This window comes from Aythya ferina (assembly GCF_964211825.1).
Source record: "Aythya ferina genome assembly, contig: HAP1_SCAFFOLD_126, whole genome shotgun sequence".
In the NCBI taxonomy this organism is placed as follows: domain Eukaryota; kingdom Metazoa; phylum Chordata; class Aves; order Anseriformes; family Anatidae; genus Aythya; species Aythya ferina.
Genome location: NW_028181398.1, coordinates 280,001 through 397,000, shown reverse-complemented (window position 1 = coordinate 397,000; position 117,000 = coordinate 280,001). Strand labels below are relative to the sequence as shown.

The 117,000-nt window shown below is 43.8% G+C and overlaps 4 protein-coding genes across 7 annotated transcripts; 2 read left to right on the top strand and 2 right to left on the bottom strand.

The window, feature by feature from the left end:
- Positions 1–48,005: 48,005 nt before the first annotated feature.
- Positions 48,006–72,217, bottom strand: LOC311428721 (zinc finger CCCH domain-containing protein 11A-like). 3 transcript variants are annotated; one of them, XM_084540034.1, is made up of 7 exons: positions 67,995–68,049; positions 64,591–64,643; positions 64,029–64,203; positions 63,709–63,828; positions 62,804–62,927; positions 62,171–62,373; positions 61,515–61,635 (listed from the first exon to the last, which is right to left on the bottom strand). In XM_084540034.1, the coding sequence occupies exons 3-6, from the start codon at positions 64,080–64,082 to the stop codon at positions 62,258–62,260; spliced, it is 414 nt and encodes a 137-aa protein (XP_084396160.1). In that variant the 5' UTR covers positions 64,083–64,203; positions 64,591–64,643; positions 67,995–68,049; the 3' UTR covers positions 61,515–61,635; positions 62,171–62,257. The 3 variants fall into 3 exon arrangements, with proteins under 3 accessions (XP_084396162.1, XP_084396160.1, XP_084396161.1); XM_084540036.1 differs by lacking the exons at positions 61,515–61,635; positions 62,171–62,373; positions 67,995–68,049 and adding exons at positions 48,006–48,357; positions 72,193–72,217 and having other exon boundaries at positions 64,029–64,206; XM_084540035.1 differs by lacking the exon at positions 67,995–68,049 and having other exon boundaries at positions 64,591–64,721.
- LOC311428720 (zinc finger CCCH domain-containing protein 11A-like) lies at positions 53,654–59,463 on the bottom strand. Its single transcript, XM_084540033.1, has 8 exons — positions 59,368–59,463; positions 59,099–59,164; positions 58,088–58,579; positions 57,788–57,864; positions 56,886–57,078; positions 56,076–56,245; positions 55,600–55,661; positions 53,654–55,055 (listed from the first exon to the last, which is right to left on the bottom strand). Exons 3-8 carry the CDS (start codon positions 58,560–58,562, stop codon positions 54,788–54,790), a joined length of 1,245 nt encoding a protein of 414 aa, XP_084396159.1. The 5' UTR covers positions 58,563–58,579; positions 59,099–59,164; positions 59,368–59,463; the 3' UTR covers positions 53,654–54,787.
- Positions 72,218–83,615: 11,398 nt separating the features above from the next.
- On the top strand, positions 83,616–100,155 carry LOC311428724 (ubiquitin carboxyl-terminal hydrolase 42-like; the record flags this gene model as incomplete). The annotated part of the gene is made up of 15 exons (XM_084540039.1): positions 83,616–83,735; positions 84,677–84,819; positions 85,880–85,926; positions 86,925–87,078; positions 92,600–92,691; positions 94,283–94,520; positions 95,259–95,459; positions 96,044–96,154; positions 96,314–96,416; positions 96,621–96,688; positions 96,845–96,915; positions 97,447–97,529; positions 98,448–98,559; positions 98,937–99,026; positions 100,111–100,155. The coding sequence occupies exons 6-15, from the start codon at positions 94,292–94,294 to the stop codon at positions 100,153–100,155; spliced, it is 1,113 nt and encodes a 370-aa protein (XP_084396165.1). The 5' UTR covers positions 83,616–83,735; positions 84,677–84,819; positions 85,880–85,926; positions 86,925–87,078; positions 92,600–92,691; positions 94,283–94,291.
- Positions 100,156–100,661: 506 nt separating this feature from the next.
- On the top strand, positions 100,662–105,301 carry LOC311428725 (uncharacterized protein). Of its 2 annotated transcripts, none has more exons than XR_014687839.1 (4): positions 100,662–100,939; positions 101,738–101,826; positions 103,961–104,272; positions 104,940–105,301. XR_014687839.1 is itself a non-coding variant. In XM_084540040.1 (4 exons), exons 1-4 carry the CDS (start codon positions 100,748–100,750, stop codon positions 102,650–102,652), a joined length of 501 nt encoding a protein of 166 aa, XP_084396166.1. In that variant the 5' UTR covers positions 100,662–100,747; the 3' UTR covers positions 102,653–102,918. The 2 variants fall into 2 exon arrangements, 1 of the variants encoding a protein (XP_084396166.1); XM_084540040.1 differs by lacking the exons at positions 103,961–104,272; positions 104,940–105,301 and adding exons at positions 102,361–102,515; positions 102,588–102,918.
- The last annotated feature ends 11,699 nt before the right edge of the window (positions 105,302–117,000 follow it).

The window sequence follows — 117,000 nt, the reverse complement described above, 5'->3', positions numbered from 1 at the left end:
AAATGGGATCGGATTGTGGTTTTTGGAGAAGATCATGTCAGTTTAGTGTGGTTTTGGGGGGAAATTCATAGTTTTTGGTGTTTTTTCTTCTGATCCCGTTCTTTTTTGGGGTGTTTTAGACGTGTTTTGGGATCTCCGTTGGGTTTCGTTGCGTTTTCCGTGGTCATCATGGTGGAAAAGGGTAAATTGTGGGTTTTGGAGAACATCAGGTAGGTTTAGGGTGGTTTTGAGGTGCATCTATAGTTTTGAGGGGTTTTCTTCCAGATTTGGGGGTGATCCCGTTCTTGTTTGGGTGTTTTTGACGTGTTTTGGGGTCTCCATTGGGTTTTGTTTGGTTTTCCGTGGTCATCCTAGTGGAAAAGAGTAAGTTGTGGGTTTTGGAGAACATCAGGTAGGTTTAGGGTGCTTTTCGGGAGGATATGTGGTATTTGGCATTTTGTTCTATTTTTTGGGTTAATTCTGTTCTTTTTTGGGTGTTTTTGGCGTGTTTTGCGGTCTCTGTTGGGTTTCGTTAGGTTCTCGTTGGTCGTCAAGGTAAATGGGAGTGAATTGTGGGTTTGGGAGAAGATCAGGTTAGTTTACGGCGGTTTGGGGGGAAATTCATAGTTTTTGGTGTTTTTTCTTCTGATCCCGTTCTTTTTTGGGGTGTTTTAGACGTGTTTTGGGGTCTCCGTTGGGTTTTGTTTGGTTTTCCGTGGTCATCCTAGTGGAAAAGAGTAAGTTGTGGGTTTTGGAGAACATCAGGTAGGTTTGGGGGGACTTTGGGGGTGGATTCTTGGTATTTGGGGTTTTCTTCTCTTTTTTTGGGGTGATCCCTTTCTTTTTTGGGGTGTTTTTGACGTGTTTTGCGGTCTTTTTTTGGGTTTCGTTGGGTTCTCGTTTGACGTTAAGGTAAATGGGATCGGATTGTGGGTTTTGGAGAAGATCATGTCAGTTTAGTGTGGTTTTGGGGGGCAATGCATAGTTTTTGGTGTTTTTTCTTCTGATCCCGTTCTTTTTTGGGGTGTTTTAGACGTGTTTTGGGGTCTCCGTTGGGTTTCGTTGGGTTTTCCGTGGTCATCATGGTGGAAAAGGGTAAATTGTGGTTTTTGGAGAAGATCAGGTAGGTTTAGGGTGGTTTGGGGTTGGATCTATGGTTTTGGGGGATTTTCTTCCAGTTTTTGGGTGATCCCATTCGTGTTTGCGGTGGTTTTGCCTGTTTTGCGGTCTCGGTTGGGTTTCTTTTGGTTTTCCGTGGTCATCATGGTGGAAAAGGGCAAGTTGCGGGATTTGGAGAAGATCAGGGTGCTTTAGGGTGGTTTTGGGGTGGATCTATGGAATTTGGGCCTTTATTCTGTTTTTTTTGGGTTGATCCTGTTCTTCTTTGCGGTGTTTCTGACGTGTTTTGCGGTCTCCGTTGGGTTTCGTTGGTTTTCCATGGTCATCATGGTGGAAAAGTGTAAATTGTTGGTTTTGGAGAACATCAGGTAGGTTTAGGGTGGTTTTGGGGTGGATCTATGGCTTTGGGGGTATTCTTTCGTTTTGGGTGTGATCCTGTTCTTGTTTGCGGTGTTTTTGACGTGTTTTGGGGTCTCCGTTTGGTTTCGTTGTGTTCTCGTTGGTCGTTAAGTTAAATGGGAGTGGATGGTGGGTTTTGCAGAAGATCAGGTGAGTTTAGAGTGGTTTGGGGGTTGGATCCGTACTTTTTTGGGATTTTCTTCCAGTTTTGGCGGTGATCCCGTTCTTGTTTGGGGTGTTTTTGAAGTTTTTGGGGTCTCCATTGGGTTTTGTTGGGTTTTCCATGGTCAACATGTTGGAAAAGTGTGAATTGTGGGTTTTGGAGAACATCAGGTAGGTTTAGGGTTGTTTTGAGGTGGATCTATGGTTTTGAGGGGTTTTCCTCCAGTTTTGGGGGTGATCCCGTTTTTGTTTGTCGTGTTTTTGACGTGTTTTGGGGTCTCCGTTGGGTTTTGTTGGGTTTTGCGTGGTCAACATGTTGGAATAGTGTGAATTGTGGGTTTTGGAGAAGGTCAGGGTGCTTTAGGGTGGTTTTGGGGTGGATCTATGGAATTCGGGCCTTTATTCTGTTTTTTTTGGGTGATCCTGTTCTTGTTTGGGGTGTTTTTGACGTGTTTTGGGGTCTCCGTTGGGTTTCGCTGGGTTCTCGATGGTCGTTAAGTTAAATGGGAGTGGATGGTGGGTTTTGCAGAAGATCAGGTGAGTTTAGGGTGGTTTGGGGTTTGGATCCGTGCTTTTTGGGGATTTTCTTCCAGTTTTGGGGGTGATCCCGTTTTTGTTTGGGGGTGTTTTTGACGTGTTTTTGGGTCTCCGTTTGGTTTCGTTGGGTTTTCCATGGTCATCATGGTGGAAAAGTGTAAATTGTGGGTTTTGGAGAAGATCAGGTAGGTTTAGGGTGGTTTTGGGTTGGATATATGGTTTTGGGGGATTTTCTTCCAGTTTTTGGGTGATCCCATTCGTGTTTGCGGTGGTTTTGCCTGTTTTGCGGTCTCGGTTGGGTTTCTTTTGGTTTTCCGTGGTCATCATGGTGGTAAAGGGTAAGTTGCGGGATTTGGAGAACATCAGGTAGGTTTGGGGGGACTTTGGGGGTGGATTCTTGGTATTTGGGGTTTTCTTCTCTTTTTTGGGGGTGATCCCTTTCTTTTTTGGGTTGTTTTTGACGTGTTTTGCGGTCTTGTTTTGGGTTTCATTGGGTTCTCGTTTGACGTTAAGGTAAATGGGAGCGGATTGTGGTTTTTGGAGAAGATCATGTCAGTTTAGTGTGGTTTTGGGGGGAAATTCATAGTTTTTGGTTCTTTTTCTTCTGATCCCGTTCTTTTTTGGGGTGTTTTAGACGTGTTTTGGGGTCTCCGTTGGGTTTCGTTGGCTTCTCGTTGGTCGTTAATTTAAATGGGTGTGGATTGTGGGTTTTGGAGAAGATCAGGTGAGTTTAGAGTTGTTTGGGGTTTGGATCCGTGCTTTTTGGGGATTTTCTTCCAGTTTTGGGGTGATCCCGTTTTTGTTTGGGGTGTTTTTGACGTGTTTTGGGGTCTCCATTGGGTTTCGTTGGGTTTTTCGTGGTCATCATGGTGGAAAATGGTAAATTGTGGGTTTTGGAGAACATCAGGTAGGTTTAGGGTGGTTTTGGGGTGGATCTATTGTTTTGGGGGTTTTCTTTCGTTTTTGGGGGTGATCCTGTTTCTTTTCTGGGGTGTTTTTTACGTGTTTTGGGGGCTCTGTTGGGTTTCGTTGGGTTTTCCATGGTCATCATGGTGGAAAAGGGTAAATTGTGGGTTTTGGAGAAGATCAGGGTGCTTTAGGGTGGTTTTGGGGTGGATCTATGGAATTTGGGCCTTTATTCTGTTTTTTTTGGGTTGATCCTGTTCTTGTTTGGGTGTTTTTGGCGTGTTTTGTGGTCTTTGTTGGGTTTTGTTTGGTTTTCCGTGGTCATCCTAGTGGAAAAGAGTAAGTTGTGGGTTTTGGAGAACATCAGGTAGGTTTGGGGGGACTTTGGGGTGGATCTATGGCTTTGGGGGTTTTCTTTCGTTTTTGGGTGTGATCCTGTTCTTGTTTGCGGTGTTTTTGACGTGTTTTGGGGTCTCTGTTGGGTTTCGTTGTGTTCTCGTTGGTCGTTAAGTTAAATGGGAGTGGATGGTGGGTTTTGCAGAAGATCAGGTGAGTTTAGAGTTGTTTGGGGGTTGGATCCGTACTTTTTGGGGATTTTCTTCCAGTTTTGGCGGTGATCCCGTTCTTGTTTGGGGTGTTTTTGAAGTTTTTGGGGTCTCCATTGGGTTTTGTTGGTTTTCCGTGGTCAACATGTTGGAAAAGTGTGAATTGTGGGTTTTGGAGAAGATCAGGTAGGTTTAGGGTGGTTTTGAGGTGGATCTATGGTTTTGAGGGGTTTTCTTCCAGTTTTGGGGGTGATCCCGTTTTTGTTTGTCGTGTTTTTGACGTGTTTTGGGGTCTCCGTTGGGTTTTGTTGGGTTTTGCGTGGTCAACATGTTGGAAAAGTGTGAATTGTGGGTTTTGGAGAACATCAGGTAGGTTTAGGGTGGTTTTGGGGTGGATCTATGGAATTCGGGCCTTTATTCTGTTTTTTTGGGTGATCCTTTTCTTGTTTGGGGTGCTTTTGACGTGTTTTGGGGTCTCCGTTGGGTTTCGCTGGGTTCTCGATGGTCGTTAAGTTAAATGGGAGTGGATGGTGGGTTTTGCAGAAGATCAGGTGAGTTTAGAGTGTTTTGCGTGTTGGATCCGTGCTTTTTGGGGATTTTCTTCCAGTTTTGGGGGTGATCCCGTTTTTGTTTGGGGTGTTTTTGACATATTTTGGGATCTCCGTTGGGTTTTGTTGGGTTTTCCGTGTTCATCGTGGTGGAAAAGGGTAAATTGTGGGTTTTGGAGAAGACCAGGTAGGTTTAGGGTGGTTTTGGGGTGGATCTATGGCTTTGGGGGTTTTCTTTCGTTTTTGGGTGTGATCCTGTTCTTGTTTGCGGTGTTTTTGACGTGTTTTGGGGTCTCCGTTTGGTTTCGTCGTGTTCTCGTTGGTCGTTAAGTTAAATGGGAGTGTATGGTGGGTTTTGCAGAAGATCAGGTGAGTTTAGAGTGGTTTGGGGGTTGGATCCGTACTTTTTGGGGATTTTCTTCCAGTTTTGGGGGTGATCCCATTCGTGTTTGCGGTGTTTTTGACGTGTTTTGTGGTCTCCGTTGGGTTTCGTTTGGTTTTCCGTGGTCATCCTAGTGGAAAAGAGTAAGTTGTGGGTTTTGGAGAACATCAGGTAGGTTTAGGGTGCTTTTCGGGAGGATATGTGGTATTTGGCATTTTGTTTTATTTTTGGGGTTAATTCTGTTCTTTTTTGGGTGTTTTTGGCGTGTTTTGCGGTCTCTGTTGGGTTTCGTTAGGTTCTCGTTGGTCGTCAAGGTAAATGGGAGTGGATTGTGGGTTTTGGAGAAGATCAGGTTAGTTTACGGCGGTTTGGGGGGAAATTCATAGTTTTTGGTGTTTTTTCTTCTGATCCCGTTCTTTTTTGGGGTGTTTTTGATGTGTTTTGGGGTCTCCGTTGGGTTTCGTTGTGTTTTTCTTGGTCATCATGGTGAAAAGGGTAAATTGTGGGTTTTGGAGAACATCAGGTAGGTTTAGGGTGGTTTTGAGGTGGATCTATGGTTTTGAGGGGTTTTCTTCCAGTTTTGGGGGTGATCCCGTTTTTGTTTGTCGTGTTTTTGACGTGTTTTGGGGTCTCCGTTGGGTTTTGTTGGGTTTTGCGTGGTCAACATATTGGAATAGTGTGAATTGTGGGTTTTGGAGAACATCAGGTAGGTTTAGGGTTTCTGGGGTGGATCTATGGAATTCGGGCCTTATTCTGTTTTTTTGGGTGATCCTGTTCTTGTTTGCGGTGTTTTTGACGTGTTTTGGGGTCTCCGTTGGGTTTCGCTGGGTTCTCGATGGTCGTTAAGTTAAATGGGAGTGGATGGTGGGTTTTGCAGAAGATCAGGTAAGTTTAGGGTGGTTTGGGGGTTGGATCCGTGCTTTTTGGATATTTTCGTTCGTTTTTGGTTTGATCCCGTTCTTTTTTGGGGTGTTTTTGACGTTTTTTTTGTGGTCTCCGTTGGGTTTCGTTGCGTTTTCCATGGTCATCATCGTGGAAAAGTGTAAATTGTGGGTTTTGGAGAAGATCAGGTAGGTTTAGGGTGGTTTTGGGGTGGATCTATGGTTTTGCGGGATTTTCTTCCAGTTTTGTTGTTGATCCCGTTCTTGTTTGGGTGTTTTTGGCGTTTTTTGTGGTCTTTGTTGGGTTTTGTTTGGTTTTCCGTGGTCATCCTAGTGGAAAAGAGTAAGTTGTGGGTTTTGGAGAACATCAGGTAGGTTTGGGGGGACTTTGGGGGTGGATTCTTGGTATTTGGGGTTTTCTTCTCTTTTTTTGGGGTGATCCCTTTCTTTTTTGGGGTGTTTTAGACGTGTTTTGCGGTCTTTGTTGGGTTTCATTGGGTTCTCGTTTGACGTTAATATAAATGGGTGCGGATTGTGGGTTTTGGAGAAGATCATGTGAGTTTAGTGTGGTTTTGGGGGGCAATGCATAGTTTTTGGTGTTTTTTCTTCTGATCCCGTTCTTTTTTGGGGTGTTTTAGACGTGTTTTGGGGTCTCCGTTGGGTTTCGTTGGGTTTTCCGTGGTCATCATGGTGGAAAAGGGTAAATTGTGGGTTTTGGAGAACATCAGGTAGGTTTAGGGTGGTTTGGGGGTGGATCTATAGTTTTGGGGGTTTTCTTTCGTTTTTGGGGGTGATCCTGTTCCTTTCTGGGGTGTTTTTGACGTGTTTTGGGATCTCCGTTGGCTTTTGTTGGGTTTTGCGTGGTCAACATGTTGGAAAAGGGTCAATTGTGGGTTTTGGAGAAGGTCAGGGTGCTTTAGGGTGGTTTTGGGGTGGATCTATGGAATTCGGGCCTTTATTCTGTTTTTTTGGGTGATCCTGTTCTTGTTTGCGGTGTTTTTGACGTGTTTTGGGGTCTCCGTTGGGTTTCGTTGGGTTCTCGTTGGTCGTTAAGTTAAATGGGAGTGGATGGTGGGTTTTGCAGAAGATCAGGTGAGTTTAGGGTGGTTTGGGGGTTGGATCCGTGCTTTTTGGGGATTTTCTTCCAGTTTTGGTGGTGATCCCGTTTTTGTTTGGGGTGTTTTTGACGTGTTTTTGGGTCTCCGTTTGGTTTCGTTGGGTTTTCCATGGTCATCATGGTGGAAAAGTGTAAATTGTGGGTTTTGGAGAAGATCAGGTAGGTTTAGGGTGGTTTTGGGTTGGATATATGGTTTTGGGGGATTTTCTTCCAGTTTTTGGGTGATCCCATTCGTGTTTGCGGTGGTTTTGCCTGTTTTGCGGTCTCGGTTGGGTTTCTTTTGGTTTTCCGTGGTCATCATGGTGGAAAAGGGTAAGTTGCGGGATTTGGAGAACATCAGGTAGGTTTGGGGGGACTTTGGGGGTGGATTCTTGGTATTTGGGGTTTTCTTCTCTTTTTTTGGGGTGATCCCTTTCTTTTTTGGGTTGTTTTTGACGTGTTTTGCGGTCTTTTTTTGGGTTTCATTGGGTTCTCGTTTGACGTTAAGGGAAATGGGATCGGATTGTGGGTTTTGGAGAAGATCATGTCAGTTTAGTGTGGTTTTGGGGGGAAATTCATAGTTTTTGGTGTTTTTTCTTCTGATCCCGTTCTTTTTTGGGGTGTTTTAGACGTGTTTTGGGGTCTCCGTTGGGTTTCGTTGGGTTTTCCGTGGTCATCATGGTGGAAAAGGGTAAATTGTGGGTTTTGGAGAACATCAGGTAGGTTTAGGGTGGTTTTGAGGAGGATCTATAGTTTTGAGGGGTTTTCTTCCAGATTTGGGGGTGATCCCGTTCTTGTTTGGGTGTTTTTGACGTGTTTTGGGGTCTCCATTGGGTTTTGTTTGGTTTTCCGTGGTCATCCTAGTGGAAAAGAGTAAGTTGTGGGTTTTGGAGAACATCAGGTAGGTTTAGGGTGCTTTTCGGGAGGATATGTGGTATTTGGCATTTTGTTCTATTTTTTGGGTTAATTCTGTTCTTTTTTGGGTGTTTTTGGCGTGTTTTGCGGTCTCTGTTGGGTTTCGTTAGGTTCTCGTTGGTCGTCAAGGTAAATGGGAGTGAATTGTGGGTTTGGGAGAAGATCAGGTTAGTTTACGGCGGTTTGGGGGGAAATTCATAGTTTTTGGTGTTTTTTCTTCTGATCCCGTTCTTTTTTGGGGTGTTTTAGACGTGTTTTGGGGTCTCCGTTGGGTTTTGTTTGGTTTTCCGTGGTCATCCTAGTGGAAAAGAGTAAGTTGTGGGATTTGGAGAACATCAGGTAGGTTTGGGGGGACTTTGGGGGTGGATTCTTGGTATTTGGGGTTTTCTTCTCTTTTTTTGGGGTGATCCCTTTCTTTTTTGGGGTGTTTTAGACGTGTTTTGCGGTCTTTGTTGGGTTTCATTGGGTTCTCGTTTGACGTTAATATAAATGGGTGCGGATTGTGGGTTTTGGAGAAGATCATGTGAGTTTAGTGTGGTTTTGGGGGGCAATGCATAGTTTTTGGTGTTTTTTCTTCTGATCCCGTTCTTTTTTGGGGTGTTTTAGACGTGTTTTGGGGTCTCCGTTGGGTTTCGTTGGGTTTTCCGTGGTCATCATGGTGGAAAAGGGTAAATTGTGGGTTTTGGAGAACATCAGGTAGGTTTAGGGTGGTTTGGGGGTGGATCTATAGTTTTGGGGGTTTTCTTTCGTTTTTGGGGGTGATCCTGTTCCTTTCTGGGGTGTTTTTGACGTGTTTTGGGATCTCCGTTGGCTTTTGTTGGGTTTTGCGTGGTCAACATGTTGGAAAAGGGTCAATTGTGGGTTTTGGAGAAGGTCAGGGTGCTTTAGGGTGGTTTTGGGGTGGATCTATGGAATTCGGGCCTTTATTCTGTTTTTTTGGGTGATCCTGTTCTTGTTTGCGGTGTTTTTGACGTGTTTTGGGGTCTCCGTTGGGTTTCGTTGGGTTCTCGTTGGTCGTTAAGTTAAATGGGAGTGGATGGTGGGTTTTGCAGAAGATCAGGTGAGTTTAGGGTGGTTTGGGGGTTGGATCCGTGCTTTTTGGGGATTTTCTTCCAGTTTTGGTGGTGATCCCGTTTTTGTTTGGGGTGTTTTTGACGTGTTTTTGGGTCTCCGTTTGGTTTCGTTGGGTTTTCCATGGTCATCATGGTGGAAAAGTGTAAATTGTGGGTTTTGGAGAAGATCAGGTAGGTTTAGGGTGGTTTTGGGTTGGATATATGGTTTTGGGGGATTTTCTTCCAGTTTTTGGGTGATCCCATTCGTGTTTGCGGTGGTTTTGCCTGTTTTGCTGTCTCGGTTGGGTTTCTTTTGGTTTTCCGTGGTCATCATGGTGGAAAAGGGTAAGTTGCGGGATTTGGAGAACATCAGGTAGGTTTGGGGGGACTTTGGGGGTGGATTCTTGGTATTTGGGGTTTTCTTCTCTTTTTTTGGGGTGATCCCTTTCTTTTTTGGGTTGTTTTTGACGTGTTTTGCGGTCTTTTTTTGGGTTTCATTGGGTTCTCGTTTGACGTTAAGGGAAATGGGATCGGATTGTGGGTTTTGGAGAAGATCATGTCAGTTTAGTGTGGTTTTGGGGGGAAATTCATAGTTTTTGGTGTTTTTTCTTCTGATCCCGTTCTTTTTTGGGGTGTTTTAGACGTGTTTTGGGGTCTCCGTTGGGTTTCGTTGCGTTTTCCGTGGTCATCATGGTGGAAAAGGGTAAATTGTGGGTTTTGGAGAACATCAGGTAGGTTTAGGGTGGTTTTGAGGAGGATCTATAGTTTTGAGGGGTTTTCTTCCAGATTTGGGGGTGATCCCGTTCTTGTTTGGGTGTTTTTGACGTGTTTTGGGGTCTCCATTGGGTTTTGTTTGGTTTTCCGTGGTCATCCTAGTGGAAAAGAGTAAGTTGTGGGTTTTGGAGAACATCAGGTAGGTTTAGGGTGCTTTTCGGGAGGATATGTGGTATTTGGCATTTTGTTCTATTTTTTGGGTTAATTCTGTTCTTTTTTGGGTGTTTTTGGCGTGTTTTGCGGTCTCTGTTGGGTTTCGTTAGGTTCTCGTTGGTCGTCAAGGTAAATGGGAGTGAATTGTGGGTTTGGGAGAAGATCAGGTTAGTTTACGGCGGTTTGGGGGGAAATTCATAGTTTTTGGTGTTTTTTCTTCTGATCCCGTTCTTTTTTGGGGTGTTTTAGACGTGTTTTGGGGTCTCCGTTGGGTTTTGTTTGGTTTTCCGTGGTCATCCTAGTGGAAAAGAGTAAGTTGTGGGATTTGGAGAACATCAGGTAGGTTTGGGGGGACTTTGGGGGTGGATTCTTGGTATTTGGGGTTTTCTTCTCTTTTTTTGGGGTGATCCCTTTCTTTTTTGGGGTGTTTTAGACGTGTTTTGCGGTCTTTGTTGGGTTTCATTGGGTTCTCGTTTGACGTTAATATAAATGGGTGCGGATTGTGGGTTTTGGAGAAGATCATGTGAGTTTAGTGTGGTTTTGGGGGGCAATGCATAGTTTTTGGTGTTTTTTCTTCTGATCCCGTTCTTTTTTGGGGTGTTTTAGACGTGTTTTGGGGTCTCCGTTGGGTTTCGTTGGGTTTTCCGTGGTCATCATGGTGGAAAAGGGTAAATTGTGGTTTTTGGAGAAGATCAGGTAGGTTTAGGGTGGTTTTGGGTTGGATCTATGGTTTTGGGGGATTTTCTTCCAGTTTTTGGGTGATCCCATTCGTGTTTGCGGTGGTTTTGCCTGTTTTGCGGTCTCGGTTGGGTTTCTTTTGGTTTTCCGTGGTCATCATGGTGGAAAAGGGCAAGTTGCGGGATTTGGAGAAGATCAGGGTGCTTTAGGGTGGTTTTGGGGTGGATCTATGGAATTTGGGCCTTTATTCTGTTTTTTTTGGGTTGATCCTGTTCTTCTTTGCGGTGTTTCTGACGTGTTTTGCGGTCTCCGTTGGGTTTCGTTGGTTTTCCATGGTCATCATGGTGGAAAAGTGTAAATTGTTGGTTTTGGAGAACATCAGGTAGGTTTAGGGTGGTTTTGGGGTGGATCTATGGCTTTGGGGGTATTCTTTCGTTTTGGGTGTGATCCTGTTCTTGTTTGCGGTGTTTTTGACGTGTTTTGGGGTCTCCGTTTGGTTTCGTTGTGTTCTCGTTGGTCGTTAAGTTAAATGGGAGTGGATGGTGGGTTTTGCAGAAGATCAGGTGAGTTTAGAGTGGTTTGGGGGTTGGATCCGTACTTTTTTGGGATTTTCTTCCAGTTTTGGCGGTGATCCCGTTCTTGTTTGGGGTGTTTTTGAAGTTTTTGGGGTCTCCATTGGGTTTTGTTGGGTTTTCCGTGGTCAACATGTTGGAAAAGTGTGAATTGTGGGTTTTGGAGAAGATCAGGTAGGTTTAGGGTTGTTTTGAGGTGGATCTATGGTTTTGAGGGGTTTTCCTCCAGTTTTGGGGGTGATCCCGTTTTTGTTTGTCGTGTTTTTGACGTGTTTTGGGGTCTCCGTTGGGTTTTGTTGGGTTTTGCGTGGTCAACATGTTGGAATAGTGTGAATTGTGGGTTTTGGAGAAGGTCAGGGTGCTTTAGGGTGGTTTTGGGGTGGATCTATGGAATTCGGGCCTTTATTCTGTTTTTTTTGGGTGATCCTGTTCTTGTTTGGGGTGTTTTTGACGTGTTTTGGGGTCTCCGTTGGGTTTCGCTGGGTTCTCGATGGTCGTTAAGTTAAATGGGAGTGGATGGTGGGTTTTGCAGAAGATCAGGTGAGTTTAGGGTGGTTTGGGGTTTGGATCCGTGCTTTTTGGGGATTTTCTTCCAGTTTTGGGGGTGATCCCGTTTTTGTTTGGGGGTGTTTTTGACGTGTTTTTGGGTCTCCGTTTGGTTTCGTTGGGTTTTCCATGGTCATCATGGTGGAAAAGTGTAAATTGTGGGTTTTGGAGAAGATCAGGTAGGTTTAGGGTGGTTTTGGGTTGGATATATGGTTTTGGGGGATTTTCTTCCAGTTTTTGGGTGATCCCATTCGTGTTTGCGGTGGTTTTGCCTGTTTTGCGGTCTCGGTTGGGTTTCTTTTGGTTTTCCGTGGTCATCATGGTGGTAAAGGGTAAGTTGCGGGATTTGGAGAACATCAGGTAGGTTTTGGGGGACTTTGGGGGTGGATTCTTGGTATTTGGGGTTTTCTTCTCTTTTTTGGGGGTGATCCCTTTCTTTTTTGGGTTGTTTTTGACGTGTTTTGCGGTCTTGTTTTGGGTTTCATTGGGTTCTCGTTTGACGTTAAGGTAAATGGGAGCGGATTGTGGTTTTTGGAGAAGATCATGTCAGTTTAGTGTGGTTTTGGGGGGAAATTCATAGTTTTTGGTTCTTTTTCTTCTGATCCCGTTCTTTTTTGGGGTGTTTTAGACGTGTTTTGGGGTCTCCGTTGGGTTTCGTTGGCTTCTCGTTGGTCGTTAATTTAAATGGGTGTGGATTGTGGGTTTTGGAGAAGATCAGGTGAGTTTAGAGTTGTTTGGGGTTTGGATCCGTGCTTTTTGGGGATTTTCTTCCAGTTTTGGGGTGATCCCGTTTTTGTTTGGGGTGTTTTTGACGTGTTTTGGGGTCTCCATTGGGTTTCGTTGGGTTTTTCGTGGTCATCATGGTGGAAAATGGTAAATTGTGGGTTTTGGAGAACATCAGGTAGGTTTAGGGTGGTTTTGGGGTGGATCTATTGTTTTGGGGGTTTTCTTTCGTTTTTGGGGGTGATCCTGTTTCTTTTCTGGGGTGTTTTTTACGTGTTTTGGGGGCTCTGTTGGGTTTCGTTGGGTTTTCCATGGTCATCATGGTGGAAAAGGGTAAATTGTGGGTTTTGGAGAAGATCAGGGTGCTTTAGGGTGGTTTTGGGGTGGATCTATGGAATTTGGGCCTTTATTCTGTTTTTTTTGGGTTGATCCTGTTCTTGTTTGGGTGTTTTTGGCGTGTTTTGTGGTCTTTGTTGGGTTTTGTTTGGTTTTCCGTGGTCATCCTAGTGGAAAAGAGTAAGTTGTGGGTTTTGGAGAACATCAGGTAGGTTTGGGGGGACTTTGGGGTGGATCTATGGCTTTGGGGGTTTTCTTTCGTTTTTGGGTGTGATCCTGTTCTTGTTTGCGGTGTTTTTGACGTGTTTTGGGGTCTCTGTTGGGTTTCGTTGTGTTCTCGTTGGTCGTTAAGTTAAATGGGAGTGGATGGTGGGTTTTGCAGAAGATCAGGTGAGTTTAGAGTTGTTTGGGGGTTGGATCCGTACTTTTTGGGGATTTTCTTCCAGTTTTGGCGGTGATCCCGTTCTTGTTTGGGGTGTTTTTGAAGTTTTTGGGGTCTCCATTGGGTTTTGTTGGTTTTCCGTGGTCAACATGTTGGAAAAGTGTGAATTGTGGGTTTTGGAGAAGATCAGGTAGGTTTAGGGTGGTTTTGAGGTGGATCTATGGTTTTGAGGGGTTTTCTTCCAGTTTTGGGGGTGATCCCGTTTTTGTTTGTCGTGTTTTTGACGTGTTTTGGGGTCTCCGTTGGGTTTTGTTGGGTTTTGCGTGGTCAACATGTTGGAAAAGTGTGAATTGTGGGTTTTGGAGAACATCAGGTAGGTTTAGGGTGGTTTTGGGGTGGATCTATGGAATTCGGGCCTTTATTCTGTTTTTTTGGGTGATCCTTTTCTTGTTTGGGGTGTTTTTGACGTGTTTTGGGGTCTCCGTTGGGTTTCGCTGGGTTCTCGATGGTCGTTAAGTTAAATGGGAGTGGATGGTGGGTTTTGCAGAAGATCAGGTGAGTTTAGAGTGTTTTGCGTGTTGGATCCGTGCTTTTTGGGGATTTTCTTCCAGTTTTGGGGGTGATCCCGTTTTTGTTTGGGGTGTTTTTGACATATTTTGGGATCTCCGTTGGGTTTTGTTGGGTTTTCCGTGTTCATCGTGGTGGAAAAGGGTAAATTGTGGGTTTTGGAGAAGACCAGGTAGGTTTAGGGTGGTTTTGGGGTGGATCTATGGCTTTGGGGGTTTTCTTTCGTTTTTGGGTGTGATCCTGTTCTTGTTTGCGGTGTTTTTGACGTGTTTTGGGGTCTCCGTTTGGTTTCGTCGTGTTCTCGTTGGTCGTTAAGTTAAATGGGAGTGTATGGTGGGTTTTGCAGAAGATCAGGTGAGTTTAGAGTGGTTTGGGGGTTGGATCCGTACTTTTTGGGGATTTTCTTCCAGTTTTGGGGGTGATCCCATTCGTGTTTGCGGTGTTTTTGACGTGTTTTGTGGTCTCCGTTGGGTTTCGTTTGGTTTTCCGTGGTCATCCTAGTGGAAAAGAGTAAGTTGTGGGTTTTGGAGAACATCAGGTAGGTTTAGGGTGCTTTTCGGGAGGATATGTGGTATTTGGCATTTTGTTTTATTTTTGGGGTTAATTCTGTTCTTTTTTGGGTGTTTTTGGCGTGTTTTGCGGTCTCTGTTGGGTTTCGTTAGGTTCTCGTTGGTCGTCAAGGTAAATGGGAGTGGATTGTGGGTTTTGGAGAAGATCAGGTTAGTTTACGGCGGTTTGGGGGGAAATTCATAGTTTTTGGTGTTTTTTCTTCTGATCCCGTTCTTTTTTGGGGTGTTTTTGATGTGTTTTGGGGTCTCCGTTGGGTTTCGTTGTGTTTTTCTTGGTCATCATGGTGGAAAAGGGTAAATTGTGGTTTTTGGAGAAGATCAGGTAGGTTTAGGGTGGTTTTGGGTTGGATCTATGGTTTTGGGGGATTTTCTTCCAGTTTTTGGGTGATCCCATTCGTGTTTGCGGTGGTTTTGCCTGTTTTGCGGTCTCGGTTGGGTTTCTTTTGGTTTTCCGTGGTCATCATGGTGGAAAAGGGCAAGTTGCGGGATTTGGAGAAGATCAGGGTGCTTTAGGGTGGTTTTGGGGTGGATCTATGGAATTTGGGCCTTTATTCTGTTTTTTTTGGGTTGATCCTGTTCTTCTTTGCGGTGTTTCTGACGTGTTTTGCGGTCTCCGTTGGGTTTCGTTGGTTTTCCATGGTCATCATGGTGGAAAAGTGTAAATTGTTGGTTTTGGAGAACATCAGGTAGGTTTAGGGTGGTTTTGGGGTGGATCTATGGCTTTGGGGGTATTCTTTCGTTTTGGGTGTGATCCTGTTCTTGTTTGCGGTGTTTTTGACGTGTTTTGGGGTCTCCGTTTGGTTTCGTTGTGTTCTCGTTGGTCGTTAAGTTAAATGGGAGTGGATGGTGGGTTTTGCAGAAGATCAGGTGAGTTTAGAGTGGTTTGGGGGTTGGATCCGTACTTTTTTGGGATTTTCTTCCAGTTTTGGCGGTGATCCCGTTCTTGTTTGGGGTGTTTTTGAAGTTTTTGGGGTCTCCATTGGGTTTTGTTGGGTTTTCCGTGGTCAACATGTTGGAAAAGTGTGAATTGTGGGTTTTGGAGAAGATCAGGTAGGTTTAGGGTTGTTTTGAGGTGGATCTATGGTTTTGAGGGGTTTTCCTCCAGTTTTGGGGGTGATCCCGTTTTTGTTTGTCGTGTTTTTGACGTGTTTTGGGGTCTCCGTTGGGTTTTGTTGGGTTTTGCGTGGTCAACATGTTGGAATAGTGTGAATTGTGGGTTTTGGAGAAGGTCAGGGTGCTTTAGGGTGGTTTTGGGGTGGATCTATGGAATTCGGGCCTTTATTCTGTTTTTTTTGGGTGATCCTGTTCTTGTTTGGGGTGTTTTTGACGTGTTTTGGGGTCTCCGTTGGGTTTCGCTGGGTTCTCGATGGTCGTTAAGTTAAATGGGAGTGGATGGTGGGTTTTGCAGAAGATCAGGTGAGTTTAGGGTGGTTTGGGGTTTGGATCCGTGCTTTTTGGGGATTTTCTTCCAGTTTTGGGGGTGATCCCGTTTTTGTTTGGGGGTGTTTTTGACGTGTTTTTGGGTCTCCGTTTGGTTTCGTTGGGTTTTCCATGGTCATCATGGTGGAAAAGTGTAAATTGTGGGTTTTGGAGAAGATCAGGTAGGTTTAGGGTGGTTTTGGGTTGGATATATGGTTTTGGGGGATTTTCTTCCAGTTTTTGGGTGATCCCATTCGTGTTTGCGGTGGTTTTGCCTGTTTTGCGGTCTCGGTTGGGTTTCTTTTGGTTTTCCGTGGTCATCATGGTGGTAAAGGGTAAGTTGCGGGATTTGGAGAACATCAGGTAGGTTTTGGGGGACTTTGGGGGTGGATTCTTGGTATTTGGGGTTTTCTTCTCTTTTTTGGGGGTGATCCCTTTCTTTTTTGGGTTGTTTTTGACGTGTTTTGCGGTCTTGTTTTGGGTTTCATTGGGTTCTCGTTTGACGTTAAGGTAAATGGGAGCGGATTGTGGTTTTTGGAGAAGATCATGTCAGTTTAGTGTGGTTTTGGGGGGAAATTCATAGTTTTTGGTTCTTTTTCTTCTGATCCCGTTCTTTTTTGGGGTGTTTTAGACGTGTTTTGGGGTCTCCGTTGGGTTTCGTTGGCTTCTCGTTGGTCGTTAATTTAAATGGGTGTGGATTGTGGGTTTTGGAGAAGATCAGGTGAGTTTAGAGTTGTTTGGGGTTTGGATCCGTGCTTTTTGGGGATTTTCTTCCAGTTTTGGGGTGATCCCGTTTTTGTTTGGGGTGTTTTTGACGTGTTTTGGGGTCTCCATTGGGTTTCGTTGGGTTTTTCGTGGTCATCATGGTGGAAAATGGTAAATTGTGGGTTTTGGAGAACATCAGGTAGGTTTAGGGTGGTTTTGGGGTGGATCTATTGTTTTGGGGGTTTTCTTTCGTTTTTGGGGGTGATCCTGTTTCTTTTCTGGGGTGTTTTTTACGTGTTTTGGGGGCTCTGTTGGGTTTCGTTGGGTTTTCCATGGTCATCATGGTGGAAAAGGGTAAATTGTGGGTTTTGGAGAAGATCAGGGTGCTTTAGGGTGGTTTTGGGGTGGATCTATGGAATTTGGGCCTTTATTCTGTTTTTTTTGGGTTGATCCTGTTCTTGTTTGGGTGTTTTTGGCGTGTTTTGTGGTCTTTGTTGGGTTTTGTTTGGTTTTCCGTGGTCATCCTAGTGGAAAAGAGTAAGTTGTGGGTTTTGGAGAACATCAGGTAGGTTTGGGGGGACTTTGGGGTGGATCTATGGCTTTGGGGGTTTTCTTTCGTTTTTGGGTGTGATCCTGTTCTTGTTTGCGGTGTTTTTGACGTGTTTTGGGGTCTCTGTTGGGTTTCGTTGTGTTCTCGTTGGTCGTTAAGTTAAATGGGAGTGGATGGTGGGTTTTGCAGAAGATCAGGTGAGTTTAGAGTTGTTTGGGGGTTGGATCCGTACTTTTTGGGGATTTTCTTCCAGTTTTGGCGGTGATCCCGTTCTTGTTTGGGGTGTTTTTGAAGTTTTTGGGGTCTCCATTGGGTTTTGTTGGTTTTCCGTGGTCAACATGTTGGAAAAGTGTGAATTGTGGGTTTTGGAGAAGATCAGGTAGGTTTAGGGTGGTTTTGAGGTGGATCTATGGTTTTGAGGGGTTTTCTTCCAGTTTTGGGGGTGATCCCGTTTTTGTTTGTCGTGTTTTTGACGTGTTTTGGGGTCTCCGTTGGGTTTTGTTGGGTTTTGCGTGGTCAACATGTTGGAAAAGTGTGAATTGTGGGTTTTGGAGAACATCAGGTAGGTTTAGGGTGGTTTTGGGGTGGATCTATGGAATTCGGGCCTTTATTCTGTTTTTTTGGGTGATCCTTTTCTTGTTTGGGGTGTTTTTGACGTGTTTTGGGGTCTCCGTTGGGTTTCGCTGGGTTCTCGATGGTCGTTAAGTTAAATGGGAGTGGATGGTGGGTTTTGCAGAAGATCAGGTGAGTTTAGAGTGTTTTGCGTGTTGGATCCGTGCTTTTTGGGGATTTTCTTCCAGTTTTGGGGGTGATCCCGTTTTTGTTTGGGGTGTTTTTGACATATTTTGGGATCTCCGTTGGGTTTTGTTGGGTTTTCCGTGTTCATCGTGGTGGAAAAGGGTAAATTGTGGGTTTTGGAGAAGACCAGGTAGGTTTAGGGTGGTTTTGGGGTGGATCTATGGCTTTGGGGGTTTTCTTTCGTTTTTGGGTGTGATCCTGTTCTTGTTTGCGGTGTTTTTGACGTGTTTTGGGGTCTCCGTTTGGTTTCGTCGTGTTCTCGTTGGTCGTTAAGTTAAATGGGAGTGTATGGTGGGTTTTGCAGAAGATCAGGTGAGTTTAGAGTGGTTTGGGGGTTGGATCCGTACTTTTTGGGGATTTTCTTCCAGTTTTGGGGGTGATCCCATTCGTGTTTGCGGTGTTTTTGACGTGTTTTGTGGTCTCCGTTGGGTTTCGTTTGGTTTTCCGTGGTCATCCTAGTGGAAAAGAGTAAGTTGTGGGTTTTGGAGAACATCAGGTAGGTTTAGGGTGCTTTTCGGGAGGATATGTGGTATTTGGCATTTTGTTTTATTTTTGGGGTTAATTCTGTTCTTTTTTGGGTGTTTTTGGCGTGTTTTGCGGTCTCTGTTGGGTTTCGTTAGGTTCTCGTTGGTCGTCAAGGTAAATGGGAGTGGATTGTGGGTTTTGGAGAAGATCAGGTTAGTTTACGGCGGTTTGGGGGGAAATTCATAGTTTTTGGTGTTTTTTCTTCTGATCCCGTTCTTTTTTGGGGTGTTTTTGATGTGTTTTGGGGTCTCCGTTGGGTTTCGTTGTGTTTTTCTTGGTCATCATGGTGAAAAGGGTAAATTGTGGGTTTTGGAGAACATCAGGTAGGTTTAGGGTGGTTTTGAGGTGGATCTATGGTTTTGAGGGGTTTTCTTCCAGTTTTGGGGGTGATCCCGTTTTTGTTTGTCGTGTTTTTGACGTGTTTTGGGGTCTCCGTTGGGTTTTGTTGGGTTTTGCGTGGTCAACATATTGGAATAGTGTGAATTGTGGGTTTTGGAGAACATCAGGTAGGTTTAGGGTTTCTGGGGTGGATCTATGGAATTCGGGCCTTATTCTGTTTTTTTGGGTGATCCTGTTCTTGTTTGCGGTGTTTTTGACGTGTTTTGGGGTCTCCGTTGGGTTTCGCTGGGTTCTCGATGGTCGTTAAGTTAAATGGGAGTGGATGGTGGGTTTTGCAGAAGATCAGGTAAGTTTAGGGTGGTTTGGGGGTTGGATCCGTGCTTTTTGGATATTTTCGTTCGTTTTTGGTTTGATCCCGTTCTTTTTTGGGGTGTTTTTGACGTTTTTTTTGTGGTCTCCGTTGGGTTTCGTTGCGTTTTCCATGGTCATCATCGTGGAAAAGTGTAAATTGTGGGTTTTGGAGAAGATCAGGTAGGTTTAGGGTGGTTTTGGGGTGGATCTATGGTTTTGCGGGATTTTCTTCCAGTTTTGTTGTTGATCCCGTTCTTGTTTGGGTGTTTTTGGCGTGTTTTGTGGTCTTTGTTGGGTTTTGTTTGGTTTTCCGTGGTCATCCTAGTGGAAAAGAGTAAGTTGTGGGTTTTGGAGAACATCAGGTAGGTTTGGGGGGACTTTGGGGGTGGATTCTTGGTATTTGGGGTTTTCTTCTCTTTTTTTGGGGTGATCCCTTTCTTTTTTGGGGTGTTTTAGACGTGTTTTGCGGTCTTTGTTGGGTTTCATTGGGTTCTCGTTTGACGTTAATATAAATGGGTGCGGATTGTGGGTTTTGGAGAAGATCATGTGAGTTTAGTGTGGTTTTGGGGGGCAATGCATAGTTTTTGGTGTTTTTTCTTCTGATCCCGTTCTTTTTTGGGGTGTTTTAGACGTGTTTTGGGGTCTCCGTTGGGTTTCGTTGGGTTTTCCGTGGTCATCATGGTGGAAAAGGGTAAATTGTGGGTTTTGGAGAACATCAGGTAGGTTTAGGGTGGTTTGGGGGTGGATCTATAGTTTTGGGGGTTTTCTTTCGTTTTTGGGGGTGATCCTGTTCCTTTCTGGGGTGTTTTTGACGTGTTTTGGGATCTCCGTTGGGTTTTGTTGGGTTTTGCGTGGTCAACATGTTGGAAAAGGGTCAATTGTGGGTTTTGGAGAAGGTCAGGGTGCTTTAGGGTGGTTTTGGGGTGGATCTATGGAATTCGGGCCTTTATTCTGTTTTTTTGGGTGATCCTGTTCTTGTTTGCGGTGTTTTTGACGTGTTTTGGGGTCTCCGTTGGGTTTCGTTGGGTTCTCGTTGGTCGTTAAGTTAAATGGGAGTGGATGGTGGGTTTTGCAGAAGATCAGGTGAGTTTAGGGTGGTTTGGGGGTTGGATCCGTGCTTTTTGGGGATTTTCTTCCAGTTTTGGTGGTGATCCCGTTTTTGTTTGGGGTGTTTTTGACGTGTTTTTGGGTCTCCGTTTGGTTTCGTTGGGTTTTCCATGGTCATCATGGTGGAAAAGTGTAAATTGTGGGTTTTGGAGAAGATCAGGTAGGTTTAGGGTGGTTTTGGGTTGGATATATGGTTTTGGGGGATTTTCTTCCAGTTTTTGGGTGATCCCATTCGTGTTTGCGGTGGTTTTGCCTGTTTTGCGGTCTCGGTTGGGTTTCTTTTGGTTTTCCGTGGTCATCATGGTGGAAAAGGGTAAGTTGCGGGATTTGGAGAACATCAGGTAGGTTTGGGGGGACTTTGGGGGTGGATTCTTGGTATTTGGGGTTTTCTTCTCTTTTTTTGGGGTGATCCCTTTCTTTTTTGGGTTGTTTTTGACGTGTTTTGCGGTCTTTTTTTGGGTTTCATTGGGTTCTCGTTTGACGTTAAGGGAAATGGGATCGGATTGTGGGTTTTGGAGAAGATCATGTCAGTTTAGTGTGGTTTTGGGGGGAAATTCATAGTTTTTGGTGTTTTTTCTTCTGATCCCGTTCTTTTTTGGGGTGTTTTAGACGTGTTTTGGGGTCTCCGTTGGGTTTCGTTGGGTTTTCCGTGGTCATCATGGTGGAAAAGGGTAAATTGTGGGTTTTGGAGAACATCAGGTAGGTTTAGGGTGGTTTTGAGGAGGATCTATAGTTTTGAGGGGTTTTCTTCCAGATTTGGGGGTGATCCCGTTCTTGTTTGGGTGTTTTTGACGTGTTTTGGGGTCTCCATTGGGTTTTGTTTGGTTTTCCGTGGTCATCCTAGTGGAAAAGAGTAAGTTGTGGGTTTTGGAGAACATCAGGTAGGTTTAGGGTGCTTTTCGGGAGGATATGTGGTATTTGGCATTTTGTTCTATTTTTTGGGTTAATTCTGTTCTTTTTTGGGTGTTTTTGGCGTGTTTTGCGGTCTCTGTTGGGTTTCGTTAGGTTCTCGTTGGTCGTCAAGGTAAATGGGAGTGAATTGTGGGTTTGGGAGAAGATCAGGTTAGTTTACGGCGGTTTGGGGGGAAATTCATAGTTTTTGGTGTTTTTTCTTCTGATCCCGTTCTTTTTTGGGGTGTTTTAGACGTGTTTTGGGGTCTCCGTTGGGTTTTGTTTGGTTTTCCGTGGTCATCCTAGTGGAAAAGAGTAAGTTGTGGGATTTGGAGAACATCAGGTAGGTTTGGGGGGACTTTGGGGGTGGATTCTTGGTATTTGGGGTTTTCTTCTCTTTTTTTGGGGTGATCCCTTTCTTTTTTGGGGTGTTTTAGACGTGTTTTGCGGTCTTTGTTGGGTTTCATTGGGTTCTCGTTTGACGTTAATATAAATGGGTGCGGATTGTGGGTTTTGGAGAAGATCATGTGAGTTTAGTGTGGTTTTGGGGGGCAATGCATAGTTTTTGGTGTTTTTTCTTCTGATCCCGTTCTTTTTTGGGGTGTTTTAGACGTGTTTTGGGGTCTCCGTTGGGTTTCGTTGGGTTTTCCGTGGTCATCATGGTGGAAAAGGGTAAATTGTGGGTTTTGGAGAACATCAGGTAGGTTTAGGGTGGTTTGGGGGTGGATCTATAGTTTTGGGGGTTTTCTTTCGTTTTTGGGGGTGATCCTGTTCCTTTCTGGGGTGTTTTTGACGTGTTTTGGGATCTCCGTTGGGTTTTGTTGGGTTTTGCGTGGTCAACATGTTGGAAAAGGGTCAATTGTGGGTTTTGGAGAAGGTCAGGGTGCTTTAGGGTGGTTTTGGGGTGGATCTATGGAATTCGGGCCTTTATTCTGTTTTTTTGGGTGATCCTGTTCTTGTTTGCGGTGTTTTTGACGTGTTTTGGGGTCTCCGTTGGGTTTCGTTGGGTTTTCCGTGGTCATCATGGTGGAAAAGGGTAAATTGTGGGTTTTGGAGAACATCAGGTAGGTTTAGGGTGGTTTGGGGTTGGATCTATGGTTTTGGGGGATTTTCTTCCAGTTTTTGGGTGATCCCATTCGTGTTTGCGGTGGTTTTGCCTGTTCTGCGGTCTCGGTTGGGTTTCTTTTGGTTTTCCGTGGTCATCATGGTGGAAAAGGGCAAGTTGCGGGATTTGGAGAACATCAGGTAGGTTTGGGGGGACTTTGGGGGTGAATTCTTGGTATTTGGGGTTTTCTTCTCTTTTTTTGGGGTGATCCCTTTCTTTTTTGGGTTGTTTTTGACGTGTTTTGCGGTCTTTTTTTGGGTTTCATTGGGTTCTCGTTTGACATTAAGGTAAATGGGAGCGGATTGTGGGTTTTGGAGAAGATCATGTCAGTTTAGTGTGGTTTTGGGGGGAAATTCATAGTTTTTGGTTCTTTTTCTTCTGATCCCGTTCTTTTTTGGGGTGTTTTAGACGTGTTTTGGGGTCTCCGTTGGGTTTCGTTGGCTTCTCGTTGGTCGTTAATTTAAATGGGTGTGGATTGTGGGTTTTGGAGAAGATCAGGTGAGTTTAGAGTTGTTTGGGGTTTGGATCCGTGCTTTTTGGGGATTTTCTTCCAGTTTTGGGGTGATCCCGTTTTGGTTTGGGGTGTTTTTGACGTGTTTTGGGGTCTCCATTGGGTTTCGTTGGGTTTTTCGTGGTCATCATGGTGGAAAATGGTAAATTGTGGGTTTTGGAGAACATCAGGTAGGTTTAGGGTGGTTTGGGGGTGGATCTATGGTGTTGGGGGTTTTCTTTCGTTTTTGGGGGTGATCCTGTTTCTTTTCTGGGGTGTTTTTTACGTGTTTTGGGGGCTCTGTTGGGTTTCGTTGGGTTTTCCATGGTCATCATGGTGGAAAAGGGTAAATTGTGGGTTTTGGAGAAGATCAGGGTGCTTTAGGGTGGTTTTGGGGTGGATCTATGGAATTTGGGCCTTTATTCTGTTTTTTTTGGGTTGATCCTGTTCTTCTTTGCGGTGTTTCTGACGTGTTTTGGGGGCTCTGTTGGGTTTCGTTGGGTTTTCCATGGTCATCATGGTGGAAAAGTGTAAATTGTTGGTTTTGGAGAAGACCAGGTAGGTTTAGGGTGGTTTTGGGGTGGATCTATGGCTTTGGGGGTATTCTTTCGTTTTTGGGTGTGATCCTGTTCTTGTTTGCGGTGTTTTTGACGTGTTTTGGGGTCTCCGTTTGGTTTCGTTGTGTTCTCGTTGGTCGTTAAGTTAAATGGGAGTGGATGGTGGGTTTTGCAGAAGATCAGGTGAGTTTAGAGTGGTTTGGGGGTTGGATCCGTACTTTTTGGGGATTTTCTTCCAGTTTTGGGGGTGATCCCGTTCTTGTTTGGGGTGTTTTTGAAGTTTTTGGGGTCTCCATTGGGTTTTGTTGGGTTTTCCGTGGTCAACATGTTGGAAAAGTGTGAATTGTGGGTTTTGGAGAACATCAGGTAGGTTTAGGGTGGTTTTGGGGTGGATCTATGGCTTTGGGGGTTTTCTTTCGTTTTTGGGTGTGATCCTGTTCTTGTTTGCGGTCTTTTTGACGTGTTTTGGGGTCTCCGTTTGGTTTCGTCGTTTTCTCGTTGGTCGTTAAGTTAAATGGGAGTGTATGGTGGGTTTTGCAGAAGATCAGGTGAGTTTAGAGTGGTTTGGGGGTTGGATCCGTACTTTTTGGGGATTTTCTTCCAGTTTTGGGGGTGATCCCATTCGTGTTTGCGGTGTTTTTGACGTGTTTTGTGGTCTCCGTTGGGTTTCGTTTGGTTTTCCGTGGTCATCCTAGTGGAAAAGAGTAAGTTGTGTGTTTTGGAGAACATCAGGTAGGTTTAGGGTGCTTTTCGGGAGGATATGTGGTATTTGGCATTTTGTTTTATTTTTTGGGTTAATTCTGTTCTTTTTTGGGTGTTTTTGGCGTGTTTTGCGGTCTCTGTTGGGTTTCGTTAGGTTCTCGTTGGTCGTCAAGGTAAATGGGAGTGGATTGTGGGTTTGGGAGAAGATCAGGTTAGTTTACGGCGGTTTGGGGGGAAATTCATAGTTTTTGGTGTTTTTTCTTCTGATCCCGTTCTTTTTTGGGGTGTTTTTGATGTGTTTTGGGGTCTCCGTTGGGTTTCGTTGGGTTTTTCCTGGTCATCATGGTGAAAAGGGTAAATTGTGGGTTTTGGAGAACATCAGGTAGGTTTAGGGTGGTTTTGAGGTGGATCTATGGTTTTGAGGGTTTTTCTTCCAGTTTTGGGGGTGATGCCGTTCTTGTTTGGGGTGTTTTTGACGTGTTTTGGGGTCTCCGTTGGGTTTTGTTGGGTTTTGCGTGGTCAACATGTTGGAATAGTGTGAATTGTGGGTTTTGGAGAACATCAGGTAGGTTTAGGGTTTCTGGGGTGGATCTATGGAATTCGGGCCTTTATTCTGTTTTTTTGGGTGATCTTGTTCTTGTTTGGGGTGTTTTTGACGTGTTTTGGGGTCTCCGTTGGGTTTCGCTGGGTTCTCGATGGTCGTTAAGTTAAATGGGAGTGGATGGTGGGTTTTGCAGAAGATCAGGTAAGTTTAGGGTGGTTTGGGGGTTGGATCCGTGCTTTTTGGGGATTTTCGTTCGTTTTTGGTTTGATCCCGTTCTTTTTTGGGGTGTTTTTGACTTTTTTTTTGTGGTCTCCATTGGGTTTCGTTGCGTTTTCCATGGTCATCATGGTGGAAAAGTGTAAATTGTGGGTTTTGGAGAAGATCAGGTAGGTTTAGGGTGGTTTTGGGGTGGATCTATGGTTTTGCGGGATTTTCTTCCAGTTTTGTTGTTGATCCCGTTCTTGTTTGGGTGTTTTTGGCGTGTTTTGTGGTCTTTGTTGGGTTTTGTTTGGTTTTCCGTGGTCATCCTAGTGGAAAAGAGTAAGTTGTGGGTTTTGGAGAACATCAGGTAGGTTTGGGGGGACTTTGGGGGTGGATTCTTGGTATTTGGGGTTTTCTTCTCTTTTTTTGGGGTGATCCCTTTCTTTTTTGGGGTGTTTTTGACGTGTTTTGCGGTCTTTTTTTGGGTTTCATTGGGTTCTCGTTTGACGTTAAGGTAAATGGGAGCGGATTGTGGGTTTTGGAGAAGATCATGTCAGTTTAGTGTGGTTTTGGGGGGCAATGCATAGTTTTTGGTGTTTTTTCTTCTGATCCCGTTCTTTTTTGGGGTGTTTTAGACGTGTTTTGGGGTCTCCGTTGGGTTTCGTTGGGTTTTCCCTGGTCATCATGGTGGAAAAGTGTAAATTGTGGGTTTTGGAGAAGATCAGGTAGGTTTAGGGTGGTTTTGGGTTGGATATATGGTTTTGGGGGATTTTCTTCCAGTTTTTGGGTGATCCCATTCGTGTTTGCAGTGGTTTTGCCTGTTTTGCGGTCTCGGTTGGGTTTCTTTTGGTTTTCCGTGGTCATCATGGTGGAAAAGGGTAAGTTGCGGGATTTGGAGAACATCAGGTAGGTTTGGGGGGACTTTGGGGGTGGATTCTTGGTATTTGGGGTTTTCTTCTCTTTTTTTGGGGTGATCCCTTTCTTTTTTGGGGTGTTTTTGACGTGTTTTGCGGTCTTTTTTTGGGTTTCATTGGGTTCTCGTTTGACGATAAGGGAAATGGGATCGGATTGTGGGTTTTGGAGAAGATCATGTCAGTTTAGTGTGCTTTTGGGGGGAAATTCATAGTTTTTGGTGTTTTTTCTTCTGATCCCGTTCTTTTTTGGGGTGTTTTAGACGTGTTTTGGGGTCTCCGTTGGGTTTCGTTGGGTTTTCCGTGGTCATCATGGTGGAAAAGGGTAAATTGTGGGTTTTGGAGAAGATCAGGTAGGTTTAGGGTGGTTTTGAGGAGGATCTATAGTTTTGAGGGGTTTTCTTCCAGATTTGGGGGTGATCCCGTTCTTGTTTGGGGTGTTTTTGACGTGTTTTGTGGTCTCCATTGGGTTTTGTTTGGTTTTCCGTGGTCATCCTAGTGGAAAAGAGTAAGTTGTGGGTTTTGGAGAACATCAGGTAGGTTTAGGGTGCTTTTCGGGAGGATATGTGGTATTTGGCATTTTGTTCTATTTTTTGGGTTAATTCTGTTCTTTTTTGGGTGTTTTTGGCGTGTTTTGCGGTCTCTGTTGGGTTTCGTTAGGTTCTCGTTGGTCGTCAAGGTAAATGGGAGTGGATTGTGGGTTTGGGAGAAGATCAGGTTAGTTTACGGCGGTTTGGGGGGAAATTCATAGTTTTTGGTGTTTTTTCTTCTGATCCCGTTCTTTTTTGGGGTGTTTTAGACGTGTTTTGGGGTCTCCGTTGGGTTTTGTTTGGTTTTCCGTGGTCATCCTAGTGGAAAAGAGTAAGTTGTGGGTTTTGGAGAACATCAGGTAGGTTTGGGGGGACTTTGGGGGTGGATTCTTGGTATTTGGGGTTTTCTTCTCTTTTTTTGGGGTGATCCCTTTCTTTTTTGGGGTGTTTTTGACGTGTTTTGCGGTCTTTTTTTGGGTTTCGTTTGGTTCTCGTTTGACGTTAAGGTAAATGGGAGCGGATTGTGCGTTTTGGAGAAGATCATGTGAGTTTAGTGTGGTTTTGGGGGGCAATGCATAGTTTTTGGTGTTTTTTCTTCTGATCCCGTTCTTTTTTGGGGTGTTTTAGACGTGTTTTGGGGTCTCCGTTGGGTTTCGTTGGGTTTTCCGTGGTCATCATGGTGGAAAAGGGTAAATTGTGGTTTTTGGAGAACATCAGGTAGGTTTAGGGTGGTTTGGGGTTGGATCTATGGTTTTGGGGGATTTTCTTCCAGTTTTTGGGTGATCCCATTCGTGTTTGCGGTGGTTTTGCCTGTTTTGCGGTCTCGGTTGGGTTTCTTTTGGTTTTCCGTGGTCATCATGGTGGAAAAGGGCAAGTTGCGGGATTTGGAGAACATCAGGTAGGTTTGGGGGGACTTTGGGGGTGGATTCTTGGTATTTGGGGTTTTCTTCTCTTTTTTTGGGGTGATTCCTTTCTTTTTTGGGGTGTTTTTGACGTGTTTTGCGGTCTTTTTTTGGGTTTCATTGGGTTCTCGTTTGACGTTAAGGTAACTGGGAGCGGATTGTGGGTTTTGGAGAAGATCATGTCAGTTTAGTGTGGTTTTGGGGGGAAATTCATAGTTTTTGGTTCTTTTTCTTCTGATCCCGTTCTTTTTTGGGGTGTTTTAGACGTGTTTTGGGGTCTCCGTTGGGTTTCGTTGGCTTCTCGTTGGTCGTTAATTTAAATGGGTGTGGATAGTGGGTTTTGGAGAAGATCAGGTGAGTTTAGAGTTGTTTGGGGTTTGGATCCGTGCTTTTTGGGGATTTTCTTCCAGTTTTGGGGTGATCCCGTTTTTGTTTGGGGTGTTTTTGACGTGTTTTGGGGTCTCCATTGGGTTTCGTTGGGTTTTTCGTGGTCATCATGGTGGAAAATGGTAAATTGTGGGTTTTGGAGAAGATCAGGGTGCTTTAGGGTGGTTTTGGGGTGGATCTATGGAATTTGGGCCTTTATTCTGTTTTTTTTGGGTTGATCCTGTTCTTCTTTGCGGTGTTTCTGACGTGTTTTGCGGTCTCCGTTTGGTTTCGTTGTGTTCTCGTTGGTCGTTAAGTTAAATGGGAGTGGATGGTGGGTTTTGCAGAAGATCAGGTGAGTTTAGAGTGGTTTGGGGGTTGGATCCGTACTTTTTGGGGATTTTCTTCCAGTTTTGGGGGTGATCCCGTTCTTGTTTGGGGTGTTTTTGAAGTTTTTGGGGTCTCCATTGGGTTTTGTTGGGTTTTCCGTGGTCAACATGTTGGAAAAGTGTGAATTGTGGGTTTTGGAGAACATCAAGTAGGTTTAGGGTGGTTTTGAGGTGGATCTATGGTTTTGAGGGGTTTTCTTCCAGTTTTGGGGGTGATCCCGTTTTTGTTTGTCGTGTTTTTGACGTGTTTTGGGGTCTCCGTTGGGTTTTGTTGGGTTTTGCGTGGTCAACATGTTGGAAAAGTGTGAATTGTGGGTTTTGGAGAACATCAGGTAGGTTTAGAGTGGTTTTGGGGTGGATCTATGGAATTCGGGCCTTTATTCTGTTTTTTGGGGTGATCCTTTTCTTGTTTGGGGTGTTTTTGACGTTTTTTGGGGTCTCCGTTGGGTTTCGCTGGGTTCTCGATGGTCGTTAAGTTAAATGGGAGTTGATGGTGGGTTTTGCAGAAGATCAGGTGAGTTTAGAGTGTTTTGGGTGTTGGATCCGTGCTTTTTGGAGATTTTCTTCCAGTTTTGGGGGTGATCCCGTTCTTGTTTGGGGTGTTTTTGACATATTTTGGGATCTCCGTTGGGTTTTGTTGGGTTTTCCGTGTTCATCGTGGTGGAAAATGGTAAATTGTGGGTTTTGGAGAAGACCAGGTAGGTTTAGGGTGGTTTGGGGTGGATCTATGGCTTTGGGGGTTTTCTTTCGTTTTTGGGTGTGATCCTGTTCTTGTTTGGGGTGTTTTTGACGTGTTTTGGGGTCTCCGTTTGGTTTCGTCGTGTTCTCCTTGGTCGTTAAGTTAAATGGGAGTGGATGGTGGGTTTTGAAGAAGATCAGGTAGGTTTAGGGTGGTTTTGGGGTTGGATCCGTACTTTTTGGGGATTTTCTTCCAGTTTTGGGGGTGATCCCATTCGTGTTTGCGGTGTTTTTGACGTGTTTTGTGGTCTCCGTTGGGTTTCGTTTGGTTTTCCGTGGTCATCCTAGTGGAAAAGAGTAAGTTGTGGGTTTTGGAGAACATCAGGTAGGTTTAGGGTGCTTTTCGGGAGGATATGTGGTATTTGGCATTTTGTTTTATTTTTTGGGTTAATTCTGTTCTTTTTTGGGTGTTTTTGGCGTGTTTTGCGGTCTCTGTTGGGTTTCGTTAGGTTCTCGTTGGTCGTCAAGGTAAATGGGAGTGGATTGTGGGTTTGGGAGAAGATCAGGTTAGTTTACGGCGGTTTGGGGGGAAATTCATAGTTTCTGGTGTTTTTTCTTCTGATCCCGTTCTTTTTTGGGGTGTTTTAGACGTGTTTTGTGGTCTCCGTTGGGTTTCGTTGGGTTTTTCCTGGTCATCATGGTGAACAGGGTAAATTGTGGGTTTTGGAGAACATCAGGTAGGTTTAGGGTGGTTTTGAGGTGGATCTATGGTTTTGAGGGGTTTTCTTCCAGTTTTGGGGGTGATCCCGTTTTTGTTTGTCGTGTTTTTGACGTGTTTTGGGGTCTCCGTTGGGTTTTGTTGGGTTTTGCGTGGTCAACATGTTGGAATAGTGTGAATTGTGGGTTTTGGAGAACATCAGGTAGGTTTAGGGTTTCTGGGGTGGATCTATGGAATTCGGGCCTTTATTCTGTTTTTTTGGGTGATCTTGTTCTTGTTTGGGGTGTTTTTGACGTGTTTTGGGGTCTCCGTTGGGTTTCGCTGTGTTCTCGATGGTCGTTAAGTTAAATGGGAGTGGATGGTGGGTTTTGCAGAAGATCAGGTAAGTTTAGGGTGGTTTGGGGGTTGGATCCGTGCTTTTTGGGGATTTTCGTTAGTTTTTAGTTGTGATCCCGTTCTTTTTTGGGGTGTTTTTGACTTTTTTTTTGTGGTCTCCGTTGGGTTTCGTTGCGTTTTACATGGTCATCATGGTGGAAAAGTGTAAATTGTGGGTTTTGGAGAAGATCAGGTAGGTTTAGGGTGGTTTTGGGTTGGATCTATGGTTTTGCGGGATTTTCTTCCAGTTTTGTTGTTGATCCCGTTCTTGTTTGGGTGTTTTTGGCGTGTTTTGTGGTCTTTGTTGGGTTTTGTTTGGTTTTCCGTGGTCATCCTAGTGGAAAAGAGTAAGTTGTGGGTTTTGGAGAACATCAGGTAGGTTTGGGGGGACTTTGGGGGTGGATTCTTGGTATTTGGGGTTTTCTTCTCTTTTTTTGGGGTGATCCCTTTCTTTTTTGGGGTGTTTTTGACGTGTTTTGCGGTCTTTTTTTGGGTTTCATTGGGTTCTCGTTTGACGTTAAGGTAAATGGGAGCGGATTGTGGGTTTTGGAGAAGATCATGTGAGTTTAGTGTGGTTTTGGGGGGCAATGCATAGTTTTTGGTGTTTTTTCTTCTGATCCCGTTCTTTTTTGGGGTGTTTTAGACGTGTTTTGGGGTCTCCGTTGGGTTTCGTTGGGTTTTCCCTGGTCATCATGGTGGAAAAGGGTAAATTGTGGGTTTTGGAGAACATCAGGTAGGTTTAGGGTGGTTTTGGGGTGGATCTATAGTTTTGGGGGTTTTCTTTCGTTTTTGGGGATGATCCTGTTCCTTTCTGGGGTGTTTTTGACGTGTTTTGGGATCTCCGTTGGGTTTTGTTGGGTTTTGCGTGGTCAACATGTTGGAAAAGGGTCAATTGTGGGTTTTGGAGAAGGTCAGGGTGCTTTAGGGTGGTTTTGGGGTGGATCTATGGAATTCGGGCCTTTATTCTGTTTTTTTGGGTGATCCTGTTCTTGTTTGCGATTATTTTGACGTGTTTTGGGGTCTCCGTTGGGTTTCGTTGGGTTCTCGTTGGTCGTTAAGTTAAATGGGAGTGGATGGTGGGTTTTGCAGAAGATCAGGTGAGTTTAGGGTGGTTTGGGGGTTGGATCCGTGCTTTTTGGGGATTTTCTTCCAGTTTTGGGGGTGATCCCGTTTTTGTTTGGGGTGTTTTTGACGTGTTTTTGGGTCTCCGTTTGGTTTCGTTGGGTTTTCCATGGTCATCATGGTGGAAAAGTGTAAATTGTGGGTTTTGGAGAAGATCAGGTAGGTTTAGGGTGGTTTTGGGTTGGATATATGGTTTTGGGGGATTTTCTTCCAGTTTTTGGGTGATCCCATTCGTGTTTGCGGTGGTTTTGCCTGTTTTGCGGTCTCGGTTGGGTTTCTTTTGGTTTTCCGTGGTCATCATGGTGGAAAAGGGTAAGTTGCGGGATTTGGAGAACATCAGGTAGGTTTGGGGGGACTTTGGGGGTTGATTCTTGGTATTTGGGGTTTTCTTCTCTTTTTTTGGGGTGATCCCTTTCTTTTTTGGGGTGTTTTTGACGTGTTTTGCGGTCTTTTTTTGGGTTTCATTGGGTTCTCGTTTGACGTTAAGGTAAATGGGAGCGGATTGTGGGTTTTGGAGAAGATCATGTGAGTTTAGTGTGGTTTTGGGGGGCAATGCATAGTTTTTGGTGTTTTTTCTTCTGATCCCGTTCTTTTTTGGGGTGTTTTAGACGTGTTTTGGGGTCTCCGTTGGGTTTCGTTGGGTTTTCCGTGGTCATAATGGTGGAAAAGGGTAAATTGTGGGTTTTGGAGAACATCAGGTAGGTTTAGGGTGGTTTTGAGGAGGATCTATAGTTTTGAGGGGTTTTCTTCCAGATTTGGGGGTGATCCCGTTCTTGTTTGGGGTGTTTTTGGCGTGTTTTGTGGTCTTTGTTGGGTTTTGTTTGGTTTTCCGTGGTCATCCTAGTGGAAAAGAATAAGTTGTGGGTTTTGGAGAACATCAGGTAGGTTTGGGGGGACTTTGGGGGTGGATTCTTGGTATTTGGGGTTTTCTTCTCTTTTTTTGGGGTGATCCCTTTCTTTTTTGGGGTGTTTTTGACGTGTTTTGCGGTCTTTTTTTGGGTTTCATTGGGTTCTCGTTTGACGTTAAGGTAAATGGGAGCGGATTGTGGGTTTTGCAGAAGATCAGGTGAGTTTAGTGTGGTTTTGGGGGGCAATGCATAGTTTTTGGTGTTTTTTCTTCTGATCCCGTTCTTTTTTGGGGTGTTTTAGACGTGTTTTGGGGTCTCCGTTGGGTTTCGTTGGGTTTTCCCTGGTCATCATGGTGGAAAAGGGTAAATTGTGGGTTTTGGAGAACATCAGGTAGGTTTAGGGTGGTTTTGAGGAGGATCTATAGTTTTGAGGGGTTTTCTTCCAGATTTGGGGGTGATCCCGTTCTTGTTTGGGGTGTTTTTGGCGTTTTGTGGTCTTTGTTGGGTTTTGTTTGGTTTTCCGTGGTCATCCTAGTGGAAAAGAATAAGTTGTGGATTTTGGAGAACATCAGGTAGGTTTGGGGGGACTTTGGGGGTGGATTCTTGGTATTTGGGGTTTTCTTCTCTTTTTTTGGGGTGATCCCTTTCTTTTTTGGGGTGTTTTTGACGTGTTTTGCGGTCTTTTTTTGGGTTTCATTGGGTTCTCGTTTGACGTTAAGGTAAATGGGAGCGGATTGTGGGTTTTGGAGAAGATCATGTGAGTTTAGTGTGGTTTTGGGGGGCAATGCATAGTTTTTGGTGTTTTTTCTTCTGATCCCGTTCTTTTTTGGGGTGTTTTAGACGTGTTTTGGGGTCTCCGTTGGGTTTCGTTGGGTTTTCCCTGGTCATCATGGTGGAAAAGGGTAAATTGTGGGTTTTGGAGAACATCAGGTAGGTTTAGGGTGGTTTTGGGGTGGATCTATAGTTTTGGGGGTTTTCTTTCGTTTTTGGGGGTGATCCTGTTCCTTTCTGGGGTGTTTTTGACGTGTTTTGGGATCTCCGTTGGGTTTTGTTGGGTTTTGCGTGGTCAACATGTTGGAAAAGGGTCAATTGTGGGTTTTGGAGAAGGTCAGGGTGCTTTAGGGTGGTTTTGGGGTGGATCTATGGAATTCGGGCCTTTATTCTGTTTTTTTGGGTGATCCTGTTCTTGTTTGGGGTGTTTTTGACGTGTTTTGGGGTCTCCATTGGGTTTCGTTGGGTTCTCGTTGGTCGTTAAGTTAAATGGGAGTGGATGGTGGGTTTTGCAGAAGATCAGGTGAGTTTAGGGTGGTTTGGGGGTTGGATCCGTGCTTTTTGGGGATTTTCTTCCAGTTTTGGTGGTGATCCCGTTTTTGTTTGGGGTGTTTTTGACGTGTTTTTGGGTCTCCGTTTGGTTTCGTTGGGTTTTCCATGGTCATCATGGTGGAAAAGTGTAAATTGTGGGTTTTGGAGAAGATCAGGTAGGTTTAGGGTGGTTTTGGGTTGGATATATGGTTTTGGGGGATTTTCTTCCAGTTTTTGGGTGATCCCATTCGTGTTTGCGGTGGTTTTGCCTGTTTTGCGGTCTCGGTTGGGTTTCTTTTGGTTTTCCGTGGTCATCATGGTGGAAAAGGGTAAGTTGCGGGATTTGGAGAACATCAGGTAGGTTTGGGGGGACTTTGGGGGTGGATTCTTGGTATTTGGGGTTTTCTTCTCTTTTTTTGGGGTGATCCCTTTCTTTTTTGGGGTGTTTTTGACGTGTTTTGCGGTCTTTTTTTGGGTTTCATTGGGTTCTCGTTTGACGTTAAGGGAAATGGGATCGGATTGTGGGTTTTGGAGAAGATCATGTCAGTTTAGTGTAGTTTTGGGGGGAAATTCATAGTTTTTGGTGTTTTTTCTTCTGATCCCGTTCTTTTTTGGGGTGTTTTAGACGTGTTTTGGGGTCTCCGTTGGGTTTCGTTGCGTTTTCCGTGGTCATCATGGTGGAAAAGGGTAAATTGTGGGTTTTGGAGAAGATCAGGTAGGTTTAGGGTGGTTTTGAGTTGCATCTATAGTTTTGAGGGGTTTTCTTCCAGATTTGGGGGTGATCCCGTTCTTGTTTGGGGTGTTTTTGACGTGTTTTGGGGTCTCCATTGGGTTTTGTTTGGTTTTCCGTGGTCATCCTAGTGGAAAAGAGTAAGTTGTGGGTTTTGGAGAACATCAGGTAGGTTTGGGGGGACTTTGCGGGTGGATTCTTGGTATTTGGGGTTTTCTTCTCTTTTTTTGGGGTGATCCCTTTCTTTTTTGGGGTGTTTTTGACGTGTTTTGCGGTCTTTTTTTGGGTTTCATTGGGTTCTCGTTTGACGTTAAGGTAAATGGGAGCAGATTGTGCGTTTTGGAGAAGATCATGTGAGTTTAGTGTGGTTTTGGGGGGCAATGCATAGTTTTTGGTGTTTTTTCTTCTGATCCCGTTCTTTTTTGGGGTGTTTTAGACGTGTTTTGGGGTCTCCGTTGGGTTTCGTTGGGTTTTCCCTGGTCATAATGGTGGAAAAGGGTAAATTGTGGGTTTTGGAGAACATCAGGAAGGTTTAGGGTGGTTTTGAGGAGGATCTATAGTTTTGAGGGGTTTTCTTCCAGATTTGGGGGTGATCCCGTTCTTGTTTGGGGTGTTTTTGACGTGTTTTGTGGTCTTTGTTGGGTTTTGTTTGGTTTTCCGTGGTCATCCTAGTGGAAAAGAATAAGTTGTGGGTTTTGGAGAACATCAGGTAGGTTTGGGGGGACTTTGGGGGTGGATTCTTGGTATTTGGGGTTTTCTTCTCTTTTTTTGGGGTGATCCCTTTCTTTTTTGGGGTGTTTTTGACGTGTTTTGCGGTCTTTTTTTGGGTTTCATTGGGTTCTCGTTTGACGTTAAGGTAAATGGGAGCGGATTGTGGGTTTTGGAGAAGATCATGTGAGTTTAGTGTGGTTTTGGGGGGCAATGCATAGTTTTTGGTGTTTTTTCTTCTGATCCCGTTCTTTTTTGGGGTGTTTTAGACGTGTTTTGGGGTCTCCGTTGGGTTTCGTTGGGTTTTCCGTGGTCATCATGGTGGAAAAGGGTAAATTGTGGGTTTTGGAGAACATCAGGTAGGTTTAGGGTGGTTTGGGGGTGGATCTATAGTTTTGGGGGTTTTCTTTCGTTTTTGGGGGTGATCCTGTTCCTTTCTGGGGTGTTTTTGACGTGTTTTGGGATCTCCGTTGGCTTTTGTTGGGTTTTGCGTGGTCAACATGTTGGAAAAGGGTCAATTGTGGGTTTTGGAGAAGGTCAGGGTGCTTTAGGGTGGTTTTGGGGTGGATCTATGGAATTCGGGCCTTTATTCTGTTTTTTTGGGTGATCCTGTTCTTGTTTGGGGTGTTTTTGACGTGTTTTGGGGTCTCCGTTGGGTTTCGTTGGGTTCTCGTTGGTCGTTAAGTTAAATGGGAGTGGATGGTGGGTTTTGCAGAAGATCAGGTGAGTTTAGGGTGGTTTGGGGGTTGGATCCGTGCTTTTTGGGGATTTTCTTCCAGTTTTGGTGGTGATCCCGTTTTTGTTTGGGGTGTTTTTGACGTGTTTTTGGGTCTCCGTTTGGTTTCGTTGGGTTTTCCATGGTCATCATGGTGGAAAAGTGTAAATTGTGGGTTTTGGAGAAGATCAGGTAGGTTTAGGGTGGTTTTGGGTTGGATATATGGTTTTGGGGGATTTTCTTCCAGTTTTTGGGTGATCCCATTCGTGTTTGCGGTGGTTTTGCCTGTTTTGCGGTCTCGGTTGGGTTTCTTTTGGTTTTCCGTGGTCATCATGGTGGAAAAGGGTAAGTTGCGGGATTTGGAGAACATCAGGTAGGTTTGGGGGGACTTTGGGGGTGGATTCTTGGTAATTGGGGTTTTCTTCTCTTTTTTTGGGGTGATCCCTTTCTTTTTTGGGGTGTTTTTGACGTGTTTTGCGGTCTTTTTTTGGGTTTCATTGGGTTCTCGTTTGACGTTAAGGGAAATGGGATCGGATTGTGGGTTTTGGAGAAGATCATGTCAGTTTAGTGTAGTTTTGGGGGGAAATTCATAGTTTTTGGTGTTTTTTCTTCTGATCCCGTTCTTTTTTGGGGTGTTTTAGACGTGTTTTGGGGTCTCCGTTGGGTTTCGTTGCGTTTTCCGTGGTCATCATGGTGGAAAAGGGTAAATTGTGGGTTTTGGAGAAGATCAGGTAGGTTTAGGGTGGTTTTGAGGTGCATCTATAGTTTTGAGGGGTTTTCTTCCAGATTTGGGGGTGATCCCGTTCTTGTTTGGGGTGTTTTTGACGTGTTTTGGGGTCTCCATTGGGTTTTGTTTGGTTTTCCGTGGTCATCCTAGTGGAAAAGAGTAAGTTGTGGGTTTTGGAGAACATCAGGTAGGTTTAGGGTGGTTTTGGGGTGGATCCATGGTGTTGGGGGTTTTCTTTCGTTTTCGGGGGTGATCCTGTTCCTTTCTGGGATGTTTTTGACGTGTTTTGGGGTCTCTGTTGTGTTTCGTTGGGTTTTCATTGGTCATCATGTTGGAAAAGGGTAAATTGTGGGTTTTGGAGAAGATCAGGTAGGTTTAGGGTGGTTTTGGGGTGGATCTATGGAATTTGGGCCTTTATTCTGTTTTTTTTGGGTGATCCTGTTCTTGTTTGCATTGTTTTTGACGTGTTTTGGGGTCTCCGTTGGGTTTCGTTGGGTTCTCGTTGGTCGTTAAGTTAAATGGGAGTGGATGGTGGGTTTTGCAGAAGATCAGGTGAGTTTAGGGTGGTTTGGGGATTGGATCCGTGCTTTTTGGGGATTTTCTTCCAGTTTTGGGGGTGATCCCTTTCTTGTTTGGGGTGTTTTTGTCGTTTTTTGGGGTCTCCATTGGGTTTCGTTGGGTTTTCCATGGTCATCATGGTTGAAAATGGTAAATTGTGGGTTTTGGAGAAGATCAGGTAGGTTTAGGGTGGTTTTGGGTTGGATCTATGGTTTTGGGTTATTTTCTTCCAGTTTTGTTGTTGATCCCGTTCTGGTTTGGGAGTTTTTGACGTGTTTTGTGGTCTCCGTTGGGTTTCGTTTGGTTTTCCGTGGTCATCCTAGTGGAAAAGAGTAAGTTGTGGGTTTTGGAGAACATCAGGTAGGTTTAGGGTGCTTTTCGGGAGGATATGTGGTACTTGGCATTTTGTTCTATTTTTTGGGTTAATTCTGTTCTTTTCTGGGGTGTTTTTGGCGTGTTTTGCGGTCTCTGTTGGGTTTCGTTAGGTTCTCGTTGGTCGTCAAGGTAAATGGGAGTGGATTGTGGGTTTTGGAGAAGATCAGGTTAGTTTACAGCGGTTTGGGGGGGAAATTCATAGTTTTTGGTGTTTTTTCTTCTGATCCCGTTCTTTTTTGGGGTGTTTTAGACGTGTTTTGGGGTCTCCGTTGGGTTTCGTTGGGTTTTCCGTGGTCATCATGGTGGAAAAGGGTAAATTGTGGGTTTTGGAGAACATCAGGTAGGTTTAGGGTGGTTTTGAGGTGGATCTATAGTTTTGAGGGGTTTTCTTCCAGTTTTTGAGTGATCCCATTCGTGTTTGCGGTGATTTTGACGTGTTTTGGGGTCTCCGTTGGGTTTCGTTTGGTTTTCCGTGGTCATCATGGTGGAAAAGGGTAAGTTGCGGGTTTTGGAGAACATCAGGTAGGTTTGGGGGGACTTTGGGGGTGGATTCTTGGTATTTGGGGTTTTCTTCTCTTTTTTTGGGGTGATCCCTTTCTTTTTTGGAGTTTTTTTGACGTGTTTTGCGGTCTTTGTTGGGTTTCATTGGGTTCTGGTTTGACGTTAAGGTAAATGGGAGCGGATTGTGCGTTTTGGAGAAGATCATGTGAGTTTAGTGTGGTTTTGGGGGGTCAATTCATAGTTTTTGGTGTTTTTTCTTCTGATCCCGTTCTTTTTTGGGGTGTTTTAGACGTGTTTTGGGGTCTGCGTTGGGTTTCGTTGGGTTTTCCGTGGTCATCATGGTGGAAAAGGGTAAATTGTGGGTTTTGGAGAACATCAGGTAGGTTTAGGGTGGTTTTGAGGTGGATCTATAGTTTTGGGGGTTTTCTTTCGTTTTTGGGGGTGATCCTGTTCCTTTCTGGGGTGTTTTTGACGTGTTTTGGGATCTCCGTTGGGTTTCGCTTTGTTCTCGATGGTCGTTAAGTTAAATGGGAGTGGATGGTGGGTTTTGCAGAAGATCAGGTAAGTTTAGGGTGGCTTGGGGGTTGGATCCGTGCTTTTTGGGGATTTTCGTTCGTTTTTGGTTGTGATCCCGTTCTTTTTTGGGGTGTTTTTAATTTTTTGTTTGTGGTCTCCGTTGGGTTTTGTTGGGTTTTCCCTGGTCATCATGGTGGAAAATGGTAAATTGTGGGTTTTGGAGAAGATCAGGTAGGTTTAGGGTGGTTTTGGGGTGGATCTATGGTTTTGGGGGTTTTCTTTCGTTTTTGGGTGTGATCCTGTTCTTGTTTGCGGTGTTTTTGACGTGTTTTGGGGTCTCCGTTGGGTTTCGTTGGGTTCTCGTTGGTCGTTAAGTTAAATGGGTGTGGATTGTGGGTTTTGCAGAAGATCAGGTGAGTTTAGAGTGGTTTGGGGGTTGGATCCGTGCTTTTGGGGGATTTTCTTCCACTTTTGGGGGTGATCCCGTTTTTGTTTGGGGTGTTTTTGACGTGTTTTGGGGTCTCCGTTGGGTTTCGTTTGGTTTTCCCTGGTCATCATGGTGGAAAAGTGTAAATTGTGGGTTTTGGAGAAGATCAGGTAGGTTTAGGGTGGTTTTGGGATGGATCTATGGTGTTGGGGGTTTTCTTTCGTTTTTGGGGGTGATCCTGTTCCTTTCTGGGGTGTTTTTGACGTGTTTTGGGGGCTCTCTTGGGTTTCGTTGGGTTTTCCATGGTCATCATGGTGGAAAAGGGTAAATTGTGGGTTTTGGAGAAGATCAGGGTGCTTTAGGGTGGTTTTGGGGTGGATCTATGGAACTTGGGCCTTTATTCTGCTTTTTGGGTTGATCCTGTTCTTCTTTGCGGTGTTTTTGACGTGTTTTGGGATCTCCGTTGGGTTTTGTTGGGTTTTGCGTGGTCAACATGTTGGAAAAAGGTCAATTGTGGGTTTTGGAGAAGGTCAGGGTGCTTTAGGGTGGTTTTGGGGTGGATCTATGGAATTCGGGCCTTTATTCTGTTTTTTGGGTGATCCTGTTCTTGTTTGCGGTGTTTTTGACGTGTTTTGGGGTCTCCGTTGGGTTTCGTTGGGTTCTCGTTGGTCGTTAAGTTAAATGGGAGTGGATGGTGGGGTTTTGCAGAAGATCAGGTGAGTTTAGGGTGGTTTGGGGGTTGGATCCGTGCTTTTTGGGGATTTTCTTCCAGTTTTGGGTGTGATCCTGTTCTTGTTTGCGGTGTTTTTGACATGTTTTGTGGTCTCCGTTGGGTTTCATTTGGTTTTCCATGGTCATCATGGTGGAAAAGGGTAAATGGTGGGTTTTGGAGAACATCAGGTAGGTTTAGGGTGGTTTTGAGGTGCATCTATAGTTTTGAGGGGTTTTCTTCCAGATTTGGGGGTGATCCCGTTCTTGTTTGGGGTGTTTTTGACGTGTTTTGGGGTCTCCGTTGGGTTTTGTGTGCTTCTCATTGGTCGTTAATTTAAATGGGTGTGGATTGTGGGTTTTGGAGAAGATCAGGTGAGTTTAGTGTGGTTTTGGGGGGCAATTCATAGTTTTGGTGTTTTTTCTTCTGATCCCGTTCTTTTTTGTGGTGTTTTAGACGTGTTTTCCTGTCTCCGTTGCGTTTCGTTGGGTGTTCCGTGGTCATCATGGTGGAAAAGGGTAAATTGTGGGTTTTGAAGAACATCAGGTAGGATTAGGGTGGTTTTGAGGTGGATCTATGGTTTTGACGGGCTTTCTTCCAGTTTTTGGGTGATCCCATTTGTGTTTGCGGTGGTTTTGACGTGTTTTGGGGTCTCTGTTGTGTTTCGTTTGGTTTTCCGTGGTCATTATGGTGGAAAAGGGTATGTTGCGGGTTTTGGAGAACATCAGGTAGGTATAGGGTGATTTTGGGGGTGGATCTATGGTTTTGGGGGATTTTCTTCCAGTTTTGGGGGTGATCCCATTCTTGTTTGGGGTGTTTTTGACGTGTTTTGGGGTCTCCGTTGGGTTTCGTTTGGTTTTCCGTGGTCATCATGGTGGAAAAGGGTAAGTTGTCGGTTTTGGAGAACATCAGGTAGGTTTGGGGGGACTTTGGGGTTGGATTCTTGGTATTTGGGGTTTTCTTTTCTTTTTTTGGGGTGATCCCTTTCTTTTTTGGGGTGTTTTTGACGTGTTTTGCGGTCTTTGTTGGGTTTCATTGGGTTCTCGTTTGACGTTAAGGTAAATGGGAGCGGATTGTGGGTTTTGGAGAAGATCATGTGAGTTTAGTGTGGTTTTTGGGGGTCAATTCATAGTTTTTGGTGTTTTTTCTTCTGATCCCATTCTTGTTTGGGGTGTTTTAGACGTGTTTTGGGGTCTCCGTTGGGTTTCGTTGGGTTTTCCGTGGTCATCATGGTGGAAAAGGGTAAATTGTGGGTTTTGGAGAACATCAGGTAGGTTTAGGGTGGTTTTGGGATGGATCTATGGTGTTGGGGGTTTTATTTCGTTTTGGGGGGTGATCCTGTTCCTTTCTGGGGTGTTTTTGACGTGTTTTGGGGTCTCTGTTCTGTTTTGTTGGGTTTTCCATGGTCAGCATGGTGGAAAACGGTAAATTGTGGGTTTTGGAGAAGATCAGGTAGGTTTAGGGTGGTTTTGGGGTGGATCTATGGAATTCGGGTCTTTATTCTGTTTTTTTGGGTGATCCTGTTCTTGTTTGGGGTGTTTTTGACGTGTTTTGGGGTCTCCGTTTGGTTTCGTTGTGTTCTCGTTGGTCGTTAAGTTAAATGGGAGTGGATGGTGGGTTTTGCAGAAGATCAGGTGAGTTTAGAGTGGTTTGGGGGTTGGATCCGTACTTTTTGGGGATTTTCTTCCAGTTTTGGCGGTGATCCCGTTCTTGTTTGGGGTGTTTTTGACGTGTTTTGGGGTCTCCATTGGGTTTTGTTGGGTTTTCCGTGGTCATCATGGTGGAAATGCATAAATGGTGGGTTTTGGAGAACATCAGGTAGGTTTAGGATGGTTTTGGGGTGGATCTATGGTTTTGGGGGATTTTCTTCCAGTTTTTGGGTGATCCCATTCGTGTTTGTGGATATTTTGACATGTTTTTTGGTCTCCGTTGGGTTTCGTTTGGTTTTCCCTGGTCATCATGGTGAAAAAGGGTAAATTGTGGGTTTTGTAGAACATCAGGTAGGTTTAGGGTGGTTTTGGGGTGGATCTATGGTGTTGGGGGTTTTCTTTCGTTTTTGGGGGTGATCCTGTTCCTTTCTGGGGTGTTTATGACGTGTTTTGTGGGCTCTGTTGGGTTTCGTTGGGTTTTCCATGGTCATCATAGTGGAAAAGGGTCAATTGTGGGTTTTGGAGAACATCAGGTAGGTTTAGGGTGGTTTTGGGGTGGATCTATGGCTTTGGGGGTATTCTTTCGTTTTTGGGTGTGATCCTGTTCTTGTTTGCGGTGTTTCTGACGTGTTTTGGGGTCTCCATTTGGTTTCGTTGTGTTCTCGTTGGTCGTTAAGTTAAATGGGAGTGGATGGTGGGTTTTGCAGAAGATCAGGTGAGTTTAGAGTGGTTTGGGGGTTGGATCCGTACTTTTGGGGGATTTTCTTCCAGTTTTGGGGGTGATCCCGTTCTTGTTTGGGGTGTTTTTGACGTGTTTTGTGGTCTCCATTGGGTTTTGTTGGGTTTTCCATGGTCATCATGGTGGAAAAGTGTAAATTGTGGGTTTTGGAGAAGATCAGGTAGGTTTAGGGTGGTTTTGGGGTGGATCTATGGTTTTGGGGGATTTTCTTCCAGTTTTGTTGTTGATCCCTTTCTTGTTTGGGTGTTTTTGACGTGTTTTGTGGTCTCCGTTGGGTTTCGTTTGGTTTTCCGTGGTCATCCTAGTGGAAAAGAGTAAGTTGTGGGTTTTGGAGAACATCAGGTAGGTTTAGCGTGCTTTTTGGGAGGATATGTGGTATTTGGCATTTTGTTCTATTTTTTGGGTTAATTCTGTTCTTTTTTGGGTGTTTTTGGCGTGTTTTGCGGTCTCTGTTGGGTTTCGTTAGGTTCTCGTTGGTCGTCAACGTAAATGGGGGTGGATTGTGGGTTTTGGAGAAGATCAGGTTAGTTTACGGCGGTTTGGGGGGGAAATTCATAGTTTTTGGTGTTTTTTCTTCTGATCCCGTTCTTTTTTGGGGTGTTTTAGACGTGTTTTGGGGTCTCCGTTGGGTTTCGTTGGGTTTTCCGTGGTCATCATGGTGGAAAAGGGTAAGTTGCGGGTTTTGGAGAACATCAGGTAGGTTTGGGGGGACTTTGGGGGTGGATTCTTGGTATTTGGGGTTTTCTTCTGCTTTTTTTGGGGGTGATCCCTTTCTTTTTTGGGGTGTTTTTGACGTGTTTTGCGGTCTTTGTTGGGTTTCATTGGGTTCTCGTTTGACGTTAAGGTAAATGGGAGCGGATTGTGGGTTTTGGAGAAAATCATGTGAGTTTAGCGTGTTTTTTGGGGGGCAATGCATAGTTTTTAGTGTTTTTTCTTCTGATCCCGTTCTTTTTTGGGGTGTTTTTGACTTTTTTTTGTGGTCTCCGTTGGGTTTCGTTGGGTTTTCCATGGTCATCATGGTGGAAATTGGTAAATTGTGGGTTTTGGAGAACATCAGGTAGGTTTAGGGTGGTTTTGGGGTGGATCTATGGATTTCGGGCCTTTATTCTGTTTTTTTGGGTGATCCTGTTCTTGTTTGCGGTGTTTTTGACGTGTTTTGGGGTCTCCGTTTGGTTTCGCTGGGTTCTCGATGGTCGTTAAGTTAAATGGGAGTGGATGGTGGGTTTTGCAGAAGATCAGGTGAGTTTAGAGTGGTTTGGGGGTTGGATCCGTACTTTTTGGGGATTTTCTTCCAGTTTTGGCGGTGATCCCGTTCTTGTTTGGGGTGTTTTTGACGTGTTTTGGGGTCTCCGTTGGGTTTTGTTGGGTTTTCCGTGGTCATCATGGTGGAAATGCATAAATGGTGGGTTTTGGAGAACATCAGGTAGGTTTAGGATGGTTTTGGGGTGGATCTATGGTTTTGGGGGATTTTCTTCCAGTTTTTGGGTGATCCCATTCGTGTTTGCGGTTATTTTGACATGTTTTTTGGTCTCCGTTGGGTTTCGTTTGGTTTTCCCTGGTCATCATGGTGAAAAAGGGTAAATTGTGGGTTTTGTAGAACATCAGGTAGGTTTAGGATGGTTTTGGGGTGGATCTATGGTGTTGGGGGTTTTCTTTCGTTTTTGGGGCTGATCCTGTTCCTTTCCGGGGTGTTTTTGACGTGTTTTGTGGGCTCTGTTGGGTTTCGTTGGGTTTTCCATGGTCATCATGTTGGAAAACGGTCAACTGTGGGTTTTGGAGAACATCAGGTAGGTTTAGGGTGGTTTTGGGGTGGATCTATGGTTTTGGGGGTTTTCTTTCGTTTTTGGGTGTGATCCTGTTCTTGTTTGCGGTGTTTTTGACGTGTTTTGGGGTCTCCGTTGGGTTTTGTTTGGTTTTCCATGGTCATCATGGTGGAAAAGGGTAAATTGTGGGTTTTGGAGAACATCAGGTAGGTTTAGGGTGGTTTTGAGGTGCATCTATAGTTTTGAGGGGTTTTCTTCCAGATTTGGGGGTGATCCCGTTTTTGTTTGGGGTGTTTTTGACGTGTTTTGGGGTCTCCGTTGGGTTTTGTTGGCTTCTCATTGGTCGTTAATTTAAATGGGTGTGGATTGTGGGTTTTGGAGAAGATCAGGTGAGTTTAGTGTGGTTTTGGGGGGCAATTCATAGTTTTTGTGTTTTTTCTTCTGATCCCGTTCTTTTTTGGGGTGTTTTAGACGTGTTTTCCTGTCTCCGTTGCGTTTCGTTGGGTTTTCCGTGGTCATCATGGTGGAAAAGGGTAAATTGTGGGTTTTGAAGAACATCAGGTAGGATTAGGGTGGTTTTGAGGTGGATCTATGGTTTTGACGGGCTTTCTTCCAGTTTTTGGGTGATCCCATTTGTGTTTGCGGTGGTTTTGACGTGTTTTGGGGTCTCCGTTGTGTTTGTTTGGTTTTCCGTGGTCATTATGGTGGAAAAGGGTATGTTGCGGGTTTTGGAGAACATCAGGTAGGTTTAGGGTGGTTTTTGGGGTGGATCTATGGTTTTGGGGGATTTTCTTCCAGTTTTGGGGGTGATCCCATTCTTGTTTGGGGTGTTTTTGACGTGTTTTGGGGTCTCCGTTGGGTTTCGTTTGGTTTTCCGTGGTCATCATGGTGGAAAAGGGTAAGTTGTCGGTTTTGGAGAACATCAGGTAGGTTTGGGGGGACTTTGGGGTTGGATTCTTGGTATTTGGGGTTTTCTTTTCTTTTTTTGGGGTGATCCCTTTCTTTTTTGGGGTGTTTTTGACGTGTTTTGCGGTCTTTGTTGGGTTTCATTGGGTTCTCGTTTGACATTAAGGTAAATGGGAGCGGATTGTGGGTTTTGGAGAAGATCATGTGAGTTTAGTGTGTTTTTTGGGGGTCAATTCATAGTTTTTGGTGTTTTTTCTTCTGATCCCATTCTTGTTTGGGGTGTTTTAGACGTGTTTTGGGGTCTCCGTTGGGTTTCGTTGGGTTTTCCCTGGTCATCATGGTGGAAAAGGGTAAATTGTGGGTTTTGGAGAACATTAGGTAGGTTTAGGGTGGTTTTGGGATGGATCTATGGTGTTGGGGGTTTTATTTCGTTTTGGGGGGTGATCCTGTTCCTTTCTGGGGTGTTTTTGACGTGTTTTGGGGTCTCTGTTGTGTTTTGTTGGGTTTTCCATGGTCATCATGGTGGAAAACGGTAAATTGTGGGTTTTGGAGAAGATCAGGTAGGTTTAGGGTGGTTTTGGGGTGGATCTATGGCTTTGGGGGTTTTCTTTCGTTTTTGGGTGTGATCCTGTTCTTGTTTGGGGTGTTTTTGACGTGTTTTGGGGTCTCCGTTTGGTTTCGTTGTGTTCTCGTTGGTCGTTAAGTTAAATGGGAGTGGATGGTGGGTTTTGCAGAAGATCAGGTGAGTTTAGAGTGGTTTGGGGGTTGGATCCGTACTTTTTGGGGATTTTCTTCCAGTTTTGGGGGTGATCCCGTTCTTGTTTGGGGTGTTTTTGACGTGTTTTGTGGTCTCCATTGGGTTTTGTTGGGTTTTCCGTGGTCATCATGGTGGAAATGCATAAATGGTGGGTTTTGGAGAACATCAGGTAGGTTTAGGATGGTTTTGGGGTGGATCTATGGTTTTGGGGGATTTTCTTCCAGTTTTTGGGTGATCCCATTCGTGTTTGCGGTTATTTTGACATGTTTTTTGGTCTCCGTTGGGTTTCGTTTGGTTTTCCCTGGTCATCATGGTGAAAAAGGGTAAATTGTGGGTTTTGTAGAACATCAGGTAGGTTTAGGATGGTTTTGGGGTGGATCTATGGTGTTGGGGGTTTTCTTTCGTTTTTGGGGCTGATCCTGTTCCTTTCCGGGGTGTTTTTGACGTGTTTTGTGGGCTCTGTTGGGTTTCGTTGGGTTTTCCATGGTCATCATGTTGGAAAACGGTCAACTGTGGGTTTTGGAGAACATCAGGTAGGTTTAGGGTGGTTTTGGGGTGGATCTATGGTTTTGGGGGTTTTCTTTCGGTTTTGGGTGTGATCCTGTTCTTGTTTGCGGTGTTTTTGACGTGTTTTGGGGTCTCCGTTGGGTTTTGTTTGGTTTTCCATGGTCATCATGGTGGAAAAGGGTAAATTGTGGGTTTTGGAGAACATCAGGTAGGTTTAGGGTGGTTTTGAGGTGCATCTATAGTTTTGAGGGGTTTTCTTCCAGATTTGGGGGTGATCCCGTTTTTGTTTGGGGTGTTTTTGACGTGTTTTGGGGTCTCCGTTGGGTTTTGTTGGCTTCTCATTGGTCGTTAATTTAAATGGGTGTGGATTGTGGGTTTTGGAGAAGATCAGGTGAGTTTAGTGTGGTTTTGGGGGGCAATTCATAGTTTTTGTGTTTTTTCTTCTGATCCCGTTCTTTTTTGGGGTGTTTTAGACGTGTTTTCCTGTCTCCGTTGCGTTTCGTTGGGTGTTCCGTGGTCATCATGGTGGAAAAGGGTAAATTGTGGGTTTTGAAGAACATCAGGTAGGATTAGGGTGGTTTTGAGGTGGATCTATGGTTTTGACGGGCTTTCTTCCAGTTTTTGGGTGATCCCATTCGTGTTTGCGGTTATTTTGACATGTTTTGGGGTCTCCGTTGTGTTTCGTTGGGTTTTCAGTGGTCATCATGGTGGAAAAGTGTAAATTGTGGGTTTTGGAGAACATCAGGTAGGTTTGGGGTGGTTTTGAGGTGCATCTATAGTTTTGAGGGGTTTTCTTCCAGATTTGGGGGTGATCCCGTTCTTGTTTGCGGTGTTTTTGACGTGTTTTGGGGTCTCCGTTGGGTTTCCTTGGCTTCTCGTTGATCGTTAATTTAAATGGGTGTGGATTGTGGGTTTTGGAGAAGATCAGGTGAGTTTAGAGTGGTTTGGGGGTTGGATCCGTGCTTTTTGGGGATATTCTTCCAGTTTTGGCGGTGATCCCGTTTTTGTTTGGGGTGTTTTTGACGTGTTTTGGGGTCTCTGTTGTGTTTCGTTGGGTTTTTCTTGGTCATCATGTTGGAAAAGTGTCAATTGTGGGTTTTGGAGAAGATCAGGTAGGTTTAGGGTGGTTTTGGGGTGCATCTATGGAATTTGGGCCTTTATTCTGTTTTTTGGGTTGATCCTGTTCTTCTTTGCGGTGTTTTTGACGTGTTTTGGGGTCTTTGTTTTGTTTCGTTGGGTTTTCCGTGGTCATCATGGTGGAAAAGTGTAAATTGTGGGTTTTGCAGAACATCAGGTAGGTTTAGGATGGTTTTGGGGTGGATCTATGGTTTGGGGGGATTTTCTTCCAGTTTTTGGGTGATCCCGTTCGTGTTTGGGGTGATTTTGACATGTTTTGGGGTCTCCGTTGGGTTTTGTTGGGTTTTCCGTGGTCATCATGGTGGAAAAGGGTAAATTGCGGGTTTTGGAGAACATCAGGTAGGTTTAGGGTGTTTTTGGGTTGGATCTATGGTTTTGGGGTGTTTTTTTTTCGTTTTTGGGGGTGATCCTTTTCCTTTCTGGGGTGTTTTTGACGTGTTTTGGGGTCTCTGTTGTGTTTCTTTTGGTTTTCCTTGGTCATCATGGTGGAAAAGGGTCAATTGTGGGTTTTGGAGAAGATCAGGTAGGTTTAGGGTGGTTTTGGGGTGGATCTATGGAGTTTGGGCCTTTATTCTGTTTTTTGGGATGATCCCGTTCTTTTTTGGGGTGTTTTTGACGTGTTTTGGGGTCTCCGTTGGGTTTCTTTTGGTTTTCCCTTGTCATCATGGTGGAAAAGGGTAAGTTGCGGGTTTTGGAGAACATCAGGTAGGTCTGGGGGGACTTTGGGGGTGGATTCTTGGTATTTGGGGTTTTCTTCTGTTTTTTTGGGGTGATCCCTTTCTTTTTTGGGGTGTTTTAGACGTGTTTAGCGGTCTTTGTTGGGTTTCATTGGGTTCTTGTTTGACGTTAATGTAAATGGGAGCGGATTGTGGGTTTTGGAGAAGATCATGTGAGTTTAGTGTGGTTTTGGGGGGCAATTCATAGTTTTTGGTGTTTTTTCTTCTGATCCCGTTCTTTTTTGGGGTGTTTTAGACGTGTTTTGTGGTCTCTGTTGTGTTTCGTTGGGTTTTTCTTGGTCATCATGGTGGAAAAGGGTAAATTGTGGGTTTTGGAGAACATCAGGTAGGTTTGGGGTGGTTTTGGGGTGGGTCTATGGAATTTGGGCCTTTATTCTGTTTTTTGGGATGATCCTGTTCTTGTTTAGGGTGTTTTTGACGTGTTTTAGGGTCTCCGTTGGGTTTCATTGGGTTCTCGTTTGTCGTTAAGGTAAATGGGAGTAGATTGTGGGTTTTAGAAAAGATCAGGTGAGTTTAGGGTAGTTTTGGGGGGAAATTCATAGTTTTTGGTGTTTTTTCTTCTGATCCGGTTCTTTTTTGGGGTGTTTTTGATGTGTTTTGGGGTCTCCATTGGGTTTTGTTGGGTTTTCCATGGTCATCATGGTGGAAAAGTTTAAATTGTGGGTTTTGCAGAAGATCAGGTAGGTTTAGAGTGGTTTTGGGGTTGATCTATGGTTTTGGGGTTTTTCTTTCATTTTTGGGGGTGATGCCGTTCTTGTTTGGTGTGTTTTTGACGTGTTTTGGCGTCTCCGTTGGGTTTTAGTGTGGTTCTTGTTGGTCATCATGTTGAAAAAGGGTAAACTGTGGGTTTTGGAGAACATCAGGTAGCTTAGGGGGCCTTTTGGGGTGGATCTATGGCTTTTTTGGTTTTCTTTCCTTTTTGGTGTGATCCTGTTTATTTTTGTGCTGTTATTGACGTGTTTTGGGGTCTCCGTTGGGTTTTGTTGGGTTTCCATTGGATTTTCTCGTGGTTGGGAGTAGATTGTACATTTAGGAGAAAATCAGGTACGTTTAAGGGTTTTGGGGGGTTAAATCACGTTTTTTCTTCTGATCCAGTTTACTTTTGGGGTGTTTTTGACGTGTTTTGGGGTTTCCGTTGTGTTTCGTTGAGATCCTAATGGATTTTATGGTGGTTGGGAGTGGACTTTGGGATTTGGAGAACATCACGTAAGTTTAGGGTGGTTTTCGGATTGGATCCGTGCTTTTTGGGGATTTTCTTCCAGTTTTGGGGGTGATGTCGTTTTTCTTAGGGGTGTTTTTGACGTGTTTTGGGGTCTCCATTGGGTTTCGTTGGGTTTTCCGTGGTCATCGTGATGGAAAAGGGTAAATTGTGGAATTTGGAGAACATCAGGTAGGTTTACGGTGGTTTTTGGGTGGATCTATGGTTTCTGGGGGTTTTCTTTTTTTGTTGTTGTTTTTTTTTTTTTTTTTTTTTTCTCCCAAGAACCATATAAATTACATGCAAAACATTGTACATAGAGATTAATATCAAAATGCAATACACATCACGTGCACTTTAAGCTGGACTCTAGTATATGGCAAACACACCAGGGTACATATTGCTTTGAAACCACCATTTTTTTTTAATGTCATGCATACCACATAATATTCAGTCTTTTGTTTTGTATTTCTCTGATTTTATACAAATATACCAGTGCTTATTATACTATTTACTGGAAAAGAATAAAAAAATCAGATCTGTGTGCCCTCTTCAAATCAAAATTTTGTTCTGAGAGCACTGGATAAATATATATACACACACCAACAAGTGTCATAAGCTTTGCCTTTGCTGACGGAAGATAAATAGTACAAAGAAAGTCTGTCTAGTTTGTTTTACAGACTTGTCTTTCTCAGTATGGAACAAACTGACCTCCCTGGTCTAACTTTGCAGTTGCCTATTCTGCCTTTGTCCTGCAGAGAAGAGCAAGAAAGGAACAAATCTATTTTTGCACCCCAAAAACGCATTAGAGGAGGATTATCACACCCACCTAAGGGTACTTCCTTGTTTGTTTATAAAGCACAAAGCATTTCTCTTGGACAGTCTCTGTTGCTGGCCTCTTTTGTGCCTTCCATTTATAATAAAGATATTAAGATGCTTACCCCTTGCTTGTTTTTTTTTTTTTTATTTGTTTGTTTGTTTGTTTTTGTTTTTTTTAAAGAACAGTGGAAGTGGAGAGTCGGATGACAAGCAAGAACAAACACTAGAAACTCCTTGTTCTGCCCCTGCTTTTTAATCACCCAGCATCACCCCGGCTGCAAAACAGCCTCTGCTGATTTACCTGCTTGTTAAAGCACCCCACAGGCTGCAAGTGCGGTGTGCTAGGTGTCAAGTTATATTTAACGGTGCACACGTAACCATTCATCTTCCCACAGTCGAAGCACAGAACAGCCTCTTGCTAACACAACTCATCCCTGCTGCTGCAAGAAACCTCATGGCCTGCAGGAAAACCTCAAGCTAAGAGTTCCAAAGCAAAAGCAGAAAACGCATCATTTGTACTCTTTCTATTTGAGGGAATTCTAGCTGCTAAATGCTGCCTACATCTGAGGGCACGTTCTGAGGCTGCCGGGAAGGACACTCAACACCCACTGACAGCAGGAGTGCAAAGATGCCAGCCAAGAAGGCAAAGGTTAGAGCTGAACGCTGCCTCAGCTTCCTCCAGCAGCCAGCTGGGGGTCACCTTTCACCACGCTCTCTGAGACTCGGAGCCCCGAGTTACCGCAGCCGCCACGTACAGCTGCTCCTTGCTGGCCCAAACTATTTGAAGAGTCTTCAGACTTCAGGGACCTGTTTTACGACAGCCTCAAGATCAAATTCATCTGTTCCTGAAGGCGCTGATCGTCCTGCTGTTTCTGTAGCTGTCAAAGAACAATCCTGAACTGAGGCACTCGTCTGATCAAACAGTGCTTCGGCACAGATTTGTCTTTAGCTTGACACATCAAGGTGAAGACGAATCGATTCTTGCAAGCAACCTCTCAAGCAGGGATCTAATAAGGTGACCAAAACGACAGATCTGTTGTGCAGATCTGAGCACGTCACTCTGCAGGGAATCACTTTCAAGCCTAAGATGTTTCACCCATCTCCCTGCCCCAGAGCGACACAAGGAAAGCTCTTAAGCAATTGCTAGCCTCTCCTCAGTGCTCACGAGTCCCAAATCACTAATTTTACAATATATAAACCATGGCAGCTGGCACCTAGTTGGCACACGGTGACACTGCACACGTGGGCAGTGCTGTCAGGAGCTGGAAAGTCAGGGGTGAGGGGGTTAAGGGAAAACCACACATCAGTTTAGCAACTTGGCTCCCGTAGGATACTTCCTACGGCAGGAGTTTTAGCAAAGTCCCTCCCTCAGAGGGACCTGCTGGCTAATTAAAACGGGACTTCTGCTGGAGCAGTCAGAAGGCAGCAGGGTATCAGGAGATATCCAGTGGGCATCACCGTCAGCCTGTGGCAGTTTGGGGTCCAGGTATCAGTGGTTATGCGTGGTTTTCTCTGCTTCACTTTCTCCAAAGCTGTGAAAAAATAGTTCTTTTACAGCACTGTACAGTCACACGTTACGGATGGAACCAGCTGCATCAACTTCCAGTACGACGGTGTTGGAAAAAGGTGCCTTTGGTGGTCAGGAGCACAACAGCTCTGGTGAGGTGTTATTTAAGTGTGTTCTTACATCTGAGTTTCCTCATAGCAGTATGGAGCTGAGGGGGTCCAGGTTTCCCAGGTAAGATTGATGGTTTTTCTCCTACCAAGCACCAGCTCAGTATACAAAGCTCTGTTAATAACACCCAAGCGTGTAGATGTTAAACTGAAACTGCTTTTAAACCTATTTGTTGTTACGAAAATAGCTTAATACACCATCTTCACAGGGTAAAAATTCACATGGAAGGACAAAAAAACCCAGAAGCGCTTCCTGAGCTTCAGTTTACCAACAGCACCATCGGATTTAGATCCTGGCCTGGCAGCCAGGATGCAGGGTCTGTAAGCATTGCTGCGATGTGCAAGTGCCAAGGCAGGTTTCTGGCCTGCCCTGAATAAAATACCTTTTTTTTTTAATACAAACAGCGTGCCAGGTACGCTGTAATGCCAATGTGCCAGCTCAATAGAGGATGTCAAACAACAGAGGCGTTTATCCTAATTTCTGGCATGAAAACACTTTTAACAGCATTCTTTTCATGAAGAAAACCCTCTCTATCTTCTCCAATGCTCCAGGATCTGCTGCAGCTGCAGCAGCCGCGCTGGTACAACCCACATCTTTGCCAAATCTTTTCAATAATTGTGCTTTACCTCGGCAATGTTGAGGTCACTCCTCTTCCTCCTCCAGCTGAGCAAGCAGCTCGCTGGCTCTGCCACACCGCAGGTGCGGAAGCGAAAGCTGGGAACACAGGAGTCAAACTCTCAGTGCTCACAAAGCCACCAGGGCAGAGGGCTGACACAGAGGCACCCCGGATCCGCTCTCCCTCCCCGCTGCGAGGCTCGCAGCAGCCCCAACCCGAAGCACACACAATGCTTCGCATGGTGAGGTCACCGCTGATTCTGAGTCCCCACGTGAGGATCTGCTTCACCACTCTCAACGTTGGTGTTGGTTTTTGATTTTTGTTTTTTTTTTTTTCTTTTAAACATTCTCAGCTTATGGGAAACCATCAGGTAAACCACAGATCGCTAGGGAAGAAGGCCCACACGAGGGAAGTCCGTGCTTTTCTTCCAGGCAGTGGCACGTGCTTTAACACGCCGCGTTCGACAAAGCAGCTCTCCCCGTTTTGCTCAGTGGCAACAGGCACGACTGCAACGCACACAGGTGTAGGCAGCACCTGCAGGTCCCAAACCCTTAACCCGTTTTTAGAGAGCACCAATTTTTTAAGTAGTGCTTTTCCCTTAATCCATGACCCCTTCTTTCCTTTATTTCTATCGGGTGGCTCTCCTCCATTTTCCTCCTCAGTGTCTGAGCAGACACTGGGAATCGTTTCCGGAGGAAGGGCACGGCTGAAGCTCCTCCATCTACTCTCCGAGAAAAGAGAGTATGTTAAAGAATACATCTTTCCTTTCTTTTCCCTTTTTTAAATACAATTTCTGAAATCAACGCTGCGGCCTGGCAGCAAATACCTACGGGACTAAAGGTGATTCCTCATCCTCACTGTAACGTTGTAGTTAACCTCCCAACGAACCCATCTCCCCAGGAAGCGGCCATTTGAGATGGGAAGGGGCAGAGCAAGAGGAAGCTCTCCTTAGCCTAGCTCTTCCCCCAACACCACCTCGCCACCCAGCACCAAATTCAACTCACCTGCTCCGCCCGATCACTCGAACGGGCGTCCGACGCTGGCACACGCCGCAGCGGTGGTTCTGACGTGCCTTAAATCACCTCTCCGCAGAATATCTCGGGTCTGTACGCTCAAATAACGCAGTATTTGAGAAATAACGCCCAGAGCTCACACTCTGAGTGCAGCCCAACAGCACCGAAGCACCGGTAGGCTAAACATTCCAAACCTGGCAACAAGGCTGACCCAAGCAACAGCACGGAACCCTTCTGCACCTTCAGCGTGGACATCAGCGTAAGGAAACACAGACCTCCTCGATCCAAATTTTAAGCGAGAAACGCAAAAGGTCACCCAACCGGCTTGTTTTCAGCAAGCTAAAGGAGAAATTAAGGCGACAACCGGGTGCATCCAGAGTTAGTCAGATCCTGAAGGCAGTTCCTTGGGGGAACGGAGGAGCAACGCGCCAGATGAGGGCTGCCTTACAGCGCACCCCTTAGAGGCACTGCTACGGAAGGAAGGCAGAAGGTTGGAACTCGAAAGAACTCGCAAGGCGCCCGTTAAGGGGGAAATCTTTCATTTTTTTCTCAGCAGAACCTCCCCTCTCCCTCCCCCCCCCCCCAACCCCCCCATGAAGGCAGACCGGGGACTCTTTGCTTTCTTAGGGAGAGGGCAGGGACGGGGCAGGGTGGTGGGACAGATGGCCAGAGGTTCGGATGGACGGACAGACAGCCGGACAGAGGGCCCAGCAAGGCCTGACGAAGGGCTCAGGAGCGGGAGGGAAGGGCAGGGCGAGGGGAAAGGCAGAGAAGTACAAATCTCTTTTTCCTTGTGATAACTTTTCTTGACCAAAAAACACGATTGTGAATGAGGCAAAATGAAAGATGTAACATGGGGACGTGCGGATACTCACGATGATGCAGCCTTCTATCCGCATGTTCACCTGCTCATAGAGCCACACCTGGATCCTCGACCTCTGCAGAACGAAGGAGGAGAGTAAGTCGGGCCACAAACACTGAGCACTTTTGTTCTCTCATGTGTTCAGAAATACCTGCTAGCCACAGCCACGACAGCTCCCAAACGCTCCGAGGAGCAACTCTCAGGGGCAGTTCCAATGTGCAATCTGACATTTGAGCGTTATACCATCGGGTGAATACTACACGTTTGGTGAAGAACACGTTTCCAGTCACAAGGGAACACCCCTGCACGCCCGGCTACACGAGGGGGAAATGCCGGGCTCCTTGTGCCCACCAGCACACCGCACAGCTCTCCATCCCCCACAAACCCGTCCCGGGACACAGCCAGGAGCCGAAAACTCACCGAGGGGAATCCCCAGACCCTCCCCACTCCCCCCACACTCCCCAAATCCCCATCCCCGCCCCCTCCCCGCGGTACTCACGTTCTGCAGGTAGCGGAAGATGAGGTTCTGGGGCGCTGCGTTAAGGGCTCAGCACGGGGACGACAGTTCCGGGCTCGGGACAAGGCCCCAAACCCCACAGCGAGGCCTCAGGGCCCCGCGACAAGGCCTCAAGGCCCGGGCCGAGCCCCCTGAGGTCCGAGCCGCCCCCCACCCACCTCCCCGGCACCCCCCAGCCGCAGGAAGGATACGATGGGCTGCACCATCACCTTCTGCACCTTCTGGCCCTGCCCGCGGTACGCCATGGCTGCTGCCGCCTCGCCGCTCCCGCTCCCAGCACCGCAGGCAGAAGAGGCGAAGGCTGATGGTAGAACAGGGCTTCTTGGGGTGAAGGGAAAGCGAGGGCAGGTGGGCGCAGTCTCTGAGCTCTCCTCCTCCTGATTTGGCTTTTTCTCCCCCATTTCTGAGCCGGCAGAAGTCCCCGTGAAGTCCTTCGGCACGATGAAGGCCTGCGTGAGCTCCAGCAGCAGTTTCGTCGGCGGAGGTTTTCCCTGGTGGGGCCGGGGCGTCACAGCACACACACACACACACACACACAGAGACGCGTGGTTTTGTCCAAACATTAAGTATTTACAACAAATTCGACAAGCGCTTTTCCTCTGCCAGCAGCAAATGCCTGAGGGCCCCCACAGCTTCACAAATCATAGCGGGAAGTGCCTACCGTGCCGCGAAAAGTTCGGAAAATAATTCAAAATTGATCTGCTAGGGGAAAAAAAACGATGGCTGGTGGCAGGGTACACAATACACCCGAATCTCAGCTCTGTCCTCCGCAGGGTCAGTGCCCACGCCCAAGTGCGATGCTGATGGCACCCGAACATTTGCTGTAGCAGGCAGCAGAGCCAGCAGCTCAGGGGAGCAACTTTTAAAACCAAGAGGCACTTAAACAACCCTTCATCGACCCTGTGACTGCGGCAGAGTCCCGACTGCTCGCCCCGGAGTCCTCACACAGGCAAAAAGCACCAACCAAAGCCTGGGGGAACTTTGGTATAGCACAAGAGAAGGGAGTGGGGGTAGTGGAGCCGCATGGCAGAGCTGCTGCTTTTCACCATTTGATCCTCCCTGATAATTGAAAGGAAGGCTGGGTGGGCTGACCCCCACCCCCATTCCTGGCAGCAAGTTTGGTCCACAACACACTGGAACAACGATTCTGCTCCCTCCCACCCCTACAGCTTCATCATCTGACACGGGTACAGTCAAAACAATGGCATACACGAGTAAAAGTCAAGAGTTGACATAGTAACTCCAGGATTTGGCTATCAACTGTCCGAGAAATCAGAACACCGAAGCTTCACAATGTGCCCAACATCGAGTTGTGCCAAGGGCGGAGGAAGGAAGAAGCTTTACATTTAAGCCTTCAGAGCATCGCTCCATCAGAAGATCGATTTGCAGCCACCATGGCGTGCCAATGGAGATCTTTCTGTGCCAAAAGAAGTGCTTTGTCCTCTCGATATCGAAGGTAACCACCTATAGTTACAGAATGGATGCACAAGACCTTAACTCTGACCAGCAGGGAAATTTAGGACAACTGAGCGCAGATCCTGCCAATTTCTACCACTTCGGACTGTGCTTTAAGTCTCATTGCAAAGCCTCAGTTAGAAAAAGGATCACCTCGGGGTATCCAACAAGAAGAACAGTTTTAATTTTTTTTTTTTTTTTAATTATACCCTAGGACTACGCAGTTCAACTGTCAATCATCTCGGAGAGTTCAAGGAGGAGGTCATCCTCGTCCTTCCCTGGGTCTAAGTCGATTTCGGCTTCCAGTCTGCCTCCTGAGATTTCCCAAAGTAGCTTCTCAAAATCTTCATCCGCAGATAAGGGCACGTTCCCTGTGGAACTCAGCCAGCGTGTCCGTGCCTCTTCTGGCTGGGAAGAAGCTGAGGTCGAGGTCTCGAGATCCATCTCCATCTGCTCCTCAAATCTTTCCGGGCTTCCAAGACGCACTTCAGGTCTTGGGAGAGCAAGAAAGAACAATCAGGATATGCCATTTCTTAACGGGAAATCCTTTTCCTGCAAACCGGCTCTTAAAACTGTAGGCAAGCCCTCCTATGCTTCAATCTTACACAGGGATTGTTATCAATCAACCCAGGGCTACATTTAGAGCCCGATGTGTTACCAGGTACATTTTTCAGTCTGGGGGTTTATCTGTGAAGCCAGGGCACCTGGAGTTGAGGTGGCATTCTTGAGGACCAAAAGGCAGAGGACACTACTCATCATCTATCACCTCACGAGGAAGTAGAACTTCACCTCATCCTCGTTCAGGTATTCAGACAACCCAAGAAGTCACCGGAAAGCTGTGCTGACTTGCAGCATTTCAAGAAAGCCTAATTAAGCAATCCTGCTAGCTGCTAGAAAGTGGTTTCAGGTGACTTATTCCTTTGATGGATTTTGGCTTCAATTATCTCAGAACCCTCATTTTTTCCCACATGTGACAGAACTTATGTTTCCCTGGGGATATACACTGATTAAGAAAAAGAACAAGTTGGGGTTGTCACCTGTTTTGGGGATTTTCTTCAAGTCTGATGGCTGGGACGTGCTCCGGCACGTCTGAAACACCCTAGAAAGCAGCAAAACAGTATTTATGACACATGGGTAAAAGATTCCTTAATAGCTTTTTCCTCCACACTGCTTCTCCTCTGGCATTGCGGAGCCGTGGCCAAAATACAAAACCAAGGTGCTCCTGAAGAAAGTTCACATTCACCTGGAGGTTACTCACGATCTGGTGTCTTTTAAGAACATGGCATTAATGGACAAAATCCCCCACACCAGAGAAATCACAGCATCAGAGTACCGGTTAAAGAGTGCCATTCATCTCATAAATACAGAAGGGTTCTACAAGCATCCTGGAGACAGCTACTGGATTTCTAAGGAAACAGAAGGCCTGCAGAACGTTTGAGTTTTCCACCTTTTCAAATAGAGGAGGGTAGAAATTTAACAAGGGATCCATCGCTGCATTAGCCCCTGGCCTTACCATGGCTGCTTTTCTGGCTGGAGGTCCCATCATGTCAGCATCAAAGGCAGTCTGTAGTTCCACAGCTGCTATGGCAGACGGGTAACTCCCAGGTGCCTTACGTTTCAGTGCCTTCTTCTTGGGGAAAGTGACTTTCCCACGCGAAGGCTTCGCAGATGTCATAAAGTTGGCTAGAGTAAAAGGAAGAGAGAACTGATACAGTCTTGCTCTGCCTCAGGAAAAATCCAGGTTCTCTTAATCATTTCCACAGTCCTTCTACACACTTAAATGCATTTGGCCAGCACAATTACACCGCCATTGCCTGGATTCTCAGGAATCTTTTCCACATAGTAAACTCTGTCTACCAACAAGCCATACAAAGGAACAAAGAAACCGAAGAGCTACAGTAAATAATAATCCAGGACAAGGGAAACCTCAGACACATAGCAATCCTAAGTGCAAGCTAGGTTCACAAATATAGACAGCTTTTATATTTAAAGTCCCGCTCCCGCTAGGAAAGGAAAAAGCAGCAGTTATAGTAGGACAAGAGTGTGTGCAACTCTTGTACCAGCTTCCTCTCCCTTGCAGTGATGTCCCACAGTTAAGTTGTTCTACAAAGTCCACATTTGTAGTGTCATTTTCTAGTCTCCCGTTCCTTACCTAACATCTGGCTGGCAGGAAAAGAAACAAACTAAGAAAAAGAAAGTACACCCTTCGCTTCGTAGCACTGCGTGGCAAAATGCACCCAGCCAGAGTTACAGCATGAGAATTGTCATCTTCTGTCTGTATTTCAGAAGACAACCTAAGTAACTCTTAACCTTCAACACTTACTTTTAGCTTCCTGGCCCTGAAATTGAGCTGCCACTTTCCCTGCTGGTTCAGTATTAAAGAAGCCAGCAGTAGATTTGACAGCAGCTTCCTCCTGCCGAAGCTTCTCTTGTTGTTCTCTCTGTTGCCACTTCTCCCACCGTCTCTCTTCAAAGCTCTTCTCTGGACATTTACGAGTTCCACTCTGCTGAGTGGGCTAGAAGGAAAGAAAAGTAGTGCATGAGTAGGACAAAAAAAATAAATAAAATCCGTGGAGATTTCGTTAAGAAAATCTGATCAGCAATCCCTCCAAAATGGTCTTGATGTGGAACAGCATATTAATCTCGTTCAGGTTACTGTTGGTTTTTTTGTTTGTTTGTTTGTTTGTTTTTTTTCCCATAAAATTCTGCCTGTAACAAGAGCCATGCTTTACTATGGACGCAGTCTCACATATCTGCAATATCCACTATGGCAAGCTTCTTTAAACAGCTAGGGTGTTCTGCTGTACATCTATTTATCACATTCTTTTTAAGCAGCAGAAAGTCATACAAGTTCCCCTATACAGTATCCACTGACAGATTGATTTCCTTGAACACAGAACTCTGGCCTTCTGTATTAAATCCTTCATGTCTGACAGATCAAGTCAGTAAGAACAAAAAGAATTCCCTCCACGTTAACTGTGTAGATTTCAGCTGGTGCTAACAGGGTTTCTTTCTTGCTGTGGTATAAACAGACTGATTCCAAGTTTGAGGATTACAGAGTTGTCTGGAAATGCTGCTGGCGATAGGATTTAGACTGCACTGCAGCTCCTACCAGCTGCTGAAGGGTAAGAACACACTCAAGAGGGTGGCACACGGTGAGTAACAAAACTTGTCAGAATTATCAGAAATTGTACGAATGTATGTGTGTCTTCACAGAGGACTCACCTGTACATCAGGTCCAGAGGAAAGTTTAGGAAAAGGCCGGTTCAATTCCACTGCCTTCTTTTCTTCTTTTACAGGTGCTTTAAAAAAAGACAAAAAAAAGTGTTGTCAACGGCAGAAATAAAGAAAGCTGGGTACTTGTTTCCTTTGTGCATTTATTTCCTTGTGTCCCATGAGAGAGAGAGAGAAAGGCTACAATGTGCAAGCCATTCAGCATTTATCCATGAAGCAGATCCTGAGCAAACTGAACTTGCTCAATATGGGAAGCACCTCACTGGGGCAGGCATTAAAGCATCTTATTACCTGTTAGTTTTGTGCTCCATAAAGATTTCTGCTCTGCTGGGGCAGGTCCGGGTTGTGCTGAGGGAGCTGGCACATCTCCTTCACTCTGCTGCATCCGCAGAGCTTTCTCACGCTTTATTTCTTCCAAGGTTTTAACACGCACTTCTCCTTCTGGCTTGACTTTTCCTGCCGGCTCCTTCGCCTGCCCTTTGCTGGGCCCGGACAGAGCGAGCTGCTTCTTGGACTCACCCTGAATTTTGCTCTTGCTATGGCATTCTCCTGCTTTTTTCTTCTCTTCTACCAAGCGATTATTCTTTTTTTCAGACAAGGCTTCAGAGAAAGTTTGCATGCGACCTGCACGAGCAGCTCTTGCCCCTGCGCTGGAATCTTCAGTTTTACCGTGCCCTTCAGCCTCGGCTTTGGCTTGAGGTTCGCGTCTCTGAAGAGCTTTCTCACGACGGATTTCCTCCAGTGTTTTCACATGGATCTCTCCCATCGGCTTAGCAGCCTTCCCTGTCATCATCAAGAAATGAGGAGAAGCACCAACATTTAAAGAGAGTCCAGCAATATTTTAAGTCTCCAAAATTTGTCAGAGCACTAAGGAAAACTCATCTTGAGCGTTCCCAATAATGCATCTTAGAACAATATCCTTAGAACAACATTCTCCTCCTCCTCTGAGCCACTTGTATTTTGAAGACCAGCCCTATCCAGAGAGAACTGCTACACAGAAATGCTGCTTTACTTTATTACTTTTTCAGACTGCATTTCAAATTCCTGCTCCTGGCAGTGGTTCTATTCTAATTGTACGTAACGGTTCACAGAAGCAGCTAAAAACCTCGACAAGGCACAAGTAGAAAATAAACACACACCTAGAGCCAGAGTTCTGATAGTGGCTGTCAGAAGAGCTTCAGCACTCAACCAAGAGGCGTCAGTTCTTTGTTTTCGTTTAAATTAGTTTGTAGGGATGTATGAAAGCAGTCCAAGTTCGTGGAAAGGAAGGAGGAGAAAGCATATTTAAGATCTAGCTGTTACCTCTCTCAGTACTGGTCTGTTTAGGAGGTAATCCCAGCCTGTCCTTCAGAGACTTGGGAACTCGAACTGCAAAACAGAAAAAGAACGAATTAGGGAGGCTGCATAATGTCAACTTCAGGTTCACATTTCAAAACAAGACAGGAAAGGTAACTTTGAATCCCAGTGATTACGACCTCAGCCAACATGCAAAAAGAAACATCACTGGAAAAGGACAAACAGAAAGACTAAATACGAAACCCAGGAATCCAATCCAGATGCCCGTTTAGTACCTGTCTCTCTCTTGGGTGCTTTGTCAGCATTTCCCGGAGCCTCTACCTTCTTCCCCAGCCTTTCAGCAAGGCTGCGCTTCACTGGAAGGCTGCCTACATCATCTTCAGAGAAAACAAGGAATATTGTAAGAACTTTTCTTTGCAGGAAGGTTTGAGAACAGTCAACAATAAGCTTCTCTTTTTCAAGCATATTTTCATAGAATTGCCTTTCAGCTGCTAAATGATTTTTTTTTTTTTTTTCCATTTCTGCCGTCAACACAGATCTCCACTGCAATGTATTTTCCCTTCATACATCACAAATACTCTTTAATGCAGTCATATATAGAAGGCAGCACCTACGTAACAGCTCGTAAAAAGTTCTCACCCGCGGAGGCTTTCCGTTTTCCTTGTCTATCAGCAAGATCTACTCGAACCACAGGTTCCTCCCCTAAAACAAAAGGGAATTTTTTTTTCTATTTCACAGAAACCAGTAGCCAACAGAAATATTATCCTGTTAGCCCATGTCCAAAAAACCCTAGTCAGACACTGTTTTGACAGCTAGACCACACAAACTCATATTTTAACTATAATTAACATGGAAAAAAAATATTAATAGTCTCAGTGCTTGCTTCAAATTCCAGCTGAGATAGTAGAGAGTGAATCTGAGTCTGCTTGACACCTATACTTTGTGCAGAACAAAGCTGCATAAGCAAGCAGAATATTCTTAGGTGCAAATGCTGAGCAATATTCCTTTCTAAGGTGAATGTCTACGAGTAAAAGTACTTCCACACTTTTTTCCCTTTAAAAGGCATTTGCACAGCTCTAAACAATTTATACACAAACACCTGTCATACTGTGTCCACACCTGCCACTGTACGCCTCTTTAATGCTTCAGAAATTGCTTCTTATATAGCACTGGCTTCTACAGCTCGCTCTTCTCGTTACTCTTCTGTTTTTCAGTTACCCCCCTATTGGCATACTGACACTTTTTTTTTTCTCCTGCCACTGCACTTAACCTGAGCACCAAATCTTTCCAGTACAACCAGGGACTTTAAGCATAAAAGCACGTTTTGAACAGAAGGCAGCACCAGAAGGCTAACATGGGTGAATTGTTTTAATTATTGCTTAACCCTCCAGTTTAGGAGTAATGAAATCAAAACAAAAGCATTCATTATTACCTTTCTTGGAAGACACTGTCACAGTTCTCACCACTGTCCGGACATTTTCCTCTTCTGGAGCAGGAAAAATCATAGAATCAACGGGACGAAGAGAAGATCTTGAAGAACCTTCTGTTCAGAGCAACCAAAACATAAGGAAGTTTACCCAACATAAAAAACTATCACAAAGAACAAAAAACTTTAAATGATTTGTTACTGTCAAAAATACAGCAAGCAGAGCATGTAAAGAAGAGAGGTGACTAATTTGCCTCTGGTTGCCCTTTGGACTCCCATTTAGAATACCAGCTGGCTGAGAATCAGGTTGCTTTATGCCCCCAGCTAAAAATGGAAGTCTGTCCCTCAAGCAGCTCCCAGTCACCATCACCTGCCGTGAACAGGATAAGAAAGTAGGCAATATTAACTCACCACCGTGTCTCTTATTTTTTTCCTTCATCTTCTGCCATTTGATTTCCTCAAGTGTTTTTATTCCAAAATTCAGATTGCCCTCTGAAAACAGGAAACAGTTCATGAGACAGGCTTAGAGGCACTCACTGAGGACCACAGGTCCTCAGGCTTCTTAGCGCTCAGGAACTTTCTGAAGTATTTCGAATAAAGCCTGTCAACACTCCTCACAAGTGAAAGAGCCATAGAACCAATGGCATTTTGCCCCTCCTTTCATCCTTCAGGGTTCAAAATGTAGTTTTAATTTTAATCCATTTACACAATATTAGATCCCTCTATCGTTAGATATGGCTTATCAGCAGTGGTTGCAAGGCTGCACGTGCAGCCATTTAAACTCCATGCTGTGGCCCTGTTTTGTTCTCCAAAAGTAAAGAAAAGGAGTTCACCTTTCTGACCCAATGGGCACATGATGGTATTAATGGCAGAAATGAGATCATGGAAATAACCGACTCCATTCAGCACCCCTACATTTTGTTGTGTTTTTACACCACGCTGCTTTTGACTTAACTGTCAAGTTCTTCTGATTTATCCTACTAAGGTGCTGGCATACCTTGTTTAGTAGTAATAGAACTGCCTTTCCGAGTGGAAATCACCCGTAATCCATTTTTGCCTTCCGCAGCTGGATGCTGGACGGGAGTTTTAGTTTCTTCTCCTTCCTCAGAAAGTTGGTCTGAAGGGGAAAAATCGATTCAGTTATGCATAGACCAGGTTGGTCATGATTACGTAGCTCATGCAGTGACACTTCAGCCCATGGTTCATATAAAAAACTTTGTTGCTGTTTTGTTTTGTTTGTTTGTTTGTTTGTTTTTAAACAGCTACACTGACCTGATGAACTCCTAAGTAGAATACACTAGGACAAAACATCTAGGACTCTAGATTCTCTCTGCAGCTTTTACTACTACACAACACATTGCTCTTCAGACAGAAAAAAGAAATTTCCTTCCTAGTTTCACATAGAACTTTACACAAAAGACCAGCTAAAGCCAGGAGTGGTTCTAAGCTTTCCTCCAACGTTTCAGCTTCTGTCCACTGACTGCCAGACAAAGCCACCAGTGACCTGGCCAGACTGCCTGCCCTATCGCTAGTCAGACCTCAGGTCATCTGTGATTTATACACTCATTTACAGCACAGATTCCTTCAAGAAACAAAGATTTAACACATTCATTTACAGCACAAATTCCTTCCAAGAACCAAAACATGCTCACCATCATCATCTTCATCATCATCTGCAGCATTGATTACAACTGGAGGGTGTGTAGGGCTTGGGACATTTTCAGAGTTTTCCACTTTCGTCACCCCCTTAGCTGTGGAGAGGGATTTGACTGGACAGAAAGTTTGTTTTGCTGCAGTGACATCTGAGCCACTTTCAGATCATCGTCCGCGCACTCAGGCGGACTTGGCAGTGTAGCTAGAGGAAGAGGAGGATCATCGGTAATATGGCAGTTTAAAACTTTGACCACAATGCAAAGAGATGGTAGCAAAGGCAGATAACCCGCACAGACAACGAATTCAGCATCTCCTTTTGCCCATCCCATCACTGCTTACACCGTGAACAATGATTTCCCTTCCAACAACAACACATCTCCCTACCACCCAGCAAAAGCGGAAACAACAGGAAGCAAACTGCAAGGCAAACATCACACAAAGCAAAGAGAAGCTGAGCACGAAAGCAGAAAACAAACACCAGCAGTACACTCGGTGCAGTACACCTATGACTGCAGACCTTTTCCTGCCCTCACAAATGAACAGTTACCTGACGCCCCCTACAGGATTGGCACCCACTAAGTAATACTCAAAATTAATTCTTCAGCGCTTAAAGAAAAAGGACCTAAACTCACTCTTGCTTGGTGGTAAGAATTGTCCATCGATGTAACGTCCCTTTGCATGATGAAAAGCACAGTTGGCTTTCTGACAGCCTCCCGGCTGCTTCTCCCAGTAGCAAGGAATCTCACTGCGCTTTTTCTGAAGACAGAAAGAAAGAAAAGCTCGTGATAACATGCACCTGAGGCTTGCAAAGAGATGCACAGCTCCAGATCGTGACAGCTGTCACAACACAGTGCTGAAACAGCATTCCAAAGGTCAGTTTCTCAGTTAAGTGTAGTATTTCTGGGCATATTCACAAAGTTTGCATAAGCTGTAACCACTATGCACATTTAGTTTGGTCATCACTCAGTTTGAGAAGACAGGCACTCTCAGACATCACTTGAGGGTGGCTTAAACTAATACACCTAGGATTATACTAGGATTATTCAGAGGGAAAAAGAACATCTGAAATTGCCTAGGTTAACCCTGTCTAGAACTACTTCTTGGAGACTTAGTTCTGCTGCACCTTTAACTTTCCCCACTTCCTACCCCAGGCAGCTACAACAGCGTTATCTGAAGGACTGTGGGTCAGAAGACACCTGATAGTTCATTATCAAGCCTGCTCCCATGAGGATAGAACAGCCTGTTTATTACCCCCCTGCTCCAGCACGTTTTAGCAGTCTATTTAACAGCTATTCTGCATCTCTTGAGAAAACTGTCAGCATCTAATAAAAAAAAAAATAAACAAATATCTTGCTAAGACATACCTAAGGCATTGATTTTATTTCCCTCTGCTTCCTCCCACCCCCTCTCTTGGTAACAGAAACCAGTATGATTTTGAAGCAAACAAATCTATCCTGCAAAAGCACAATCAGTACACCTACGGCACTGAAAAATGCTTTTGTGGATTTATTTTGAGAACACATTGTTAGGCACTCACGTCAATTTCCATGTGTCTGAATCGGCAGACATTCCTGAAACAACGACCCTCCTGCCACAGCTTGCAGACCGTCTCATTGCCCAGAGCAGCTTCGCAGTGGCGGTAGGCACATTTGTCTCCCTGGAACCAAAAGGAAACCAACAAGGAAAATAGAGTACAGCCTCAAAAATGGCCATGCTGCTGCCTAATGGTGCTACAACTGAATTCACAATCTATCTGGTTCTCAAGTTAACCAAAGACCAGTGTGCTTCCTCCTCCTAATCTACTCCTTCCTGAAAAAAAGGGGGAAAAAAAGCAAAGCAAAGGAAAGCCAGCCATACCTTGCTACAGGTAGAATAGAAATAGAAGTAGCAATCGTCTCCTTGTTTAGACATGCCGACGAGTTCTGCTAACAAGCTCGGGTTCTCTTCACAGGGACTTCCTCTGCTCTTGGAGAGAGCTGTCTTCACCCTTGCCTGGGCTGAAAGTCTTCTACTGGCTTGTGATCAGTGAAATCTTCTTTTTAAAAGTAACCCGAAAGAAAGTAACAAGTGAAAAATAATGAGGAACAAACATTTTTCTAGCTTTCTTCAGTTAATCAAATCAAGTTATCAGTCTCTCAAAGAGAGCAAAGCCTTGAAATCAGCTGTTACATGAACTAACTAAATATTAAAGTTCTGTAAAGCTGCCAGGAGCTTTGTCAGCAAGCGTTCTCTTCCACATCCTCAATAATATGACCTGGAGCACATCTGGAAGCCTGAAAACGGAGTCACTCCTTAAAAAACCACCTGATGATACATGCAAGTCAATAATCAACTATGGCTACAAATAACTTCTCTAGAACACAGTTAGGACGCATTAAACAGCACGTTCCAGGCCCTGTGGGTCTTCGATTTCACCTACCTGGACAACCTCAGCAAAGTTATCGATCTTCAAAGGCTTCCAGTTAACTGCTCCTGTAGGCCGAACCAAGACTGAATCCGTGAATTAATAATAAAGGGGTAGGAAGAATTTTCCTCCTCACTTTGCCAAGGGAACCTCTCATCCACAATTCAAACATAGGATGCGCTTTTAAACAGCTTATAACTAAGAGAGGAAGCAAGTCCATTTGAATGCTCTCTCAGACTGGATGCAGCCACGGTTAGTTAGCTCTTCAAAAAAATAAAAAACAAAAACCAAAACAAAACAAAAACAAAAAAAAAAACAGCGCATTTAGAGATGAACTCGTGATTCAAAGTGGCTGCAAAAATGAGGCTCCATCTTCCACAGCCGGACAATTTAACTTTTTTTTCTTTTTTTTTTTTTTAATTTAAAATTCAGCATGTTCCAATCTCTGGTCTTCAAGATTTCTTCACCTATTAAGAAAACACAAAAACCTTTCCCCGTCTTTATTACCTGTACAGCAAAAAACATACCAGTGCATCTAAATCCACTGATGTGCATACGCATACACACATCTGTGTTTATACACACACGAGGAGGGAGTGAGAGAAAGTTAGCGAGAGCGACAGTGAAAATCAGAATTTTTGCCTTTTCGACACAGAGAGCGCGTAAAAATTCTCTCATTTTGAGGGAACTAGAAAAAAATGGAGGCTCTGCAAAAGATTTTGATGAGTATGCCTTCGAGGCCGATGCTTTGTAACATGAGGGATCTGGGGGCCAGCACACAAATATGCATACGGATGTACATGCATACAGGATAAACATATCTATACACACAAGCGTGCACAGTAGATGTTGTATGATCTCCATATCGAGAACAACTCGTAGCCCTGATCAGACATGTAGAGTTGCAATCAATTAACAGCAGCAAGACAGCAGATCAAGGGTACAGCAAGCTTTGAGAGGCAGGGGAATGCTCACTTTGCCAGTGGCACGGCTGCATGATACCAAGGATTTTGAATTACTTTGATTTTTTGGAAGCAATTTGGTTTTTCTTTCTGCGCTGTAGCTGTGGTGGTTTTACCGTGCTGGGCAGCTAAACCCCACAACCGCTCTCTCACTCCCCCTCCTTTAGATGAGGAGGGGGAGAAGTAAAGCAAAGAACAACTCACGGGTTGAGATAAGGATAATTTAATTAAAGGGAAAAAATTATAATAATTAAATAAAGACTACCATGAACTAAACAATTTAACTAAGGGGAAATAAAAAGGGAAAGGGGAAAAGGAAAAATAAAAAGAAGGGAGGAAAACAAACAAACAAAATAAATGAAGGCTATATGGAAGTGCAGAGGAAAGAAATTACTCTCTACTTCCCACAAATGAGCCATGATTGACCACGTCCTTGAAGCAAGGCCTCAACGCACGCAGCCGGTGTTCGAGAGGAGGACCGACGTTTTCCCAACGAGAGCCCACCCCTCCCCTCTTCTTCCTGTTTCCACCTTTTATTGCTGAGTGGGACATCACATGGTATGGAATATCCCTTTGATTGGTTTAGGTCAGCTGCCCTAGTGATGTTTCTCTCCTCACCTTTTTGCCCACCCCCTAGGAGGGTTAGAGAAAGGCCCAATGCTGTGCCACTGCTGCTCAGCAGTACACACAACACTGGTGTGATAACACTGCTGTTCCAGCTACAAGTACAGAGTACGGCACTGTATGGGCTGCTGCAGGGAAAGTAAACATTCCAGCCAGACCCAGTACAGTAGCAAATACCACAGGTTTGCCATCACGTGCTGTTCCCTAATCCATATATCCATCATCAGCCATTGCTGCAGGATCATGAAAGGTTAGAGAAGACGACTTAGGTCCAATTTAACAGCCAATGAGTTTTCGATGAGCAGAGCTGCAACAGATTTTATTTCGCCACAAGCATTTTTTTTTCTTTTTTTCTGATATGAAGTCAGAAATTTTGATTTATTTTTTTTTTTAAGACACTAAATGTCACAAAACCTGCAACCAGTTCAAATTAGAGTGATTCTGAATCCTTTCATTAAAACGCTGCACATTTCTGTGCAAATTATTTCTGACTCTTCTGGACAAAAGTGGATGAAATAGTTCTTACAAATTAATAATAAAAGGTTGGAAGCTTTTACTCACACAAACACTAGTGAATTTTCCAGGAAATATTGTTTTGGCAGGGAATTTTCCCAAATCTAAAATAAAGAGAGGAAAAGTTGGGTTCTCATATTAGTTACTGCTTTTGACTGCTGGACAAAGGGAATAAAAACAGTAGTTAAGTGCAACGTTTCCTTCTCTTCTTTAGTATGGATAGGAATCGTCACTTCGGACCTTTAGCACCTTCAGAAACACACCCAGTGCCATGCAGGTTCCTCTGCAGCTACTTCTAACAATTACTGGTGCTCCTTAGCATGGAAGTTTGACTCAAAACACTCTCCAGATTTAGCTCTTTTGACTGCCCAAGGAGCTCATCATTTTGCTTGTTGCCTTCCATTTTCCTGAACACACCGGGAACGCTGTTCAGAATCTGAATGGATCTGGTCTAAGGAATAGGAAGAAAGCAAAACCAACGATACCTTGCAGTATTCCAAATTCCAAAAAAGCAGTCTCATTTTAAAAAGGACCTCAAAAGCTTTTTTTTTTTTTTAAACTGACATCTGCCAACATAGCAATCCAAGCGCTAAACCAACTGAAGTTGCCCCTGAAAGCCTGAATAAAAATGAGTAACTCTGGTGCACTCAGCAGGTCTGTAATAGAAGTTGGTAAGGGTTTTAGATTTCTTTTTTTTTGCTCCAGGGTGCTGGTAAAATTTTTGCATTAAGAGATTTTGAACCTTTTGTACCAAAGAATTAGAGATGCGCTACAGTGCCAGTAGCTGGGGGTCTGGAAATACACACCAACAAGTGTCATAAGCTTTGCCTTTGCTGAAGGAAGATGAATACTACAAAGAAAATCTGTCTAATTTGTTTTACAGGCTTGTCTTTCTCAGTACGGAACAAACTGACCTCCCTGGTCTAACTTTGCAGTGCCTATTCTGCCTTTGTCCTGCAGAGAAGAGCAAGAAAGGAACAAATCTATTTTTGCACCCCAAAAACGCATTAGAGGAGGATTATCACACCCACCTAAGGGTACTTCCTTGTTTGTTTATAAAGCACAAAGCATTTCTCTTGGACAGTCTCTGTTGCTGGCCTCTTTTGTGCCTTCCATTTATAATAAAGATATTAAGATGCTTACCCCTTGCTTGTTTTTTTTTTTTATTTGTTTGTTTGTTTGTTTTTGTTTTTTTTAAAGAACAGTGGAAGTGGAGAGTCGGATGACAAGCAAGAACAAACACTAGAAACTCCTTGTTCTGCCCCTGCTTTTTAATCACCCAGCATCACCCCGGCTGCAAAACAGCCTCTGCTGATTTACCTGCTTGTTAAAGCACCCCACAGGCTGCAAGTGCGGTGTGCTAGGTGTCAAGTTATATTTAACGGTGCACACGTAACCATTCATCTTCCCACAGTCGAAGCACAGAACAGCCTCTTGCTAACACAACTCATCCCTGCTGCTGCAAGAAACCTCATGGCCTGCAGGAAAACCTCAAGCTAAGAGTTCCAAAGCAAAAGCAGAAAACGCATCATTTGTACTCTTTCTATTTGAGGGAATTCTAGCTGCTAAATGCTGCCTACATCTGAGGGCACGTTCTGAGGCTGCCGGGAAGGACACTCAACACCCACTGACAGCAGGAGTGCAAAGATGCCAGCCAAGAAGGCAAAGGTTAGAGCTGAACGCTGCCTCAGCTTCCTCCAGCAGCCAGCTGGGGGTCACCTTTCACCACGCTCTCTGAGACTCGGAGCCCCGAGTTACCGCAGCCGCCACGTACAGCTGCTCCTTGCTGGCCCAAACTATTTGAAGAGTCTTCAGACTTCAGGGACCTGTTTTACGACAGCCTCAAGATCAAATTCATCTGTTCCTGAAGGCGCTGATCGTCCTGCTGTTTCTGTAGCTGTCAAAGAACAATCCTGAACTGAGGCACTCGTCTGATCAAACAGTGCTTCGGCACAGATTTGTCTTTAGCTTGACACATCAAGGTGAAGACGAATCGATTCTTGCAAGCAACCTCTCAAGCAGGGATCTAATAAGGTGACCAAAACGACAGATCTGTTGTGCAGATCTGAGCACGTCACTCTGCAGGGAATCACTTTCAAGCCTAAGATGTTTCACCCATCTCCCTGCCCCAGAGCGACACAAGGAAAGCTCTTAAGCAATTGCTAGCCTCTCCTCAGTGCTCACGAGTCCCAAATCACTAATTTTACAATATATAAACCATGGCAGCTGGCACCTAGATGGCACACGGTGACACTGCACACGTTGGCAGTGCTGTCAGGAGCTGGAAAGTCAGGGGTGAGGGGGTTAAGGGAAAACCACACATCAGTTTAGCAACTTGGCTCCCGTAGGATACTTCCTACGGCAGGAGTTTTAGCAAAGTCCCTCCCTCAGAGGGACCTGCTGGCTAATTAAAACAGGACTTCTGCTGGAGCAGTCAGAAGGCAGCAGGGTATCAGGAGATATCCAGTGGGCATCACCGTCAGCCTGTGGCAGTTTGGGGTCCAGGTATCAGTGGTTATGCGTGGTTTTCTCTGCTTCACTTTCTCCAAAGCTGTGAAAAAATAGTTCTTTTACAGCACTGTACAGTCACACGTTACGGATGGAACCAGCTGCATCAACTTCCAGTACGACGGTGTTGGAAAAAGGTGCCTTTGGTGGTCAGGAGCACAACAGCTCTGGTGAGGTGTTATTTAAGTGTGTTCTTACATCTGAGTTTCCTCATAGCAGTATGGAGCTGAGGGGGTCCAGGTTTCCCAGGTAAGATTGATGTTTTTTCTCCTACCAAGCACCAGCTCAGTATACAAAGCTCTGTTAATAACACCCAAGCGTGTAGATGTTAAACTGAAACTGCTTTTAAACCTATTTGTTGTTACGAAAATAGCTTAATACACCATCTTCACAGGGTAAAAATTCACATGGAAGGACAAAAAAACCCAGAAGCGCTTCCTGAGCTTCAGTTTACCAACAGCACCATCGGATTTAGATCCTGGCCTGGCAGCCAGGATGCAGGGTCTGTAAGCATTGCTGCGATGTGCAAGTGCCAAGGCAGGTTTCTGGCCTGCCCTGAATAAAATACCTTTTTTTTTTAATACAAACAGCGTGCCAGGTACGCTGTAATGCCAATGTGCCAGCTCAATAGAGGATGTCAAACAACAGAGGCGTTTATCCTAATTTCTGGCATGAAAACACTTTTAACAGCATTCTTTTCATGAAGAAAACCCTCTCTATCTTCTCCAATGCTCCAGGATCTGCTGCAGCTGCAGCAGCCGCGCTGGTACAACCCACATCTTTGCCAAATCTTTTCAATAATTGTGCTTTACCTCGGCAATGTTGAGGTCACTCCTCTTCCTCCTCCAGCTGAGCAAGCAGCTCGCTGGCTCTGCCACACCGCAGGTGCGGAAGCGAAAGCTGGGAACACAGGAGTCAAACTCTCAGTGCTCACAAAGCCACCAGGGCAGAGGGCTGACACAGAGGCACCCCGGATCCGCTCTCCCTCCCCGCTGCGAGGCTCGCAGCAGCCCCAACCCGAAGCACACACAGTGCTTCGCATGGTGAGGTCACCGCTGATTCTGAGTCCCCACGTGAGGATCTGCTTCACCACTCTCAACGTTGGTGTTGGTTTTTGATTTTTGTTTTTTTTTTTTTTCTTTTAAACATTCTCAGCTTATGGGAAACCATCAGGTAAACCACAGATCGCTAGGGAAGAAGGCCCACACGAGGGAAGTCCGTGCTTTTCTTCCAGGCAGTGGCACGTGCTTTAACACGCCGCGTTCGACAAAGCAGCTCTCCCCGTTTTGCTCAGTGGCAACAGGCACGACTGCAACGCACACAGGTGTAGGCAGCACCTGCAGGTCCCAAACCCTTAACCCGTTTTTAGAGAGCACCAATTTTTTAAGTAGTGCTTTTCCCTTAATCCATGACCCCTTCTTTCCTTTATTTCTATCGGGTGGCTCTCCTCCATTTTCCTCCTCAGTGTCTGAGCAGACACTGGGAATCGTTTCCGGAGGAAGGGCACGGCTGAAGCTCCTCCATCTACTCTCCGAGAAAAGAGAGTATGTTAAAGAATACATCTTTCCTTTCTTTTCCCTTTTTTAAATACAATTTCTGAAATCAACGCTGCGGCCTGGCAGCAAATACCTACGGGACTAAAGGTGATTCCTCATCCTCACTGTAACGTTGTAGTTAACCTCCCAACGAACCCATCTCCCCAGGAAGCGGCCATTTGAGATGGGAAGGGGCAGAGCAAGAGGAAGCTCTCCTTAGCCTAGCTCTTCCCCCAACACCACCTCGCCACCCAGCACCAAATTCAACTCACCTGCTCCGCCCGATCACTCGAACGGGCGTCCGACGCTGGCACACGCCGCAGCGGTGGTTCTGACGTGCCTTAAATCACCTCTCCGCAGAATATCTCGGGTCTGTACGCTCTAACGCAGTATTTGAGAAATAACGCCCAGAGCTCACACTCTGAGTGCAGCCCAACAGCACCGAAGCACCGGTAGGCTAAACATTCCAAACCTGGCAACAAGGCTGACCCAAGCAACAGCACGGAACCCTTCTGCACCTTCAGCGTGGACATCAGCGTAAGGAAACACAGACCTCCTCGATCCAAATTTTAAGCGAGAAACGCAAAAGGTCACCCAACCGGCTTGTTTTCAGCAAGCTAAAGGAGAAATTAAGGCGACAACCGGGTGCATCCAGAGTTAGTCAGATCCTGAAGGCAGTTCCTTGGGGGAACGGAGGAGCAACGCGCCAGATGAGGGCTGCCTTACAGCGCACCCCTTAGAGGCACTGCTACGGAAGGAAGGCAGAAGGTTGGAACTCGAAAGAACTCGCAAGGCGCCCGTTAAGGGGGAAATCTTTCATTTTTTTCTCAGCAGAACCTCCCCTCTCCCCCCTACCCCCCCCATGAAGGCAGACCGGGGACTCTTTGCTTCCTTAGGGAGAGGGCAGGGACGGGGCAGGGTGGTGGGACAGATGGCCAGAGGGTCAGATGCACGGACAGACAGACAGCCGGACAGAGGGCCCAGCAAGGCCTGACGAAGGGTTCAGGAGCGGGAGGGAAGGGCAGGGCGAGGGGAAGGGCGGCCCCGGGCCTGACAGGAGACCTTGGGCCTAACCCCGGGCAGCAGCTCCGCGTCTCACAGGGCCCAGAAGGGGCTGGTACAGGGGGAGGGAACACCCCAGCCCCCAGCCCTGCCTCCAGGCCCTGCCCCCTTCACCCCCCCCCCTCCCCTAAGGGCACCCCGACCCACAGGGCCCGCGACACGGCCTGCTCCCCCTCAGGGCAGCAGAGGGGAGCCCGGCCGGGCAGGAGGCCTTTCCCCTGCCCCCCGCTGGTCTATGAAGGGCTCTAGTTACCGGCGAGCAGGGATTTTTACTGATACTGGCCGGACAACAAAGACTACTTATTAGAGAAGTACAATTCTTTTTTTCCTTGTGATAACTTTTCTTGACCAAAAAACACGATTGTGAATGAGGGAAAATGAAAGATGTAACATGGGAACGTGCGGATACTCACGATGATGCAGCCTTCTATCCGCATGTTCGCTGCGCTGCTGGGATAGCAGCTGCGGGAGCCTGGCAGCAGAGGGCAGTGAAGCCAAGCAGCTGGGATCCGTCTCTGGGGAAGGGGGCACTGAGAAAGCGCTTGCAAACGGGGCACAAGCCCTCAGCCTCTGGAGGCGGCGCCTGTCAGGCGTGAAGGAAAGGGATCCCTTCTGGGAAGATGCTGTGGGCTTGCTGAGGCTCGAAGAACAGACGGTGCTGGCTGCTACCAGCGTGCTGCAGCAGCGGCAAGACAGAGCCGTGGTGGTTTTCCTCAGCTGGGCAGCCGAGCTCCAGCACAAGCGCTCTCTCCCTGCCCCTCCTCCAACGCCAAGGGGAGAAAAGAGGCTGGCAAGGGCTCAAGGGCTGCCAGAAGGACAGGGAGATCACTCCACAAGGAGCGTCACGGGCAAAGCAGGCTCAGCACAGCCTGTTCCAGTCCAGCCCGGGGCCTGCTCCTGCGGGGGCTCTCCACAGGCCGCGGCCTCCTCCAGGCCACAGCCACCTGCTCCCCCGGGGGCTCCTCCACCCGCAGGGGGGCTGCAGCGTGGAGATCTGCTCCACAGGGGACCCATGGGCTGCAGGGGGACAGCCTGCTCCACCAGGGGCACAGCCTGCTCCACCAGGGGCCTCTCCCTGCACAGGCCGCAGGGGAACTGCTGCTGTGAGCCTGGAGCACCTCCTGCCTCCTGCTGCACGGACCTTGGGGACTGCACAGAGCTTTCTCACTCCTCCCTGAGCCAGACGCTGCTGGGCAGCAGCTTTTGTTCCCTTTCTTAGATGCAAGATCTTCTTAAATTCAGTCCAGCCAAGTAGGAAAAGTAAATGTGGACAGCTGTATCTTGGCAAAGAAGATAGTAGGGAGCAAGGAGGTTCAGCAGTCAAGGTGGAAGGTGATGCCATGAGGCTTACAGGCTAGTAATGTTCTAGTGAAACCCAGCCTTCCTAAAGAAACCTGCCTGACTACTTGATGTGAATAACAGACTCTGTTCAGCTCTTTCCTAACATAGAAACGGTGCTGACTGCTTCTTCAGAGTAACAGAAGTTCGTGATACTACTGAAGTAGTTGTGGTTCAGATGTAGATCTGATTTCTCGTAAGCACACTGAATTCACAACTGTTGATCCTCCAGAGGAGGCTTTGCAATTGAACACCTGGAGAATAGGTAAATTTCCCGCTGTTGTTCTCCTCTCCTCTTGTTTTGTTTTGTTTTGTTTTGTTTTGTTTTGTTCCTAGTAGCATAGGCTTAAGACTCTGAAGAAACAGGCTGCTTTTTTTCATTTCCAGCACTGGCTGTTTCTCCTGAGCCCCGCCTTCTATTTTTGCAGTCATAGGATATGTGGATGTAAATTCGTGGAGAGAGGTAGAAAACTCTTTCAACTGGTGTTTTTTCGGCTATGTGGGGAGAAGAAATAGAGTGGCTTTGAATATTCTGGCTCTTATTCAGAGCAGCATGTGGAGGGAGACAGATGCGTTTGCTTTTTTAGTGCAATGGCTTCAGAAGCAAGAGGGGAAAAAGCACTTTCTCTGGGAGCTGAAGAAGGTGTCCTAATCACAGGAGAGGTTTCTAAATGGCATATCTTTGCGAGGGTTCCTGTAGTTCGGAGGTTTTTGTTTGTTTGTTCGACGTTGGAAGGTTTTACTCTTAATATTCATGTCCTTCAGCAGAAGTGAGAAATGTGATTTTATTTTGTGCAGTGTCGTGGACCCTCCGAAATCTCCTGGGAATGATGAATACCTCGCCCAGTACCAATGTGATGACGGTGGAGACAAGGAGAAACCAAGAAGATCAAAAGAATGTGACCTCATTTCAAAAGAAACCGTTTTGTCCGGCAAAGAGTCTTGTGAGCCTGGTGAGAAATTGCGGCAAACTTCCTCTCTCAAGTGTGACACTGAATGTAGCTCTAAAAACCTTTCCTCCTCAGCTGTTACAGAGAGATGCCAAGATACAAAGGACAAGACTAAAACCACTGAGAAAGAGCATTACTGAAGCAAGAGGGAACATGCTCCTAGTGAAGAGAAGGAGAGTCAAAAAGCAGGTCCTTCCAGCAAGAGAAGGGTAAAGTTGAATACAAAGAATACAAACTTGAGCTCCTGATTGGCTTCATGCTGAACTCTGTGCTGTTCTTGTCCTAATCTTGGTCTCTCCATAGATAATATGGTTTAAATCCAAATAGAATCGTGCGATGAGGAAGATCTCACTGCAACAAATTCAACATCTAAAATCAAAGTTGACATTTTCCGTGATTTTCTTCCTGAGCAGAAGTGTGCAGTACTCCTTTTATATTAACGTAGAGATTATTTCAAACAGTCTTGAAGTGCTTGATGACTTAACAGTCTGCAGATTTATTATCAAATCAAAAAAACCCCGACTTGGTAGACTATTTTTTTCCCAGTTTTGAATGACCACTAGGAAGAAGGTTATTCCGGCATCAAAAAAGTCATGTGGAATGTATCAAAATTTACTGAACCAGTAAGTAAAAATTATATTTTTCTATTAGTTCCATTGTTTCAACTCTTCAGACGCTTATGGATGGCATAGATAACAGAGGGGAGATCGTGGTAATCGGAGCTACCAACAGACTGGATTCTATAGATCCTGCTTTACGAAGACCAGGACGCTTTGGCAGACAGTTCCTCTTCAACTTGCCAAATTAAGAGGTGAGAACTTAAATTCAACGTTAGTGCTACCATGGCAAAGTCCAACTTTATAGGAAAAAAAAATAATTGACAACTTGAACAATAGAGTGACACGTGGAGACACTGCGTTGTTCCATGGAGGGCAAATCTGGTACTGGATATATATGGTCAGGATGATACCACCAAGTAGTTAGTTCTATAATCAAACCTTTAATTCCCAAAGTTGTACCTGTTTGCTTAATTATTTAGTCCACTTGGGCGCTTTCATCATGAAGTTGTGTTTTTGGTCTCAATCCTTCACTTATGAGTGAATAGGGGACGTGTTTGCATTTGATTGTGCCCCGGATCAGTGGTAGTAGTTTGAGTCATAATTCTTTTCTTCTTTATAGTAATTGTAGCAATTGGAAGCATTGTGCCAGAAGTGCTTTCTGTGAATTTACTGGCTGGAAAGCAAATGTGATGAAGTAATGAGACTGTCCCAATGAAAGCTTGCTAAGTTTTAGAGAAGTTCTTTGGACAGCAAAGAAATGTTTCTGGATAAATTTTTCATTACAGTATTTTCCTCTGGGTCCTTAGGTCTCGTAGTTTGGAAACTTGTTATTGAAGCTATAAATGCCTTTTCTTTCACTGTAGGTTCCTAGAAAAAGTTCAGTATAACAAATAAGAAATATTCAATTTCCTGGTTGACAATGCAGAGTGTATATTAAATAACTGTAAAATACTTGAAAGTTGAGCAAGTAAGAAAAGTGTATTAGTAGATGAGGGGTTTTGAGGGAGGACTGTTTTTTTTGTCTGTTTGTTTGCCTTTTGGTTTGTTTGTTTCTTGTTGGTATTTTTAAGGAAAACTTGGGACAAGCTAAAATGCAATGATTTTGCTTCAGGGTTGGAAAAGAAATTGTCAAGATTCATACTGGTGACTGGACCCCTCAGCCACCGGACATGTTGCTTGATGAACTAGCTGAGAAATGCATTGGTAAGACTGAAACAGAAACGGATTCTTGCTTGTGACCAAGTTGTAAAGAACCTTAGCTTGTACCAGGCAGTACCCATGCTCTTGTGCCTTGCTGCACAACTAGTCAACGAGGCAGCTGGCACACCTTCATAGCAATCTGAGTGAGATGCTTTCATCTATTTACTCTTTGTTATCGTTCCTCTTGTTGTCTGAGAACATTAAATGGTTCTGGGGCATCTTCCTCAAGAGTATAGTTTTTGATGAGGAGTCTGCTTCAGCTGCATAAGCGCAGGATATCAGGCAGTGAGCAACATGAAACACCCCTGCAGAGCGGTAGCACTTTGAATTCCCTGTTAAGCTGTTTGGTTTTGGCATTACAAATTCTTTAAATGTTGCATGTTGTAAACCTGGGCCTTGACCGATGTAACGTTTGATTTTTGTTTGTTAGGATACTGTGGTGCAGATATCAAATCTTTATGTACTGAAGCTGTGCTGTGCTCTCTACGCCGATGCTATCCTCAGATTTATGCAAGTAGGGAGAAGTTGCTACTAGACGTTAATTCTATTAAAATAAAAGCAAAGGACTTTTTCATGGCTATGAAGAAGGTTGTTCCAGCTTCAAACCGGATCAAGGCTTCACCCGTATAAGCACTATCACCCATTTTCAAGCCACTTTTTAAAAGATCAGTAGAGAATATTTTACAAGTTGTGCAGAAGATCTTCCCGCATGCACAGCTTGCGCTAAAGAAGGACCGACAGCAAGGTATAACCACAGCATCCACTTCTTTATAATTCTGCTAAAGCAAAAACTTGCGGTTTGTGCAATCAACTTAAACCTTTCAGACATAATGGTGGTAGAATTTTATTATTTCCATGTGCATGTCTTTTTTTTGGGCAAGTCTGGAATACAACGCATAGGTTTTATTGTGGATTCGAAACTGAAATGCCAAATGGAAGCTCTGAATGACTCAAAACACAGTAAAGGACGATGCGTTCTCTACTGAAGCATCCTGCTTCTGAGGGCAGCTAAGATAATTAGCATTTGTAGAGGTTGACTTGAGGTTTGAAGTATAAGGCACCTATTTTTCTTTAAAAAATCAAAACTCAGATCTTTGGAGGGGAAGCATTTCTAGGTCAATGTTTCTAATTCCTTTCTGAAGAATGTCAGGACCAGGATACAAGTATAACTGGTCTAAGCTAAATATTGTTTTAGCTATCATCATTTTTAACCAGTCTCCTAATTTAAATGTTTGTGGATCGTACTATACACGTGAGATCAATTAGCATTGATATTTACTAGATGAATGGAATTCTGTGGCCATCACATCCTTTATCCCCATGCTTTCATTGTGGGAACCTCCTCCAGAAAGAAATGGTCTTGTTTGTTTTTGTTTTATTTTAGCTATTTAGCAACTGCAGAAATTGTTCGTAATCTGCTTTATTCTAAGGGGGAGAAAAAAATCACCAAGAGTAGCGTACCTTATACGTACACATCAGTGGGACTTAGTACAGCTTTGTAGGGCCTTGTTCCATCTCCTTAGATCTGTGGTGGGCTGAACTCTAGGAAATAGCTTTCAGTGTGTGCTCTCAAATGAAGAAAGGGTTTTGGCACTGATTTAGAAGCTGTATTAATGGAAGAGAAAGAGACAAAGGCTATTCAGGAAAGTTAACAAACCTCTTTTGCCTTTCAGACCATTTCAATCCTATTTTACAAGATGATATGTTTGACAGTGATGACGATGCATCCTTGGTTTCTGGAGATGAATTAAAAGATGGAATGCCTGACGGACCAGAGAAAAATTGCCTCTGTTTCAGCAGGTAAAGAAAGATAGATCCCTGTTACGTTTAAATTCTCAGGTCTGCTGAGTCTTTGTAAACAGCTCCAGCTGTTAAAAGTGCGAGGGGTGGTAGACGAAGGGGCAACATCAAGTTTGTGTGTTGAAGGGGTGCTTGGTATTCACAAGAAGAAAGGGTGGAGGGACTAAAGTTGTAATGAAGTTGCTCTGAATGACCAAATTGAAAAGCCCAGGCTTCTCTTCGTAAGCCAAAGTGATCCGTAGACTACCAGAACACGTTGACTTAATCCATGGCATTCTTTGAAAGACTCAAGACCACATAAATGTGCAGTCTGTCCTTTTAGCTAAAAATACCCCAGCTTTATGGGTTTGTGTTGCCACCTTTTGCCCTTCTGTTTTCCAGGATTGTTAAACCAGTAGTGAATTATGTAGCAGAAAGAAAACTGAGAAAGGGCTTGTTAAAACACCTTGAGAGAAAATTGAATGGTGTCTTTATTTGTTAAGCCACCGAGTTGTGTTAATCTTGTGATATTTTAGTATGGAAGTCATGCAAGCCCACAGTTGGAAAGTTAGATCATGTTGTCACAGCTGGATCAGTTATTTTTCTCAGTTTCTATTGCTGTGCTGTCCAGAAGATTTTCTGTGCTTTAGAGCAAGGCTAAGTCTCTAGCATCTTTGATTTAAGCCAGCAGAGGTACAGCCTGATTGTAGTGGGGAAACAAATGCTCCTCACCAATTTATTTTTAAATAAAAATAAATTTATAATAAAGTAAATAATAAATATATAATAAATAATAAATTTATAATAAAGTAAAGCAAGATTGCAGGGATATTAATTTGCAGTCTTGGTTTAGTAAAGAATAGGAAACACAAGGGAAGAAGGTGAAACAATTGGAATGACTGAATAACTTAACTGGAAATCTTACATGTATTTAATGTACCGCTGCCATTTGGATTATTTGGGGAGGGAAAAGAAAGTCTATAGGAAAATTACTTGGAACATCTGTGTGTCTATTCAGCACCTCATTTATAAACTTGTTTTCTTAACTCCTGTTCTAGGAGTGCTTTCTGTGAACCAACATCATGCCAGCCCCGTCTGCTAATAGTAAAAAAGAAGGGTACGGCCAGGTTTCTTACGTGGCACCCGCGGTGTTGCACGCTTTGGAGAAATTTCCCGTTCACACCCTGGGCCTTTCTGTTCTGCTTACAAACGTTGCATCGCCAGAAGAAATCTGTGGACAGGTACCTTTTTTCTTTTTCTTCTCATCGGATTCACTGACTGTATGTAAAGGATCAATGGAGTTGCAAGTAAGGTGAGCAAAATTCATTGGTAATGGAGGTGGCCTTGTTTTAATGTGCTGGGATGTTTGCTTCTGTCTGAAAATGCCCTTTTCTTTTAGACAGCACCACAAACAATCTGGATGTTGTACATGTCGACATTTTCCATACCCAGTTTTACAGTGAGGCTGTTGCTAGCAGCTCAGGAAGCTGGGCGGTGTTGCTAATAAACATCTCTTTGTGGAAAGAAATGCTGCTCATGTCACTGGGATCCAGAAAGTAGTTCTCATTGCCTCCTAAGACTGTGTGCTCCCAGTAGATGGCTCTGTATCAGACTGCATGTCGGCTACTTTTTGTAGCCTTCTTCTAAATTATATTAGTAAGGCAACCAAGGTTTGGGGCTTCTGTTTATTTTGTTTTCGCACGGACATACACAACTTGTGCTGTTGCAGTATGTGCAATAAAAGCATTAACATTCAGAAAACACTTCATTTGCACAGTGATGTGGTTTTAACTAGAAAAAATGAACAGATTTGGTGTTTTTACTTTTAGGCAGGAAATCCATTTTCTTGTTTGGCATCACTACCTTAAAATATTTTTACCTTTAGTGGAAACATTTGAGAGCCATACAAGTAAGGACAGACATGTTACACGACTGAATACTGATGTGTCCCTTAAGAGGGACATTTCCTTTCTTTGTTATGCGATGATTGTGGCTGTGGCCATATAGTTACGGTGTCTAGCCACTGCCTGAATATATCCTTCCCATCTTCTGACTAGAGTTCTCCGAATACTGATAATCTGAAAGGGTGCACAGAGAAATTCCTTATGTGAAAGGATGCTTGCCACTCTGTTCACGCAGTTTCATTTCATGGGGCAGTCAGATGGCTATGTAGCTATGTATTAAGAGGTTCTTGTACGTGTTTTAGTTTTCTTACGCAAGCTTTCCTTTTCACTAGCTGATCCGAAATGCTCAGAAGACAGCACCAAGCACAATTTATGTCCCAGATATCCATTTATGGTGGGACAACGCTGGACCTGCCTTGAAACTTACTTTTCTAACTCTACTACGTAACATTCCAGCATTTTCGCCAGTTTTGCTGCTTGCTCCGTCTGATGTACGTCACTCAGATCTCCCAGAAGAGGTATTTGTCAATACTTTTCTTACTATTTCTTCAGTGTCTTGTAATTTATATATGCTTTCAGCATCAAAATGCTGTGCTTTCTTAAATGCATGCTGTTATTACTCAGGCACCCTAACAAATCACTTAAAATTTGCTTAGAGAAAAAGAATACTGTGAAAGCATCTGCTTCAGGTTTTTTCTGAATCAAGCAAGTGACTTTCACCCCCTTCTCACACATGCAAATAATAAATTAATACAATAATTCTGGTGGCTACAAAGTGGTTCAGTCAAGAATATGAAGTGCTTGAAATGACAAGAGGATGTTCTTACTGAAGAGATTTCTTCTGACAGTCTGCCATTCCATGCTATGTTGGGTAAACTGCTAATAATGCAATTTAGTAGAGAATTGAAACACTTTGATTAAAAAAAAAAATAAATAAATCAGTTTCTTTCTTCATATAGGCCAAAGCTTTCCAAGCTGGAAAGCTGAGTTCCAATTTCTGCTAAAGTAACTTTGGAATCGAATTCTAGTTGTAGTCCTAAATAAAGTGTAGTAAAAGTACGTGCAGAACTTCATTGACTTCTGAGAGTTTACATTAAGGGAAGGTGCCCAAAACAGGACCACGCTGTTGTCATTCTGATGATTTGGTCTCAGTCATTGGGGGAAGAGAACGGGTCTTACCTAGACGTGTTTATTATCAACTGCTTTGAAAGTGCTTGAGTTCCCACAGAAGTTTTTGTACAGGCTGTAAATTCCTTCTAAAATAAGTAGTGAAATTCCTTACCTACCTTTTAATACTAGAACTTGAAAATGGAGGAAGACGTAGAGGTACTAGCTACTTCAGACACCTTTTGGTAGAGAAATAAAAACTCAGCAAAAAGCCCTCACTTGTCTGCTGAAGCCTTTCTCTTCCCTCTATAGCCATAAAGGTTCTAAGTAAAGGCTGCAGCAAGGCAAGTAAATACAAAGGAGGCGGTGTTGGATGTGGTGAAAGCCATTACTTTATCAGTGTAGCGTACAATCCCTTCACCGAGCATTAATTCTATAGGTGATTCTTAAAGGTGATATTTGAATTTGCCGTGCCAGCCTGTGAAAATGTAGCGTTTTAAGGCCAGGAAGATAACTTTTTTCAGTTTGTGTTCTTCAGGTTATTATTAATTTGAAAAGGTACTCGTCTTTTTGGAATAGAAGATGAGTTTTTTGTGGCCTTAAATCTGAAATGTCTCTCGTCCTTCTGCTTTAGATCCAAAAATTATTTAATAAGGAATTTGGAGAAGTGTGCAATATTGAGTTGCCTGGTAGGGCAGAGAGAGCATCTTTTTTTGAGGACCTAATTCTAAATGAAGTGGCTAAGCCTCCTGTAAAGAAAAGAGGTGAGGAGGATATGAGAAGTACATCTAAAACTTTCCTATCGAAGTTACTAGCTCTTTGGGCTTTGCTTTGGTGGTCATTTTCTGTCAGTAATTTGTCATATGCTTGTATTTGAGTACTGTAAATTGGCTAATTTTTCCTGATGAATTGAAGTTGATTGGACATTGGAAGTCGTGCCTGTAGCACCACCAGCTGAGCCTCAGAAGCCACAAGAGTGATCACCACAAAAGTAGGGATGTTGGAGGAGGAAGAGGAGGATACCTTGCGTGACCTTAGAATTTTCTTGAGGGACGTTACTCACAGACTTGCCACTGACAGACATTTCAGGGAATTTGCAAAGCCCGTTGACCCACAGAAGGTAAAGTAGTGCTGATCTGTGTGTGTCTGTAACTTCTCAGTGTTTGTATTTCTCAGCGTTTTGGGTGAGGTTCAACTTTGTTTTTAGGGCTGCACTGTAAGGATTTTGCAAGAAGCAGAGGCAGTGCTTTTACTTCTGCTGACTCTCAAATGTCTCTTATGGGATTATTCGCTGAAAGCCCTGGTTTCATTCTAAAAAGCCAGTCCAAATGCCAACACAGTTTGCTCGTGAAAAGGCTTTGATATGTAGGCGTGTCACAGCACTGAAAAGCACAGAGATCTTTCCTTATAATTACAAACAGTATTTACAGGACTACTTTAATGAAGTCTGAAGCCCTTTATTGGACTGTCAGTTCCTGTGGGAACAGGAATAAGAGCAGCAGTTTGTAAAAATAAGTTTTGAGATCCTGTTCTCTGTTTCATCTGGAACTCCTCAATAGGAATCAACCATAAGTGCAGTGTGTTTTCTTTTTCCTCCAATTGGCTGCTTAGATGCCTTTTTCTCCTTAATTTATGAGATAAGCCTAAACTAGGGGCGTATATTTCAAAGACAGATGTAACTTGAATATACCTGCGGATCAGCAAAGTCCTCTTCTTGTGGGCATCCACTGGCTTTTCTTCCCCTTTTCTCCTAGGTTCTTGAGCTGTGAAAAATCTAGACAGATACATATGTCCTCATCTGAACTGGTCATTAGTCTCCTCTTCTGGTCTGAGGGAAGAAATGAGCACCTCAGGGCCCAGTTATCTCATTCTAAAGTAGATGCCTGCAATAGGTACTTCACAGGTGCAATTCATGCACCTTTTCCTCAATGTCGACAACGAAGAGAATGCCGGATGGCTTGCTCAGCTTTCACTGTTGTGATTTTCTGAAGCAAAGTGAAATGAATCTCCCACCCTCAGTGTTTCTTCTCTACCATGCACATGCTTCTGACCTCCCTACTTCTTGTTGTCCTCTCCTAGCCGCTCTAATGAAAAATGAAAGAGCCCTTCCATTTTTGAGAAGCAAACTGGTTAATTTCAGCGTCTTCTGATGCATCGCAAATGTTCAGGGTTTTTAGGAAGTCGTTTATTTAAAGTTTTCAGAATAATTTTAGTAGACAGTGTGCAAGGTTATGAAAACCTCTGAATGCTTGTATTTGATCTGCAGGTACCTGACTATGCCACAAGGATTAAAGAGCCGATGGATCTTTCAACAGTTCTGACTCAAATTGACTCGTGCCAGTACCTCGCTGCAGGAGACTAGCTGAAGGACATCAATCTAATCTGTAACAATGCCTTAGAGTACTACCCGGATCAAAGATCTACAGGTGAGGATGTGCTTTTTAGCCCTAGTTTAAAAAATCTGTCAAACGTATAGATGGAGAAATGCTGTGTGCGGACAATAGACTTCGGATGGATTAGATGATTTTGGACGTCCAGACTGTAAATATTTTATCATTTTGCTACTTGGGCATGGAATTGTGATATAAGTGTTCCCAAGGAACTAGTGCTTTTGTTTTAATTAACTTCGATGTTATGCTGAAAATATTCACTGAGAGAACCTTTCGGAACCAACCTATGAAGAAAGCAATTTTTTTCTGTGATCAAAACAGTTTCATTGGTTGGTAGACAACATTCAGTTAAAGTCTGTAAAATTTCAGATCGTCACAGCACCTATGTTTTGCAAGACACTGCATATTCAATGGTGAGGAACGAAACGGATACAGAGTTTGGACGACTTTGTGAACAAATTAAAGAATCTCGTGAGAAAAGAGGTACGTGCTTTAACGCTAAGGATTTGAAGACTTGTCTCTGCATTTGTAACTAAAAATGCACGACGAAGATCTTTGGTATCTATTCTTTCTTGCAAGGTCGCACCTCTGCAGCGTGGCTCCATGCGACAGCTCCAAGTCACCACAGCAGAACCCTGCTACTGAAGACGAGAAACCAGATGAAGAGAGTAATGAAAATGAGGAGGTGCCAGCGGCACCTGTAGATGCCAGTACACCCATTTCTAATGGCAAGTTGCATTTTATTCAGCTGCTCTTGTCGTTCATACCTTCTCTGTTCTTGAGGCGCAACAGGTGTCTCTGATGCCTGGCTCTTTATGGCAGAGGTATTTTGTTTTCAAATTGACTTCCAAATGGGAGAGAGAAATCCAGAGGTCATTCATTCAATATAGTGATGAATTAAAGTTCAAAGAAAGTTGGTTCATTTGATGTACTCTCACTGGAACTTCATTTTGTAAACAGAACGACCCCCCACTCAAGGATATCACAGCTTCCCTCCCGTACTAAAAATGATAGTACTCACCCTTGTAGGAGCAGCAATGTGAAGAAGGTCAAGGGCAGTAAGAAGGGTTCAAAGCTTTGATATAACAAGCCTTACACTTTTTTTGACAGAGCTCCTAATAAGCATCTTTAGCAAGGTCTAGAGATGGGAGAAAAACTCAAACTAGATTTTAATTCTAGGATGTATAATGTCAAGCTTGACTGTTCCTCTGAACAGTCAATTGAATTTAATTTTTTTTAATTTAAATTAATTAGTTTAGTTTTTTTAATTTAAATTCAATTGAATTTAAAGTTTTGAATTTAAATTCCAATTGAATTTATTGAAAAAAATTCCAATTGAATTTAAAGTTTTTGTTGTTGTTTTTCACGAAACACTAAGTTTATGTGAAAGGTTTTGCTGCAATATCTTTTTGCCAAGGATATTAAGCTTAAGTTATCCACAAGAAAATGGTGGGGAGAGGGAAGCTTTAGTTTTGAAAGCTTTTTTTTTTTTTTTTTTTTTTTTTTCTCTCCAGGTTTTTCTTGAGCACAGCAGCGTTTCAGTGTCTGCCTGCCATTAGTTGCCCCACTACCAAGTCAGGAGGGTCAATTAAACTTGCGTGAGGCAGAATTTCTTTATCTGAATCTACGTGGTTCACATAAATATATTCTTGTTTCCTTCTTTCCCTAGGATTATTCTTCTCCCAGTATTGAATGTTTCAACGGACACCGTTTAAGATCAATGAGCAAAAGCATCCTGCGGTGTTCAGTCTCCAGCTTTGAAGAAAGTATGGCGATACTGAGGGGAAATGTCAAGAGAAGATGCTTTTCAAGGTACTGTATTTCTATATGTTCAATCTCTGTTCGATTTGTAGATTGAAAAGCAAGAGAGAAAGCATGTGCAGTGAGTTGTGGCCTGATAAACCTCCGGCTAAAATCAGCAGAGGCCTGTGAGCATGCTGATGGCGTACCAGTACCTTAAAACTAGAGTCCCTCTTCTCAGTGAAAGTCTCCCGCTTTTCTAAAAAAACCTGTTTTTTTTTTTTTCCCAACCCCTTTGAGGTGTTCTTGTGGTTTAGCCCGGCCGGCAGCTAAACACCACACAGCCCTTCTGCAACCCTCCCACCTCCCTCTCTGGAACGGGGGAGAGAAATGGGAAAGTGAAGCCCACGAGTTGAGATAAAGACAGTTTATTAAGACAGGAAAATAATAATGATGATGATGATGATGATGATAGTACTGCTACTAGTAATGTGTACAAAACAAGTGATGTACAATGCAGTTGCTCACTACCCGCTGACCAGTGCCCAGCGTAACCCCTAGCAGCCCGGCTGCCCCGCCCTATCCATGGTGCAGCGTGTTGCCATAAGGCATAGAATTCTTTGGCCAGTTGGGGTCGGCCATCCTGAGTCTGTCCCCTCGCAGCTGTTGCTGTGCGCCGATTCTGATCGCCAGTAGGACAGTGAGACACCGAAAGGTCCTTGGCTTGTTGTAAGTACTGCTCTGCAGCAATTGAAACATCGGGGTGGTATCAGCACTCTTCTAAACATCCTTTCACACATTCTAAGCCAAAACATAGCAACCTACCCGCTACTAGGAGGAGAACTAACTCTGTCCTAACTGAAACCAGGACATGTATCTTTTCCACTTGGGTGCTATTGCTCATAATTTTGAGAATTCAACACGAGCAAGCTAGGAAATGTGGGTACATACAGAACCGCGTGTATATGGCACGCAACAGACTTGGGATGTGGATCCTGCGTGAGGCCTACAGGCTTCTCTTTGTATACCATGGAGCACTGGCTTGTAAACATGGTGAAATTTCCCATCCTTGATGGGTCTAATACAACAAGTCTTTTCTCCCTTCTCTGCCCTGTCCTCTTTCTTAATGTAGGCAGTTGAGAAAGCCAAAATTGGAACGAAAAAAAGAATATAACACAGGTAAGTGGCTGTAAGTCCCCGGGATACCTATTTACGCTGGTTACTGAAGAGGATGGCACTTGGTCACTCCATGGCTTTCATTTGGCCCCAAAGCCTTCTGTAGTCATCTGAATTCACTCCTCAGTGACTTTTCTGTGAAGAGAGGTAGGTGCAAATAGGAGATTTTATGAATTCCTTGGGGAGGGAGCAGTGTGAATTGCAGCTTGGTAGGCACAAAGCAAACTGTTCTAATTGTGCAAAGTAAATCGATACTTGATAAGTTCAAACTTAGTTTTATAGCTGGCAAGCACAAAAGTAAACCTTAGCTGTGATCCTACCAGCACAGTGGTGTAGCTCTTCCCTTCCCCTTGTCCTCTTGTCTCTTTTAATGACAGTGCAAGCAACAAACCTGTGCCAAAGGGTGCTGTATGGTAAACAATGGGCAGGCTTTTTTCTAAAAAGCACGAGTTTGAGTTATCTGGTGTTTGGGTGTTTCTCTTGAAACGATTCTTCCCTCCTTGAGCTGTTAGATCCTAATGCAGGAAATGGAAGTGCTGCATGCATAAACAGAGTAATCAAACATACACCTCTTAGGAAGAGGCTTGCAATGTCATAGTGTTTGTTTTGAGCACTGTTAGATACAGTTTGACATGAATGGAGTGAAAACACCTTAGAGAAAGGTGTTGATTGTTCTCACTTTTCCAAGACAGAAATAACTGGAGTAGATTTCCCTCCTGCATGGAACAAAAGTTGCACGTTTGTTTTTGTCTGGCTAGCTTTCAGTCTCTTTAAAAATTTCCCCACAGGTCCCAGTTTTAAGTAGACAGTTTAAACGTGCAGAGCGATAAAGAAGTGGAATGCAGTGGTTGTGACAACAACTTCTGATCTGAAATGTAAAGAAAAATCAATCCACTTCAGGGTGCCTTTTTTGTTTGTCTGTTTACATTTTACAAGAGCAACGGTGAAATAAGGAGAATCCCATCTTCACTGTTTCAAAATCCTTTGTTTCTGCGTTTCAGTCACCAGAACATTGAGGAGCAGAGCTGGTGCAAAAACTGTGAGACGAGTCCACGGAGAAAACAGGGACTTGGAGCTGCGCCGCAGCTGTAGAGTCGGACACAGTCAGTACTCGACTACTAACTCATCCATTCTATTTGACAAACTTATGACAAAGTAAGTCATCTTTTCTTGCAGACCTCTTAGAATGATCTTTCTTAGCAAGCCTTTGCACTATGGCATGATGTTGGCCTCGACTTGCTCTTTATTTTGACAGCAAAGAGTTATGGCTGCTCCTGGCATTTCCTTCATGTTTACAGGGAGACACCGTTACCTGGCTAGATAAACAGATTTTCTTGAAGGTGCTATTTCAGCATATAAGAATTGATTTAAAAAACAACAACAACAACAAAAGTGCTTCATGGCTTACTAGTTTTGTAATCTCACATTTCTCCAGGAATACTTGATTTGCTGCATTTCACCATTACACTCGTCAGCACCGCTGATTCTGGTTTATCACTATTTGCATTGCAAATATCCTTGTCCAAAGCTTAAACTGATGTATGCACTGCTTGAAAACAAAACCTGAAGTTGCAGAGCAGAAGACTCAAGTCATTATGTTAGCAGCTGTGTAACCATACTGCTTTCCAAGCATAAGATGTCCAGCTTATTTTGTTTCTATGAAGAGTTTAAATGGCTCCCGTTAAGCAAAGATGTCCCCACACTGATACTTACTATTAAGCAAGGATTCCACCTCCTTTGGCTGAGGTCTGCTCCCTTACTCATATTCGAACATTCATCCAAGTAGCCTGCAATTCCACACTCTCGGTGGAAAGTCCATAGAATAGAAAAGGTTCCTCCAGTCTCTTCCTCAGCCTTTTTTTTTTGAAGCATGCAATAAAGCAAAACATTCACAGGCTGCCCTTCCATGCAAAACAAGGCAAATTAGTAAGACAGGAGCCACAAAACTGATTGTCCTTTAAAGTTAAAATGAGATTTGAAATAGATCGAGTTAGCAAGTGTTGTAAGTCTGTAGCTAAGTCTGGTTTTGCCAATGCAGCACAATTCCCTATCACGTAGCCAGAGCTGCTTCTGTAGCTCCAAGAAGCAAAACTGCTTTGAACAAATACTGTGTCATCAAAGCATTCGTTGGCTCAGCAGGCACGGCTCAGGTTCAACAAGTTTGTGAAAAAATGAGTACTAACAGAAGCAGCAGGGTCCAAAGAAACACTTTATGTCCCCACTGCGAAATGAGGGGCTTTACCTTGAGTGTTATGCACACTGTCAATAGAAAAGCACTGTAACAGAATCTGCCACGGCAGTCTGCATGTTACTGAAAGACCATCGGAGTAGGACTGCAGCAAGATCGTTCCGAAGTTACAAAAAAAACATGGGGGTGGGAGTTTAGTTGCGTTAGATAACACAATCTTAGATAAAGATTTTGGTCTTAACGTAAAAGTAAGGATGTCTACTGATCTCTTCAACTCCAACAACTGAAGCCCAAGTCTGAAAAATCGCCTTTAAGAATGCAAAGAAAATATTTAACTCTTCTGTATGTTCATACTTTGCTATCAAGCAAAGGAATGAATGCTGATGCCTTAACTATGTAGGGCTGTAGCTTACAGAGAGACTACACCTTCCTGTTTTTTTCCCTTTAAAAACGTTAAATGCACGTGAAATTATTTGGGGGTGTTTTCACATGCAAAGCCTAATGCAGTGCATGCAAGCCCTGTCATCTTCTTCCTCTAGTAGTGTCGCGTTAAGGGGTGTAGCCAATTGACCGTCATGGGTCCCGTCGGATTCAGGGTGCTGAACTATCACGGTCACGGATTCACCAACAACGCAGTACGGCCTCGCTCTAGTCGCGTTCAAGGAGAACTCTCACAGCTAGGAAGAATGCAATTAAGTGCAATTTCTTACGGCGACAGGTACACAGGTTCTTTGGATTGTCAGTGATAAATTCACTGTCTGCAAAAGCAAGCTAGCATGCATGAAATGCACAGGCACACAGCCTAGGTATTAAGACATTAAAAAGCATCAAAACTCTAGAGATTTCTAAGATTCCACAGAGACGCCTGGTATAAGCAAGCGTTCAGATCTTACCCCACGGCGTCCCAATGGAGTGGGGGTGGGGGAGTGAGAGGCTCAGCCTGTCGAGTGATGTCAGAAGGAATCCTTCCTGATAGTATCTTCCCTAACATCCCCTTTCTCTTAAACCAATTGGTATTATTTTCTATCTTTAAGGTGGAGCTTGAGTGACTCTAGTCGTGCATATCTTGGTTGTGCTTGGTAGAAATGATCTCACTTGCGTTTAAAGGTACAGACTGTGAGAAATTCCGAGGGCGTGCTCAGTGAGGGGTGGTTGCACCTTGGAGGCGGGGTGCTTTTGGAATGGAGGTGTGCTTATGATGCCTAGTCGCTTAAGGCAATTACTCCACAAGTAGTAACTTAGTGTTGATTTAACTACAGCATATCTAAAACATAAGAAGGATGTTAGTAAGGAAGAAGCTGATGAAACCAGTCCTTAAATCTTACTACTTATTGTGCGTGAGCAGACTGGCGTGAGTTTTAGCTATACTGGCAAATATCAAACCACACCTGTGTCGTCCCAGAGCTGGGAAAAAAAAAAAAAAAAAAAAAAAAAACAAGGAAATGTTGAAGCAAATAGGGAGGCCTGTAGCTTGTGCAGTCTTCTAGCTGAGAAAATAAAGAAGGAGAGAGACAGGTAGCCTTGAGCTAGCAGAAGCAAGGAAGAGAAGGGCTAAAAGGGAAAAAACAGGAAGGAGAACACGAGCTCCAGACTGACCTATAGTAACCTTTTTCTCATTAAGGGTCATTAGCACATTAAAAATCACACCTGTCAAAATGCTAATCTATGCTAATGTGGGATTCGGTGTGTGTGTCCCCTCTCCTGTTCCCCCTCCCCCCCGGTATTCCTCTGTAATGCACAAGCTCAGTGGAGATAAGTTAGGTGAGCTGTAATAACCAATCCAAAGGAGCCAAAGAGAGAGTTTTCACAAGTTTCCTGTGTATAAATGATGACGATTCCAGTCAGAGGTGTGCTTGCTTTGCGAAAGATGGCCAAGTACCTGACTCTGCAGAGTTCTATAAGTAATTATATAATTAAAAGACCTTTGTGTGCATTCCGACTCTGGGTGCTTATTGGCGTGGTGCACTCTGCACGAACCTGCGGACAACATCTGTACTCAATGTCATGCCTACAGACAACCCTTTACTGTTGGGACCTGCATATTTTTCTGTGCATTCAACACAACCCCTTTGGCACAACTAGTTAACCACATAGCTGCCAGTCCACCACTCAGTTGCACTTGTGAAGAGGAAAAGCTATTTCCGTCTACTGTAGGAGCACATCCTCTAAATGCAAGCTTCACTCAGCTGGTCATTTACTGCAGGACAAGATTTGAAAACTGTTGTTGAGTTCTGGGTTTCCTGCTTACAGGAAAAATTAAGTGCTAGATCACCCTCTACTCCGCTTTGTCTGCTGCATTTAATGGAGATTAAACTGATTTCGTTTGCTCCTCCGTTTATGGACAATGAGCTGAAGGAACAGGTACAGCACATTAGCCTGGAATGCCTTCCCTCCCAACCAAAGTAAACTGGATCTGTAACTAACACAAGCAGAAGCAAGGCTTCCGTGTTTTCAGCTGAATAAAGTTCCAACAAAATCATCCTCTGGGATTTGAAGCTTACTTCACATGACACGCCAATGACTCTTTTCCCTCTATTGTAAAGCGGATCCCTGCTGTTAGTTGCTCTAGAAGCAAAAGAATCATCGTTTTGGTTAACAAATAGCCGCTTCTGCAAATGAGAAGTGTTGTGTTCTCTCTTCCCTTTGAATGACTCCACACTTCTCATCAGCTACTGGATTGCTGACCTAGAATCAGAGAACATCCCAAGGTGGAAAGGACTCCCAATAATCACCAAGTCCAACTCGTGGCTCCACACAGGAACCACCCCAAAGTGAGACCCAATGTCTGAGAGCATTGTTCAACACTTGTTGACCTCCGTCAGGCTCGGTGCCATGAGCAGTGCCCTGGGCAGCTGTCTCAGTAGCCAGCCACCCCCTCAGCGCAGCACCTGAGGCGCACGGGGCTCGGCGGGGCGGCCCGGGAGGGGAGGACGGCGGGGCGAAGTGGCAGCTCCCTCAGAGCCGTCTCCCCGCCGCCTCGGCCGCATGTCGGGGCTTTTTTGTGTCGGGGCTTTTTCGTGTCGCGCCCTCAGGCTCTCGCCGTGGGTGAGATGCTGCTCCCCAGTGCGGACCCCTTGCACGCGGGGCCTGCCCGCGGCGGCGGTGGGAGGGAAACCCCAACCCCAAAGCCCTCCCGGCAGGGAGAGCTCGGGGTGAGGGCCGATCCGGCACCGACAGTAAACACACGCCGGAGGAAACGCTCTGGTTTTAGCCATGAGCAGCGCGGCCAGGTTCACAAGGCGTCACGCTGGAGCTCCGAGTTCGGCGGCGTTCCGAGGCCGTTGTGGCGGTTGTGGAGACGGCCCCGGCTGAGGTGGCTGCTGCTGTCGCTGCTGTCCCCTCTGTCCCTGCTGTTGCCGCTGTTGCCGCTGTTCCCGGACCTTGGAGACCCCCGGCGGCTCCCTGTGCCAGGCCCTGTGGCCCCGGGGAGCTGCCCGCCGCCTCGTCGGCCAGCCCGGCAGCAATCCTGCCAGCACAGAATAGCCCACTGCGTTTCAGGGTAAAGTGACGATTAATTTCTATTTCCTGGCCTGGGTGCTGCTTTCTTCTTTAAGGAAGCTTCAAGGTTAAAGGTTCAACTCAGTTATGTCAGGGTTCAACTCCGTTTCGTGAAGGGGCTCTTGTACGAAAGCTTAAGCTGGGATTGACTCTCTGCTAAGCGGAGGCCAAACATGGACCTACTGAGAAGCAGGTCCTAAGTGATAACATTTTCTAAAGAGACTGCTAAACACATCTGAAGAGTGCTGCTGCAGAACTCTGAATGGGGGGATAGCAACTGTCTTAAGTGATCTGGAATCTTGAATTTACTTTTCAATGGACAAGAGGTGTGTCTCTCAAGGCAAACAAAGAGAGGAGTAACACCCGATACTCATGTCAACATAAATTTATGCTCAGAGCGTAGGTGTAGGAACAGCATCGGTATGTATATGGAACATCGGGAGAGGAAGCTCTATCGGTATTTACAGTTTTTCTACTACCTTGTCAGAGAGACGTCATCTCCAAATGAGAAATGGATGTATTTTGAAAAAGTGGTGGTGGATCGGATTTCTTCTTTCTAGTGTTAATATTTGCTCTTGAATCGTACTTAATACCTGGTAACACCTCAATCAGTTGTCAAAAATAAACTTAAAAATGTGTAAGGCTTATCTCATTGGTCAGTATAAAGATCAAGGTCTTCCCTTCCCTTCCCTTCCCTTCCCTTCCCTTCCCTTCCCTTCCCTTCCCTTCCCTTCCCTTCCCTTCCCTTCCCTTCCCTTCCCTTCCCTTCCCTTCCCTTCCCTTCCCTTCCCTTCCCTTCCCTTCCCTTCCCTTCCCTTCCCTTCCCTTCCCTTCCCTTCCCTTCCCTTCCCTTCCCTTCCCTTCCCTTCCCTTTCTCCCCAGTATTGTTTTTCTGTTCTCCTTCTCACTGCAGTCTTGATTTTGTTTCTTGTCCCTTAAGTATGTTTTCAATGTGTTGCTGAAACATTTTCCCTTTCAATCCTAAAAAAGGAGCTGTCACTGGTGAAGATCAGAGCTTATCCCTGAGCCCAGGAGCTGTCACCTTAGTCTTCCAATCAGACAAGGACGACTTCATTTCTCATGTAAATGCATTTGTCAGGTTTGCGTATTGTTTTTTCAGGAATGGAAAGTGTGTATAGAATGGATTTAAAATCAATTTTAAATGTAAAACGTCAAGGCAAAAAAAGTTCTAATTACAACCTCTGCACACAATTTGCCAGCTGTGGGACTAGGAGTTTTCTTATTTACTGTGTTTTGTTTAACGTGTCTGAAGTTTAATGGATAGCAATCAAGGCGTGCTAGAAATCTGAAAGCACTTTATGCTTTGTTCTCTCCGTCATTTTGGTATAACAAACTAGCTTATGTTTTAAACCCTCCATGAGGTTAGTGGTTTCCCTAAAGGTAACAAGTCCCTGTGTGCTACAGTAAAACAGTAACAAAACATGAAGTACAGAAGTTCATCCTGTCATTATTCAGCTTCTGCCTATGGACACACAGCTATGCTTATTTAAAGCGGTATCACCTTGAAACCTAATCAGCATTTTAAAAAGGACTTTGTAGCAGTTATTGGCTTTTGTCCTGGAGGGCTGAGGTTTGTTTTGTTTTGTTTTACATTCAGCATTTCCGTTTCTAGCTTACATTCCCCTGTTGTTTTGCATGAGGAAAACGTGCAACTTTACAAAGTAGAACGGAAAGAGCTGCTTTTTTCAGTTTGTCGTAGGAGTTTTAAATGTGGTAGGAGTAAAACACCAGAAGTACTGCTGCCAAAGTTATATTCAAACTCGTCTTTCTTGGAGAAGCAGAAGAAGCCCAGGGAGAAATAAATTTGCAAACATGCTCTTCATGCTCTCCTTTCCCAAGATTTCTCTGAGATATAGCCCATCCTCTGTGGGTTTTGAGGTATATGGTTCCCAGGAGTGAAAAGGAGGGCCAAACATCTCTCCTCTTGGATCTCAACATGCCAGGGCTTTAGTGTACTGCCACTTACGGCTCCGCTTTTTCACCTGGAAAAAGCGACCACATGATGTAGACTGAGGAGCCCTCAGAAATTAACTTGCTATCACCAAGTGACGCCCATGAAAGGTGTATTTAAAAGCTAGGCTCATTATAGAATCACAACGAACCCCTCATGACTGGTGCAGTAGACAGTGAGGTAGAGGGCGAGCCCTGGAAAGACAGAAGAAAAGTAGCAGTGAGTTCTGGGTACCTTTGTGCAGACGAAACAGAAAAACGCAGGCAGTGAAGTAATAGTGTTCCGTTACTCATGCCAGCAATAGATAATTGCAACAATTATCTATTAGATCATAGGTACTAATTAACAGATAATTGCGCAACTCCGGAAATCAATAAATAACTGATTCCCCTCAGAGAATGTCTTCTACATTTTTATATTAAAAAGACTCCAGAGTTGTAATGGATTAAAATCCTACGGAAGGGAAAGAAATGGCATCAGCCACTAGTTCTGCAGAAGCTAGAAGTAATACTGATAGAGTTTAGATGGAAATTTTCACTTTGTGTGTTTAGTTTGGGGATTCTTTTTAAATCATTCATACCAGCGATTTAGTTCTTAAGGCTGTTTCTTTGAGATTAAGTGACAGGACTTCTGCTACTCTTTTCTTCTTGGAATGCTTCTTGATATTCTTACGTCAACCAGAACTTCTGTCTCTGTCGCAGATGTGAACAATGACCGTAGCTAAGAAGCCCAAATCTTCAAAGCCTAAAAAGCCCTCTTCAAGGCGGTCTGGCAAATCCAAGAAACCAAGTCCTAAAATACTGATGTCACGCACCACCAACTGGGGCCGGATAGTGCCTGCAGAAGATTCAAGCCAAGTCTCTGTGGCCCAAGGACGTGGAGGTGCTATTTACTGTAGATCATCTGAAAAATCTAAGGCTTTTGCCCCAAGAGATCTAAGTAAGTGTGCGTTTTATCCTGCCTCCATTTTCTTCAAAGCAAAAGTAGAAAATGCAGTTCTTACTTGTTGCACTGATAGAGAAGGGGACTACTGTGAACAAAGACTTCAAAAGCGAATCCCCTAAGGCAACTGAAGTGACTGATGTTACAGAAATTAATTTTGATATATTTACAGTCAACAGAGAAATGTGGGGAGCTTTTTGTAATGCACAGATTCCTCCATGTCTTTTCTGTTTTGCAAAGAAAAGTGTTTGATGGTTGCTATTCACAGCTTCCATTCTTCACAGGTTTTTTGAATGATAACATTGCTCAGGAAAAAACCTGGTATCTGTAGGGGTACCGTCATTCCTAGTTCCTAGTTTTTACGTTTTTACCGTATAATTTCAAGTCTAAGTTTGTGGTTTAAGTTATAATAAGGAAAAAAACAGTAGTTGAGTTAATCAGGTTAAAGATTATAGATGGAGAGGAACTTGGCATTAGGTGCTACAAACAGAATGGCAGTTAGCCTTGCCTTAGAAAAATTAAAATGGTTGACTAAAGTTGTTTGGTTTTTTTTCCCCAAAACATTGTGTTGACCAGCCAATTTGAATTTGGTGGTATTAAAGCTGTCTGCAATAAGTTTTTCTGGTTTGGATTGTAGCTAGCTCCTCTAGGTGCTCCTGCAGAATAGTATTTTTTTAAATACCTTTCTTAGAAACAAACAAACAAAATCTCTTTTTAAATTTAACTTTCTTGCAGTCGTTAATGATGGAATTGCTCCGCCACAGAGCATTCTTTTTCCACCTGAGAAGATTTGTATGGATTGGCGAGAAACACAAAGTGTTGGAGTTGGCCTATACAATCTTGGCAACACATGTTTTCTTAATGCTACCCTACAGTGTTTGACCTACACACCCCCACTTGCCAATTACATGCTTTCTCTTGAGCACAGCCAGTCATGTGAGTACTTTCTAACAGTATTTTGAATCTGTTGGATAGCTCTGAAGGTGAAAGAACAGCAGTGATTCTGTGAGATAAGCTTATTTGCCTGATTTTACCTGTAGAAGCTGGCTTTGAGCACCGTATTAGCAGTGGGCTCCGAATAGCATATGGAGTGCAATTAATGCACCATGTTTTATTTAGTTAGTTAGTTATTTGTTTGTTTGTTTATTAAAGGATCATTTATTGCTTCATGGGAATAATGAAGTGCATTGGACAGTAATGCATTTAGTAGTAATTTTGGAGAGTAATACATTTTGCAGCCTGTGGAGTTCACATTCCTGTCAGCCTTTACAACTGCGACTTTGCAGTAGTCTTTTAGATTTCTCATCACAAAATGCATTTGAATACAGGCTTAGTGGATATTTTTCTTCTGTAAAGTTGTGTGAAATGAAATGTTACAAGACTGTTGGGACATTGGCATCTTGGGAGAATAGAATGTAGCAAGGAGAGTGGATATTGTATCTATAGTTTAAATTGTACTTAGATGTTTGTAGTTATGGATATTTCGCTGGACTGGGATGCTTTGTTCTTTCACTCTTCAGGTCGTGAACAAGATTTTTGCATGATGTGCACGATGGAGACTCACATTAACCAGGCCCTGCATTGCACTGTTGATGCCATCGAGCCTACGCATGTTATCAGTAATCTCAGTCGTAAGTGGCTTCAGATGTGTTTCTTTTCGATAGCTTGTAATCTTCAAATAATTATTTGATGTGTCTAAGTGGTTTTAACACTCAAATGAAGAGAGATTCTAGAAATACAAGAATGATTTCATTTTTAAATGGGGTCAATACTATCATCTTCTTATTTAGGAATAGGAGAACATTTCCGTTTTGGCAGTCAAGAAGACGCACACGAGTTCTTGCGCTATACTGTTGATGCTATGCAGGAAGCGTGCTTGAACGGAAGCACCGAGTAAGCATAAACAAGTTCACTTTCATACATTCTCTAGCACCTTCTAGTCCTTTATTTACTCTCAGAAATGATCTCTAGCACTTTTTAGTGCCTTATTTACTATCAGCAACGAAAGTCTACATCATCCTTGGTTTTCATCAAACTCTTTGAAGAGTTAACTCTGTGCCTTAAATCTTCTGAGGTCTGATTATAATTTATTTCCAGATTGGACAGATCTTCTCAAGCTACCACCATCATTCATCAAATATTTGGAGGATTTCTAAGATCGAGAGGTACTTGAAAAAATATTCCTGTCCTTAGAACTGATCTGTGTCTTTTGTCGGTAGTAAAGCAGTCTGTAGTTTGTCTAAAGTAGTATCTGTCAACAACTTGAATTTGGACAGTTAGTCTCCTTCACATAATGTTAAGCATTTATATTTTGCTTCCAGTGAAGTGCTTGAATTGCAAAGCAGTTTCGGATACGTATGAGGCATTTCTTGATATCACTTTGGATATAAAGGTAAGATGTTTTCTAAATATAATTCATGATGTTTAAGTACATGCATAACTTTCTAAATTAAACTTGTTTAACTTAAAAAACCAAACCACATATAATGTTAAAACATAAGAGCTTGGTGGTGCTAAGGAAGTGGATTGGACTTTGTCCTTCTGTGGAACCCATGTAAATAGTCTCCACATTTGCATTGGGTTTAAGGGGAAGGAATTCTCTTTCTGCAAAAATGATAATGCTGTCATACTTCTTTGTTGTTCTACCTCAATATACATCTAATTGTTAGACTGATGAATTTGTCCCCAGTATTGATGACAAAGCACACTATAGATGCTGTCTAGGCTACTGGAAAAGTATTTGTTCCAAAGTCAAATGCCTTCCAGGTGAGGTCAATGCTGAGCATGCTCTTTCTGCCTCCTTCTTCACAGTGCTCCTAGTAGATCGCTTGAGTATGTTAGTAAGATTCTCTTATAAACTACTAGTGTGTCTCTGGAATTTTGAATTACGGTGACTTTACGCTCTTCTTTCTCGCTGCTCTAGGCGGTTTCGTCTGTTACCAGAGCTCTGGAACTCTTTGTGAAACCTGAAGAGCTGGATGGAGAGAATTGCTATAAATGTAGCGAGTAAGATTTTGACGGATTAGGTCTTAATCCTAGATGTCAGTTTTCTATGTTGCATGACTCTGTTGGACTACCTCTAAACTTTGGATCTACTTACAAGTTTTGTGGAAGTTTATAAAAGACTTGGATTTTTGTTTCTTTGGAGGGGGGAAGTCTTGTTCATAGGCATTCCATATGGGTTTGCAATTCTCTGGCTTGTATTTTGCCATCAGAATTCAAAAAGAGGTGCTTTTGTTCTTTCTATTTATTAGCTCTCGACAGTACTTTTCTTGATGTAAACTGCCCAGTTTCCGTTGTTCTCTGGGCTAGTGGCTAATTTTCACTGCTTACGCCGTAGGTCCTACCTTGGAGCGGGCAATGTGTCAAACTGAACTATTTTGTTTCAAAGGATGGCAGATGGTTTCAGTGTCTTTCCAGACAAGCTCAGTACATGAAGACTTCCTACTGTTAAATGTCTCCCTCCTGTAGAATGACCATGTGCTTCTGTTGTATTTTTGATGTTGATAGTCGACCTATGTTGGAGATTATTTGCAATTTCTAGTCCTGGGGACCAAGGCTCTCTCGTTCCGCTTTCAGTATTTGTATTTCCCTTGAAAGCTGAAAGAATGTATCCAGGATTGGAGTTCAAATAGCCACTTTTGTAGACCAAGAAATGGTACCTTGCCATCCAACCTGGTAATACCCTTTCGTGAGAGATTCCTGTTCCCGCTATGCTCTGAGTTGTTGGGAAAATTGACCTTCTTCTCTGTATTAACAAACCTGACACGCAGTGCATGGGTTTATGAAAAGAAAAAAGACCAACCTATTATGCAAGTAAATATCATTCAAATAGCATAGGCATGCGTGAGACATTAAAAGGAGTTTGTTTTGGGGGCGAAAAAAGAAGATGCCTTCAAACACTTATCTCTGCTTGGTTTTAAGGTGTAAAAAGATGGTTCCTGCGTCCAAGAGATTTACCATACACCGTTCTTCCCAGGTTCTCACAATATCACTGAAAAGATTTGCAGATTTCACAGGTGGAAAGATCAACAAGGTATATTTACCACTGTAATGCAACTATATCATTGTGTAATGGGACATCCCCCAAAGCTGAAAGTTGTTAATATTTTCAGACAATAATTGTAGACTAACGACTATGGCTTATTCTTTCTCTTAATATCAATAAAGTTCCCGCTTGACAAGAAGCATATGCTTTCCTCTGAGAAGGCTGATTCATCAGGAAACAGTTCTCTGCAACTTCTAGTCTTAACCATTGTTTATGGGAAGACTTATTTGTAGTGAATCAAGAAATATATTCTAGAAATATATTCTAGAAATAAATTCTAGTCTGTGTTTTTTGGAAGTGTTTTTCTCTGGCTAGTCCACGAAGTACTCTGGGATAATTTTTCTATCTTCTTGGTGTCTCTTTAGGAGGTGAAATATCCGGAGTATTTGGACCTGAGAGCCTACATGTCGCAGTCAATGGGAGAACCACTGCTCTATGCCTTATACACGGTGCTGGTACATCACGGTGTCAACTGTCACTCAGGACACTATATATGCTATGTAAAGGTAGAAGTCAACAGCATTTCTAACAGGGTAAAGGTTGTGCTGGCAAACCAATTAAAGCATGACTAGCAGCTACTGTTTCTAGGGAAAAAGATTTCATTATATTTTTATTGGACATGTGTGTATTTTGTTCCTATCCGTGATTTCAATTGGAAAACGTGCAATTCACCTAAAGAAATCGTTGTCTTTATTTGCAGGCTGGTAATGGACTTTGGTATCAGATGAATGATGCTAAAGTAGTGCGTACTGACATTAAAAGAGTTCTTGGTCAGCAAGCTTACATACTTTTTTATATCAGGTAATAACAAATCTTAAAATGTGTTCAGAAGAGATTTACTTTCCCGTTATTGATATTTTTATGTTTTGCAAGTGTTTTTCTTGCTATCCCGGGAGAAGATTATTATTTGTCTAATTCAGTTCTGTCTAACCTGAAATTCTCTGTGTCGTTTATTATCTTTTGTTGCTTGGCCTTAAACTGCAGCACTTGTGTAAATTGCTATCTATGTGTTATCTGTAGCTGGCTAATTTAGAGAAGGAGAGAAATGAAGGTCATCTGTGGTGTAAGAATGAATTATTGCTCTGCAAGTGATAGTCTTAGTAGGAAGACTGTTCTCTACTTTTCAGTTTGTAGTCTTGGCGAAGCCTTCTGTAGAGAAGGCTTCCATATCGTATGAGCTGTTCCTCTAAAATGATAGGATGGGATTTAATCCAAGAGTAGGCTGAAAGAAAAACTAAACTACGATCACTGCTCTTTTCTGAAGGCGCTATGATTTGACACTTGGAGAACGTGCGTTTTACTTGCCAGCTCCATCTTATCCCTGTTTATTCCCTCCTGGTCAGCAAGGGACTAATAGTAAGCAGGCTGGATTTCTGGGACCACGACTTCTTCCTCATATGATTAAGGTAATTCAGGGAAGTGGGAGGGCAGATAACGGCACCAAACTGCTAGTGGGTTTGGGGTTTGGTGTGGGGTTTTTGGTTTGGTTTTCGGCATCTTAGTTTTGTTTTCCTTCCCACGCTGCAGCTTTCTTCACAGCCCTCATGCTACAGCCAGAGTCACTCAAACAGTGTTTACTGCTAAATTGTGCAGCCATGCGACTCCATTACTTTATACCTCCAAGACAGCTTTCTAAAGCACAGAGAGCTACGCTCTTTGACAATTTAAGCAGAGTGTACTAATCCTCAAATCATTTAAAAGAGGACTTGTTTTTCCTATCCTCGTCACTTTAGCTAAGACAGGGAAAACTAATTGTCTTATTCCTGAGCACCAGAACAATTATTTCAGGCTTTTCAGGGTATGTTTAAAGGGGAAAATAAATATATTTGGGAATAGCAGCAGGTAATGTTAAGTTGCTTGGCTGGTTTTCAAAGATGATGTTAATTTGATACCAATCTGCAGTAAACCAAAAGCAGGAATTGAATACGCTTATTGGACTTGCATTTATCCTTAAAGGGCAGTGTGTTTTTCTTTTTAGGTGTTAAGACCATTTGTAGAAACACTCAGTAGGAGAGTTTTGTGTTTCAAAATGTTACATGCAGTGTTTGTGTTAATCCATCTTGCAATTTCTTCTTTTTAAATACAGAATTCAAGCCGTTTAAATGGAAATGGATCCATAAAAGAGGACGCAAAGACCACTGGTGTCACCCTAAAAAGGCCATCTTCAGCACCACCAATGGCCTGTGTTCAAAACCAGGCAATTACCAGGCCTTCAATGACTGATACGTCAAGAAAACAGAAGATCACCATCAGTATTCACAATAAATTGCCTGCTCGTCAGACTGTGTCACAGCCTGACTGTCTTAGCAGTGCTGTGGAGGATGAAGATCTCTACCAGGCTGTTCCTTCATCCACAATTACAAATTCGGTAATGCAAATGAAGCAAATGCAAACAAACAAAAAAGTTTCTGATGAAATTTTTGTGGAGCCAACAGTGAATGAAAATCCTAAACTCAGCTCTGATAACACAGTCCCTTATGGTGCAGAATCTTCAGGAAAATCTGAGGAGGAGTCAAAGGGCTTATTTCAAAGGAATTGCAATGCAATGTCCTCTAATGGAATTTTGGTTGGAAAGGTAGTCCGTACATTGCAGCATTCCAACTCTTCCTGTCAGAATGCTGACAAAGGAAGATCCCAGCATGAGCTGCCAAAAACAGATTCACTAAATGGTGCTATTAGGTTAGTTAATGAATCTAAAGAAAACGGACTGAAACTTGATGATTCCACTTGCCGAGTTGAACATGTTAAACCTTCTGAGATGTTCTTTTCTAAAACAAATGGATTGCTTGAAACATAGATTTGCTCCATCGAGAATTTCTCACCTACGATGTATCTGGAAGTGTTTATTGTGTTCCTAATTCAGGTGAAATACTGAGAAAACACAGCACAAATGTGATCGTAAGACTTTGTCGTATTATCCCATTAGAATTTGAAGACCTGAGCTTACATTAGAACTTGTCAACTTAAGCTCAGCTGAGATAAAAATTCCTAATTTCATAAAGTAGATTTTGGGGGGTGAGTTGGGGTTATCTTTGAAGTGTAGATAACGCATACAACTCACAGCGGTCTTGCTTACCATTTAATGGAGACATTCTGACAAGACTAGTCCTCAGTACTACTACAAATAGTATTTTTTTGTCTGCTGACTTGTGCGTTTTAATTGCAGATGCCTGGAGCTATGCCTTCAGTCAATCGAGAAGTCATCACGGAGTCCCTCACAGCCAGCCAGCTGAACAGCTTGTCAGAGGAAATGAGGTAAAATGAGCACAGTCTTATTAAGACAAGACTTTATGGAAGTTCGTTACAGTTTTATCTGTCTACTAATAGTACTTAATGGAAGGATTTAAATTAGTACAATTCCATACTGTGTGTCCAGTGTCACGAACAGAACTAATGATCAGCACTGAGCATATCACTCTGATGCAGGTTGGTGCCTCAAGGAGAACTTGTGTTCCTTTATAGAATGTTTTTCCGTTTTTCTCCACTGTCTGGAGAAACATTGGCTGTTCCCCGCTCGCCCCTATGCCTTTTTTCTCAGAGCAGCAGGTGGAAGGAGACAGATGCGTTTGCTTTTTTAGTGCAATGGCTTCAGAAGCAAGAGGGGAAAAAACACTTTCTCTGGGAGCTGAAGAAGGTGTCCTAATCACAGGAGAGGTTTCTAAATGGCATATCTTTGCGAGCGTTCCTGTAGTCCGGAGGTTTTTGTTTGTTTGTTTGCCTTTGGAAGGTTTTACTCTTAATATTCACGTCCTTCAGCAGAAGTGAGAAATGGGTTTTTATTTTATGCAGTGTTGCGGAACCTCTGAAATCTCCTGGGAATGATGAATACCTCGCCCAGTACCAATGTGATGACCGTGGAGACAAGAAGAAACCAAGAAGATCAAAAGAACGTGACCTCATTTCAAAAGAAACCGTTTTGTCCGGCAAAGAGTCTTGTGAGCCTGGTGAGAAATTGCGGCAAACTTCCTCTCTCAAGTGTGACACTGAATGTAGCTCTAAAAACCTTTCCTCCTTAGCTATTGCAGATAGACGCCAAGATACAAAGGACAAGACTAAAACCACTGACAAAGAGCATTACTGAAGCAAGAGGGAACATGCTCCTAGTGAAGAGAAGGAGAGTCAAAAAGCAGGTCCTTCCAGCAAGAGGAGGTGTTCTCAGAGCGTGGAATTTGTTGAGCAAAAGAGTCACAAGCAGGAGTACTGGGAGGGAAGCAGGTACAGATCTTTCCCTCGTGAAAGAAACAGCCCTGAGAATGGCAGAAGAGCAGTCAAATATTCAAAGTACAGATCTGGCAGTGGAGGAAGATCAGAACAAGGTAGCAATAGATACTACCGATCCAAAGGGGAAAGAAGTTGGAGCAGAGAAAGATACTATCGAGACGAAGCACGGAGATGGGAAAGATGTAGCTATTACAATGATTACTATTCACCTCATGCGACAGGAGACAGTAGAGAGAGAAAGTTCTCTCACGGCGGTGCAGCCTTTGACAGATCGACTGCAACTTACTACAGCAGGTCACATAAGCATTATCGTTACAAAAGCGGATGGCCTCACGGTTCCCTCTTGAGAGAGGAAGATGTACGTCGCTTTAGCACACCCCGAGCAGACTTGCATCGTTGCTCGGTACCTCAGCAACATTCCGGAAGACATTCTCGTGAAAGACATGCGCTTCCACCTGTGTCAGCTCATTTGGAGAACTGTCGCCAGAAAAATGAAACAGAAGGAAACAGAAAAAGAAAATATACCCGTGCAGAAGGTAGTGAAAGTGAAATAGAAAGGAAAGACAGAAAGATAGAAAAGGAGCTTTTAGGTGGTGAAAAAAATGCAAAAATATCACAAGTTCTGGAAGAAACAGAAGTCTAAGGATAAAGATGGAGAGAAGGATTCCAAGTAAGCAAGGATTCCAGCATACTCCGCATTTTTTATCCTAATTCTTTTCTGGGTGCTTCTCATGTCTTCCTTTTTTTTTTTTTTTTTTTCCTGGTAGTTTCTAAGTTATTTAGATAGCATCAGCTGGCTGGGGATCATGTTGTTAGGTTGATCAGTGAAGATAGGAAAGCTCTTGCTGAATTGTGTCAGAGCACTAGCTTTGGACCACATAGTTCGAATCACATCCGTACACCATTCCAGATTAGGTTAAAAGATTTTTTCTGCTTGCACGTATTCCAGAGCTAGCCATTGTTAATGATCTGTGTACAAACCAGGACCTATGGTCCTTCAATCTGATGGCTTAAGTTTGCTGCATCTAAAGTAAGTTGCGTGTGCACAAAGCACCACAAAATAGCTGGCATGCTGCAAATCATCACCTGTGGTAAAATAAATCAAGTTTCATATAGGCAACAAGTGCCACATCTTTTTTTCCCTTTTTAACTTGCATGTTTCTTTCAGACTTCATGATCTGTGTTTCTGTGCGCTTCACTTTGACAATGCCAATCGCAAGCGTAAGAAAAAGAAGAAAAAGGAGAAGAAAAAGAAGAAAAAGGAGAAACACCAGGAAAGCGAAAGGCTCCTTGGAACACTTAGATCCTCGTTTCCAGAAGATAACGCGGGAGAAGAAGGAAGAATCCCATCCTCCAGATGGCTCTTCATGTCAGTAATGCAGAAGTGAGAGCAGTAAACAACCTTACAAGGAAGGGAAGACTTCCAGTGCAGGCGAAAGCAAGAAATACAGCTCCATCACATCCAACAACTATACTAAAGGTAAGCGGCCGCAGCGTGTTTGAGGAATTCCTTTTATATTAATCTCGAGATTATTTCAAACAGTCTTGAAGTGCTTGATGACTTAACAGTCTGCAGATTTATTATCAAATCAAAAAAACCCCCGACTTGGTAGACTATTTTTTTCCCAGTTTTGAATGACCACTAGGAAAGAAGGCCTGAAATAAAGAGGTTAAAGGCAAATGGTTTTCATCTGGTTTGATGATGAAGTGGCAAACAAGAGGAAGAGTTGCAAGCTCCCTTCTTAAATTCAGTCCAGCCAAGTAGGAAAAGTAAATGTGGACAGCTGTATCTTGGCAAAGAAGATAGTAGGCAGCAAGGAGGTTTAGCAGTCAAGATGGAAGGTGATGCCATGAGGCTTACAGGCTAGTAATGTTCTAATGAATCGCAGCCTTCCTAAAAAAAAACCTGCCTGAATAATTCATGTGAATAACATACTACCTTCAGCTATTTCAGCTTCTTGCTGTACAGCTGAATGCCTTTTACGTAATGTTTGGAGAAGTAAAATCTTGGAAGAGGTTTTCATATCTTTTGCCCAGTTTGGATGATGAAGTAAATTGCCAGAGTCAGTAGATTCTGGCACTGACAAGCTTCTTCAAGCTTAAGAGCGAGTGCAATTGTTTCCAAGCATTTTTCTTTTCTGAGACAGGGAGCACCAGAAGTTGTCATCTTAAAATACGACATGGAGGGGAGGCTGGTTGTTCACACATTCTTGCCAACATTCATGCAATCTGTCCCATTATCAAGAACAAAATTAGGGACTGAACGGAGGTCTTTCAATTTCCAGTGTTGCAAAAATGGACTTTTTACGATACTAATGTCAAAAGAATCCTGATTGTACTGGACTGGAAGTATCTCTTCTAGCTGAAAAATCAGGAAGAGCACAGAAGAAAATGCCTCTGCTCTACTGCTCTTCGGGCTTCAGTGAATTCTCTGGCCAGCAGATGGCGAACTCGTTCTTTCTAAACCAGTCCAAAGTAGAGGAAGAAAGTAAACGTCTTGCATGCATTACACAAGCGCGGGGCATGGGGATCCCTGGGCTATATGCGTGAAAGAGATGTTCGTTGATAAATACAGCAGTACCCACCCCACTTGGATACACTGCTTGCAAGGTAAGCAGGATAGGAGGGCTGTGCAAAGCAATTCTGTTAAATTGAGGAATTCAAGTATTTCGTCAAGCCTAAAGATACTAATTAGTTTCCTTTTGGGGAAGGTCAGTCTTTCAAAGCAAAGAAAAAATGTCTCTTAAGCAGGATTTTCTGAATGGTGGAATCTAATCTGAAAAACGACCACTTCCACATGTTAATTATTTGCTAGTTTATTATTTTTAATTTTCTACTGTATTGAAGCTCTCAAAGAAGCTAGGGACAGACTAGGAGCAACGGAGGACTTGTTAGAGTGCCTTTTCAACCGGAATCATGTTCCTTTGAATAAATGAACAAGGATAGCTAGTGACAATTTGTGATTTAAGGAAATTGCAGATACGTGAGAGAAAGAGCAGCATTAAAGCAGTTAAATTCCTGCATTCCTAAGTGTTCTCTCTAGCAAGTTTCTGAACGCTTCTGTTCTATGGCTAGGATTTGGTCAGCTTTGATCACTAGTAAACCAAGGATGCTGTCCAGTCAAACCTTCAAATGACTGTAACTTACCTAAGGGCAACCATTTGCTATCAAAGCAGGTAGCTTTGTCCTACTATTCTGTACAGCTCACCAATTTTAGCATAGAATTCAAATGTAGTCCGTTTAATGGGAGGGCTTTGGAAGCCGCTTTCTCCAGTCAGTTCAGCCCTGTAGTCAGAGAGCAGATCAATCCGTGTACAGGGTTGTGACTTCTCTCTTTGGAAAGAAAACCAGTGAGCCAGACAGTTCCATGTAGACTATCACAGCAGGGAATGACATTTCTTCCCTTTGTCTTTCAGATGCAGAGCTTACTGCTGGAAGCCTTCAATACTCAGACTAAACCTATCATCAAATCCGACAACCTTTTTACCATCGAAACGCAACAACTTCTTACCGTCAAACCCAACAACGTCTTATGACTTCTTACCATCAAAAACCCAACAACTTCTTACAATTTCTTACTGTCAATCCCAACGTCTTCTTACCGTCAAAACCGACTGCCTTTTACAGTCAAAACTGACTGCCTTTTACCTTCACAACCGACGATGCAACCTCATCATGTTATAAATGAAGTCTCAACTCCCTCTGAATTTAGTAACATAAAAGAATATTTATAAAAGGCAAGTAAACAGCGCTGGGTGCGTGGGGAGTCTATGCTCTACCACCATGCGCACCCAACTGTCAAACTTTCCAAATATATAGAGGACATTGCTGTTACATATTTACAAGAAACCCAAGTACGCCTATACATATGGATATCCTATCCCCGCTTCATATTAGAATTCTCTTTGTGGCGGTCCTTGTGGGTGAAAGGCTCACGGTTTCCCCATCACCATTAGCAACCTTTTGTTCCAGACTGCAGGAGCGGCTTCGACTGTCTCCCTCTTCTTCTGCACATGCTCTGCCCACCACAAGGTTCCCAAAAGCAACAAAACGGGATTGCTTTTCCCGCGTTTCATTAACCCTTGAAACCACACTAATAATATTATTATCATATAACATAAAACAATAAATGTTAACAGTTCTAACCAGCAACCCCCCCAGCAACTTCCGTGCCTTGTGCCTTAACAGAGGGGAAAACAAGCAACCCCAGACAGCAGGGCGTTGCCTCAATCCCCCTTCTTTATTTCCTCTAACCTCTTTACATTCCTGATGACCTCACCGTTAAGAGTCTGATGTTATCATCAACCAGGAGGCTTTCCGACCCCCATTGCCACATTCCCAAATCTCTCCCTTCTTTATTAATATCAGCCATTTTTCTGACACAAATTACCACTCCATATATAACAATCCCTCCTCTTCTTTTGAATGTCATTAATTCGTGTCCTGGCTTTGAATTTGGCCAAGGCCAATTGAACCATAAAAGAATGCTTTCACAATATTCTCTGTAAGATTTATAAACAAGTTTTTAGCAATGGTTGGAATCCCATAGTTAGCTCGTGTTTCAATTTCATGATTCCGCAGGGTGTATAATAATTGTACTTTTCCCAGTTAACCCTCCTTCATTATTAGCTCTTACCTCTATCCGCCATTGATAGGGGACCTCTTTCAGCTTGTAACTGGTTATCTTATTGCTTTCATTACATCGAGCATACTCTGGTTTCCATAGCATAGGTTTAACAGGCATAGTAGTGTTTGTTCCTGAATTCTTCCCCTCCGGGTGTTAACAATACATTCACTACAATTCTGAGACCAATAACATGTAATTAGGAGAGGTCCGGTAAAGGCCATGTTACCCGGTGGTTATTACCCTAAGGGGTTGCAGCCCTTGGTAAACCTTCTTGAGCCACAGTACTGGTCCCTTCTCCGGTCTTGCCCTCTCCCTGATGCTTCTTAGGAAATGGTCCAGACTTACACACGCAATAGTTCTTCTATTTGCGTTCAACTTTTCCACGAGTTAGTGGGGGCTCGATTCAAAGCAGATAACCAATCATCTAGGTAAATTTTCCCACCTATTATTTTAAAATTTTCAGGTAATTCAAGATGTTGTGGGTATCTCTACTGGAGGTGGCACTCCCCCTATGGGATTTTGGGGTCCCCCAATCCTTCTATTAGGGCCTTTATATGAGTTTCCAATGATGGCTAATATTCTAATCAGTACAAGATTTAATATACATACAATTAGCATCCAAAGGGTAGCTATGCCCTGATATGCTTCAAGTTCTTTTAAGCTTAACTTTCGGATCTCCAGAAGTAGACTCAACCTTCCAGGTTCCTGTTACGGGTCCCTTTACTCGTGATGCATGTGTTCACCCCTTTTCCACCGTTCTTCTAGCCGTCTCTTTCGTAGTTCAGTAAAGTCCACCTGTATTCTCTCAAATGGTCAATATGCAATTCGTCTTCCTCCAGCAGGTGCTTGCCTAATCACCTTCTTATTCACCTTTTGACATGTTAAGCATCCTTGGATGGTTTGTTTGGCTATCTCATATATTCCTACAGACCCATAAAATTTTAGAAATTGATCACTCAATGCTTTTGTTCCCCAGTGGGTTTGTAGGTGTAGCTGTAAAAGTAGACACCTAGTTTGTTCCTTTGGCAGTATTTCTCTTCCATCAGGCAGAATCCATTTTCCTTCTTTCAGTTCTGCTCCTATGGTCTTTATAATTTTTATTTCTGCTTCTGTATACTTTTTCTCTTGTGTCCCTTTTCCGTTATCCGTTTCTTGTAGGGTGAGGACTACATCATGCTTCCTAAGAGCTGCTTCCCTAGCTTCTCTATCCACTAGGTTATTCCCTCTTATGTGGAAGGCAGTTCCCTTTTGATGTCCTCTGACATGTACCACAGCAATCTCCCTAGGTCCTCTCAGTGCCTGCAATATTTGAGTAACTAAAGTTTGGTGAATCAGCCCTTTTCCCTGTGTGCCTATGAGTCCCCTTTCTTCCCAAATTTTCCCAAATGGGTGGACTATTCTATAAGCATATTTAGAGTCTGTATAAATAGTGCCACTTTTTCCTTTCAATAGTTCTAGGGCTCGTAATAATGCATAAAGTTCACATGCTTGAGCGGACCAGGCAGCGCTGAGTGGTCCTGACTCTATTAGGACCATATCCCCATTTACGATGGCATACCCTGATCTTCTTTTTCCATCTACTACTTTGGATGATCCATCAATAAATAATTTTTCCCCTGTTTCTAATTCTGTCTCCTCGAGATCGGGTCGGATTTTGGTTTGCAATTCAATCACTTCCACGCAGTTATGTTGTAGTTCTGTTAGGGGTTCCCCATATCGAAATTGTGCAGGGCTCTGTGCAGCAGCTATTTTTCATTCTAAATCAGGGGAGTCGATCAGGATGGCCTCATCCTTCAGCATCCTACTATCAGTTAACCATTTTTCAGCCTTCTGCTGGAGTACTCCCCTAACATTATGTGGAGTATATATCTTCAGAGGTGCCCTACAAGTGACTTTTCTAGCTTCCTCAATCAGTAAGGCAGTAGCCACAATAGCCTGGAAGCACACTGGCCACCCCCTCCTCACAGGGTCTAATAGTCTGGAACAATATCCCACAGGTTTCTTGATTCCTGCCCATTCTTGACTTAGCTGTAATTGCAACTAACATATGCAGTTTGGTTAGAAACATTTACAAATAAATAAAAGGGTCTTTGTAAATCTGGGAGGCTCAGCACTGGCGCTTCTGTTAACGTTTTCTTGATCAACCTCAACTTTTCCTCATCTTCCTCGTTCCACTTAATTTTTTCTCCAGTCAATTTTTCATATAAAAACTTTGCCTTTTCACTAAACCCTTCAATCCAGGGTCTACAATATCCCAAGAGCCCGAGCAGTTGCCTCACTTCCTTCTTCGTTTTGGGTGATGATAGGGCTAAAATCCCAGATACCCTGTCAGCATCCGATTTTTTCTTTCCTTGGCTAAGCCCATGTCCTAAGTACCTTACTTCTTTTTCCACGAATTGTAATTTAGATTTTGAGACCTTCAACCCTTTTTCCCTAAGAAATTAAGTAATTCGATAGTGGTTCTCCGTGTCTCTTTTTCAGTCTCCCCAGCTATTAATAGGTCATCCACATATTGCAACAATTTCACTTCCCCCTTTACCTCAAAAAGTTGTAATAATTTTTCTGAGGTTTGGCCAAATAACTTTGGGTATTCAGTAAATCCCTGAGGAAGTACAGTCCATCTAAGCTGTTGTCGCCTTCCTGTTTCAGGGTCTTCCCATTCAAAGGCGAAGTAATTCCAAGACCCTTCACTTAATGGGCAGGCCCAGAAAGCATCCTTCAAATCTATTACACTATACCATTTATGCAGAGGTGTTAGGTGGTTTAATAAAGTATATGGGTTAGCCGCCACTGGAAATTTGGTTATGGTTCGCTGATTCACAGCCCTAAGATCCTGAACCAACCTGTATGATCCATCAGCCTTTTTTACTGGCAAAATGGGGGTATTATGTGGGGACATACATGGTTCCAGCATCCCCTTTTGGAGCAACCTGTCTATAACTGGTGTTATAAATGGCTAAATCCCCAAATAGGATTATAATCAACGTTTACAATTTATTAAAGGAATAGAAGTAAGCAAACAGTGCTGGGTGTGCCAGGAGTCTCCGCTCCACCTAGACGCACACCCGTTACATCAAGATGATGATTTTTTTTTGCTCCTAGACTAATACATATTCATTACTACTTCTAAAAAAAGCAGGGTTATTATAATTAGTTCCAGAATCTGAACCCCCCTACTGGAGCATGCGTATCAGTCTCTGGTGGTCCTTCTGGGGGTCTCTGGGGGTCTCCCATACTGAAGGCTCATAGTCTTCCTCTCAGGCTTTTTTTCTTGTCCTTCTTCTTTGTACTTCTTGGGTGCATGTCAAAAGCTTGCACAGCGTTCCCTGCAAGCTTTGTCTTGTAGCCGTCCTTCAGCTTTTCCCTTCTCCTTCATCTCCTGGCCAGATATCAGGGGCTTGCATAGTGTCCCATGCAAAAGTCGTAATAGTTAGCAGTTGTTCTGAAACCCCCGGATATCAGAGACTTCAAGGAAAAAACTTACGAATACATTTTCCTTCAAGCTCTCTATTGACAAGAATTGTTCAAACATTCCTCACACTGGTTTGAGTCCTCTTTTCCCCTCCAATGGGATAGGATATTACCTAATCCTTATTGGCTGTTGTGGATCCACTATTTCTACTACCAAGGGTTCCATATCTAATTTTTCTGAATCTCCCTCTTGGTACCATACCTGTGGGTCTATTTCTCCCTCATCTTCTTGGGTTAGGGTATATAGCTGAATTTTAAATTCTCCCCCCTGGCTCTTGATTTCCAACCCTAATCTTATTATTAAGTCCCTTCCTAATAGATTGTGCTCAGCCTCAGGCACCAGCAATAGGTCATTGAGACATAGTTTCTTTTCTGATTCTATTTCTATATTTTCCAATATAGGAACCTTAAAGGGCTCCTACTACCATGGTATTCCCCTTTCCTTCCTTAACCCCTTTTGGTAATTTTCTCATAGGTGATTTCTCTGCTCCAGTATCTACCAAAAAATACACCTCTTCCCTCTGGGGACCTATTAATAATTTTATCAAGGGCTCATTCGATGTTCGGGTCCCCAAAAGATATAGCCCCTGACACCCCTAGTCTTCCTTCAACATTTCTTCATCCTGTTTCTTTTTTCTACAGTTCCTCTGAAGATGCCCCTTTTTGCCACAATAGTAACAGATAAGGATTCTATCTTGTCCATTCCATTTATCCATGGGTTCTCTTTCACCCTGTTTTTCTCCTGATCCTTTCCTGCTTTCCTGTCCACTTTGTTTTTGACTTTCCCTTATTGCTGCCACAAAAACTTGCTTTTGCCTTCTGTTTTTCCCCATCTCTCCTCACATAGACCTTTTGTGCTTCCCTCAATAATTCTTCTAATCCTTTTTCATGCCAATCGTCAAGTTTCTCCAATTTCTTTCGGATGTCTTCCCAGGATTTTGCTACCAACTGGGTTCTCAACAGTGCCCCTCCTGCAGGGGAATCAGGATCTATCCCCAAGTACATCTGAAGGCTTTTTCTCAGCCTGTCTAACCCTTCAGTTGGAGATTCGTCTCTGCACTGACACTCGTTAAAAGCTTTATTTATATTTTGTCCCCTTGGAACCGATTCCTTTATCTCTTGTATCATTATGGTCCTAAGATCCCTCATATTTTGCCTCCCCTGAGCAGCCTGATGATCCCACTTAGGGTTGGTATTTGGCCATTTCACATCCCCTGGAGGACCTCCCTGATTTTGTCTTTCCCACAGTCTCATTCCTGCTTGCCTGATCATTCCTCTTTCTTCTGTAGTGAAGAGGATTCCTAATATGGACTGCATTTCTTCCCAGGTATACGTGTTTGGACCTAGGAACTGGTCCAATCTTTCGGCAACTCCTAAAGGGTCATCTAAAAGGTTTCCCATTTCCTTCTTAAAATTTCTTACATCTGACGTGTTCAAAGGAACCACTACAAACCCTATTTCCCCCTGGTGCCCCCCAAGGGGTACCTTCCTCAAAGGTGATTCAAAGATTGAAGCCGAAATTCCTTGAAGTGGTATATTCTTTATTGCAGCGCTGGATGCACGGGGGATCTCTCCACCTATCATGCATACCCAAAGCGGAAAGCAATCTTGAATTTATACAATCAATCTATTAATGTTCTACAAGCGCCTATACATATTCATCACCTATCCCCACCTTCCCTCGTTTCTCATGCTAATTAGCTTTTTGGCACCTTGCACCTGTGTATAGCCTCCCAAGAATTGCAGGCAGGGGTCTTTGGGATGTGGGCAGTGGTCTTTGGGAGGAAGAGCCCGAGTCCTCCTCACAGTGTACTTTTCACCATTGGTCAGAATTCTGCTGGGTTGGCATATTTCTGAATTGCAAGAGCTGGCTTTTGCTGATTCTTCTGTTTGTTGTATCTTTATCATGAATTCCAATGTTCTGTTTTGAGATTTATAGTCCTTACATCTGTTTCTCTGTCTGTCTGCCGCTTCCTTATCGGGGGATTGTCCTTGCCTCCCCAATGTCTATTGCCCTTGCCTCCCCAATGTCTCCTTAATCAATCCCCCCTTTTCTTTTCCCATGCAAATTCTTTTGCATCAGATTTATTATTCGCAGTAACACAACAAAGCAGGCATCTAAACAACATGTACACAAATATTCCTAACACCACTAGCACAATTAGAGCAATGAAAACTTGTTTCAACCATTGGAAATTGGGCAACCAGGAGGTTAACTTATTCCATATTTCACTAAAATTCCATGAAAGATCATCTTTACTGATTTCATGTATGATCTTTGTTTGCTTCCCTATTTCTTCCAGGTCAGCAGAGATTCTTCCGCTCTGATCTACATACAGACAACAACTTGTGTTTATTACTGTACAGACTCCCCTTTGAACGGCCAATAACAAGTCTAGGGCCATCCGATTTTGTAATGCTACCTGTGATAAGCTAGATATCTCTTCTTGTTGAGCCTTTATAGCATCCGGAGTTTTGTTTTCTAACTTCTCTATAATTGCAGAAATATTAACTATTGCCTTTTCCAATTCACTCACTCCTAACCATGGGATAAACCATCGAACAAAACTATGAAAAGCGGTGGGTCTCTCTATCAACGGATTGTTAATTTGTCGTCTGATTCTCCTGATATGATCACTCAAGTAACCATCATATTGGGGACTGCTGCTCCAAGAGTGCAAGTTCCCTTCCAATTCTCGGGCAAGACCTTATGGGCTGTATCATTGCATAGCCAATACCACCCTTTTCCTTCTGGAACCGGCCAGCTGGTTGAATTTGCCCAACCGCTAGTCGTACTAATATCAATTGTTCGATCACAAGATGTCTGATTTCCCACAGAAGTAGTATTCGTATTTATACAATCCTGTTTTCCCATGCCCTTAGGCAGGTTACACCTTTGTACACATGCATAGTAAGATTCCAACGGCAGGAAGCTACTCACTTCTAGTTCCAAAACTTCTTCATATTTTCGACCCCAAGATGTGTTTTCCCACAAATTAGTCCAAGATAAATCTGCAGGCAAGGGAATCCCGATTAACGATACACTCTTATTCCCATGCTCTGGCAGATGGGTGCATACCCAACATCTTGTCTTATTAATTACTTGAGATATTGTTTGTATCAGGGACAGGTGTAAGTTCTCATCCCAAGTTGCCCACCCCAAATCCGAGAACATCACCCCCGCAATCATTAGGATCTGGAAAACCGCAGTTTTGCTGGTCCAATTGGGGTGGTGCTCCATATCCTCGCCGGGGCCTTCTTCACCCTTGAATAGTGGATCCAAGCTGCTTGCTCCTTAATCTTAATGGCAGCGTGTGTTGTCAGTAATACCTGGTATGGTCCCCTCCACTTCCCTTCCATTTTTCCTCTAGGGGTTGTCCTGAAAAAGTCTTTATATAATCCCCAAGCTTAAAGGGGTGGATTGGTTGATCCAACCCTCTAGCCCTGGTCCCTAAAACAAATTTATGTACTTTCTTTAATTGTTTCTGAAGTTCAGATATATAAGCATATAAATATTCTGATCCTAACTGCGTTAGGTCTTCTCCACTAAATAGAAATTGATACGGCCTTCCATATAAGATTTCAAAGGGACTCATATTCCCTTTTATTTTAGGTTTCACTCTGATTCTAAGTAATGCTAAAGGGAGGGATTGAGGCCATGACAAATTAGCCGATTTTAGCTATTTGTTGTTTAATTAAACGGTTCATTTTTTTCTACCTGTCCACTTGCCTGCGGTCTATAAGGAGTATGCAGCTGCCAATCTATCTTTAGAATCTTACTTATCTGTTGTACCACTTGCGCACAAAAATGTGAACCTCTATCAGAAGACATTGCTACTGGAATCCCAGAGCGTGGTATTACTTCATTTAACAAGACTTTAACCACTTCTCTTGCTTTGTTTGTTCGACAGGGAAAGGCTTCAGGCCATCCTGAAAACGTGTCAGTCAGAACCAGTAAATCACGATACCCCCCCTTTTCTAGGGAGTTCTGAAAAATCAATTTGCCACCGTTGCCCCAGATAATTTCCTTTATCGATTATTCCAAATTTTATTCTATTCTTGGTATTGGGGTTATTGTGTAAGCAAATGCTCCATTGTTGAGTTACTTGTTTTATCATTGTATATAAATTTCGTCCCACTAATGTCTGACTCAGGCTCTTATGCAATATGTCAGCCCCCGGTGTGTTTTATTGTGTTCTGTAAGAACTATGGGCCATGTCAAATTAGAGGGTATTATTACGCAGTTATCTTTTAAATATACCCATCCATCTGGTTTCATTTTACCTTTCAAATCTTCAATTAATTTTAAGTCTTCTTTTATATAATTTGGCTTTTGGTTCATGTATATAGTTTGGATTTTACCATCTGGTATCAAAGACCATACCTTCACTTCAGTTATTTCAGCTGCCCGCTTAGCCTCCTGATCTGCCAATCGATTTCCAATTTCAAAATCGGCGTTCCCCTTTTGGTGTCCCCGACAATGCATGATAGCTACCTTTTCTGGTTGTTTTATAGCCCCTAACAATTTTAAAATTTCTTCAGCATGTTTTATCTGTTTTCCCTGAGCAGTCAGCAATCCACGTTCTTTCCAAATCGCTCCATGAGCATGTACCACGCTGAATGCATATTTAGAATCTGTCCAAATATTGATTTTCCATCCTGCTGCTAGTTCCAGCGCTCGCGTAAGAGCAATTGTCTCTGCTTTCTGGATGGATGTCCCAGGGGGTAATGGTTTGGACGCGATTACCTGTTGAGTGGTTGTAACGGCGTACCCTGCCTTACGTTGTCCTTGTTTCACAAAGCTGCTTCCATCAGTATACCAAGATTCGTCAGCATCTTCTAAAGGTTCTTCCTTAAGATCAGGTCTCCATTGTTTCTATACAATCATGGGTTATGGGTTCATCCAGAGTTCCACTAAGGAAAGAAGCTGGATTTACGATGTTAGTGAGCACAATTTCCACATCATCTTGTTCTACTAATATTGCTTGATATTTTAAAACCTCTGAGGTGAAAGCCAATGGTTTCCTTTTTGTTCCAAAAGTGCTGAGGCCATATGGGAGACTAACACTGTCATTTTCTGTCCCATTGTAAACTTCCGAGCTTCTTGTATATTGATAACAACAGCTGCAACAGCCCAAAGGCATCAAGGTTATCCTTTACTTACTCCATCTAATTGTTTAGAGAAGTAAGCTACTGCTCGTTTACAGGGACACAATCTTTGTGCTAGTACTCCCAAAGCTATCCCTTGTCTCTCATGAGAGAACAATCAAAAGGGTTTTGAGAGATCCGGTAATCCCAAAGCCGGAGCTTGCATCAATTCTCGTTTAAGTTGTTTAAAGGCTTTTTGTGCTTCTCCAGTCCAGACTAACTTTGACTGGTTAATCTTTATCAATTCATATAGAGGCTTTACCATTAGCCCATAATTATAAATCCAAAGGCGACACCAACCTGTCATTCCTAAAAAGGTTCGTAGCTCCTTTACCGTTTGAGGTTCTGGAGTCCGGCAAATGACTTCCTTACGTTCAGTTCCTAGTTCTCGTGGTCCTCCCGAAATTTCAAATCCCAAATAGGTCACTGTCCTGGTTTCAGTTAGAACAGAATTAATTTTCTTCCTGGTAGCTGGTGGAATGCTGTGTTTTGGCTTAGGATGAGAAGAGTGCTGATAACACCCCGATGTTTTAATTGTTGCAGAGCAGTGCTTATACCAAGCCAAGGACATCTCAGCCTTTTGCTCTGTCCTGCCAACAGGCAGGCTGGGGGTGCAGTAAGAGCTGGGAGGGGACAGACCCAGGGCAGGTGACCCAAACTAGCCAAAGGAGTATTCCATACCATCTGACGTCATGCTAAACAATATATAGGGGTGGCTAGCTGGGGGGAGGGGGCCGGACTGCTCGGGGTTAGGCTGGGCATCGGTCAGCGGGTGGTGAGCAATTGCATTGTGCATCACTTGTTTGTACATATTAGTAGTAGTAGTACTATTATCATCATTGTATTATTATTATTATTATTATTATTATTGTTATTATTATTTTCCTGTCTTATTAAGCTGTCTTTATCTCAACTCACGGGCTTCACTTCCCATTTCTCTCCCCCGTCCCAGAGAGGGAGGA

Excerpts from the sequence above, each read along its gene's own strand:
- LOC311428720 (XM_084540033.1), bottom strand. The coding sequence starts at position 58,562 with ATGGGAGAGATCCATGTGAAAACACTGGAGGAAATCCGTCGTGAGAAA. Across the intron at positions 56,246-56,885 it reads TCAGGGCCAGGAAGCTAAAA|CCAACTTTATGACATCTGCG; the intron begins GTAAGTGTTGAA and ends CTTTTACTCTAG. Across the intron at positions 55,662-56,075 it reads CAGCCAGAAAAGCAGCCATG|GGTGTTTCAGACGTGCCGGA; the intron begins GTAAGGCCAGGG and ends GCTGCTTTCTAG.
- LOC311428721 (XM_084540034.1), bottom strand. The coding sequence starts at position 64,082 with ATGTCTAAACAAGGAGACGATTGCTACTTCTATTTCTATTCTACCTGT. Across the intron at positions 63,829-64,028 it reads TCTATTCTACCTGTAGCAAG|GGAGACAAATGTGCCTACCG; the intron begins GTATGGCTGGCT and ends TTTTGGTTCCAG. Across the intron at positions 62,374-62,803 it reads ATTCTTACCACCAAGCAAGA|CTACACTGCCAAGTCCGCCT; the intron begins GTGAGTTTAGGT and ends CTCTTCCTCTAG.
- LOC311428725 (XM_084540040.1), top strand. The coding sequence starts at position 100,748 with ATGGCCTGTGTTCAAAACCAGGCAATTACCAGGCCTTCAATGACTGAT. Across the intron at positions 100,940-101,737 it reads CATCCACAATTACAAATTCG|ATGCCTGGAGCTATGCCTTC; the intron begins GTAATGCAAATG and ends TTTTAATTGCAG. Across the intron at positions 101,827-102,360 it reads AGCTTGTCAGAGGAAATGAG|TGTTGCGGAACCTCTGAAAT; the intron begins GTAAAATGAGCA and ends TATTTTATGCAG.